The sequence below is a fragment of the Papio anubis genome, chromosome 2, assembly GCF_008728515.1.
Source record: "Papio anubis isolate 15944 chromosome 2, Panubis1.0, whole genome shotgun sequence".
NCBI classification, from domain to species: Eukaryota; Metazoa; Chordata; class Mammalia; order Primates; family Cercopithecidae; genus Papio; species Papio anubis.
In genome coordinates, this window is record NC_044977.1 from 48,503,818 (window position 1) to 48,646,855 (window position 143,038).

Genomic DNA, 143,038 nt, shown 5'->3' on the forward strand with positions numbered 1-143,038 from the left:
GTTTTATGGAGATGTTTGCATATGCATATCAAGACACAGCACTTTTCCTTAAACTTATGTCACAGAGATCTTTATTCACATGTCTTACTGCTGACCTTCTCCCTATGATGATCCTATTATCCTGTCACTTCCCTTTTTCTAAGATGGTAAAGATAATGATCAATAAATACTGAGGGAACTCAGAGACCGGTGCCAGCATGGGTCCTCTGTATGCTGAGCGCCGGTCCCCTGGGCCCACTTTTTCTTTCTCTATACTTTGTCTCTGTGTCTCATTTCTTTTCTCAAGTCTCTTGTTTCACCCAATGAGAAACGCCCACAGGTGTGGAGAGGCAGGCCACCCCTTCAGTGGGAAGCAGAGACTGGAGCCAGATGGCACCTCAGGGTGGCAGTGCAACCGCACAGATACCCTGTTCTGTTTTTGTTCAGACTTTTACAGGGATATAGATACAATTTTATGCTGCTATTTGGGGTCTTTGTATTCCTATTAATTAGAAAACAACTTTGAGGCCCGGTGCAGTGACTCATGCCTGTAATCCCAGCACTTTGAGAGGCCAAGGCTGGTGGATCCCTTGAGGTCAGGAATTCAAGACCAGCCTGGACAACAAGACAAAACCTCATCTCTACAAAAAAAAATGCAAAAATTAGCCGGGCATGGTGGCGCACACCTGTAGTTCCACCTACTTAGGAGGCCGAGGCAGGAGGATCGCTTGAACCCGGAAGGCGAAGGTTGCTGAGAGCCAAGATTGCACCACTGCACTCCAGCCTGGGCAACAGAGTGAGATCCTGTCTCAAACAAAGAGAAGAAAGAGAAAAGAGAGAAGGAATGGAAGGGAAGGGGAGGGGAGGGGAGTGGAGGGGAGGGGAGGCAACTTTGAGGCTTTCGGTTTACAAAGATTCCATAATAAAAGGGAAAAAACAGGCTCTGCGGTTCACCCAGCCTGCTGGGTTTGCAGCTACCTGTCAGTCAATAAGACCAAGGCCAGAGCCTGGAATACACACTCTTTACCTGATGTCCTCCATTTCAGAAAAGCTCCATGGACCTCCATCATAACTTGAAGAATCATTCCTTCCATTGAGTTTAGAAAGTTGAATTGGCCAGGCACGGTGGCTCACACCTGTAATCCCAGCACTTTGGGAGGCCGAGGTGGCAGGATCACAAGGTCAGGAGATCCAGACCAGCCTAGTCAACATGGTGAAACCCCATCTCTACTAAAAACACAAAAATTAGCTGGGTGTGGTGGCACATGCCTCTAATCCCAGCTACTCAGGAGACTGAGGCAGGAGAATCGCTTGAACCCAGGAGGTAGAGGTTGCAGGGAGCCAACATCGTGCCACGGCACTCTGGCCTGGGCAACAGAGACAGATTCTGTCTCAAAAAAAAAAAAAAAAAAAAAATCAAGTATTTATATATTTATGTTGTATCCTTCAGCAAACATGTGGGTAATTTTATTTTGTGACTGAAGTCACCCAGTCAGCTGCCTTTAAAAAGTCTAGAGTACAGACTCGGGGAGGGGCATGTGGAGCTGTTAAGTGGGTACAGAGTTTCAGTTCTCAGGTGAGAAAGCTCTGGAGCCTGGCTGCCTAACAATGGGAACAGACTTAGCACTACTGAACTGTACTCTTAAAAAATGACAAAGATGGTGAGTTTTATGTTTGTATATTTTACCGTAAGTTTTCTAAAGTTGAGTAACGATTCTGCAACGTTTTTAGCACTAAGCCCTTTTTTCAAGCTTCTAGGCAGTACCTTATATATAAGATAAATGAGTCTAACAGAATCCTCCCGGCTTCTCTGCCCCTGCCCCGTGGGCTTTTGACAAGCCTGAGGACTTCTTAAAAGCCTGTTTGTACCACACAGATCCAGAACTTTCGTGGGGTACTAAAATTTGGTTTATTGGCCAGGTGCGGTGGCTCACGCCTGTAACCCTAACACTTTGGAAGGCTGAGGCGGGAGGATCTCTTGAGGCCAGGAGTTTGAGAGCAGCCTGGGGGACATAGTGAGACTCTCTATCTCTAAAAGAAGTTTTTTAAATTTGGTTTGTTAAAAAACAATGATAGCAAAATGTTGTTGAGAACAGAAAGAAGGTTTGAATAAACAAAAAATGTACCCGTTCATGACAGCAAGATTGAAGTCTCCCAGATGAACCTCTAAATTCAGTTCATCCTATGAATATCTTTGCAAATTTCTTTCTGAGGAACTTAACAAAGGAAGAGACGAGGCTGACACCACCTGAAACTCCTCATGAGCAATTTCAGCAGAAGGCTGGGTACAGCCAGAAGAGCACCTTCCAGAGTGTCAAAATCAAGGATTAAAATATAGAGACAAATCTCTACATTTAACATTTTATGTGGGAAGCAATTTTGGTCTTACACACAGACCAAGTAAGTGGTCTTCAATATGTCTGAAGAACAAAGAGGAGGTTAGAGGTGTTATAAAAAGGAGAAATGGTGCATACTGTTTTTCGGAAAGTTCACTGGCACCAGTAAAATTTGGGGACACTGGCCAGCTCTAACTGGTGAGTGACAGAGTGTGAAACTCATCTTAGAGTTGCAGCGGGTGGTGTCAGTACCTATCAGATAAGACTGGCTTTGGCTGAGTGTGGTGGCTCACGCCTGTAATCCCAGCACTTTGGGAGGCCAAGGCAGGTGGATCACCTGAGGTCAGGAGTTCGAGACCAGCCTGACTAACATAGTGAAACCCCAACTCTATTAAATAGAAAAAATTAGCCAGGCGTGGTGGCGCATGCCTGTAATCTCCCAGCTACTTGGGTGGCTGAGACAGGAGAATTGCTTGAACCCAGGAGACAGAGGTTGCAGTGACCTGAGATCGCATCACTGCATTCCAGCCTGGGCAACAAGAGCAAAAACTCCAACTCAAAAAAACAAATCAAAACAAAACAAAAAACTGGTTTCAGGTTGGAGCAGGCAACCTCAGCAGCCAGGCTATAGAGAATGACATTCCTGGAGCAGTGTTATGTGCCACCATCCTGCCCCCCACCTCTGGACTCTGTTTTATTTGGGTGTGACAAGAGTTACCCAGTTCATATGATCAACTGTCACAAGAGACAACCATCACAGACAACCTGCGCTGTGGGGATGCCTCTGGAGTCTGCCCCAGGCTTCCAGCTACACTTGGCATATTGACCACACAGGGGAGAGGGGGTCTCCTCTCCCTACCTACACTCCACCAGAATTCCTTGGCAGTTATTTTTATTTTTAAAATTTAATTCAATTTAATTTGTATTATTTATTTATTCATTTTTGAGACAGAGTCTCATTCTGTCACCCAGGCTGGAGTGCAGCGGTACAATCTGGGCTCACTGCAACCTCTGATTCCCGGGTTCAAGCGATTCTCCTGTCTTAGCCCCCCAAGTAGCTGGGATTACAGATGTGCACCACCATGCCTGACTAATTTCTATATTTCTAGTAGAATCAGGGTTTCGCTGTGTTGGCCAGGCTGGTCTTGAACTCCTGACTTCACGTGACCTGCCCACCTTGGCCTCCCAAAGTGCTGGGATTACAGGCATAAGCCACCACACCCAACCTATTTTTAAAAAGGGATAAATCCGGCCGGGCACGGTGGCTCAAGCCTGTAATCCCAGCACTTTGGGAGGCCGAGACGGGCGGATCACGAAGTCAGGAGATTGAGACCATCCTGGCTAACGTGGTGAAACCCCGTCTCTACTAAAAAAATACAAAAAAACTAGCCAGGCGAGGTGGCGGGCGCCTGTAGTCCCAGCTACTCGGGAGGCTGAGGCAGGAGAATGGCGTGAACCCGGGAGGCGGAGCTTGCAGTGAGCTGAGATCCCGCCACTGCACTCCAGCCTGGGCAAAGAGCGAGACTCCGTCTCAAAAAAAAAAAAAAAAAAAAAAAAGGGATAAATCCACAGGGACAAAGGGAATGAGGGGAGGTGACTGTGGGGAAGAGATGCCAATATGCTTCTGTGAGGTAGAGAGTGGAAGGAGGCAGTGGCCGCTTCCACAGATCATAGTGGGGCTGGCAGGGGAAACCTGAGGAGAAGCAGCCACTGTGCCCCCAGGATCCCCAGGGGTCAGCACTCAGACACTGCAGATCGCCATAGATCACGAGAGAGGCCTGAAAATCAGGGCTGCCTGAAAGTCTAGTTCTCAGCATTTGTAACCCTCAGGCCCCTCCCTGACTTCTGCATCTGTATCTAGATGATTTGGCATCTATATGTGAATTTATGTCTTTTCTGCCCAAAGAGTTTACAGTGTCAAGTTGGTCAAGGATCAAGAAGAGATTAAGGACCATTATTAGGTCTTAGACAAGGTAACATGAAGAAAATAAAACACAACAACCACCACCACCACAACAACAAAACACCATTAGGGATGACAAGCTTGCATGTTTCCAGGCAGAGTAGCATTTGGATGACGAAAGTGCCCTGGGGAGAGTGTCTGGGTGTCAGGGTGATGCAGGGGTCCTGCTGACTCCATTCATGGTGCTGTCTCTGGCTGTGGGATGGAGTCTGAGCCTTGCTGAGGAGCGAGCCATGAGCGTTTTTGTTTTTTTTTTTTTGAGATGGAATCTCGCTCTGTTGCCCAGGCTGGAGTGCAGTGGCGCGATCTCGGCTCACTGCAACTCTGTCCCCCAGATTTACGCCATTCTCCTGCCTCAGGCTCCCAAGTAGCTGGGACTACAGGTGCCCGCCACCAGGCCTGGCTAATTTTTTTTTTTTTTTTTTTTAGTAGAGAAGGGGTTTCACCGTGTTAGCCAGGATGGTCTTGATCTCCTGACCTCGTGATCTGCCCGCCTTGACCTCCCAAAGTGCTGGGATTACAGGCTTGAGCCACCACGCCCGGCCGCTGTGAGCCCTTTGACCTTGAAGTCTGCAGATGAAGTTGGCACTTGTAGGAAGGAAGGAAAAGACACTTGACCAAGACATAAATGGATAAGATCCTTCAGGCCAATGGAAGAACCTGAAAATTCTAGGATGTCAGGGTCTGACCCTGGGCCATGCTTGTGCAGTGAGCAGGCTGTGTTGACCAGAGTTCCTCAGTCATGTGCACACAATGAGGATCCCCCTGGGGATCCTCTTGAAATTCAGATTCTGACTCAGAAGGTCTGGGGTAGAGGCTGAGGTTCTGCATTTTTGTATAGGCTGCTGGATGATGCCCACGCCGCTGGCCCACGGACCACAAGTGGAGCAAGGCAGGAGCAGGCAGGTTCCACTTACCCGGCTCCAGGGAGCTCCCTCGGAGCCACCTGGCCACACTCTCCCCTCTCCCAGCCTCTTCTGCCATGTGCTACCTTCTCAATGGGCCACACCTCTCCTGCTTCCCTCCAACCAGCACAGACTGTGGAGCTTCCTGGCAGAGTGAAGGGCCAAAATACAGCAGATACAATTGTTGTGCTAAGAAACAAATTTTTAAAATGTGATATGAAAGGGAAACCTTCATGTCTGCAGCTTGTTCCCTGGGCCTATTGCTCTGAGGTGACAGTGGCATTTTATGTGTGGCCAGTCACTGAGGGGCACTGCCTTCCTGCAGGGGAGTCCCTGAAGCCCCAGCCCCAAGTGTGGGCTCTGTAGCCACAGCTGTAGACAGGGCTTCTTGCAGTGGGCCGCACCGTGGCCTGCTGAGAGCACAGTGGACACAAACTGAGTCCAGAGCTTCCTCTGAACTGGGGCTAAGCTCTCCATGAACCATGGTCAGCAGCTGCAGCACCTGGGCAAGATGGGGCCTGGCCTCCTGCCCTCTGCAGGGTCATGGGAGTGTCTAGGAGCTCAGGGTCAGGGCCAGATGGCTGTTCCTGGGGCCTGGGGCTCCAGCTCAGGCTGTTTGGGAACAGGAACTCTTGGCTTGGAGAAGCCCATCACACAGCAGAAGGCCTGGGATGGTCGGTCTACGGGGAGCAGCTCAGTCTGAAGGTGGCAGAGCCTCGTGTGGCTGTGTGTGGCTGAGTCGGGAGAGTGGCCAGTGCTGGGCCCTCTCTAAGGAGTCCGAGGGCCACAAGGACTGTGGAAAGGGCCTGAGTGAGGGAGTGGAGACCTAGTGGCTAGCAGACTTGCTTGCTTGAGGACGCTCTCTGTGGCCACAAGGAGAGGCCAAGGCAGGACTAGGTCAGGAGGAGGCTGGGGCAGAGACCCTGGCAGGAGGTGGGTGCACTGGGTGGGGATGGGAGTAGCCAGGATGTAGATGAGGATAGGGAAGGGCCCCCCTGCCTCCTGGTTTCCTTGAGGGCAGGGCTGGCCAATCCCAGCCCAGAGGCAAATGTGTGCAGGGAGGAGAGGGGTCCAGGTTGGAGCTTTGGGAGCCCTTGGAGGGAGCAAGGCAGATTCACCTCTGGGACCCAGCACCCAGCTTGGGTCTGCAGGTGGGGGCTCAGGAGTGAACATCGTGGGGGCTTTGAGCAAGACCGTCTGGGCCCCAGACTCAGCTTCTATACTTTGAAGTCAAGGAGTGACCTGTGCTGTCTGAGTTTGCTCTGGGGTCTGGGCAGTCCTGTGGTTTGGGCAGAGGCCTTAGAGGGCCCTAGGGACAGACTGACCCTGGTCTGAGCCTCTGCGAAGTGTGGGGGTGACCAGGCTCGGACAGGCCTGGTTATGGGTTTGTCTTCCACGGGGCACACGTACACTTAGGTGCTTCCTGGCATTCAGAAGAGAATGGGGAATTCAGACATCAGGCCTTCCTTCTCCCTGGGAAGGATGGCAGTTGCCTGGAGCCAGGCCTGTCTTGAGAGCCAGGGCTCTGGGCCTTCCTCTTCCAGTGCCCTGTTCCAGGCTTTCAGTGCAGAAAGCACTCCCCTCCTGGGGTCTCTTCAGGGTTCCCCGGGATGCAAATGGGACAGGGAATCGGATCCCATGTTTGAGGAAACCAAGGCCCAGAGAGGGGAAATGACCTGCCCAGTGCCACAGGACAGTCAGGGCGCACCTGGGTTTCAATGGCAGTCTGCTCTGAGCCCCATCGTGTCAGTTTGTCTGAGTCAGGCTTGGCAAGGGGGTGCAGCACTGCCAGGCCCCCCTCTTCTTCCTCAGGGTGACCGACCAGCAGCCCTGCTGTTTGAGAGTCCCTTTCAACAGAGAACCCCTTATTTGAGTGACCAGGAATAGACCCCTGATTATACTGGTGGGCGGGCTATGGATTTCATGGGCTTCCCGGTGCCAGAGACTTGATTCAGGCACTTACCTAACCTGAGCATCCACTGTGTGCCTGGTAACATCTCCACACTGGTCACATCACAGGAGTGTTCCTAGGTCCTAACTCGGAATAACAGGTCAGAGCCCCCCAACCCCCAGGCATAGGCCCTAAGCCCCTGACACTGGCGTTTGTGTCTGAGACGGGGTGGGAACACTTCTCTGTAGGAAATGTCTTCAGCCCAGGATCCAGGGGTGGGGAGAACCTTGAGCCCTCTCCAATACAAGCCCAATGGGAGGAACCTGGGGTGTCCCTGGCAGAGAAGGGACCCAGCCCAAGCTTCCCCTGCCCCTCAGGCACCGACTGCTTCTTGCTCAGGGGGTCCCCTAGGGGTTTAGGGACAGAGGGAAGGTCTCGCAGGGCTCTGGGCAGCAGACTGGCAGGGGGCAGCATGTCTGCCACCCCGGGCCTCGAGACTAGTTGAGGTACGTGGCCACCTGGGCTGCCTCTGGGCTCAAAGATGAGAGAACCAGTCCTGGGCGCAGTGGCTTGTTATAGAAATCTGTTTAATGGTTTAGGAATGTGTACACTGGCTCTGCCAAGTTTCCATAAAGGCAACTTTTCCATGTTTTAAAAAATAGATTTGGTATAAAGATTTATATGTTCATAAATAGGTGACATGAAAAATTACCAAATGCAAATAGAATACTTGGGCTGCCTGAAGCCCTGTTCACTCCAAGTCCAGGCCCTGCAGGGGTCAGAGGGTCCCTGCTGGAGGAGGCCCCAACTCCAACAGCCTCTTAGGGAAGATAAACTGAATGCAATGCGTATTAGGAACCCTCCAGCTCCTTAAGTCAGCATCACACTGGCCCCACCCAGGCCGCAGCCCACCTCCCTCTGCTTCCCCCCCCAGTCACCTCCACCCTTGCCCCCTCCCCTGCACTCCGGCCCCTGACCCTACCTGCTCCCACTCTTTGGCAATTTATCAACAAAGGAAGAGATGACACTGTTCTCCCGCCCCAGAGCCTGGGCTGCCGGGAGAGCTTAGCCTGCCTGCCAAGGGGAGGAAACAAGCCGGTTTTGTTTTGTCTCACACACTTCCCCATCTTCTCTCCCAGCCGTTTTAAGGACCGGAAGGGCAGGGGGGCCCCCTCCTGGTGGGATACAGCGGGGCAGGAGCCCCTGCAACCCCAGGTACAGGCCCTGAGCCCCTGACCGGCTTTTGTGCCTGAGAGGGTGGGAACGCTTCTGGGTAGGAAATGGCTTCAGCCCAGGACCCAGGGGTAGGGGAACCTCGACTATGGGGTGGGTTGCTCCTGCCAAGGGGTACTAGGGGCAAGGCCCCAGGGTGAGGCCAGTTCTAGGAGCTGTGTCCAGCTAGGCCATCTATGACCCCAAATGGCATGAATAAAAGGGCAGGTTGGTAAGAGCCAGGGGAGGGCATGGGGCAGGGAGACCAGGTTGGCCCAGACAGGACAGAGGTGCTCCAGGGACAGGGTGCCAGGCAGAGCTGTGGGGCCTTTGAAACATCCTGAGGGCCCAGGCCTGCCACGGGGTGACCTGGGCAGAGAAGCCCAGAGGACAGCAAGGTGCCCAAATGAGAGGTCAGGGCTTCTGGGGTGGAGGGACGGGGGCACAGTGGCAGCAGGGGAAGGAACGTGGAGTGCCAGGTGCGTTTGCCTTTCCAGGCCAAGCCCTTGGAGTGAGGCTGCTCCTGCCTGGGGGGTGAGAAATGGAGGTGGCTCACAGTCCCAAGGTGACAAATGAACCCATCACCGGTCAGCTACCATCCCTGTGAAGGAGCCAGGGTGGAGAGCCCTGTCCATGTCCTCCCTTCCTCCCTCCCTAAGCCCTGAGGAAGGTAACAGCCCCAACTGTGAGGCCCCGGCCTGGAAGCAGAGTAGGAGAGCCGGGCTTTTCAGAGGTGGGCAGTGGGTGGTGGTGGGCAGTACCAGTAACTATGCTCAGATGGCTGGGACTTGCCCTGGAACTGGGGCTGAAATTCAGACAGGGAGTCCCAGGCCTTTGCTCCCAAGACCCCATGCATGCTCCGTTCCCCCCAAAACAGAGGGGCTCTGCAAGGACAGGCTTCATGCGACTTCTCTTCCAGTGTGGGCCTGCGGTGAAAGACCAGCTCAGCCCCTCCTGACCATGTGACCCCAGAAACATCAGCCCCAGCAGAAAGGTTGTGGGGCTGGAGGAAGGCACTGCCCACGACATATCCAGTCCCAGTGGAGTCTGAGGGCACCCTTCAGTGCCAGGCACTGTCTGCCCTGCAAGCAGAGCCCAGGCACTGCAGTGGAGGTGCAGGGGCAGAACCCAGACCCCACTCAGCTCCACTCTCACCCCTGCCACAAGCAAAGCTGCTGAGGAAGGAAGCCAGGCAGCCTCACCTCTGGTGTCCCCCAATCTGATGCACCCAGACTCCCCTCAGTGCAGGTGCCAGCCCCCCAGCTCCTGGCAGCCTTCCTCCCTTGCAGAACCAGGCTCAGCATTCCACAGGTAGCCTCCCTGCCCAAAAGGAAGCCTGGCAGGTGAGATGCTGGCTCCACCACCACCATCAAGCCCTTGCTTGTCTCAGTATCTGCGGGGGAACCCGTCGGGGCCCCAACCCTGCCTCTTGGGTCACCGTGGCACTGCTGTAAGGCCTACTCTTGCCCTCAGCCAGGCCTGCTGGGAAAGTGTTTAGTGCAGAGGGCAGGGAGGCATGGGGGAGGCCTCTCACTGGCCCAGGGACTACACTGAGCCCTGCCTGGCCTGGCCTGGGAGCTAGACCACGCCCCGATGCAGCCCTGCTCGTGGGTCCAAGAGCTGCTTATTTCTGGGGGCACCCGTGCTAAGTAGGCTGTGAGGCAGAGCTGGGCTGACACAGACGGACTGGGATTGGCTAGGGAAGATCACCTGGCCCCTCCAGTCCTAGCCCTGGCTCTCTTGTCACTGTGATACCTCTGAGCCACAGGCCCAGAGGACAATGCTGCTTCCCAGATCCTCCCACCCCACTTTTGCCTTCTAACCTTGGCACCCAGCTCAGGATGAGGCAGTTAAGGGCCCAGGGAATAAAATGGGCCAGGATAAGGACCGCCAGCCCCTCTCCTTTCTTGTCTGGGAGACTCGATTCTATAAACTAGACTAGGACCCACGCTCAGCTGGCAGGATTTCTGCTTGTGGGGTAAGGCTGGGTGCCTTCCAGTGCCCTCTCATCCCTGAGCCTCAAGGATGCAAGCATGCAAGCTTCTACTTGGACCTTAAATGTCCACTTTCCCATCTCATTCCCCCACCCGCCAAACTTTTGAGTGCTGGCATTGAAGGATTCGCTACTTTTGCAACCTGAGTGGCAAAACACTGGGCCCCGAGCCAGCAGACAGTCCCCACCTAGCTGTGGGCCGTGACCCCATGCTGTGCCGATGAAAATGAGAAGCTACACGGAGAGCCAGAAAACTCAGAGGTCCTGATGAGGCAGTGAGCCAGGCCCCAGGGAGACGTCTGTAAGTGCTGCGGGGGGCAGTGAAGGCAGGAAGCAGGTTCCCCACCTGGAAGGGGCTGGGGCTTCTCTGGAGCTGCGCTCAGGCACTGAGTTTGTGGGTCTCATGGCTCTTGCTCTGCTGCTCTGTGCAGAGCCCCAGGATGACCAGAAGAACCCAGGACACTGGGCACATCCCTGGAAAGCAGCAACCTGCTGCCACAGGTTAAGCAAACCCATGAGAGGAAACAAGTCAGAGCCACCAGGCGTGGGACAGGGAGGACCACCCGCCCCTCCTACTGTGGCCCACACTGGCGGGTTCAGGCCAGTCCTGGAATGTGAAGATTGTGGAGGGCCAGCTGCTGGCTGGCAGGGTGGCCTGTGAGGGTATCCTGCTTCCCCTTCCTCAAGGAGAGCCTCCATCCTGCAGCCAGACCACAGGATGCAGAGCTCCAGAACTTCACCCGGCTGCTCTAGTCACCGGTGCCCAGGGGGGCTGGCTCTGGAGGGCTGGGCTTGGCAGGCCGGGGAGAGCAAGGAGGTGGGGAGCCCCCAGCTTGCCGGCCCGGCCCCCGGTCAGCACCCGCAGCCCCAGCCTTCTCCAATGTCCTTGCTGTTCAGCTGGATGTGGTCGGGGCTCTTCTCGCTGAACAGTGGGCCCCCATGCCGCATGATGAGCTCCGTGGCCACCCTCAGGAAGGCCTCCTCCACGTTGCTCGAGTCCTTGGCAGATGTCTCAATGGCACACAGGATGTCATAGTGCTCAGCCAGGCTCTGTGCCTCGGCCAGGGAGACCTCCCGAAGCTCGCTGAGGTCTGACTTGTTCCCTGCAGAGGAAAGCCAGGGGCAGCATGAGGCCACGGGGGCTGGGCAAGCCCAGTCCCACCTGGGAGGGCCATGCTGGCAGCCCCACGCCACTCCCCTCCACCACTACAAATGGACACCCTGGCACGGTCATCTACCTTTCTTTAAAAAAACATTTTTAGGCCGGGTGCAGTGGCTCACGCCTGTAATCCCAACACTTTGGGAAGCTAAGGCAGGGGGATAGCTTGAGCCCAAGAATTCAAGACCAGCCTGGGCAACACAGGGAGACCCCATCTCAATTTACCCAGCTCCTCCTAGAAGGTATGAGATGACTTCATTATGTTCCAAATAAGTTGTTAAATTGTTCCTTGACCCAATTTCTAGAATAACTTTTTAGAAGTCTCAGTTTTGTAATGTGGTTATAAGGAAGACAAAAAAAAAGAGTCTGGGCCGGGGGCAGTGGCTCACGCCTGTGATCCCAGCATTTGGAAAGGCCGAGGTGGGTGGATCACCTGAGGTTGGAAGTTCAAGACCAGTCTGGCCAACAAGATGAAACCCCTTCTCTACTTAAAAAAAATAGAAAAAATTAGCCAGGCATGGTGGCGAGGGCCTGTAATCCCAGCTACTCGGGTGCCTGAGGCAGGGCAATCACTTGAACCGGGCAGATGGAGGTTGCAGTGAGCCGAGGTTGCACCACTGTACTCCAGCCTGGGCAATAAGACCAAAACTCCATCTCAAAGAAAAAAAGGAGTCTATAAAGATCTAAAATTTCCTTGGCAACCTTAATTGATATAGCAACCAATTTCAAAGTGTGAAACTTATTTGGATCCTGATCTCAACAAACTGGAAAAAATAAAACACCTATGAATTTTATGAGCAATTATCAATCTGAATACAGACTGGCTATTTGATATTATTAAGGAAATGTCAGTATTTTTAGATGAGAAAATAATATTGACGGTTTTTTTTAAGTGTTTACATATTTTGTAGGTTCATGCTGGAATACTGCCAGGTGAAATGGTTTGATGTGCATTTGTCTCAATATGAGGAAGGGGAGGTGACATTGTATAGATGAGAGGAGGCTGGACTTGAGTTGCTGATTGCTGAAGCAGGGTAATGGGTACCTGGGGGCTCATTATTATTCTATTCCAAGCCAGATATAGTGGCTGACACCTGTAATTCCAACTACTTGGAGGTTGAGGCAGGAGGATTGCTTGAGGCCAGGAGTTCAAGATCAGCCTGGGCAACATAGCAGGACTGCATCTCTAAAAATATATGTATGTGTATATGTATGTATAAATAAATACAAAAAATACTATTTTCATAGCTGTATAAAATGTTCTATAGGCCAGGCATGGCGGCTCACGCCTGTAATCCCAGCACTTTGGGAGGCACAGGCGGGTGGATCATGAGGTCAGGAGGTCGAGACCATCATGGTCAACATGGTGAAACCCCATCTCTACTAAAAATATAAAATTTCCATGCCAGGCAGGAATGTTTTCCAGAAATGTCCTGGATAAAAGGGAATTGGTAGCCAGGTGAGGTGATGTGAGCCTGTAGTCCCAGCTACTCAGGAGGCTGAGGCAGGAGAATCGCTTGAACCCGGGAGGTGGAAGTTGCAGTGAGCCAAGATCATGCCACTGCACTCCAGCCTGGCATCAGAGCGAGACTCCGTCCCCACCCCGGCAAAAAAAAGGGGAGAGAAATGGTTAGGCCAGGTGGGGAAAACTCTGTTCCTGCCAAGCGCTCCATGTCCCAGTCTGAACAGGCTATGGAAGGCAGGCCACATGGAAGCAGGCACCACCCTCTTCCCAACTAGAGTCAGGTCTAGGCCCTGTCTGTACATCTGAGTCAGAAGAATCAACCTGTTGGCCCAGCTACTCGGGAGGCTGAAGAAGGAGAACCGCTTGAACCGGGGAGACAGAGGTTGCAGTGGCTTTGTGGAGGTTGCAGTGGCTTTGCAGATCTTGCAGAACCAAGATCACACCACGGCACTCCACCCTGGGTCACTGAGTGAGATTCTATCAACCTGCTGTGGTAAGGACCCCAGGGATAACATAAGAGCTAAAGAGCTTCTCCAGTCCAGGTCTGGGAAGGTTGTATAGAAGGAAAACAAAGGTAAACAGCATCCTTCACAGCCGTAGTTCTCAAAGTGGGGTCCTTGGACCAGCAAGCTGGGTGTCACCTGAGAATTTGTTAGAAATACACATTCATGGGCCCCAACCAGCCCGCCTGGATCAGATGCTCTGGAGGTGAGGCCCTGCAGCTGCACTTGAAGAAGCCTTCTGTGGGATTCTTAGGCACAGAAGCCATCAGGTATCCCTGCTCTGTGTGTGGCACAACAGAGAAAGTCAGAAGCTTGAGGTCAGCAGAAGCAAACTCAAAGCCTACATGTGTATGCTCACAGCGGACGCGGATAAAATCACTCCACTTTTCTGAGCCTCACCCCAGGCCCTGTCAAATGAGGAGAAGCCAGGATAGAAGAGCTAAACCTTGACACATGTGAAGAACTGCAGAGCAAACTTCAGCTCCGTTTCTTCTTTCCTCTAATTCCAATGTTGAATATAACTTTCTATCCTTTTTTTTTTTTTTTTTTTCTTTTTGAGACAGAGTCTTGCTCTGTCGCCCAGGCTGGAGTGCAGTGGCGCTATCTCGGCTCACTGCAAGCTCCGCCTCCCAGGTTCACGCCATTCTCCTGCCTCAGTAGCTGGGACTACAGGCGCCCACCACCACGCCCGGCTAATTTTTTAGTTGAGACGGGGTTTCACCATGTTAGTCAGGATGGTCTTGATCTCCTGACTTTGTGATCCACCTGCCTTGGCCTCCCAAAGTGCTGGGATTACAGGCGTGAGCCACCGCGCCCAGCCTTGAATATAACTTTCTAAGTGATTAGCGGGATCAGGATTTGCAAAACCATGGCTCAAACTCTGGCTGGGACTCCCTCTGGACTCAGGGTTACCCTGTGTTTAAAAAGCAGAGGGAGGCAAGGACAGGCAGAGGAACCCCCAACTCACCAATCAGCAGCTGCACAATGTTGAAGCCCGCGTACTTCCTCACATCCTCAATCCAGTGAGGCACTGACAGGAAGGAGCTCCTCTTGGTGATGTCGTAGGCGAGGATGGCCCCATTGGCACTGCGGTAGTAGCTCTGGGTGATGGTGCGGAACCGCTCCTGGCCAGCCGTGTCCCAGATCTGCAGCTAAAGAAATAGGGTTCCTCAGTGAACCCAGTGGCACAGGCTGAACATGGGGACAGGCAGAGTGACCCCACAGACCCACACCCAGAGCTGTGGTTCCACTGGGCTAGGAGGCCTTCTGAGCCCTTAGACAGCAACTCAGTGGCTCAACCTTGTTGGAAAACCGGGGAAGCAAAGGGAAGGGAGCAGCCCATCCTGGCCCTCCAGGGTCCTCGGGGAATAGTGGAGGAAGGGGCGTACTCTGAGCTGGCCCAGGTCCTCTGTGTGCTCCTCCGTGTGCCCCTCTCCCCTTAGCACTGGGCCCACTGCTGGGAACACAGAACCACCAGTGCTCAAGCGGCCGGCGGCTGGAAAGCTGGCTCCAGGTGTACTGCGCGGCCAGCAGCGCACAAGGCCAGGTCCCCTCCCCTGCAAGAGCATCATGTACCCAGCTATGTGTGAGGCTCCTCCAGCATTAGGGTTCCCTCAGGACTCTACAGCCTAGTGATGAGGGCTGTGGGAAAGGTGACTGGTGGTGGCAATGGGCAGAGTCCTCCCATGGGGCCTTTGAGTACAAGGCAGTTCCCATCAGCTGACCCAGCTTGGCCAAAGCAAGGAGCTTGGGGGCTTTTTCCACCCATATCTTCATTTAACACCTACTCTGCCCCACCTCCCACCAGACGTGGGCTGTGGAGGAGAGGTGCCCGTGGGCGGGAGGAGCTTCCCTAGCATCTTTTAGAAGCAGAGTCTGGCAGGATGGATACCAGGCCAGGCAGGGGCAGAGGTCTGTGGGGCTACTCCGGGAGATCACCAGCCAAGGTGCATATGCCAGGGCTCTCGGTGACCAAATGCCTCAGAGATCGGCTGTGCCTTCTCTGCCCCACCAATCACAGGTTTTTGTGGCTCTCTGAAGACAGACACCCAGCTTGTGGCGTATGCTGAGCTGCAGATCCATCAGCCCCCTTTGCAGGCACAAACACTCGGGGTGCCTCTTTACCTAGTTCTCAAGGTATATGAGAAAAGTCTTCCTCTCAAGGTCTGTCTGGGGTGGGGAAAGGCCACAGAGGCCCAGACAGTTCCTGAAGGCAGGGCCTCTGTCCCTAGCACTGTGGAGGTGACCACCATTTCTCCAGCCCCAACACAGAGAAGTCTGAGAGTGAAAGCTCTGGGCCACAATGTGCCAAATACGACCCCTCTTTTCTGAGTTGTCCCATTTACTCCTCAGTAAATGGCTCCAAGAAAACCAGGCCTATGTTCCATAGTTCATGCGTCTAGCAGCTCACACATGGCAACATGGGGTGACGTGCAAGGTTTATGTGTGCACCACACAAGTCTGGGATCCAGATAACCTCTGGTGTGGAGATAACTCGTCTCCACACATAACATGAAAGACACCAGCCAAACAACAGCAAAAACGCAACACAGAAGAAACAACACAGAGGCAAAGTCCTCAAACAATCATCAGTGTTTCAGAAATAGGGAAAGACTCACGGAATAAGAAAAGAATACTATCTTTTTTGGCGAGGGGCATTCAGAAAGAAAAAAGAGCTCAATTAAAAATATGATAACATACATGAAAAATGCAAGATCAGGGTTGGAAGACAAAGTTGAAGAAATCCCTCCAAAGTAGAGAAAAAATACCAAGAAATGGAAAAGAAAGAAAATAAAATTGTGACCAGGCGCAGTGGTTCATGCTTGTAATCCCAGCACTTTGGGAGGCCGAGGCAGAAGGATCACCTGAGATCAAGAGTTCGAGACCAGCCTGGCCAACATGGTGAAACCCCATCTCTACTAAAAATAAAAAAGTTAACCGAGTGTGGTGGTGCACACCTGTAATCCCAGCTTCGGAAGGTTGAGGCAGGAGAACTGCTTGAACCTGGGAGTCAGAGGTTCCAGTAAGCCGAGATGGCGCCACTGCACACCAGCCTGGATGACAGAGTGAGTGAGACCGTCTCAAAAACAAAAAAGAAAATTAAGAACCAGGCTTGGAGAGCAGGATAATCAGAGTTTCAGAAAAAGAGAACAATAAAATCAAGGAGAGGAAATCAAGTATTTCAAGAAAAGTATCCAGAATTGACTGGGGCCCACCAGGCACACACACACAATGGAGCAGAGCAGACCACACTGCATCCATGGGCGGAAATTCCAGAACGACAGGCAAGAAGAAAGAATACAAAAGACCCATGTGGCTGGCATTAGACAGCCAATGAAAAAATGCCTTAAAATGAGGAGAAAAATTATTTCCAACCTAGAATTCTCTGCCCAACCAACCAGTAGTCAAGTATGAAGTTTAATAAAGGCATTCCCAGACATACAGTCCTCGAAAAATTCACGTTCCTGCCACCCTTCCTCAGGGAGTGACTGAAAGTTCCTCTACCTAAAGAAGTCAACAAAAAATAAGAAAATGTGGGATCCAGAAAACAGAAAGTTCAACTGAAAGGGGGGCAAAGGGAGATGCCAGGATGATGGAAAGATAGATAGATCCCAAGATAATACCTGAGCAGCAGCCTAGACATCAGCCAACCTGGAGCTGGTGAGAGGGCTCCTGGAGCAGCTTCCAACCATGGCAGCATCACTGGTGGCAGAGTAGCCCTCCCTCCACACACACCACAGGACTGGAGAAAATATATGAGGCTGTCGTTTTTGGAATGTAGACAACAAGCAGCATGAGACCATAACCCCTAAAAGAAGAAAAACTCATGAAAGGCACCTCATGATCATCGTGACGCTCTACCTGGGAGTTTCCTGACCATGGGGATAGAATCCAAGCAGAGCACAGTGGTCCCACTGAACTAAGGAGGCAGAGATCAGGGTCTGGAGTAGATTATGTGATGAAATGAGAAGACATATGTAGGGGGAGCCCAAAAGTCTATGTGAGGTGTCCCAGTGAGCTCTTGACCAGAGAGTGCCCCTTCCAGAGTTGAGAACAGACCAGAGATAGAGGTTCAGGAGTGCCAGGGGATGCTGAAGTTCCAAGCCAGACACAGTGAAGAGGCCTCATTAGTGTCTCATCAGTGCCCCATATATGAGCTGAGATATCAGAATGTCACTATGGGTGAGGACCATGCCTAAAGAAAGGCCTCTATAGACCTGCCCTAACCAACATAAGCCTTGGGTTTGGAGGTTGAGTTCTGCCACATTAGAGAGGCTCAGAAACACCTTAGTCTTTCCACATATCCACCCTAACAAAAAAAAAAAAAGCCTAAACAAACAACTTTAAGGTGATCTGCCAGTAACTGAACTGACTACTAGGACAAGAATCAACACTCTTCTAAAGAAGATAACAGAATCCAGAGTCTCGTTAAGTTATCAACCACAATTCCCATATACTATTGAAAATTCCTAAACATGTAAAAAATAGGAAAATATGAACCACAGATAGGGAAAAAGCAATCTACTGACACTGATGCCAAAATGGCCCAGATATTGCATTTAGTAGGGAGACTTTAAAGCAGTGATTTTAAATATGTTCAGAAAATTACAAGGAAAGTATGTTTAAATAATTAAAGAAAAATATCATCATAATGAGTGGACGAATAGGGGATTTAAGGAAATAAATGAAAATTATTTCTTAAAACATTAAAAAATGTTTTATTAAACTATTTATTATTATTAAAATTACTGGCTGGGTGCAGTACTTCACGCCCATAATCCCAGCACTTTGCGAGGCCAAGGCAGGTGGATCACCTGAGGTCAGGAGCTGAAGACCAGCCTGGCCAACATGGTAAAACTCCATCTCTACTAAAAATACAAAAATTAGCTAGGCATTGTGGTATGCTCCTGTAATCCCAGCTACTTGGGAGGCTGAGGCACGAGAATCCCTTGAACCTTGGAGGCAGAGGTTGCAGTGAGCCCAGATCACACTACTGCACTCCAGCCTGGATAACAGAGCAAGACTGTCTCAAACAAAAATATAGATATTAAACTTAAATTTTTTTTTTTTTTGAGATGGAGTCTTGCTCTGTCACCCAGGCTGGAGTGCAGCGGCGTGGTCTCAGCCCACTGCAACCCCTGCTTCCCGGGTTCATGCCATTCTCCTGCCTCAGCCTCCCAAGCAGCTGGGACTACAGGTGTCCACCACCATGCCCGGCTAATTTTTTGTATTTTTAGTAGAGATGGGGTTTCACTGTGTTAGCCAGGGTGGTCTCGATCTCCTGACCTCGTGATCTGCCCACCTCAGCGTCCCAAAGTGCTGGGATTACAGGCATGAGCCACAGTGCTCGGCCTTAATTTTTGTTTTGAGACGGAGTTTTGCTTTGTTGCCCAGGCTGGAGTGCAATGGCATGGTCTCGGCTCACCGCCACCTCCTCCTCCTGGGTTCAAGTGATTCTCCTGCCTCAGTCTCCTGAGTAGCTGGGATTCTGGGCATGTGCCATCACACCCGGCTAATTTTGTATTTTTGGTAGAGACAGGGTTTCTCCATGTTGGTCAGGCTGGTCTCAAACTCCCGACCTCAGGTGATCCGCTCGCCTTGGCCTCCCAAAGTGCTGGGACTACAGGCGTGAGCCAGTGTGCCTGGCCTAAACTTAATTTTTAAATGAGTGGAAATTCTAGAACTAAAAATTATAATAAGTGAGGCTGGGTGCAGTGGCTCATGCTTGTAATCCCAGCACTTTGGGAGGCCGAGGCGGGCAGATCACAAGGTCAGGAGATCGAAACCATCCTGGCTAACACGGTGAAACCCCATCTCTACTAAAACTACAAAAAATTAGCCGGGCGTGGTGGCAGGTGCCTGTGGTCCCAGCTACTCAGGAGGCTGAGGCAGGAGAATGGCATGAACCCGGGAGGCCAGAGCTTGTAGTGAGCCGAGATCATGCTACTGCACTCCCGCCTGGGCAACAGAGCAAGACTCTGTCTCAAAAAAAAAAAAAATTATAATAAGTGGAAAATTCACTGGATGAGCTTAATAGCAGCTACAGATGGCAGAGAAAAAAAAATCAGTGAACCTGAAGAAAAATCAATAAAGAGTTAACATGAGGAAGGGGAAAAAAGATGGAAGAAAATGAATAAAATCACAAGGTATTGTGAGATAATACCAAACTGTCTCATACTCACATAATTGCAGTTCCAAGAAAAGATAGTGATAATGCGGGAAAAATACTCAAAGAACTAATGTTAGTGGCTGAAAAATCTCCAAATCTGATGAAACACACCTGGCTTAAAGATTCAAGAAGCTCAGCAAACCCCAAGCAGAAAAAATACAAAATACACCAAAGTAGATCACAGTCAGACTGACAGAAAACAAGAATAAAGGGGAAATACAAAAAACGGTCTGAAAAAAGACATATTCCATACATGGGAACAACAATACAAATGACAACCACTTCTCAGAATAATGGAGGCTAGAAGACAATGCTGAGAAGTGCTAAAAAGAAAAAAACAAGTGCGGAAAGAAAAAACTCTCAACGCTGAAGTCCTTGTCAAACAAAATTTTCCCTCATAAGACGGTAAAATCAAGACATTTTCAGATAAGTGGAAGTAGAGAGGAAAAAAGCTGCCCTGCAAGAAATGCCAGATGGTACCACCGCACTCCAGCCTGAGCAACAGACTGAGACCCTATTTCAAAAGAAGAGTTGGAAGTGGCTGCTCTAGGGCAGGGGGTTGGCAGTATCCTAAAACCTTCCGCTATCAATCCTTGTAGAACCAAATGACTCCTCAACCCATACGCAAATGTAAGTTTGCTTAAAATAAAAACTAAATGAAAAACCAACAAAATAACTACTGATTAAGGCATGTAGGCCAACCAGCTGGTGAACTGTGGGCAGTAATGGAGAAGATATTTTGGGAAAGTAGACCCTTCCCATGGCTGGTAGTATTCCCATCCTATTTCCCCAAATTAGAGGAAGGGAAGGAAACAGGGTAGTGGTGGTACTCTGGGGCCAGCAAGCCTGAGCTCATGACCTGACGCTCTGTCACCAGCTTTGTGTCTCCAGGCTAAAAGTTCAACCTGTTTTTCTTTTTTTTTTTTGAGATGAGTCTTGTTCTGTCACCCAGGCTGGAGTGCAGTAGCGTGATCTCTGCTCACTGCAACTTCCGTCTCCCAGGTTGAAGCAATTCTCCTGCCTCAGCCTCCTGAGTAGCTGGGATTACAGGCGTGTGCCACCACACCTGGCTAATTTTTGTATTTTTAGTAGAAATGGGGTTTCGCCATGTTGGCCTGGCTGGTCTCGAACTCCTGACCTCAGGTGATCCGCCCACCTCGGCTTCCCAAAGTGCTGGGATTGCAGGCGTGAGCCACCGTGCCCGGCCATTCTGTTTTTCATCCATACAAAAAGGCGCTGTCAGAGTCAAATGATCAAATCCTTGTGCCCAAGTGCTAGCATGGAGAAGGTGCTGATAAATGCATCCGTTTAACAATATTTACTGAGCTATTATAATTTTGTGGCAAACATTTTTAATATACACAAAGGAACTTTAATGCAAATAAGAATATATAAAGTATCAAAAGAAAAATATATTGGGCCGTGTACATGAGTCGTTCATTTTTCATTCAACATGTGCTGAGCTCCTGCCTTGTCCCAGTCTCTGCTCTGATACCTGGGGATATAGCAGGGAATGGAGCAAAACCAGCTCCATTCTAGTAAGAGGAGATAGAATGTGCCACAGATCCTTTTAAAAGGTGATCATGAGCATGCTACAGAACGTGAAAGTCAGGGAGAGAGCCTCAGGGGTGGGTGCCAGCCTACTTGACGATCTGAGAAACTGAGCTGAGGCCTGAGTGATGAAGAGCCAACCACAGCGACAGTGTTCAGGTGGGGGAAAAGGGTGAAGGCTCAGAGGCAGGAGGATGCTTACTGTGCTAGAGGCATAGAAAGGTCAGTGTGGCCAGATGGATGTGAAGAAGGAAACTGGGAGGAGACATGTTCAGAGACATGGGCCAGAGCCACAGCATATAGGATCTTACAGGCCAAAGTCAAGATTGTGGATTTCATTTTTCTTGCAATGTGAAGTCACTGGAGATTGTCTCAGGCAGGGAAATATGAGCCGGTCTCCTCTTTTCTCCCACTCACATATCTTATCAGTGCACCCTGCACTCCAGCCACAGCTGCAACAACCAGCTTTGCACACACACAAAGGCCTACCCGCACCGCACCCCTCACTCCCTGCCTGGGAGCATCTCTGAGTCTGGCCAGGGAGTCCTGTCGGAAACCACTGTGTACTCATGCCTCCGTGACCCAGAAGAGAGGGACCTCCCCACCCTAGGGATCACCCGTGACTAACGGGAAACAGGGATAAAGCTCTCCTCTCCCACCTCTCAGAGGGACCACTGTGAGACACATTCCTCATGCACTTTGCAAAGTCCTCAGGGTCAAGACCACTGCCCGTGGCAGCTAACTGAAAGATGCAGCTCTATCTAAGTCTTGCCTCCTTCCCCAGGCCAGTCTCCAAAGGGGAAGCCCGGACTAAGACAAGATGTGCTCTGGTTTGTTTTTAAAATATCATGGCCAGGCGCAGTGGCTCATGCCTGTAATCCCAGCACTTTGGGAGGCCGAGGCGGGTGGATCACGAGGTCAGGAGATCGAGACCGTCCTGGCTAACATGGCGAAAACCCATCTCTACTAAAAATACAAAAAATTAGCTGGGTGTGCTGGCGGTCGCCTGTAGTCCCAGTTACTCAGGAGGCTGAGGCAGAAGAATGGCGTGAACCCAGGAGGCGGAGCTTGCAGTGAGCTGAGATCGCACCACTGCATTCCAGGCCTGGACGACAGAGCAAGACTCGTCTCAAAAAAAAATAATAATAATCACTCAGGTCACTGGGTGGAGAACAGTCCTGTCATGGGATCACAGAGAGGGCTTAGTGTAACAGGCAGTTTGATCACTTCACCCATGCCTACTATATTCCAAAAGAGGAGGGAGAAGCCAAGCCTGGAGAGCCCCTTCCCCAGACCAGACCCCTCTTCACCCCAACCAAGCCAGCTGGCATTAGGCAGCACCCAAAGGAGGCTGGATGAGAGTTGAATGCCTCTGATCTGCCACTTTAGCTACGCTACTTGAGAAACAGGCAGATGACAAGACACAGCAACCAGGAACCATCATACCATCTATTGGAGAGGCCAGGCCTAGGCTCAGTGTCTCAGAAGGCAAGCAGACCCACCTTGTGGACTTGTGGGGGTCCTGGCCATCTCACTCGTCCTTGCCACTGCCTGCAGGCAGAGACCAGGAGCCGACATTATAGAGGAAAGAGGGAGGCTGTGAGGGGTGCCAGGACTAGGCCAAGGCATCCCAACGCAGAGTCCTGGACTCCAGGCTGGCTGTCTCTCTGCCTTGGGAGAGGCTGGGACCAGCAGGGACACATGGGCTCTGAGTCCCCACTGCATCTGCCCTAGCTGTGCCCTCCTCCTGCCCACTTATCCCCACCTCCCTACTGCTACTCCAGCCTCTTACCAGGGTCTACACAAACGGCCTCAGGCCTGTCTCCACACCTCCACTTCACCCAGTCCATTTTCGGCACACAGCACAGTGCAGCTTCTGAAACAGTGCTAGGATCTTGTAACTCCTCTGCCCTCAACCCTTGGGTAGCAACCCCAGGATCTGCCTCTTGCCATTCCTAGAGTATTGCAAGGCCTCTGCATCAAGGACATTGCCCTTGGTGTTCCCTGCCTGAAAAGCTCTCCCAGACGCCCATGTGACTGGCCTCCTCATTCATTCCCATCTATGCTTGTTTTTTTTTTTTTTTTTAAGATGAAGTCTCACTCTGTCACCCAGGCTGGAGTGCAGTGGTACAATCTCGGGCTTGCTGCAACCTCCGCCTCCCAGGTTAAAGTGATTCTGCTGCCTCAGCCTCTCAAGTAGCTGGGATTACAGGTGTTTGCCACCATGCTCGGCTAATTCTTATATTTTTAGTAGAGACAGGGTTTCACCATGTTATCAGGCTGGTCTTGAACTCCTGACCTTGGTGATCCGCCTGCCTTGGCCTCCCAAAGCGCTGGGATTACAGGCGTGAGCCACCACACCTGACCAAGAGGCCTTTCTTAAAAGAACAGTCCCATCCTGTCCCAACCCCCATTTATTTTTCTTTAGTGCACGTCACTGCCTGACACGCACACACATACTTTTTAAATGTTTACTCTCTCTGCCTCATGAGTTCCACAAGGGCACAGGCCGCATCAGTCTAGTTTTCTGCAATCTGCACAGCACCTAGCACAGTGCCTGCCATGTAGAAGGTGCCCGACAGAAACATAATCTGGAGGAATGAGTACTGAGGACCATTTTGCCTTGGAAGCCTTTCACACTGCCAGTTGAATGAGCTGCACACTGTTATGGCTAAGAGTGTTTTTCACTGCCCAGAGGACATAAATGGCCTTAAACCGCTGAAAACATCTGCCAAGTTGAGAATGGGAACCCCACTTTCTCTACTCCCCACCCCTAAGCCCTCCTCCTGCACACTCCCCTGACCAGCCACTAACCTGACCAGCTAACGGGGACTCTAAACTGTGAATGAGCTCCAAGCCCTCTCACCTAGCACATCACCAACTATTTGAACTTTTCCCAGTAGGCTTGTCTTATAATTGACCTTCAGGGAAGGGTGAAGTCCAGAAGCATCTGCTGGACCCAGAGGGTATGGGTAAGGCCTAATTAGGAAAGAAAAGGGCTACCAGAGTGTGTATGCTCAGAAAAGCAGCACTCCCCCTCCTCTCCCACTCAGCAAGTGTTGGCAGGTAAGTTTCATATGGGGTGGGGATTTCAAGGCTGCAAGGGTTTCAGTCCTGGGCTTCGGGCCCTTCTTTCACCTTAGTGACAGAAGGGCTCAGTCCTGCCAATCACTGCCTCAGTGGGGAAGCACGTGTTGGGTGAAGGATGAGGCTTCTTTCCTTTTCTAAGCTCCAAACATAACTCCCAGCTTATACTACCCTCTGACTCTCCACACTCATGACAAAGCAGTGCTGTTCTCACCGTTATCTTTTCTGGGATAAACTGCATTCATCTTAACCTTTTGGTGCACTCCTACCTACACTTCAGGACCCCAGTTCAAAAGTCTCTCATTTTCCCTGACACCATGGGCCATGGGCCAACCCTGAGCAGAATTAACTCTTCTTTCCTTCATGTTCCCATAACTGTTTACTCTTGCCCCTACAACAACACACATCACAGAGTGGGTTATCCATCTAAGTCAAATGTCCCACACTATTGGGCTTTGGGGCCAGATGAGGAACATAAAAGGCAGTAAGAAGACAGGACTGGTGGGACCTGCTGGCAATCAGAAAAGGATATGATATCTAAAACAAGTTCAATAGTAACAAACCAGGCAACCACCCTTCTGCTGGCCAAACAAAACGGGCTTTAGGCCAGGTGTGGTGGCTCACTTTGGGAGGCTGAGATGGGCAAATTACCTCAGGCCAGCAGTTCAAGACCAGCCTGGCCAATGTGACGAAACCTTGTCTCTACTAAAAATACAAAAATTAGCTGGGCAAGATGGTACATGTCTGTCATCCTGGTTACTTGGGAGGCTGAAGCACGAGAACTGCTTGAACCTGGGAGGTGGAGGTTGCAGTGAGCCGAGATTGTGCCACTGCACTCCAGCCTGGGCAACAGAGTGAAACTCCATCTCAAAAAACAAACAAACAAACAAAAAACACAAAAAAACGGGGCTAGGCGCAGTGGCTCATGCCTGTAATCCCAGCACTTTGGGAGGCAAGGCAGGCGAATCACCTGAGGTCAAGAGTTCGAGAGCAGCCTGGCCAACATGATGAAATGCTGTCTCTACTAAAAATACAAAAATTAGCTGTGCATAGTGGTGGATGCCTATAATCGCATCCAGGAGGCTGAGGCAGGATAATCACTTGAACCCGGGAGGCAGAGGATGCAGTGAGCCGAGGCCACACCATTGCACTCTAGCCTGGGCAACAAGAGTGAAACTCCATCTCAAAAAAAAAAAAAAAGTTAACATTAAAAAAACAAACAAAAAGCGGGCTTTGTAGTGGAAACTGACCTTGGGCTACTGCTTGGCTCCTGGTTCCTATGTCCATCTCTTGCCACCAGGAATGGATTCTCTAAGGAGAAAGACCCTGTCTTATTCCTCTTGACACCATCAATACTTGCACAGCGCCTGCAGAGAAGGGCCTCAACACATCAGCAGTCCGCTGTGGGCAGGTCCTGGTAGTCAGGCCCGTGCAGCGGGGCTGAAAGCTGCTTTCCAGGGATTCCTGGTTCACATTCCCACTGAGTGAGTTCAGATGTGCCCCAGTGGGAAATCAATCCTGCCTACTAGGTTAAAAGCACCACTGAAGTTCGGCTCTGGGACCTGTGTCCAGCATCTGTCCCTCCCAATGGAAACAGGAAGGTTTTATTTGACGAGACTTTCTCCTGAGTAACGAAGCAGGCGGTGGGAAGTTCCTTGCTTCTTCATATTAGAGAAGGACCTTGGAAAAGTTAGTTCTCAAGACAAACTCTGAAAACTGTTCAGACTGACCCAAATATGAGTTCCTGAGCTATTTTTCATTGTGTCTTGGGATGTGGTGAGTCAAACCAGGAGATGGAGTTTGTGGGCCATGCCAGCTCCTGACTGCCACTGTCCCTCCTCCCACCGTGCTGCGATCCTCCAGGGAAGGGTTTGGCCCTGGGCTTGCAAGCAGGCCACAAGCCAGGGAGTGAAGCACTATGAAGTGCCGTGGTAAGACAGCAAAACCTCTAGCATATTAACCGGCTAAGGGCACAGTCTGCCACCATTTGGCCAGACAGGTGGAGAGAGACCAAAGTGAGGACAAGAAAGGTAAGACGAGGCTGTACCAGCAACACAGGCTGGCGGCAGGCAGAGCAGACTGCAACGCATGCAGTCTGGTGTCAGGGGGCACAAATTCTCTGCAGTAGGGGAGTAGAGGACCAGGACAGACTCTCGTGCCCAAAATTCCTCCTGCCTCTTAAACATGAGTGCCTCAAGGCCCAACATGAGAAATGGCTTTCTTTGTCCCTTGTTAAAATGCAGCTCTCCTTGGGAGGCTTCGTGGCGACGCTGAGTGAAGAAAAATCCAGGATGTGCGTTCCTGTTCCTGTGCTCCACCAGCACGAGATGAGAGAAGGCCCCTTCGGCTTCTCGCAGTTCGAGTTTCCTCCCCAGTCACCCAGGAAGTACAGTAACCCACCATGTTTTGTAGAGCCGGTGAAAGCAAGAGGCCAGAGGCCCTGAAAGTCAGAAGGCAGAGTTCTGTGGGCGCCTGGCACTGTCTGTCAGTGCTCCCTGTGTGTCAGGCCATTTCATCCCGTGACAACCCTAGAAGGTCGGTCTCATTATTCCTTATGTCTGAGGGGTCACAGGAATGAAGCATCAGCAGAGGTCTGACTCTGAAGCCTGGTGTCCTTTACTGTGGACATGGCTCCTCCACAAGCACATAGAAACTGCTTCCAAGAAATCTCACTGCCACTGGCACCTCCTGTAGGAATCAAACCCTTTCCTGAACAGCTTGGATGGGAAAAAGGTGCACTGTGGAAAATGATCCTGGCCTCTGGCCAACAAGTCCTGCCTCTTCTGCTTGCCAAGTGCCACCTCTTCCAGGTATTCCTCTTCCTCGCAGGAAGCTAAGGGCATCTACGACTAGCCTGCTGCCACCCAAACACCTTGCTTGCTTGCAGGCTCCTTGCGGCACGAGGGAAACATTTGGTAATGAGGAAACCAAGGCAGCACGCAGGAGCTTGCAGTGGGCACCGCTAAGCCAGGAGGCCCATCAGGAAGGGCTTTCAGCAAGCATTGACAGCATCCTCAGAGTCAGGGCTGCAAGCGCCAGTGTCCTTGGTAGACAGCCTCCTGGAGCCCTCACAGCCTCCACAAGAATTCCCGTAAACCCCACACCTCTTTTCCCCAAATTCCTCAGCTGCAAGGGCCCAGGCACAAGGGATTCAGATGTCCTGTGGCCCACACTGAACAACGCCAACCCTCAAACCATCCCTCCAGTTTCCTACTACTTTGGTCATCAGCGATATCCCAGACTGGCCTCACGCGTCCATCACCCTCACCCTCCACACCATTCAGTTGCCTCATCAACTCTCTAGAGCAAACCCTCCTCCCCGGGCTCCCAGGCACAGTTGGCCGTTTCACTGCCTATGGCCCCCAGGCCCACGACCTGCCAGTGCCACCAGGCTGGCCCTCATACTTGCCATGCTCTCATCTGCCCCCATTCTCCAGCTGCATGTAGCTTGGACAAACATCACACTCCTCCCTCCCAAGGCCACAGCTCTGCACAGAGGCGGCCATGGCATTCAAAGCCCTGCCCATCTCACTTCCCTAGGAATCCCTCACGAATCTTCCAGGGCCTCCCTCCCTTTCACGCCTCTGTGGCCCTGAGAAATGTGGATTAAAGCCCCCCGCCAAGCTCCGCAGAACTCAGCACGCCTCCCTAGGACAGCCACGGCAGCCACATGGCCCTGCCTTCCAGGAACAGCCCTGACTGTCCATGTTTGGCCGGCTGTTGCCACAACGTGTGGAGGTGAAAGATGAGTACTTGTCAGGCCATGCAGTCCAACTCTTGCTTCAGAAGTCTCAGTTACCACAGCCACAGCATTAATAGCATTGTAGGCTAATTATCTGTCTACATATATTTTCTCCACCAGAGGTGAGTCCCCAAACAGAGACTGCCTCTTATTTACCTTTCTCTCTCTGGTGCCTAGAACAGTGCCTGGGAGAGAGCAGGTACCTAAGGAATGAATGAACAAATAAACCATACACAAGTCACCATGCTATGTAATTTACATACAGGGTGTCAGATGGGTAATTCCCAGCCAACAACCATAACTAAACTAGACAGAGCACCACCTTCCAGGTTTCAAGGGTTCTTCCCTTTTAGCCCCATTTCAACTTGTCTGGTGCTCCAGATGGAAGGCCGTGGCTCTTAAGTGATCAAGAAACACAAGTCAAAAGAACAGAGAAATCTTTAGAAATCAACAGAAATGGAGAAAGCTGGTAAACACCACCCTAACCAGGTGATCGAACAGGCCCCATTACTAGTGGGGAACCTGGCACCAGGGGCTGCCTCCCGTGCTGCAGGATGAAGCCTACAACATCCCCTAGGATACATTCTTGCCAGAATGGTTTAACTTGAGGCTCATCGAGTCCTCACACTTCCAGCTTACAGGAAATATAAGGAATAAAGAAATAAGTGAAAAGACAACATAAGGAAACTATGAGAAAAAACTAGAAAGTGACTCTAACAACAACAACAAAAAATCATGGCATATACTCATCTGTAAATTAATTTTTAAAAATCAATGTCATTTGGCTGGGTATGGTGGCTCATGCCTGTAATCCCAGCACTGGGAGGCCGAGGCGGGTGGATCACGAGGTCAGGAGATTGAGACCATCCTGGCTAACATGGGGTGAAACATCTTTACTAAAATACAAAAAAATGTGCTGGAATTGTGGTGGTGGGTGCCTGTAGTGCTACTTGGGAGGCTGAGTAGGAGAATGGTGTGAACCGAGTGAGCTTGCAGTGAGCGAGATAGTGCCACTACACTCCAGCCTGGGCTGACAGACCACTACTCCGTCTCAAAAAAAAAAAAAAAAAAACAAAACCACAAAATAAAAATAAAAATTAAAAATTAAAAGTTGCATGTAGTGGTGGTGGCTCACGCTGTAGTGCTTTGGGAGGGCAAGGTGAGCCAGATCACTTGAGGTCGAGGAGTTTAGAGACCAGCTGACCAGCAGGGAGAAATCCTGTCTCTACTAAAATACAAAATTAGCTGGAAATTGTGAGTGGCACATGCCTATAATCCCAACTACTTGGGAGCCTAAGGCAGGAGAACTGCTTGAACCCGGGGCCGGAGGTTGCAGTGAGCCAAGATCCTTGGCCTTTCCAGCCTGGTCAACAAGAGCAAACTCCATCTAAAAAACGTTGCATGTTAGCGTATTCAGGTTAGTGAAGTATGATGTTTACAACTTACTTTAAAATTTTTTAAAAAAATGTATATTATGGCCGGGCACGGTGGCTCACACCTATAATCCCAATACTTTCAGAGGCCGAGGCGGGCGGGTCACCTGGCGTCAGGAGTTCGAGCAGCCGACCTTTGGCAAAAACACCACCTTGCAAAATACAAAAATTAGCCAGATGTGATGGCGTGCACCTGTAGTCCCAGCTACTCGGGAGGCTGAGGCAGGAGAATGGCGTGAACCCGGGAGGCGGAGCTTGCGGTGAGCCAAGATCGCGCCACTGCATTCCAGCCTGGACAACAGACCAAGACTCCGTCTCAAAAAAAAAAAAAAAAGAAGCAAGCCTCCTCCTCAACAAGAGCCTCAGGCAGCATCCAGATAAGGGTACTGTCATCACAGGAGGCCACAGCTCCATGCAGGTGACTGCCCCTGTAGACCTTTCAGTGGGACACGATGTGGAGGAGGAAAACAGTGATATTGAGCATCCTGACCCTGTGTAGGCCTAGGCTAATGTATGTGTGTCTTAGTTTTTAATAAAAAAGTAAAATAAGTAAACATTTTTAAAATAGAAAAAAACTTATAGAATAGAATGCAAAAAAACACATTTTTATAACGGCTGTACAACGTGTTTGTGTTTTAATCAAGTGTTATTACAAAAGAGTCAAAAGTTAAAAACATTGCTGACTGTGAAAAAAATTAAAAACCAGTTTAACACAAGCTTGTCCAATCCATGGCCCACAGGCCACATGTGGCCCAGGATGGCTTTGAATGCAGCAAAACACAAATTCATAAACTTTCTTAAAACATTGTGAGACTTTTTTTTTAAGCTCATCAGCTATCGTTAGTGTATTTTATGCGTGGCCCAAGACAACTCTTCTTCTGATGTAGCCCAGGGAAACCAAAAGATTGGACATCCCTGATTTAACAGTTTATAAAGAAAAAAGGGGCCAGGCGCAGTGGCTCACGCCTGTAATCCTAGCACTTTGGGACACCGAGGCGGGTGGATCATGAGGTCACGAGATTGAGACCATCCTGGCTAACACAGTGAAACCCCCCGTCTCTACTAAAAATACAAAAAATTAGCCAGGCTTGGTGGCGGGCGCCTGTAGTCCCAGCTACTGGGGAGGCTGACACAGGAGAATGGTGTGAACCCGGGAGGCGGAGCCGGGAGGCGGAGCTTGCAGTGAGCTGAGATCACGCCACCGCACTCCAGCCTGGGCAACAGAGTGAGACTCCGTCTCAAAAAAAAAAAAAAAAAAGAAAAAAGGGGTGGGTGCAAGGGCTCACACTTGTAATCTTAGTACTTTGGGAGGCTGAGGCAGGCAGATTGCCTGAGGTCACGAGTTCAAGACCAGCCCGGCTGATATGGTGAAACCCCGTCTCTACTAAAAATACAAAAATTAGCCGAGAGTGATGGCGACTCCCTGTAATCCCAGCTACTTGGGAGGCTCAGGCAGGAGAATTCTTTGAACCCAGGAGGCGGAGGTTGCGGTGAGCGGAGATTGCACCATTGCACTCCAGCCTGGGCAACAAGAGCAAGACTCCATCTCAAAAATAAAAATACAAAAAAGAAAGAAAAAAGAAAAAAAGTTTATAAAGCAAAACACAGCTACCGTAAGCTAAGGTTAATTTATTATCGAAGAAAGAAAACTTAAGCAAACTTAGTGTAGGCTAAGTGTCCAGTGTGTATGAAGTCTACGGTAGAGCAGTCATGCCCTAGGCCTTCACAGTCACTCACCTTCACTCATTCACTCACCCAGAGCAACTTCCAGTCCTGCATGCTCCATTCATAGTTAGGGTCCTATACAAATATTCCGATTTTTATCTTTTATACTGTCTTTTTACTCTCTCTGTTCTATGTTTAGCTATGTTTACTTTAGATCCACAAACACCTGCTATGGCGTTATAACGGTCTACGGTGTTCAGTACAGGTTTGTAGCTTAGGAGCAACAGGCCACACCATATAGCCTAGGTGTGTGGAGGCTATGCCATCTAAGGTGTGTAAGGACACTCTACAATGGGCACATGATGGACTTGCCTAACGACACACTTCTCAGAACCTATCCCCATCTTTAAGCAACACACAACTGTAGTTCAGTATCTTAAGTTCTCAGGAAGATTATTTTGTACTTAGATTTCTATATCTAGCCAAGCTAACATTTAAGTGAGGGAAAAATAATTTTGGTTATGTGATTACTGAAAGTTTATCAACTACAGACTTTTTCTGTAAGAATCATTTGAGAGGCTGGGCACGGTGGCTCACGCCTGTTATCCTAGCACTATGGGAGGCCGAGGCGGGTGGATCACAAGGTCAGGAGATGGAGACCAACTGGTTAACATGCTGAAACCCTGTCTCTAATAAAAATACAAAATAAATTAGCTGGGTGTGGTGGCGAGTGCCTGTAGTCCCAGCTACTCTGGAGGCTGAGGCAGGAGAATGGCGTGAACCCAGGAGGCGGAGCTTGCAGTGAGCCGAGATCACGCCACTGCACTCCAGCCTGGGTGACAAGAGGGAGACTCCGTCTCAAAAAAAAAAAAAAAAAAGAATCATTTGAGAAAAAATTGAGACAAAACTAAAATGAATCAAAGAAATAAAGAATAGTACGTTTAAAAATAATAAAACTTAGGCCGGGCAGGGTGGCTCAAGCCCGTAATCCTAGCACTTTGGAAGGTCGAGGCGTGTGGATCACGAGGTCAGGAGTTCAAGAGCAGCCTGGCCAACACAGTGAAACCCCGTCTCTACTAAAAATACAAAAAAATTAGCCAGGTGTGGTGGCAGGCGCCTGTAATCCCAGCTCCTTGGGAGACCGAGGCAAGGAAAAGTGCTTGAATCTGGGAGGCAGAGGTTGCAGTGAGCCGAGATCGCACCACTGCACTCCAGCCCGGGTGACAGTGCGATATTCCGTCTATAATAATAATAATAATAATAATAATAAAAGTTCGATTTAAGTCTAACTGTTGGTACATAATGTAAAAAAAAATTTGGAATGGGCAATGAGGAGAAAGTAAAAGTGTGCTTGGTTTTGGTTTTTTGTTTGTTTGTTTGTCTTTGTGAGACAGAGTCTCACTCTGTCACTTAGGATGGAGTGCAATGGTGCGATCCTGGCTCACTGCAGCCTCGACCTCCTGGGCTCAAGTGATCCTCCCACCTCAGTCTCCTGAGTAGCTGGGACTACAGACACACAACACCATACCTGGTTAATTTTTTTTTATTCTTTGTAGAGATGGGGTCTCCCTATGTTGCCCAGGCTAATCTCAAACTCCTGGGCTATAACAATCCGCCCACCTCTGCCTCCCAAAGTGTTGGGATTATGGTGGTTGTTGTCTTCTTTAGGTGAAAAAAAACAAATCCTGGTAGATAAATTTAAACATGAATTTAAAACTTAATAAAATGGATAGAAACAGCACTATATTTCCAATTTACTAGAAAGTAACATGGAAGACAACTGATCAATTCAACAAAAGCAAGCCAAGAGGTAGCTAGATAAATGGAGAAAGGGTGTGCTTCCTTCCTGCCTGCCTTCATTCATTCAACAACCAAAAGATAAAGCACTGTTCCAAGTGCTTTGTTACCTAAGACAAAGTCCATGCCCAGAAGCGCTGAGTGCCTGAGGGTGGAAGGAAGCAAACAGTAACAAACAAGTGAAGTATGACTCGGGGCAATGCAAAGTAAAAAACAAAACAAGGCAAGTAAGGCATAACGTTGAAAACATTCTGCAGCTAGGTGTGGTTTTCTGAAATCCTAGCACTTTGGGAGGCCAAGGTGGTGGATCACAGGTCAGGAGATCGGACAATCCTGGCTAACACAGTGAAACTCTGTCTCTACTAAAAATACAAAAAATTAGCTGGGCATGGGGGCAGGCGCCTGTAGTCCCAGCTACTCAGGAGGCTGAGGCAGGAGAATGGCATGAACCTGGGAGGCGGAGCTTGCAGTGAGCCGAGATCATGCCACTGCACTCCAGCCTGGGCAACAGAGTGAGACGCCGTCTCAAAAAAAAAACACAAAAAAACAAAAAAAAGAAAACATTCTGCACAGTCCCACTTATGTATAACATCTAGAATAGGCAAACCTACAGTGAGAGAAAGTAGCTGAGTGGTTGCCAGGGGCTGGTGGGGATCAAGAAGTGAGAGTGGCTGCTTGTGGGGATGAGGTTTCTTTTGGGGTGATGAAAATATCCTAAAATCAACTGTGGTGATGACTGCACAACTCTCTGAGTATATTAAAAAACAAACAAACAAACCAAACACTGAATTGCCACACTTTAAGGGGGAATTTTTATCGTATGTGGATTATATCTCAACAAAGTTTTTTTTTTTTTCTTTTTAAGGAACTTGGGAGAGTGCTACGTTAGACAGGACAGTCAGGTAAGATAATTCAGGGAAAGCAAAATATCAATCTGTAGACATATGCACTTGTACCACAAATGTACAGCAAACTGGCCCCAAGCCTATCTGGCCACACCTCACCTTCCAGCCATTACCATGTGCCTTCCCAAGGGCAGGGGACTCCGCAAATTCCTAGGAGGTCTCCTTTTTTCACTTCACATGCATTTCTCCTTCCATGTGTTCTGTTAAAATGTGGAGGGTGTCCTCCAGCCCTTTCCTGGACTCTTCTAGCAGAGCTTCTAGTAGAGCTTCAAGAGTCCATGGCTGGGCGCAATGGCTCATGCCTGAGGCCGAGGTGGGCAGATCACTTAAGGTCAGGAGTTTGAGACCAGCTTGGCCAACATGGCAAAACCTCATCTCTACTAAAAATATAAAAATTAGCCAGGTGTAGTGGTGTGCACCTGTGGTCCCAGCTACTCAGGAGGCTGAGGCAGGAGAATCGCTTGAACCTAGGAGGCCGAAGTTGCAATGAGCTGAGATGGCACCACTGCACTCCACTTGGGTGACAGAGACTGCATCTCAAAAAAAAAAAAAAACACAAAAAACAAACAAACAAACAAAAACAAAAACAAAAAAAATGGAGAGAGACCTGTGCTGCCAGCCGTGGGATCCAGCGGCACCCACCCATCAGATGTTGATCCTGCTCCTCACTCTCCCACTCATGCAGCCAACACATGTTGAGGGCTTATTCTGGGGAAGAAACCCAAACAAAACTGGAGGGTCAGAGTTTACACTGAAGTACTGGCCTTGAGATTTCAATGATAAAAACGATTTTTTTCTAAGAGATTTTTCTACATATTTCATAGAATTTTCATGTATTTCATAAAATTGATTCTGTTCTATGTAAACATGAGAGTCCAATTCTTATTGGGAGCATTGAAAAAAATAATATAAACATAACAGATATTAACAATTCCTAACTAGCAAACTGAAGTTTACTCTGACACTAAGATCCATTTTTTTGGTCACGAAATCATCCACTATTTATGGACCCACACACAGTTAAAAGCCAAGAATAAGGCCAGGCGCGGTGGCTAACGTCTGTAATCCTAGCACTTTGGGAGGCTAAGGCAGGTGGATTGCGTGAGTCCAGGAGTTTGAGATCAGCCTGGGCAACAGTGCGAAACCCCATCTCTACTAAAAATACAAAAAATTAGCCAGGCGTGGTGGCGTATGCCCTGTAGTTCCAGCTACTCAGGAGGCTGAGGTGGGAGAATCACCTGAACCCAAGAGGCAGAGGTTGCAGTGAGCTGAGATCGTGCCAGTGCACTCCAGCCTGGGCAACCAGAGTGAGACCTGAGACCCTGTTTCCAAACAAAAAAGAATTAAAAAAAAAAACAAAACCCAAAATCAAAGTTTTTAATTAGAAATTGTAAACAGCATTTTTTGATTTTAAAAACACCCAATTTTTATACTCCATAGCCATAAAAATGGTGGGCATGGAGGTTATCTGGCTTGAAATGACAAGGGCCTTTTTTCAAAGAATAACAGAACCTAGAGAGGCTTCTGAGATCACCCAGTCCCACTTCGTCACGCAACAGTGAGGAAACTGATGCAGCAAGGAGGAGAAATGACTCCCAGCCCTCGTGCTGTTAGCCGAAGGCCAGGCTTTTAGGTCTCTCAAACCAAAATGCATCTTGTCCCCTTTAAGACACGTCACCTCAGAAGGCAGTACACTTACTCCAACAGCTGCCACTGCCCAGAGCATACAGGAATTGCCTAACATGAACCAGAATTATTTTATAGCCAGACCTCATTTTGGACAGAAGAACTGCTAACATTATGGTAGGCAGGCTGGTTTTTGTTGGTGTTTTTTTTTTTTTTTTGAGACAGGGTCTCACTCTGTCACCCAGGCTGGAGTGCAGTGGTATGGTCATAGTTACCTGCAGCCTTGACCTCTGGGACTTAAGCAATTCTCCTGCCTCAGCCTCCTCAGTAGCTGGGACTACAGACATGCATCACCACCTGGCTAATTTTTGTAGAGATGCTCCTATGTTGTCCAGGCTTCTTTTGACTGTTTTATGCATCAAACCCACCCCTGGAACACCCACCAAAGCAGGTGCGGGTTACAGCAGATGAAGCCTTTGGGAAAAGCATATACAATTACCCAAAGAGATGACTCTGAAAGGGATAGCACCCATATACACGTTTGGTTTTTACAGGTTATTTTTTAATTTTATTATTTTTATTTTATTTTTTTGAGATGGAGTCTCTGTGTAGGCTGGAGTGCAGTGGCCGCGATCTCGGCTCGCAACCTCCCCTCCCGGGTTCAATACGTTCTCCTGCCTCAGCCTCCCAAGTAGCTGGGATTACAGGCACACACCACCGCAGCCTGTCTAATTTTTTGTATTCTTTTTTTTTTTTTTTGAGGCCAGTCACCGGCTCACTGCCCAGGCTGGAGTGCAATGGCGGGATCTCAGCTCACTGTCGCCTCCCGGGTTCCACGTCATTCTCCTGCCTCAGCCTCCCAGTTGGGACCTGAAGCCATACCCGGCGCCCGGCTAGTTTTTGTATTTTTAGTAGGATGGGGCTTCACTGTGTTGTTAGCCAGGATGGGGTGCCAGTCTCCTGACTCGTGATCAAAGCATCTCGGCCTCCCAAAAAGTGCTGGGATTACAGGCTTGAGCCACCCGGCGCCCGGCCCCTAGTGCATTCTTGGTAGGGGTGGGAACACCATGTTGGCCAGGCTGGTCTTGAACTCTTGACCTCATGATCTACAAAACTCCCAAAGCTTTAAAGGATTACCGAAGCCATGAGGAGCCTAGCACATCCGGCCCTGAGTTATTTTAAGCATGAGTCATTACTCTCAATAAACTGTTTTTGGGATGTCAGAGTGGTCATTCACAAGTACAGGTGAAAACCCCTAACAAGTGATGCTCACACACAGTTTTTGGGATTAAGTTTGCCTTTTTCCAATCCAGAAAAGGGAGATTTGGAAGGCAAACTGGTGCAAGTAGAGGAGAGCTGATTTTATTGGTATCTGGATAGGAGCTATGAATGGCAAACAGTCCTTACTCACGAACCCAAAGCAGGTTAGAAAAACCCGACATGTGGCTGGGCACAGTGGCTCATGCCTGTAATCCCAGCACTTTGGGAGGCCAAGGCAGGTGGATCATGAGGTCAAGGGATCCAGACCATCCTGGCCAACATGGTGACACCCTGTCTCTACTAAAAATACAAAAATCAGCTGGGCGTGGTGGTGTGTGCCTGTAGTCCCAGCTACTTGGAAGGCTGAGGCAGGAGAACTGCTTGAATCAGGGAGGTAGAGGTTGCAGTGAGCCAGGATCGCGCCTTGTGCCACTGCACTCCGGCCTGGTGACAGAGCAAGACTCTGTCTCGAAAGAAAAAAAAAGAAAGATTCGATATGTAACAGCATTTGGTTGGCTTCTGCTGCCACATTAACAATAAAACAGCACTTCGCAGGCCAGTCTAGAAAGTGGAATTTTTCTGTCATTCACACTGGCCACTCCGAACGCTACTCACAGTTCATCTGAATTAATAAGCATTTATTTAATAAGTACCGGGCATTAAAATGTTGACATGATACTGCTAATCAATGTGTAAAATGCAAGCAATATAGGATGGCCTAGATTTTAAATCAGTCCCAACCTTTTTCATTTGTGGGTTTGTTTGTGTTTGCAGTAGTAGGAGAGGGCACAACACTGCAATGAGGAGAAAAGTACCAGACTAGGAGCTGAAAAGCTCGGCTCTGGTTCGCACTTTACCACAAATGGGCTTTCATTTCCTCTTCTGTAAGATGGGGATAGTCTCCCACAGGGTGGCTATGAGGATCAAATGCAACAACTCATGAGAAAAGCAGTGGAAACTGATAAAACACATGCACATTTGAGGGAGAGTTGCTCCTCTTATTACTGAACTCTGAGAATTCCTCATACCCAAAGCACCCAGGAAAACCATCTAGCATGAGGCCTCAGCAAAGGCCAATCACAGCCTCAGCACTACACAAAAGCCAGTGCAAGGTAAAGAAACCTACAAGGGGGCTGGGCGCGGTGGCTCAAGCCTGTAATCCCAGCACTTTGGGAGGCTGAGACGGGCGGATCACGAGGTCAGGAAATGAAGACCAACTTGGCTAACCCGGTGAAACCCTGTCTCTACTAAAAATTACAAAAAACTAGCCGGGCGAGGTGGCGGGCGCCTGTAGTCCCAGCTACTTGGGAGGCTGAGGCAGGGGAATGGCATAAACCCAGGAGGCGGAGCTTGCAGTGAGCTGAGATCCGGCCACTGCACTCCAGCCTGAGTGACAGGGCGAGACTCCATCTCAAAAAAAAAAAAAAAAAGAAACCTACAAGGGCTAAACAACCAATGAGAGGAAAGCAAGGAAAGCAGACATGTGGACATCCTGAGTCACCGCATGGAGACAAAAGGTGGTAAAGGCCTTGTGTGCCTCTACTTCCCGCAATCTCTGATCAGTTTGGGGTCACTGTATAGCTCTATTTCCAGTACTAGCATAGCCACAGGGGTCAGTCTCTTCCCTTTATAGAAATCCCACATGGGCCAATAAGACAAGTATTATCGTCTTCACTTTACTGACAGGACAACAGGTCAATGAAGTGACTGAGAAACCAAGCTTCCTGAGCCCCCTCCCCCAATCCACTCTCTCTCCTCAGGTGGTTACACACCAACATCAGTTCCCATCTGTGAATGATCCACTACGGGTCAGGTCCTTAAGGGCAGGGGTTCTGCAGGTGAAGACAGATTTGAAGAGGTGAAGTCACATGCCTGTGGTACAGTATCCCCCGCTCATCCATGGTTTCACTTTCCAAGGTTTCAGCTACCTGTCATCAACCTTGCTCTAAATATATTAAGTAGGGCCAGGGCGTGGTGGCTCATGCTTGTAATCCCAGCACTTTGGGAGGCCGAAGCAGGTAGAACACCTGAGGTCGGGAGTTCGAGACCAGCCTGGCCAACATGGTGAAAGACTGTCCCTACTTAAAAAAAAAAAAACAAAAAAACCCACAAAATTAGCCAGGCATAGTGGTTCATGCCTTTAATCCCAGCTACTAAGGAGGCTGAGGCAGGAGAATCACTTGAGCCCAGGAGACGGAGGTTGCAGCGAGTCGAGGTCATGCCATTGCACTCCAGCCTCAGCAACAAGAGTGAAACCCTGTCTCAAAAAATAAAAAAAATAAAAAATAAAAATATTAAGTAGGCCAGGCCCAGTGGCTCACGCCTGTAATCACAGCACTTTGGGAGACCCAGGTGGGTGGATCACTTGAGGTCAGGAATTTGAGACCAGCCTGGCCAACATGGTGAAACGCCATCTCTACCAAAAAATACAAAAATTAGCCGGGTGTGGTAGTGGGTGCCTGTAATCCCAGCTACTTGGGAGGCTGAGGCACGAGAATCGCTTGAACCTGGGAGGTGGAGGTTCCAGTGAGCCGAGATCACACCACTCTACTCCCGCCTGGACGACAGAGTGAGATTCTGTCTCAAAAAGACAAATAAAAATATTAAACGGTAGATTCTAGAAAGAATGCGTAAGTTTCAATTGCACATCATTCTGAGTAGCATGACGAAATCTCACACCACCCTGCTCCATCCCACCTGGGATGTCCTTTGTCCAGCGTGTACTGTATCACAGTGCTTGTGTTCAAAGAATCCTTATTTTATTTAATAATGGCCCCAAAGCGCAGGAGTAGCAATGCTGGCATATTGTTATAACTGTTCTATTTTGTTATTAATTATTGCTGTTAATCCCTTACTGTGCTAATTCATAAATTAAACTTTATTACAGGGGTGTGTGTATAAGACAAAACATAGTCTACATAGTGTTCCGTACCATCTGAGGTTTCAGGCACCCACTGGGGGTCTTGGAACGTATCCATTGAGGATAAGATTTAACCTGGTGCTGTGCAATTCTAAAGCTGGCCCGCTTTCCACTATCTCTCCACCAGACACGCTGTCTCAGGATTCTAAGAAACCTCAAGAGGCAAGGTTTATTTTGCAATTAGGATGGTTGTCCCTGGTATCAAGAACAGATTTCTTCAGAAAATCAGCATGACCTAGAACTTCTTTCTTATCTAACAGTCCTTTTGCTATTTCTAATGAAAACTGAAAAAGTCAAACAGACTTTATCCAAATAGGAAAAAAAAAAAAAGATGAGCAGAATTAGACTCTTGATTGGAAAGACTGAGAATGCAAACTTTAACCAGAAACCATTTCCCCTTATCCCGCCCTGCCCCCTCTTTTTGAAGCACCAGGAGCAGCTACAAAAACAAAGATGACTCCTAGGGCCAGGGGAAGCTTGAGTCAAGGCCAAAGGTCCTGAAATCTGAAGGTCCAGGCCCAAGGGCACAGACTTTACCTCTATGAAGGAGAGATCTGGCAGTATCCCTAGCGAGCAGACAGCCAGCCTGAGAGAGAGATGAATAGAGGGGTACAGTTCCACAAGGCTGACCTCTGCACTGGACTTGAGGCCCGTGAACCTAGTGATCTGCAAAAACGAGTTTACATAACAGGCCTTTGTGTTGTCCCAGATAAGAGTGAGTGGAGGAGCTTCAGAATGTTTTAAGGATTTAGAGCCAGCTGAGATTTCCTGAGGACACTGAGGTGGGGAGGAGGGAAGGTGGGGAGGAGGGAGGGTGGGGGAGGGGCAAATTCAGACCTAATCTGTCTCATCTAGGGAGGAAAACAGTAACTGCAGCACTAATATAATATATTATTTATTTATATTTATAAATCCTTGTTTTTAAATAAGAAATGAGTAACACTGATGGCTTCTCAGAGGACACTGGGTGGCTTACGGGACAAACACGGAAGACTTTTCACTATACACCCTTTGAAGTTTTTAAAATTTTGAAATCTATTCAAAAGTAAGTCATGGAAACTTTAAACGCTTTCAAGCATGTTCAAAGTTTTCTGACAACCCTAAGAAAGAGGCAGAGCAAAGACCATTAGTCCCATTTCACAGATGAGGATGCCTGAAGCTCCAAGGAGAAAAAAAATGAATTGCCCAAGTCTGTGGCAGGGTTGAAGCAAGACCCAGAACTTCAGACTCCTAGTCCAGTGCTCTGTCAGAGACTCCACAGTATACAAGACAAGCAGCACCTCAGATTCACTTTATAAATCCAGTTCTCATAGCTACAGCCAAATGCATCCATAAGAACACTGGAAATGACCACCATATACAAAGCCTTACTGACTCGTACAGCAGTGTCTCTGAGCTGTTTGGGTATATCTACATGCTCTGGTTAATAATTGATAAATGTTGATAATAATTGATAAATACCCTAAAACTCTTTAACTGTCAACCCCAATTTTTCTAAAATGTCCCATTCCACATTCTTCTCTCAGTGAATGCAATGGCCACAACTGCATTTTCATTAGATCCATTCACTTTCAGAATCTCAGGGTTATCTTTATGAACTCAGAGCAAATCAGAAGGGTAGTCAGGTAAAAATGAGGACTGGGCTTAGGAGCCAGCCAAACCCTTGGTTTTGCCACAGACTTGTAAGTGACCTAGCCTCAGCTTTCTCTCTACAAAGGAACCAATTAACAGGCACATATTGGACACCATGTGTTTGACACTGGCCCACGGGATCCCTGTGTCTTCAAGGAGCTTAACTTCTATAGGGGGAGATGACAAAAAAAACAAAAAACAAAAAACAGTTAATTTGATGCTCTGGTAAGTGTTATGACCAGATACAATAGAGTTACAGAATAGAGGACCTGGGAGGTCAGGCAAGGCCTCTCTGAAGATGTGGCATTCGTGTTGGGACCTGAATGATGAAGTAGCAGTTACAAGGGGATGTAGAGGCAGAGTATGACGGGTAGGGGAAGAGATGCAAAGGTCCCAAGGCAGGGGTGAGCCTGCCATGTTGAAGGGCTAGTGAAGCTGGAGAGCAGGCAGTAAAGGGTAGAGATGGGCCTCTGTCTGCCTCTCCAACTTCATCTCTTTCCAGAGGTCCATCTCTTTGGGGAAGGTGTTTGGAGGTTATTCTGGTTGTAATGGGAAGTGGCTACAGAAATAAAGTAATTTGGCCGGGCGCGGTGGCTCAAGCCTGTAATCCCAGCACTTTGGGAGGCCGAGATGGGCGGATCACGAGGTCAGGAGATCGAGACCATCCTGGCTAACACGGTGAAACCCCGTCTCTACTAAGAAATACAAAAAATAGCCGGGCGAGGTGGCGGGCGCCTGTAGTCCCAGCTACTCAGGAGGCTGAGGCAGGAGAATGGCGTGAACCCGGGAGGCGGAGCTTGCAGTGAGCTGAGATCCGGCCACTACACTCCAGCCTGGGCTACAGAGCGAGACTCCGTCTCAAAAAAAAAAAAAAAAAAAAGAAATAAAGTAATTTGATTAAATCTGTGATTCTCAAATTTTTTTTTTTTTTAGCAGCAGAACTCTTTAGTCAAATAACAAGAAGAACTTCAACATACAACTAGATAAAGGTATTGCTCTGACTGGTTGGGAAACTAGTTAAAGCCCTTCTGACCTTCTCTCTGCCCTCTTGGCCTTTCTCCTCACCTTTCAGTACCTCCAAGCTCACAGGAGCTGGAAAACCACCAGGTGATCCATCTCTAAGCTTCCTCAGCTCTAATAAAACCCAGCATCATTGTAAAGAATCACAGGGAAAGCTTTAGGAGATAAGAATGGATGCTTGCTGGACAAGCATCCCAGGCTTCCCAAGACAGGCCCTGAGAAGGTTTATTTTATTTTATCTTAAATAGATACCACATCTCACTATGCTGGCCAGGCTCATCTCGAACTCTTGGCATCAAGCAATCTTCCTGCCTCGGCCTCCCAAAGTGCTGGGATTACAAGCATGAGCCACCGCACACAGCCCCGGGAAGGTTTTACACTAAATCCCTGATGTGCACTTGCTTTCCACAGAAAAAACAACAATAAGTTCTGGTTTATCAAGGGTTTCAGTTAAAATCACACTGCTGAAACTACAGAGACAAAAAACAGATTGGGGGTTGCCAGAGGATGGGGTGAAAGGAACTGACTACAGAGGAACAAAAGGAACTTTCTGGGTTGGTGGAAAAATTCTCGATCTTGATTGTGGTGTGGCTGCTTGTCTGTGTACGTTTGTCAAGTTCATAGATCTGTGCACCTCAAGTGGTGAAGGTTTACTGTGTGTAAATCAGACCTCAAAAAACTTGACTTAAAATCACATTGCCAAAAGACTACTCACTCAGAGGCACTTTACAGATGGAGGAGGGAAAACGGCTTGCTCCTGCTGAGGCAGCGGACCCCAGGAATCCTGACTTGAAGGACAGTGTTCCCTCAAGTTCATGGCTGCCCAGTTTTAATTTGGAGCCCCTGCAGTGAGTCAGACTTTAGGTTTTCCTGACTGCAAAACGAGGTGGTAAACAATTGCCAGAGGCTTCCCCACCACAGACAACGGGATTCTGAAAAGCTGTCCGCCATGGAGGAAAAAATCTGCTTTGGAGTCAGAAAAACTGGGAAAAATATTCCCACTTCTATCACTTCTTAGCTGTGCGCCAGGCTCCATCCTGTGTGAGTGGGGGTAAGAATTCCCTCCAGTCAGCAGAGAATGCACCTGTAACCCAGCTGATTCCCAACAGCCTCTCAAGGGCAGCAGTTATAACTTGGAGAGGTTTTACCACAGCTACACAGCTCTTCTACTCCCCAGCCCCCAGGCTGCTTCCTAGGAAGGACAATCTGGAGGTAACCATAAGGAAAGGAAATAACGAACTGGCCGGCCCTGCATTGCATAACCTGTGCACAGTAAACCAGGAGCTCTGCTAGGGCACAGGCTGTAATCTCAACAGGTAAACAGGAACCCTGCCCCCTCCCTGACCACCATCAGCACCGGGCCACCTCAGACACTCCAGGAGCAGACCGATAGCTCATGAGGAGGACACCACTGCTCTTTAGCCTGTATTTTCACACTCCCCTTTCCCTGCAGCTGCTGGCATCATCACTGGGTACACACTCATTAACGGACACTCCACCCACTCCAGCTCTTCCCTGGCTATCTGCTCCAAAAGGGTGGTCCGGAGTGACTCAAAGCTGCCTTCTGCACCTTGCTCTTTTCCATCCACGGAGCCCAAAACACAGACCCCAGAAGACGATTAAAAAATAAAAATAAAAAAACTCTCAGGCAGGAGTTTCTGCTTCCCCGTCACATCTACTGAGAGGCACTGTGGTCACATAAAGACTGTTGACTTTTTTCTCCACCGTGGGGCAGGAGGGAGGCAACACCCAGAAATTATCCCAATTTTACAGAAACAAAGACAAAGAGCTACGTATCCTAGCCAAAGGCAACAAGGAGCAGGCCTAGAGCCACCTGAGAGGCAGAGCCCAGCAGCAGCAAGGCTCCAGTGACTCCCATATCCCTGGCAGAGATCGTCCCAGCCCTGTGCTCTGAGAGGTGTCCTGAAGATCATGGGGACTGGAAACCATGAAAGCAAGCAAAGATTTCTGTACAGTGCTGTTCAGAAAAGTTACTGAGTGCCTTCAGCCCGGGGTCTCCCGGTTGAATAGGGACTTCCTAACACCTAGGTTAAGTAAATCTGATTTCATTCATCGCAAATATTTATCAAACCACTGCCAGGACATTGTGGCAACCACATCCTGCTGTTTTTATTCGGAGCCATTGCCAAAGTTTGGTCCTCTCCCCCACCTTCCGGTATCTGTGAAGTTTTCAGTTTCTATCAAACTCCAGCTGGGGGAGGGAACCGGGGCTGGCCCTAGTCGAGTAAAGTTCCACCACCAGGTCCACAAAGAGACTGCAGGGAGGCGTGGCCAGGCCGGAAATTCTGACAAAAAGTTTTGCCCTCCGGTCCTAGAAGCAACTACTTCCTGATCGCTCCCAGTCCTGAGGTGGGGGTGCAGTTCTCTGGCTGAGTGCCCCGCCGGTGGGCCGAGCTGGAGGCTGCCACTGCGGTGGATGGAGGTGGGGGGTCTGATCTCCGTACTCCGAGGCGCTCCGCTAGTACCTGGAACAGGGGAGTCTAACCCCCTGCCACCCAATGGCTCAAGTTATTTTGGAGCACAGTCCCCCCCCAGGGTATGAGCTCCGGAGGGCAGGGCCGCCTCCTCCACACTCCCTCGCCCCTCCTCGCAACCCATGGCCAACGCTTTGAGGACTTGAACCCGGCCCAGACCCCGGGGCCCAGGCCTGCTCCGACCCGAGGAAGGAAAAAGGGGAAGCCAAAGGAAATTTCAGACGGCCGCGGGGTGCGCTGCCCCCGCCCCGCCCGCCGAGGGAGCGCCTTCCAGGGGCCCTGGCCGGCCTCCCACCTTGACCCGCTTGCCCTGGATCTCCAGCGTCTTCATGGTGAAGTCGACGCCGATGGTGCTTCCCTGGCGCTCCGAGAAGGCGCCGGTCTTGAAGCGCTGCACCACGCACGTCTTGCCCACGCTTGCGTCGCCCACCAGCACCAGCTTGAACAGGAAATCGTACTGCTCGTCCGGGTCCCCCGGGCCCGGGCCCGGCCCCGCCATGGCCTAGAGGGAGCCGAAGGGCCGGCGCTCTGGACGCTGGGACCGGCCTGAGCTCACGCAAGCCGCGGGCCGCCTGGCTACGTGGAGCGGCCGCAACACCTGAACCCCCAGCACTGCCGACCGCCTGCCTCGGCCTCGGCCCCGCCCCACCCTGGCTCAGTCCCGCCCCAACCTGGCTGGGTCCGCCCGGCCAGCTCGGCCCGCGGACTCGGGCTCCGCGGGTTTCCGCTCGCGGATCCCGCCAGCGGGAACCCGCGGCAAAGCTCCGGCCGGTCCTCAACTCCGAGCCAGGCCAGTCCGGCCTGCAGGCCGCCCCAGGCCACCCCAGCCCGCCCCCCACCGCCCACCCCAGCCGCCCCCGACTCCGCCCCACCCGGGCTCCGCCCTCAGGCCGGCACCCACTCCGCCCCCAGCCCTATCCTCGGGCCCATCTCAGCCCGACGCCCCGGTTCTGCCTACGTCCCCGCCCCCGACTCCGCCCTCAGCTCCGACATTGACTCCGTCCCAGGCCCACTTCAGCGCGCCCAGTCTCGGACCCGACTCTGCCCTCAGCCCGACCTCGACTCCGCCCACAGGTCCACTTCAGCCCGCCCCGACTCCGCCCTCAGACCGAACTCGACTCCGCCCTCAGGCCCACCTCAGCCGGCCCCGACTCCGTCCCCAGCTCCGACCTCGACTCCGCCCTCAGGCCCGCCTTAGCCCGCCCCGACTCCGCTCTCAGCCCGACCTCGACTCCGCCCCCAGCTCAGACCCGACTCCGCCCACAGGCCCATCTCAGCCCGCCCCGACTCCGCCCTCAGGCTCTCCTCAGCCCTTGACTCCGCCCAACCCGACTCCGCCTTCAGCCCGGCCCCCAGCCCGGCCCGGCCCCCAGCCCGACCCCGCCCTTAGCACCCTCGGCCCCTCCTGCATCAACACCCCGGCGCGCCCACACGGCGGATCCGTCTGGCCCACAAACCACTGCCCATCCCGACCCTTCCTCAGCTGGGACTGCAGGTGCTGTCCCGCGCCTCCTGCCCGCCCCCCACCCAGGCCTGATCTGCCTGCCCGGGATCCCCTACCTGCTGCTTCCCAGACCCCCGGTCAGGAACAGACGGAGGCCATGGCAGGAGCTCGGGGCCTGCAGGCCTAGACTTAGAATGACCCCCTCCGGAATGGATCACGGGGGAAGGGGACGACCACAGCACCTGAGTGCCCACTCTGACAGGCGGGCAGTGCAGAGTCCCTGAGAGTGGCGGGGGTCACTCTTCCCAGGGGCGGAAGGGAAGGGAGGGAGCAGGCTGCAGAAGACCAGAATCCAGGCTGGCTACAAAACTGCGGAGGAGGCAAAAATCCTGGTGGGGAGAGGACCCAGGCCCCCATTTCATGGGAAGCTGGGCCAGGAGGAGGAGCTGGGAGCTCTCATCTCCAAAATGCAGCCTAGCAGTGGTTGAAGCAGCTGCCAAACGGCTGGATGACCCAGCTCAGAGCAGCTACAGGCCCATTTGGGAAACTGACCCAGCCAAAAAGCACCAGTCTAGGAAGAGGAACAGAGAAACTTGTGGGGGACTCTGAGGAAGGGGAGACTAGCTCCTGAGTTGGCCCAGTGAACCAGGGCCCATCAAAGAAAGGAGATCCAAACATCTGTAAGAAGCTTATACTAGATCCAATAGGATTGGGATTCCCAGCTCCCAAGATGGGAAGGAATTAACAGCACCCCTTACCCCTCCAGACAGCTCCCTTGTGGCACTCCAATTCCAGGTATTCAACACATTTAATGAATGCCTGCTACAGGCGGGCACTGTCCTGGGGCCTTGTAATGCACCTGTGGACAAAGCAGACAAAAATCCAGGAGAAAAGGGGAGGGTCTTCCAGAAGCTGAAGGAGACTTCAGAGATTTAAGTCCCCCAGTGCTACTGTGAGGACCCAAGCCAACCTTTCAGGTCAAGATGGGAAGGGACTGAATAAGCAGTCTGCAAAGGCAGACCCCATGGAGAAGGTAGAAGAGTTGTTTGTTTCTTCTGAAAGTTTGAACTCCACTCTCATGGGAAATACTCAACAGAATCAGGAAACCCCAAAGTGCCACTGAAAAGCAATTGAGAGCCCCGCTTTGGTACACCTGATGGGAGCAGGGAGCTACAGCGGCAGAAATAACCTCCACTCCAGGGTAGAAGTAGATAGGAGATGGGTTGGAAGACTTCTGCATGCTGGGGCTAGCTCAGATCAAAGTACAGAACTCCAGAAAACAAGGCCTGCCCCCAGCTCAGAGCAGCTACCACAGCACAGAATGGTGTGGAATCCAGAAGCCAGGATGAAGCGTGGGGGTAGATGGTGGTTGGATAGCTAACTGGCCTTTCCACTGCTCTAGCCTGGAACTGGTTGGGCTGGGACGGGGGACATGTTGGTCTGAGTACAGATTTTGTCAGAAAACCCAGTCACCACTCCCTTGCCTTTGTGGGGTGATTCTAAAATTGGACTGTGGTAAGGGTTGCACAACTCCACAAGTATATTGAAATCATTAAAATGTAAACTTACAAAGGGTGGGTTTTATGGTATGTAAATTATACCTCAATAAAGCTGTCTAATATCTGCATTTCCTCTTTTGGTGGTAAATTCCTGAGTAGCACAGTGACATTTTATTTAAAATGGAATCATGCTAATTTGAAATACAGCAATTAAAAATATTTGTTTCATTTAATACATCAAATTTGAAAAAATGTATATTGCAAATTTTTAAAAATAGGTCAAGAATTTAGTTGCTGGGCGCGGTGACTCACGCCTGTAATCCTAGCACTTTGGGAGGCTGAGACGGGCAGATCACAAGGTCAGGAGATCGAGACCATCCTGGCTAACATGGTGAAACTCCGTTTCTACTAAAAATACAAAAAATTAGCCGGGTATGTTGGCGGGCACCTGTAGTCCCAGCTACTCGGGAGACTGAGGCAGGAGAATGGTGTGAACCCAGGAAGTGGAGCTTGCAGTGAGCCCAGATATTGTGCCACTGCCTGGGTAACAGAGCGAGACTCTGTCTCAAAAAATATATACATATATATTATATATATATTATATATAATACATATATGTGTCAAGAACTTTTTTATTTTATTATTTTTTTATTTTTTTGAGGCGGTCTCGCTCTGTCGCCCAGGCTGGTACAGTGGCGGGATCTCCAGCTCATACAGCTCCGCCTCCCGGGTTCACGCCATTCTCCTGCCTCCAGCCCCAAGTAGCTGGGACTGCGGTGCGCGCCACCTGCGCCCGGCTAGTTTTGTATTTTAGTAGAAACGAGGGGTTTCACCCGCCGAGATGTCCGATCTCCTGACCAGCCGATCGCCATCTCGGCCTCCCAAAGTGCTGGGATTACAGGCTTGAGCCACCGCGCCCGGCCTTTTTTTATTTTTGAGAACACTCTTGTTGCCCAGGCTGGGGTGCAATGGCACAATCTTGGCTCACTGCAACCTCCGCCTCCTGAGTTAAAGCAATTCTCCTGCCTCAGCCTCCGGAGTAACTGGGATTACAGGCGTGTGCCACCACACCTGACTAATTTTTATATTTTTAGTACAGACACGGTTTCACTGTGTTGGCCAGGCGTGAGCCACCGCGCCCAGCCAAGAATTTAATTCTTTTTTTTTGAGACGGAGTCTCGCTCTGTCACCCAGGCTGGAATGCAGTGGCACAATCTTGGCTTACTGCAACGTCCACCTCCCAGGTTCACATCACACCATTCTCCTGCCTTAGCCTCCCGAGTAGCTGGGACTACAGGCGCCAGCCACCACGCCCAGGTCATTTTTTATAGTTTTAGTAGAGATGGGGTTTCACTGTGTCAGCCAGGGATGATCTTGATCTCCTGACCTCGTGATTCGCCTGCCTCAGACTCCCAAAGTGCTGGGATACAGGCATAAGCCACCGCGCTTGGCCAAGAATTTAACATTCTTAAAGCTGGTGGGTGTGTTGAATACATTTTAACTGTGTCATTGCCATGCAGTGGCACCATCTCAGAGGGTATCCCATAATGGCAATGTTCCCTGGATCAGACCTCCTCCAAGTGGCTAGAGGGACATTCGTACCTGGTTTTCTCCTTCCTTCTTTCTCCTTTCATCTTTTTCTTTCTACACTTGCCATTATTAAAATACAAACCTACAACACTATCAAACAAGTTTTCTTCTTTTTTGGGGGAAGGGGGTGGGGGAGACAGCGTCTTCCTCTGTTGTCCAGGCTGGAGTGCAGTGGTACAATCATGGCTCACTGCTGCCTCACATCTCCAGGGCTCAAGCCATACTCCCAACTCAGCCTCTTGTACTCGACCACAGGCCTGGGACCACAGGCGTGCGTTACTACATACAGCTAATTTTTTTATTTTTTTGTAGAGGTCGTATTATGTTGCTCAGGCTGGTCTTGAACTTCCGGGCTCAAGCAAATGATACTCTTGCCTTGGCCTCCCAAAGTGCTGGGATTACAGGTGTGCACCACCACGCCCAGCCCCAAATTTTCTTTATGTGGTGATACCAAGGCTAGTGCTGAAAATGTGCCCCCAAGTGAAAAAACACCATGAAGGCCAGATGCCAACCACAATATCCTGTGTCTTTCATACAGAGGTGCTTACTACAAAATATTACAAAATTAAAAGTAGAATTGTGAGGTTCCGTGGTGTAATGGTGAACACTCTGGACTCTGAAAATTAAAAGTAGGAATAAAGCAGAAATCGGCTACAGCAGTCATAAACTTTAGTGCTCTGGCTGGTGCTGACTGCTGGCTGGAAAGGCTCCTCCATAGACAGCTCTCTGCACTCACCTGGTGACTAGAGAAAACACAGGCATCCTCTCTCTCTCCTCCCAGAATCCCAAATGTCATAAACATGGGCAAATGAGCACCTCCACTCTCACTGCTTCTGTTGATAGCACTGGTCTCACACTTGAGGATCTGACTCAAAATACAGGGGTTAGCACCTCAGCACCCCAGCTCACACCTCCACTGCTAGCCCCCAACCAGACCCAGCCATCCCCTAGAGGATCAGATTGGCTTCCTCCCTGGTCTGTTTCAAATTCCCCCAGCACAACCCCTACCCTCAACCCATCTGCTGTTAGAAGGGATCTTACAAAGGCATCCCCTGCTCAAGCAAGTTCAGTGCCAAGTCCCAGACCCTCAGGAACGTGCACACGTTTAAGGTTCCACTTCTCCCAACATCATCTCCTCCCCTCAGCCCCTCACCTGATTTCCCAGCCCCTCAAACACACATTTTTTACAGACTTCTACCCTGGTCCAGCTAGAGAGAACTGTGAACAACTCTGCCCTTTCCACGGCTCATTTTGTTGGAAAAGAAACCCAGGCTCAGGGACTGCATGACCTGCTAAAAGCCCTAGGCGTTGCGGCAGAGAAGCAGGACTAAGAGCGCCACGCCAGCCCTCCACGGACACTACCCTCTGCATCCTTTCGGGTGGAGCAGGTGGGCAGCAAGTGTGGAGATACCAGAAGGGGCTGGGTGCCACTGCCCACTCCTGTGGATTCCTCTGCTTGCTAGTCAGCTGGGTGTTGGGCCAGGCCTAATGTCCATCCAGGTGGGTTCCTGCTTTCAGTGCTGCGCAGTGAGCAGGGTGAGGACCCCCACCTCGGCTCCAGAACCTGCCAGTGTTTCAGGGAATGGGGTGGGCATGTGCAGGACTGCAGGGTGAGCGCAGGGCAAGAGGAGAAAGGTTTTCATTTCTTCCTTGTTTATAAATTGCCCAAGGGCAGGTGGGGTCAGCCGGTTGGGGATGCAGCAGGAGGAGGTCCAGGAGGCCTGGGTGGGCATGCTGTGACTAGTCTTAAAGCAAAACAGGAGGGAGGTGGTGTGTTTTAGACAACGGAGGACACACAGTGTGAGGGAAGAAGGAAGTTAATGGAAACGTGACTACGAAAAAGTAGCTTTTCGGGAAACCACAGGCAGAGTCAAAGCTAATATAAACCATTCAGCAGATTTTATTAACCAAACAAAGCCTCCTGAGACGGGCCACAAGCTGGGAAAAGATGACCACACCCACCCAGCCAGCTTCCCCCACCTCCAGCTGTTTCCAGGCCTAGGACTGGAGCCCTGCTGAGACCTTGTCCCACATCTAGGACCCTCTAGGGCCGTTGGGCACAGACAAGTAGCAAGGGTTTCTGCCAGGAATACCTAGAGGATGTCCAGCTGGGTGCTTCTCCACTCTCAGCCTGTTTCCTCAAATGTGGGATCCTAACCCCTAGCCAGTTTGCATCCCGGGGAGCCGAGAAGAGATCCCAGGAGGGGAGTGCTTTGTACACTGAAGGCCTGGAACAGGGCACTGGAAGAGGAAGGCCCAGAGCCCAAGCTTTCAAGACAGGCCTGGTTCCAAGCACCTGTCATCCTTCCCAGGGAGAAGGCCTGATGTCTGAATTCCCCATTCTCTTCTGAATGCCAGGAAGCACCTGAGTGTGCCCCTTGGAAGACAAACCCATAACCAGGCCTGTCTGAGCCTGGCCACCCCCACGCTTCCCAAAGGCTCAGACCAGGATCAGTCTGTCCCTAAGGCCCTCTGAGGCCTCTGCCCAAACCACAGGACTGCCCAGACCCCAGAGCAAACTCAGACAGCACAGGTCACTCCTTGACTTCAAAGTATAAAAGCTGAGTCTGGGGCCCAGAGGGTCTTGCTCAAAGCCCCCACGATGTTCACTCCTGAGCCCCCACCTGCAGACCCAAGCTGGGTGCTAGGTCCCGGGTCCCAGAGGTGAATCTGCCTTGCTCCCTCCAAACCCTCCTTCCGGCTCCTTCAAAGCCTAAATTGAACCCTCCAAAGGCCCTTCCTATCCTCCACCACCTGGCTACTCCATCCCCCACCCAGCCCACCACCTGCCAGGCCTCACCACCCCAGCCTCCTCCTGGCAAGTGGCCACTAGGCCCCTCCTTGTAGCCTGAGAGAGCGTCCTCAAGCAAGTCTACTGCTAGCCACTAGGTCTCCCTCCCTCCTCCAGACCCTTTCCACAGTCCTTGTGGCCCTCAGACTCCTTAGAGGCCCAGCACCTCGCCACTCTCCCGACTCAGCCACACACAGCCACACACGAGGCTCTGCCACCTTCAGACTAGGCTGCTCCGTAGACCGACATGGTGCCTACTGCTGTGGTGAGCCTACTCCAGAAACCAAGGAGTTCCTGTTCCCAAACAGCTGAGCTGGGCCCGGGCCCAGGAACAGCCATCTGGCTTCCACAACCTGAGCCTAGACGCTCCCATGACCCTGCAGAGGGGCAGGAGGCCAGGCCCCCATCTTGCCCAGGTGCTGCGGCTGCTTTGTGTGGTTCCCCACTGGAGGCTTTAGTCCCAGTTCAGAGGAAGCTCTGGACTCGGTTTCTTCACTGGCAGAAGTGCTCTCAGCAGGCCACAGTGCAGCCCACAGTGCAGCCCACTGCAAGGAGCCCTGTCTACAGCTGTGGCCACAGATGCCACAGTGGGTCAGCTCACTCCCACCGAGGCTCCTGGGATCTGGTCCTGTCCTTGCCACACTTGGGACTGGGGCTTCAGGGACTCCCCTGCAGGAAGGCAGTGCCCCTCAGTGACTGGCTACACATCCTAATGCCACTGTCACCTCAGAGCAGTTGGCCAAGGGAATAAGCTGAAGACCTGGAGGTTTCCCTTTCTTATAAAAATCTTTAATAAAAATAGGTTTCTGCAGAACAGGTTATAAAACAGGAGTAGCAAACTCAAATTCCTGGCACCCAGGAGCGAGTGGAGCAGGTGGAGCGGGGCTCACGGAGAGCCCAGAGCAGCTCCCGACACAGATGGACCTGGTCATTGACCTGTGGGGTGCATGTTCAGGGCTGACATATCATCTCCTTTTTTTTTTTTTTTTTTTTTTTTGTGACAGAGTCTCACTCTGTCGCCAGGCTGGAGTGCAGTGGCACGATCTCAGCTCACTTCAACCTCTACCTCTCGTGTTCAAGCGATTCTCCTGCCTCAGCCTCCCAAGTACCTGGGACCACAGGTGCCCGCCACCACGCCCAGCATTAGAATAATTTTTTTGTATTTTTAGTAGAGATGGGGTTTCACCATGTTGGCTAGGATGGTCTCGATCTTTTGACCTTGTGATCCGCCTGCCTCAGCCTCCCAAAGTGCTGGGATTACAGGCGTGAGCCACCACACATGGCCACATCATCTCATTTTTCAAGAGAAGATTTCTCTTTTAGAAAATTTGCATTTTTTAAAATTATACTTTGGTCTGCAAAAAATTGCATTTTTAAATGTTTGCCACTAATTGATTCTTCTCTCCTCAAAATCACAATGCAAGGCAAAATCAGATACAGGCAGCCAGTTCGCAACCTGTTGTATACACTCCACAATAAAAATAAACGGATCCACACAGTAGCAAAATGTGTACAAAACCTACCAGGAAGACCAGGGACAGACCCTTACCGTCGAGTCAGCATGAGATAAGGAGAGGGAAGGAAGGCTGAGAATGGGGTTCAGCACTAGCCTGCCTGTCTGCAGCCCTGGGTCCTGAGGTACCACTGGGGGACGGAAGAACTTCAAGGAGAGCCCCAGCTGGGTCCTAATACCCCAGGAGCCTTCTGGCTTCTTCACTTTGGGCCTGCAGAGTCTCGCTTGCATACTTCTGGAGGAGTTCCATTTTCTTTCTTCGTACCAGTGCCTCCTCAATCTGTGGAAATTAAGAGTGCAGGGCTCACTCCTCAGCAAAGCCCTCCAACCCTTGCCAGACCCAGCCAGGAGGAAGTCCCTGAGGGAGAAGTCCATGAGGAGACTGATTTAAATACCCAGAATAGTCTCCAAGAGCCATAAGTCCCTCCCATTGGAAACATTTGAACAACAGAATGGCCTAGGGCAGAGGGTCCTGCCTTTTTTGGACCCCACACCCTGAGCACAATGACAGGTGTCATGTGGTCACGACCCTGAGCTGCCCTGATGGGTAGGAAGGACAACAAAAACCCACTGCAGTGCTCTGTGCAGTCTGCTTTGGAGAAGCCCCTGGCGCCCAGGCAGCTCTTAGCTGTGGTCCTACCTCTTGCTGCGAGGGAACGGGGACGTGAGCAATGAACTTCTGCTGTCCATCATCCCCTCCTTTCTCCTGGCTGCCTTCCTCATCCGACTACAAACAGAACAAGCGAAAGTCCATCAGTAGGCGCCCAGCTAGATAAATGCTGGCAACTCTATAATATAAACACACTATTTAAAAGAAAAAAAACTATTTAAAAGAAAACTATTTAAAAGAAAAAACTGCAACTATTTAAAAGAAAAAAAAAATAAGAAAGTTCTATACTTACAGAAAGACACTTGAGCCACAAGATTAAGTTAAAAAAACCACAGAACACGGTGTACATTACGCTACCTTTTGTCTAAGGAGGAAATAAGAATAGAAACTACTGATGGCAGTGAGAACAAGGTAGATGAGGAACACGGAAAGAAAAGAGAATCTTCGTGGAATATCTTTATATACTTTTTCACTTTCGAACTTTGTGAATGTTATCACTATTTTTAAAAATTTAAATGTAAAATAATGCACCATGTATAAAAAAATAATCAACTCAGAGGTTGCCTATGAGTCAATACAAAGTTCTAATAACAAAGAAAACAACATGGACTTGGAAAGAGAAAGGGTCTTGTGGCGAGTCGGAAGTCCACTGTTTGCTGGGCTCTGCCAGACACCGTGCACGACCCGTTCCCTGACTGGTTCCCAGTGGGGGTGGCTTGAAAAGCCTCTTGAGGAACCTCTCATCCACTGTTGGCACTTGGAGAAACTGGTTGTATCTAACACTAAACACACACTTACCCTGATCTGGTGGTTCCACTCCTCAGCATGTACTCAAGAGAAACACTGCACGGGAACAAGAAAATTCCCAGCAACCCTATCTGCCAAAACCCCAAGCTGGACACAACACAAATACCTACAAACATCAGACACAAAAGAGTACACATGACTCCACATATGTAAAGTTCAGACACAAGTGAAACATATGGGTCATGAGAGGTCAGGAGGGTGACCCCTGAGGCAGTAGTGAGCTTCTGGCGTTGTGGTCCTGTTCTGTTTCTTCACTGGTATTTGCTATGTGTGTGTGTTCACCCTATGAAAGTCCAGTGACCTACACATTTAGCAGGTGTGTACTTTTCTGTATACGGAACAACACTCAGCAGTGAAAAGGAATGAACTATGGAACTCAACAACCAGAGGGATGGCAAGGGAATCATGCTGAGTGTCAAGGCCATCTCGAAAGGTGACCCACAGCATGATCCCATTTATAAAACATTCTGAAATGACAAAATCAGAGATGGTTGGGGTTCAGCTAGGGCAAGAGATGGTGAGGACAGGGAGGTGTGAACTGTGAAGGGGTGGCACCAGGGATCTTTGTGGTAAGGGGACAGTTCCCAGGCTGGAGTGCGGTGGTGTAATCACAGCTCACTGCAATCTCAACCCCCTGAGCTCAGCAATTCTCACACCTCAGCCTCCTGAGGAGCTGGGACTATAGGCATGTCCAACCACACCCAGCTAATTGTTTTTATTTTTGGTAGAAACAGGGCCTTATTGTGTTGCCAAGACTGGTCTCGAACTCCTGAGTTCAAGCAATCCTCCTACCTCAGCCTCCCAAAGTATTAGGATTACAGGCGTGACTACCACCCCTGGCCAGTTCTGTATCTGGATTGTCATGATGGCCACATGGATCTCCACACATGGAGACAAATGACACAGAACTTTACATATTCATTATGCCAACGTCAACCTCCCAGTTTTACTACTGTGCTAGAACTACATGAGATAGAAACATTGGGGGAAATGGGTGAAGCATACACAAGATCTCTCTGCACTCTTTGCAACTTCCTGTATCTCTGTAATTATTTGAAAAGAAAAAAAAAAATTCTGCTGTGGGTTTCCACTGCTCTTCCCCACAACGCCAGCTCCCCATCAGCCTCCACTCACACCCAGCACCCACTCTCTGAACTCTAGCACACTGGGCTGTCCTTTGTCTCTCATACTCATCACAGGATCTCTCAGCACACAATGTGCTCCTGCTGGGGCGTATTATCTCCTCCTCCCTTGGTTAAGTTCCCTGGATCGTCCTAATCTCAGCTGAGGGGTTAGCTTCCCAGCAGAGCGTCTGCAGGCTGTCCCTGCACTAGGCTCTATTGAGGGACTGCTACTGTCTCTCTTACTGGACTGCCTCCCCCTGGACTAAGAGCTACACACCAAGCCTCTGTACCACTATGCCCCTGTACCTGGAAAGGGGCTGGCTCACAGGAGCCATGAATTAAACATCTGCTGAGAGAGCAAATGATTATTTGTACCTAGAGGAAATCCTCCTAAGGCATGTTGCCATCCTGCTTCAGACCTGCACTGAACTCCACTGGTGGCCCAGCTGGACATTAGCAGGAACATCAGGCCTGTTACATCCTGTGTGACATTGACTAAGTCACTAAACCTGAGCCTGCTTCTTCACCAGTGGTGTCTCAGCAAGCTCCTTATGTGGAACCTGAGCCATCATCCATGTGTGGGTGATCCCCTCCCCTCTCTCAGTCCAGCAAATCAGATCCACCTGGATCTGTGCAGGCAGCAAGGACTCCAAACAGAGGGCCCTGCAGAAGAGCTCTGCCTGGGAGGCAGAGATTTCAAATGCTGAGTTTTCCTTGTTTCAGAATATCTCCTCTAATGCAGTGAAGTTTTGGTAATGTTTCATAGAAAAAATAAAAGGTGTAGCACAGACAGATATATTAAGATTACTTACATGGTGGCTCTAATAAAAAGTAGTAACTAAGATATATAATGAGTGTTTCCTATAGATCAGAAAATATGCAAAAGGTCTGAAACCATGCAAGGATTCCCCCACCATGACCCTCTGGGTTTGTTTCCATCTGTAAGATGGGGTGTTAGGGCCAGACACAATGGTTCACGCCTGTCATCCCAGCACTTTGGGAGGCTAAGGCGGGCGGATCACGAGGTCAGGAGTTCGAGACCAGCTTGGCCAATATGGTGAAACCCTGTCTCTATTAAATATACAAAAATTAGCCGGGCATGGTGGCACTCGCCTGTAGTCCCAGCTACTCGGGAGGCTGAGGCAGAAGAATTGCTTGAACCCAGAAGGCAGAGGTTGCAGTGAGCCAAGATCATGCCACTGCACTCCAGCCTGGGTGACAGAGCAAGACTCAGTCTCAAAAAAAATAAAAAAGATGGGGGTGTTAGACTACAGAAGAGCGACTGGCACTGCCACGTGAACAGAAGTGATGAGGTCATGGGCTAAAGCTCATGGCTTCCTCTGTGTTTATCAATCTAATTCCCGGGTATGCAGGAGGGCCTGTCTCTAAGAAGGAAGGAAGGAAGCCCTTGTGTAAAGCATGGCCAGCAGGGCACTCTCATGGCTGCTGCCTCCTGAAACCCTCCTGTAATCTCACGAGTGTTTTCACAGCCATCCTGCAGGTGAGCAAGCTGGGCTGTGAACCCTGACTCTATGTTTTGGAGCCAAGCTTCCTCCCTGCCATACTTCATGGCTTGGAGCAGATGGCAGTGAGTGCCAGAGGTGACCAATCCCAATACCTCATCCTCGGTGACTGCATAGATGTTGATCTCTTCCTCCTCTTCCTCCTCCTCTTCCTTTTCTCCTCTTGCCAGCCGAGCCTCTCTCTCTGCTTTCCACTTTTCCACTAACTCGGCTCTGACTGAACACAAGAGAGGGTAGGTGCTATTGATTTCAGTCTCTAAATGAGCTTTCAACACTATGCAGGGAAAGGCCAACACTATGCAGGGAAAGTCTAGACATCCCCTCTAGAAAGGGACACCCTTCATTCTGCCCCCATGAGTGGAAATGGATGTGAGGCATGGTAGTCCTACAACAGCTCTGGCTTTCAGTCACTTCAAAGCAGATTTTTAGGGAACATTCCCAAATCCTCCCCAGTTCCACAACCTGAGTGGCTTCCCAACATGTCCACATGAAAACAGAGAAGGCAGGGGCAGAGCATGCTAGAAATCAGCTCCAGCTCCAGACCACTTGCTTCCAAAGTCCTGGCTTGATGTGTCACATGGGCACTGGTATTAGCACGAATCCAGATGGTGACCTCCTAGCAGACAGGGACTGGTCAGACTTGGCTCTCATGGCTTCCCCAACCTTTATCTCTGGCCCATACAGCCTTGACTGCCTCACAGGGATCAGGGAATTAACAGACCATCACACCTGAAGACCATTAGCAACAAAGAAAACTCCCTTCTGGCATAAAGCACTATTGAAAATCCTGTTTTCAAAGGAGACAACAGAAAACAGATGCCATCTATTCTAAAATAAAATGCCCAGAGACCTACGTTTCTTTTCATATTCCTGTTCCAAAGGCACAATAACACCATCATCTTCATCTAGGTAACCATAGTACTCAAAATCGATTGCCTTCATGAGCTCAGCACGTGTCTTTCTGGGAGGAGGAAGAGCTATAAGAAACAGAAACAGAGCTGAGTTTCCAAGTCACAATCACACTCCAGCAAAGCTGTCTCCTGATGCAACGCTACACAGCCACATGGCACGTATGTTCATGAAAATACCGCATAGGCGCGGTGGCTCCCGCCTATAATCCCAGCACTTTGGGAGGCCGAGGCAGGTGGCTCACGAGGTCAGGAGTTCGAGACCAGCCTGACCAACATGGTGAAACCTCGTCTCTACTAAAAATACAAAAATTCGCCAGGCGTGGTGGTGCGCACCTGTAATCCCAGCTACTCAGGCTGAGGCAGGAGAATCGCTTGAACCCCGGAGGCAGAGTTTGCAGTGAGCCGAGATTACACCACTGCACTCTAGCCTGGACAACAAAGCAAGACTCCATCACAAAAAAAGAAAATACCATGGATAGGCACTTTTCTATATTATTCATGGGATTATTTAAGTGGTAGAGCCCTTTTTAAATTCAGTACTTGAACCCATTAGTCCATTTAAAAGCAACCTACCTAATTAAAAAACAAAACCAAGCTCGGCACGGTGGCTCATGCCTGTAATCCCAGCACTTTGGGAGGCCGAGGCAAGAGAATCATGAGGTCAGCAGTTCGAGACCAGCGTGGCCAACATGGTGAAACCCCATCTCTACTAAAAATACAAAAATCAGTCAGGCATGGTGGTGGGCCCCTTTAATCCCAGCTACTCCAGAGGCTGAGGCAGCAGAATCACTTGAACCCAGGAGGCGGAGGTTGCCGTGAGCCAAGACCGTGCCATTGCACTCCAGCCTAGGCGATAGAGCCAGACTCCGTCTCAAAAAAAAAAAAAAAAAAAAAAGAAGAAAAAAAAAGAAATCCAGGCTGGTTGCAGTGCAAACATAAGATAGCAAAAAGCTTCATGGACGAAATATGCATCACATTATTATTTATGTAAGAGAGAAAACTTGGAAATAACCTAGGATTGTAAATTGCAGAATATGTATGGGATGGGATATCCTGCAGCCCCTGTAATGCTAATTCACAAAGTATTTTAGTAACACAGGAACTGTCATAATGTTTAATGAAAAAGCATGACAAGAAACATAAGTAAATAAAAAAGACAAAAGAAACTATAAACAAACAAAAAAGATAGATGAGAAAGCCCTAAAGAAGATACTTTCAGACTAGGACTATTATCCAGAATATTCAAGTAATTCTTTTTTTTTTTTTGTAATGGAATTTCACTCTTGTTGTCCAGGCTGGAGTGCAATGGCATGATCTCGGCTCACTATAACCTCTGCCTCCAGGTTCAAGTGATTCTCCTGTCTCAGCCTCCCGAGTAGCTGGGATTACAGGCACCCGCCACCACACCCAGCTAATTTTTGTATTTTTAGGAGAGATGGATTTCACTTCTTGGCCAGGCAAGTCTCAAACTCCTGACCTCAGGTGATCTGCCTGCTTAGGCTTCCCAAAGTGCTAAGATTATAGGTGTGAGCCACTGCGCCCGGCCAAGTAATTATTGAAAATGAAAAAGAAAATGACAACCAACCAGATTAGTCAAAGAATAAAAGCTGGCCAGGCGCAGTGGCTCATGCCTGTAATCCCAGCATTTTGGGAGGCCAAGGCAGGTAGATCACCTGAGGTCAGGAGTTCAAGACCAGACTGGCCAACATGGCAAAACCCTATCTCTATTAAAAATACAAAAATTAGCCAGGCGTGTTGCCAGGCGCCTATAATCCCAAGCTACTGAGGAGGCTGAGGTAGGAGAAACACTTCAACCCAGGAAGCAGAGCTGGCAGTGAGTCAAGATCGCACCACTGCACTCTAGCCAGGGCAACAGAGTGAGAGTCCATCTCAAAAAAAAAAAAAAAAGAGAGAAAGAAAGAAAAAAAAAACTGGAAAGTAAAGGTCTGCAATGGAGGAATTGTTAGGTCAGGTATGGTTAATCCATACCATGATACTCTTTAATCCTTCACATCCACTAACAGAGTTCTAAGTACATTTGTGGGAGGATACTAATGGCTATCACAACACAACAGTTATGAAAGAGCCACTGTCATTTGGCAGGCCTCTATCTATCACCCACTGTTGGTTACAGCAACTCTGCCCACCCTTCTGCCACTCTTGGGCCATGTCATGTAAGTGGTGGTCATCATGCTGGCTGGAGCCAGGAGACAGTGCAGGTTGAAGCCTGGCTAGCTCAGAGTACTGCATTCCTCCTGGCCACAGGGGCTGGTATATGGATGATGGCATTATAATCCAATCAAAACCAACTACACTCAGTCTGGGAATTTTGCTTGAGCTGCTTGGGAGAAAAATCTGTTGCTGAGAGAACAAGACCTAAGTCGATGACAGATGACTGCCACAAGTGGAAAGCCAGGCAGAGAAAGAAGTTTACACAGTGGAAGTCAAAACTGCAACACAAAGAAATGTGAGCTACATTCAGCCATGCCTGAAGGCAAACTATCCTGGGATTTCCTTGGGGTTAAGTCATCTGTCACTTATACTGATGAAATAAGCATGTAACTGCCTGGAAACGGGACTAGAAGAAGGCTGAGTGCAGGGGTTCATGCTTGTAATCCCAATGCTTTGGGAGCCCGAGGCAGGAGGCCTGCTCGAGGCAAGGAGTTCAAGAATTACTAGACAACATAGTGAGACCCCCATCTCTACAGAAATTTTAAAAAATGTCAGGGGTGGTGATACATGCCTGTACTCCTAGCTACTCAAGAGGCTGAGGCAGAAAGATGCCTTGAGCCCTGGAGTTCAAGGCTGCAATGAGCTATGATTGCACCACTGTCTTCCACAGCCTGGGTGACAGAACAAGGTCCTGTCTTTGAGACAGAGTCTTGCTCTGTCGCCCAGGCTGGAGTGCAGTGGTGCAATCTCGGCTTACTGCAACCTCTGCCTCCCGGGTTCAAGCAATTCTCCTGCCTCAGCCTCCCAAGTAGCTGGGATTACAGGCATGCACCACCATGCCTGGCTAATTTTGTATTTCCTTCTTTTTTTTAAAGACAGAGTCGTGCAATGGCGTGATCTCAGTTCACTGCAAGCTCCACCTCCTGGGTTCACGCCATTCTCCTGCCTCAGCCTCCCGAATAGCTGGGATTACAGGAGCCTGCCACCATGACCAGCTAATTTTTCGTATTTTTTTTAGCAGAGGGTTTCACTGTGTTAGCCGGGATGGTCTTGATCTCCTCACCTTGTGATCCGCCCACCTCGGCCTCCCAAAGTGCTGGGATTACAGGCGTAGCCACCACGCCCGGCCTGATTTTGTATTTTCAGTAGAGATGCGGTTTCACCATGTTGGTCAGGCTGGTCTTGAACTCCTGACCTCATGTGATCCAACCTCCTTGGCCTCCCAAAGTGCTGGGATTACAGGTGTAAGCCACCATCATTATTATCATTTGGTATGTTCCTTTCTGGCCTAAAAAAAATTTTTTTTCTTAAGGCCGGAAAGGAACATACCAAATGATAATAATGATTATCAGTTACCTCTAGGAGGGGCACTGGGATGAGGGTAGAGGTAAGAGGACTTTAACTCTATCTGTACTATTTGAATTATAACCGGTAAAATTGACTTAAGCATTTTCTTTCTAAAACAAAAATCTTTTAAAGAGATGACAAAAAAGGAAAAATAAATTTAAACATCCAAAAATCTATGACTGGAATAAGCAAAAATATATGTAGAAAAATGTAAATGCAAAAAACCTAACATATAGAGCATAATCACAAAGTAGGAGCCGCCCCAGTATAATCCTTTAGAAACTGGAAGGAACAGCCAGGTGAGGTGGCTCACTCCTGTAATCCCAGCGCTTTGGGAGCACAAGACAGAGGCCGAGGCGGGCAGATCACAACATCAGAGTTCAAGACCGGCTGGAAGCAGTGGTTCACGCCTATAATCCCAGCACTTTGGGAGGCTGAGGCGGGTGGATCACTAGGTCAGGAGATCGAGACCATCTTGGCTAACATGGTGAAAGCCCGTCTCTACTAAAAAATACAAAAACTTTGCCAGGTGTGGTGGCGGGCACCTGTAGTCCCAGCTACTCGGGAGGCTGACGCAGGAGAATGCTGTGAACCTGGGAAGTGGAGCTTGCAGCAGTGATGTGAGATCGCATCACTGCACTCCAACCTGGATAACAGAGCAAGACTCCATCTCAAAACAAAAACAAAAAAAAAAAAAAAAAAGAGCTCGAGACCACCCCGGCCAACATAGTGAAATCTCGTCTCTACTAAAAATACAAATTAGTACCAGGCACGGTGGCTCACGCCTGTAATCCCAGCACTTTGGGAGGCCAAGGCGAGCGGATCACGAGGTCAGGAAATTGAGACCATCCCGGCTAACACGGTGAAACCCCGTCTCTACTAAAAGTACAAAAAAAGAAAAAGAAAAAGAAAAAAAATTAGCTGGGCATGGTGTCAGACGCCTGTAGTCGGGAGGCTGAGGCAAGAGAATGGCGTGAACCTGGGAGGCAGAGCTTGCAGTGAACCGAGATTGGGCCACAAACCCGGGAGGCAGAGGTTGCAGTGAGCCAAGATCGCACCACTACACTCCAGTCTGTGCAACAGAGCAAGACTCCGTCTCACCAAAAAAATAAACAAATAAAAATAAATAAATAAATAGAAAGAAAGAAACTGGAGGGAACAATGTCCTAATGTATTAACAATCATTACATATGAGGTGTGAAAATGTGAGTGGTCTTTTTCTGATTTTCTGTATTTTACAACTTACTTTTTTGGTTTAAGATGGAGTCTTGCTTTGCTGCCCAGGCTGGAGTGCAGTGGCACAATCTCGGCTCACTGCAACCTCCACCTCTCAGGTTCAAGCGATTCTCCTGCCTCAGCCTCCTGAGTAGCTGGGATTACAGGTGCCTGCCACTATGCCCAGCTAATTTTTTTTTTTTGTATTTTTAGTAGAGACAGGGTTTCACCATGTTGGCCAGGCTGGTCTGGAACTCCCGACCTTGTGATTCTCCCGCCTTGGCCTCCCAAAGTGCCGGGATTACAACCATGAGCCACTGTACCTGGCTATAACTTCTCTGCAATAAAAAATACATTGCTTCATAATTAATGGCACAATATTTAAACTCTGAATTATTTTTAAGTGATGGCAGCGACCTATATAAAACTAGTTTTGGAATAACGAATTTTAAAATAAGCAGGGTTTAATAAAAGTAGAACTATATTTAAAAAAAAAATAGAAAAATCAACTAAAAGGAGACACAACAAAACGCTAATAATGGTGAGAATACTGGCATCATTCTTCTCTGCCTCTCATACTTCTTCCTGTGAAGTGCTGACTACCTTTCTGAAACACAAAATTAAAACAGACTAAAACTCCAGACTAACAGTTTCAAATTATATTCTGGAGGTTTGGCTGAAAGAAGGAGGAGAGGTGGAGGTGCCCTACTGGATTCACACAAAGCAGCTCCACTTTTCTCCTTTTTTTTTTTTTTTGAGATGGACTTTCACTCTTGTTGTCCAGGCTGCAGTGCAATTTTGTGATCTCGGCTCACTGCAACCTCCACTCCCCAGATTCAAGCGATTCTCCTGTCTGAGCCTCCTGAGCAGCTGGGATTACAGGCATGCACCACCATGCCCAGCTAATTTTGTAAGTTTAGTAGAGACGGGGTTTCACCATGTTGGCCAGGCTGGTCTCAAACTCCCTACCTCAGGTGATCTCCCCACCTCGGCCTCCCGAAGTGCTGGGATTATAGGCATGAGCCACAGCGCCCGGTCTCGCTTTTTTCCATTTTTACATGTTAGGGTTTGGCCCAAGATTTTATTTGTTCATTGGTTATCATTTTTTCAACTAATAAGTAACTGAAACATGAACCGGATTCAATGAACTTCAGAACCTGCCCCAATCATTCTGGGAAACTTCAAATAAGGAAACTCCTTGTCCAGACTGACAGATTAGCACCTGCCAAAGGCAGAATCCTGCACCAGCCAATCCTGGGCACACTTTCCAGCCCCAGTTGTATGTCATGGGCCTATGATTCCATCCCATTTCTTAAGAATTCTCAGTTGAAATCTGGGAACAATAATTCCTACATTATAAGGCTGTTATGCAACTAAGAAAAAAAAAGTAAGAGCAGTTAGCATATAGCATATCTATTCCTATGATTATTACAAACGAAAGGCTAAAACTGTCACAAACTTAGTTACTTACGTTCTTTTTCAAACAGCTCTCTAACACCAGGCAAATCTTTTGCAGCTCCAAAGTACTTGTAACCTCGGTTTCCTGGGACTTCTTTTCCTTCATGATCCAGCATTTTAGGACCAACTTTCTTATTGGGAAGAAAAAAAAGAAAATGGATCTGTTAGTTAGTTATTATTTATTTGAGGTGGAGTCTCGCTCTGTTGCCCAGGCTGGAGTGCAGTAGCACAATCTCGCTGCAACCTCCGCCTCCCAGGTTCAAGTGATTCGCCTGTCTCAGCCTCCTGAGTAGCTGGGATTACAGGTGCATGCCACCACACCTGGCTAATTTTTGTATTTTTAGTAGAGATGGGGTTTCACCATGTTGGCCAGGATGGTCTCGATCTCCTGACGTAGCGATCTGCCTGCCTCGGCCTCCCAAAGTGCTGGGATTACAGGCATAGGCCACTGCGTCTGGCAAATCTTATCTTTAAACCCACTATTTCCATGTTTGCAAATATATTTTAAGATAATAGCCGGATGTAGTGGCTCACACCTGTAATCCTAGCACTTTGGGAGGCCAAGGTAGGCGGATCACTTCAGCTTAGGAGTTCAAGACCAGCCTGGGCAACATGGCAAAACCCTGTCTCTACCATACAAAAATTAGCTAGGTGTGGTGATACATGCCTGTAATCCCAGCTACTCAAGAGGCTAGGGCAGGAAGAATTGCTTGAACCTGGGAGGTGGAGATTGCAGTGAGCCAAGATCATGCCACTGCACTCCAGCCTAGGCAACAGAAAGAGACTCTGTCTCAAATATAAAATAAATAAATAAAAAACACTTATGGGCTGGGTACGGTGGCTCACACCTGTAATCCCAGCACTCTGGGAGACCGAGGCGGGAAGATCACTTGAGGCCAGGAGTTCACAACCAGCCTGGGCAACATGGTGAAACCTTGTCTCTACAAAAAAATGCAAAAACTAGCCAGGCATGGTGACATATGCCTATCGTGCCACTGCATTCCAGCCTGGGTGACAGAGCGAGACCCTGTCTCAAAAAAACTAAATAAAAATAGGCCAGGCGCGGTGGCTCATGCCTGTAATCCTAGCACTTTGGGAGGCTGAGGCAGGTGGATCACGAGGTCAGGAGATCGAGACCATCCTGGCTAACACGGGGAAACCCCATCTCTACTATAAATACAAAAAATTAGCCGGGCATGGTGGCGGGTGCTTGTGGTCCCAGCTACTCAGGAGGCTGAGGCAGGAGAATGGTATGAACCCAGGAGGCAGAGCTTGCAGTGAGCCGAGATTGCGCCACTGCACTCCAGCCTGGGTGACACAGCGAGACTCTGTCTCAAAAAAATAAAATAAAATAAAAATAAAAAACACGATGTTAAGTGACAAAACCTTTAAAAAGATTACCAACAACCTATATGACAATCAGTAGAAAACAAATGAAATACATCCAGAAGATACAACTATATCTATTAAAACTGATGATTTGCTGGGTATGGTGGCTCACATCTGTAATCCCTGCACTTTGGGACACCAAGGCGGGCAGATTACCTGAGGTCAGGAGTTCAAAACCAGCCTGGCCAACATGGTAAAACCCCATCTCTACTAAAAATACAAAAATTAGCAAGGTGTGGTGGTGCACATCTGTAATCTCAGCTCCTTGGGAGGCTGGAGCACAAGAATCACTTGAACCTGGGAGGCGGAGGTTGCAGTGAGCTGAGATCACGCACCACTGCACTGCAGCCTGGACGACAGAGTGAGACTCTGCCTCAAAAAAAGAAAAAAAAAAGATGATTTGACAACTACATGTAGTATGTGACCCTGGACCAGGTCCTGTACTGCAGGGGAAATGCTACCAGGACATTACTGGGAAAATTGATGAAATGCCACATGGATTCAATTATTGTAGCCAGGTTAAATTTCTTAAACTTGATAGCTCTACCATGGTTATATAAGAGAATATTCTTCTTCTTAGGAAATACACATATATTAAAGAGTAAAGAAGCATGATGTAGGCCGGGCGCGGTGGCTCACACCTGTAATCCCAGCACTTTGGGAGGCCGAGACGGGTGGATCACGAGGTCAGGAGATCGAGACCATCCTGGCTAACATGGTGAAACCCCGTCTCTACTAAAAATACAAAAAACTAGCCGGGCGAGGTGGCGGGCGTCTGTAGTCCCAGCTACTTGGGAGGCTGAGGCAGGAGAATGGCGGGAACCCGGGAGGCGGAGCTGGCAGTGCGACGGCACCCCAGCCGGGGAGAAAAAGAAAAACTCGGGCTCAAAAAAAAAAAAAAAAAAAAAAAAAAAGAAGCATGATGTATTTTAACCTACCTTTCAAATGCTTCACAAAAAATAAATCTCAAGGTACATAAAGAAAATAAAGCAAATACAAGCAAAATGTTAAATACTGGTAAATCTGTAAAAAGGGTATATAAAAGTTCTGTATATTTCTGCAATGTTGAGTTAAAAAACATTTTTTAAAATTATACAATTTGGTTGAGCACAGTGGCTCACGCCTGTAATCCCAGCACTTTCGGAGGCTGAGGCAGGATGACTGACTAACTCCAGGAGCTTGAGACCAGCCTGGGCAATATAATGGGACACCATTTCTACAAAAAATTTAAAAATTAGCTGGGCATGGCCAGGCACAGTGGCTCATGCCTGTAATCCCAGCACTTTGGGAGGCCAAGGCAGGTGGATCACCTGAGATCAGGAGATCGAGACCAGCCTGGCCAACATGGTGAAACCCTGTCTCTAATAAAAATACAAAAATTAGCTGGGTGTGGTGGTGGGCACCTGTATTCCCAGCTACTCTGGAGGCTGAGGCATGAGAATCGCTTGAACCTAGGAGGGGGAGGTTGCAGTGAGCCGAAATCACGCCCCTGCACTCCAGCCTGGGTAACAGAGCAAGACTCCGTGTCAAAAAAAAAAAAAAAAAAAAAAAAATTAGCTAAGCATGGTGGCACACATCTGTCATCTCAGCTGCTCGGGAGGCTGAGGTAAAAGGATCACTTGCACTGGGAGTCAAGGCTGAAGTGAGCCATGATCGTGACACTGCACTCCAGCCTGGGGTAACAGAGTAAGATCCTGTCTCAAAAACTAAAAGGCTGGGTGCAGTGGCTCACACCTGTAATTCCAGCACTTTGGGAGACCAACATGGGCAGATCACCAGAGATCAGGAGTTCGAGACCAGCCTGGCCAACATGGTCAAACCCCAACTCTACTAAAATACAAAAATTAGCCAGGTATGGTGGCACACACCTGTAATCTGAGCTGCTCCAGAGCCTGGGGCATGAGAATTGCTTGAACCCAGGAGGCGGAGGTTGCAGTGAGCCAAGATCACGCCACTGCACTCCAGCCTGGGTGACAAGGCGAGACTCCATCTCAAAAAAAAAAAAACTAAAATAAAATAAAATAAAACAATTTAATATACTTATCGATCATATGATTATCTGACATGAAGGGGTATTCCTTATACAGTTTAGAGAATAAAGCACGTAGTTGAGAATATTAATGAATTTCTATAATGTATACACTAATATGTATTGTTTATATTTTATAATTTTTATATTTATATTCTTTACACGAAAATATGTACTTGTTTATATAATCAAAGCTACCATTTTGAAAAGAAAAACAAAACCTAGAACCAAAATTGGACATATAGTGAGTATGGTTTCAATTATGACATTCATACAAAAAACAACGGAAGGAAAAAAAAAGATAAAGAGCATATTCAAGTGGCTGCGCTTATGTAATGGGATTGTGACTGAGTGTTGTTCTGCTTCTTTGTACTTTTCTGAACTTAGTGATAATATATTACTTTTATATGTGGAAAATAAAAACAAAATTGTTAAATATTAAAAGTCTCTGGAAGAAAATATATAAAAATATTAATTTTCATATATTTATATTGAATTTATGTTGAATTTGGGTGGTGGAACTTAACATTTCATATATTAATTTTTTCATACATCTGAGACCACTTTTCTAGGTGGATTAATGAGCTGCTTTTAAGCAGCCTCACAGGAAAAACAAAATCTCCACCACACAACTGCTGAAGAGGTCAGGCAAGTGCTCACTCTGGCAGGACATATACTAAAATCAGAATGATACAGAGAAGATTGGCATATAAAAATAAGAAACAACAAAAATAAAATAAATGAAAAGAAAAAAAGAAGTTAGGCAAGACATCCAAGAGAAGAGAAGGCTCCTAGTGCAGTGCCCAGACACAAAAGGGGCTTCAGAAATGGGAGTGTCTTTCCTCTTCTGCAGTGGGAAGGCTGAATGCTCCATTTGTATGTACTAGGGTGAGAATTACGGTTATGTGTTAAGACTTTCTCAAAGGTGAAAAGATCAACACGTAGAAAAACTGCATGTGTTTCTTATATAACATGTTATAGTCCATTGATTAGATACTGTTGTTTCCAGTGATCTGAGGTAGGTCTCATCACAAAAGTGTGGAATAATTAGGCTCTGGGGCAGGAGTTTTCAAAACCAAGACCCATTAGTGCGTCATGAAATCAGTGAAGCAGGTCACAAACATCAATTTTTTAAAAACCAAAATAGAACAGAATAAAAAATATCAAAGTATACCATACTACTGTTTTTTCAGCACCGTTGTGTGCTGGCTTGTGATTGTGTGTGTGTGTGTCTGTGTGTGTTTTACAATGGGCCATGTTCTTAAAAGTTTGAAAGCTATGTTTCTAGAGTATTGCACTTACAGAAGTCCAAAAAAAGGACAGAATGGAGTGTCTCTATGGCTCTCAGATAACAAAGCCAACAAATGGCTGTCTCCAGTTCCTAAGGTGCTCAAATAATGGGAGGAACCATTGTCATTTTATCTTTTTTTTTTTTTTCTGAGACAGCATCTTGCTCTGGCACCCAGGCTGAGGTAAGTGGCATGATGACAGCTCCCTGCAGCCTCCACCTCCCAGGCTCAAGCGACCCTCCCACCTCATCCTTCTGGGACTATAAGCATCTGCTACCATGCCTAGCTAATGTTTAAATATTTTGTAGATTAAGGGTCCCACAACATTGCCTAGGCTGGTCTCAAACTCCAGTGCTCAAGTGGTCGTCCTGACTCAGCCTCCCAAAGTGCTAGGATTACAGGCGTGAGCCACTGCACCCAGCGGAGAACCATAGTCTTTTCTTTCTTTTTTTTCTGTAGGGGGGGGAAGGAGTCTGACTCTGTTGCCCAGGCTGGAGTGCAGTAGCGATCTTGGCTCACTGCAACCTCTGTCTTCCAGGTTCGAGTGATTCTCCTGCCTCAGCCTCCCAAGTAGCTGGGATTACAGGCATGCATCACCACACACAGCTAATTTTTGTATTTTTAGAAGAGATGGGCTTTTGCCATATTGGCCAGGCTGGTCTTGAACTCCTGACCTCAAGTGATCTGCCCACCTCGGCCTCCCAAAGTGCTGGGATTACAGGGGTGAGCTACCGCACCCGGGCTCACGGTCATTTTAAACACAAGGCCCAGAGATGAAGCAGCTTACACAAGGCCTTCTGGCTAGTACATACAGATGCCCTGTCTGCTGTGATGCAGGTGCTGTGAAGTCTTCCAGCATCATCCTACCCACCTGTTCACAGGTTTCCTGTATCAAGGGACTACTATGGCAGGAATGGGCTGGGCACTGCTGGGGGTGGAAAACTAGATGGGACCCGCCACTGGGGCTGCCATGTACTCACTCCATAATCAGGACCGCCCAGCTCCTTTATCCGGACCTCCCAGTGTCCTTTCTCCCTTAGCAGCTTGTTAATTTCATCATTCAGGTCACGAATTCGAAATTCACCTAAACCAGCTAGAAAACAAAAAGGTTAAAAATATAATTCCATAAAAATCATCAACACCTCCAACACTTACACTCAATATCATACCCTTAAAATCAATGTCAACATCTACAAAGGTACACTACATAAAAATACTCATCTAAATTGATAAGAAAAATAACCCAAATAAATGAAAGGACAAGAATTATAAAGAGTTTCCACTAGCGTAAGAAAAAAAAAATCCTTGAAACTAATTTCATCCTCACTAGCAACCAAAAAAATACAAACTACCCTGAAACAACCCGGCAGTTCCATTTATACAGCTACTGAAATAACAAGCTCTTAAGAGAGGGGGAAACAGCAACCAAGGCCAGCAAAGACACAATGAGGCTGGGATGGGCACCCAGGGCTGGCAGCATTCTATGATGGTTTAGCCTTTTCAGGAAAGCAATGTATTGCTATATGGGAAAAATTTCTGGCAAGGACTACAGGGCTAAGAATTAAGCCTAAGGGATTAATTGAAAGGGATGTGCACAACAAATTTCACTGCGGTGCAGCTGCGGCATCACACCATAGAGAAGGTGGGAAAATGGTTAATGAACCCTAATATGTTGAAATGAAACATCATGTAACTGTTGGAAGGGACAATTTGCACACAGTGTAGACACAGCAAGGCCTTTATGAGGTAATGCTGGATGACAACAGCAGGTCCAGAAGGGCTCTTACACCTGGGTTACAGCTAAGACTGATGCTCTAGAAGATGGGCATGAGAGGACTTCTAGGGGTGATGGATACTGCTTGTGGACGTGGTGGCTTTCATGGGTATAAAAATCTGCTGTAATTCATCCAACTCTACATTAAAAATGGAGGAATTTTATTATATGTAATTTTTGCTGGATAAAGTCCATTTTTTAAAAAAAGTCAAACAGGCCGGGCGCGGTGGCTCACGCCTGTAATCCCAGCACTCTGGGAGGCTGAGGCAGGTGGATCACGAGGTCAGGAGATTGAGATCATCCTGGCTAACACAGTGAAACCCTGTCTCTGCTAAAAATACAAAAAATTAGCAGGGCATGGTGGCGGGCGCCTGTAGTCCCAGCTACTCGGGAGGCTGAGACAGGAGAATGGCATGAACCTGGGAGGTGGAGCTTGCAGTGAGCCGAGATCGTGCCACTGCACTCCAGCCTGGGCGATGAGCAAGACTCCACCTCAAAAAAAAAAAAAAAAAGTCAAACAGGCCGGGTGCAGTGGCTCACGCCTGTAATCCCAGCACTCTGGGAAGCCGAGGTGGGTGGACTGCTTGAGCTCAGGAGTTCAAGCCAGCCTGGGCAACATAGTGAAATCCCATCTCCACCAAAAATACGAAAAATTAACTGGGTGTGGTGGCACATGCCTGTGGTTCCAGCTACTTGGGAGACTGAGGTGGGAGAATTGCTTGAGCCCAGGAGGTGGAGACTGCAGTGAGCTGTGATAGCACCACTGCACTCCAGCCTGGGTGACAGAGTGAGACCTTGACTCAAAAAAAAAAGTCAAGTAAAAAGAATACCCTGTAAGTGGGTGCGGTAGCTCACACCTGTAATCCCAGCCTTCTGGGAGGCACAGGAGGATAGATCACTTGAGGTCAGGAGTTCGAGACCAGCCTTGGCCAACATGTGGAGTCCTTGTTTCTACTAAAAATACAAAAATTAGCCGGAAGTGGTGGTGCACGCTTGTAATCCCAGCTACTGAGGAAGCTTGAGGCAGAAGAATTGCTTGAGCCTGGAAGACAGAGGTTGCATTGAGCCAAGTTCATGCCACTGCACTCCAGCCTGGGCGACAGGGCAAGACTGTCTCAAAATAAATAAATAAATAAAAAGTTTTTTAAAAAAATACATTTTAGAACCTCCCACTCCCATGTTCTGTTCTGTTAAGAAAGAAAAAGATCTGCCACCACCATGGTGAGACTTTCCAGTGCTAAAGACACAGAGAACTCAAAGCAGCCCAATCATCTGCCCAATCATCTGAGGGCCTCAACCAAAGCAAACGGAGAGGATTCCAGAAGCCTCTCCCAAAGCAAAGCCAAGACATCTTGGAGAAAACAAGAATCACATGTTTTACGTTTTTTCATTGACTTTCCAAAATCTATATATAAAAACATTACTTTTTGGTACATAATGAGTTTTCACAAATGCATATAATCATGTAATCATGACCACAATTAAGACACAGAAAGTTCCATCGCCCCAAAACATTCCCTTATGTGCCACTATAGTCACCCCCTCCCCTTACCCAACTTTTGGCCACTAGTAAACATAATATATTTTGTTCCTATAATTTTGCTTTTCCAGAGCATCATATAAATGGGATCATAAACTATACAGCATTTTGAGTTTTGTTTCTTTCACTCAGCATTATGCTCAAAAGCATGCTTTTGAGATTCATCCATATATTTTAATTTTATTTATTTACTTTGATTATTATCATTTACAAAGATGAGGCCTTACTATGTTGCCCAGGCTGGTCCCCAACTCCTGGGCTCAAAGCGATCCTCCCACCTTGGTCTCCCAAAGTGCTGGGGATTATAGGCATGAGCCACAGTGCCTAGTCTATATGTTTGTTTTTACTACTGAGTATTATTTTATTGTATAGACACACCTCAGTTTGTTTATCCATTCACCAGAAGGACCTTTGGGTTGCTTCCAGTTTTGGGACTACTATAAACATTATGTATGAGTTTTTGTGTAACAGAAAAGGATTACATTTCTCTTGGAGAAATATCTAGGAATGGAATTGCTGGATCACAGGTTAAGTGTATGTTTAACTTTATAAGAAACCACCAAACCCCATTTTAAAGTAGCTGTTCCATTTTGCCTCCTCACTACCACTGCATGTGAGTTCATTACTTCACATACTCACCAGCACTTGGCATTGTCACTATTTCTTTAAGTCATTCTATTAAGTGTGTAGTATCCCACTGTTGTTTTAATCTGCATTTCCTTTATGACTATTATGTTAAATACATGAAAAGATGCTCATCTGCCTCTACATTTTTTTTTTTTTTTTGAGACAGTCTCGCTCTGTTGCCCAGGCTGGAGTACAGTGGTACAATCTCAGCTCACTGCAACCTCTGCCTCTCAGGTTCAAGCTATCCTCATGCCTCAGCCTCCCAAGTAGTTGGTATTACAGACGTGAGCCACCACACCCAGCTAATTTTTGTAGTTTTAGTAGAGACAGGGTTTTGCCATCTTGGCCAGGCTAGTCTCAAACTCCTGGCCTCAAGTGATCCACCCATCTCGGCCTCCCAAAGTGTTGGGATTACAGGCGTGAGCCACCATGCCAAGCCTACATATTTTCTTTGGTAAAGTATCTGTTCAAAATTTTGCCCACTTCTTAAAACAAATTATATTTTCTTTTTTCTTTTTTTTTTGAGATGGAGTCTCACTCTGTCACCCAGGCTGGAGTGCAGTGGCACGATCTCTGCTCACTGCAAGCTCCGCCTCCTGAGATCATGCCACTTCCCACCTCAGCTTCCCGAGTAGCTGGGACTACAGGCGCTCGCCACCAAGTCTGGCTAATTTTTTTTTTTATTTTCAGTAGAGACGGGGTTTCCCCGTGTTAGCCAGGATGGTCTCAATCTCCTGACCTTGTGATCCACTCGCCTCAGCCTCCCAGAGTGCTGGGATTACAGGTGTGAGCCACCACGCCCTGCCGCAAATTACATTTTCTTATTGATCAATTTTTAAGAGTTATTTGTCATCCCTTTCTCCACTGAATTGTTTTCATAACTTTGTCAAAAGTCAATTGACCAAGCCAGACATAGTGGCTCATGCCTGTAATCCCAACACTTTGGGAGACACAGATGGGAAGACTGCTCAAGTCCAGCCTGGGCAACAAGAGCCCATCTTTACAAAAAATTTAAAAATTAGCCAGGCAAGGCTGGGCGCAGTGGCTCACACCTGTAATCCCAGCACTCTGGTAGGCCGAGGCGGGCAGATCACATGAAGTTGGCAGTTCGGGACCAGTCTGACAAACATGGAGAAACCCTATCTCTACTAAAAATACAAACAATTAGCTGGGCATGGTGATGCGTGCCTGTAATCCCAGCTACTTGGGAGGCTGAGGCAGGAAAATCGCTTGAACCCAGGAGGTGGAGGTTGCAGTGAGCTGAGATCATGCCACTGCACTCCAGCCTGGGCAACAAGAACGAAACTCCATCTCAAAAAAAAAAAAATTAGCCAGGGCTTCCAGGCACAGCAGCTCATGCCTATAATCCCAGCACTTTGGGAGGCCAAGGTGTGCAGATCAGGTCAGGAGATGGAGACCATCCTGGCTAACACAGTGAAACCCCCTCTCCACTAAAAAAAAAAAATATATATATATATACAAAAAAATCTGCCATGCATGGTGGCATGCACTTGTAGTCCCAGCTACTCGGGAGGCTGAGGCAGGAGAATTGCTTAAACCCTGGAGGCAGAGCTTGCAGTGAGCCGAGATCGTGCCACTGCACTCCAGCCTGGGCAACAGAGCAAGACTCCATCTCAAAAAAAAAAAAAGAAAGAAAAAAATTAGCCAGGCATGGTGGCATGCATCTGCAGTCTCAGCTACATGAGAGGTTGAGGCAAAAGGATCACTTGAGCCCAGGAGGTGGATGCTGCAGTGAGCTATGACAGCACCACTGGACTCCAGCCTGGGTGACAGAGAAAGGCTCTATTAAAAAAAAAAAAAAAAAAAAGTCAACTGACCATTTATGTGCGGCTCTATTTCTGGACTTCTACTGGACTTCTAATTCTGTTTCCTTGGTCTATGTGCCCTATCCTTTCACCAATACCACATTACCTGGAAGCTGGAGCTTTCTATTACATCTTGAAATCAGGTGGAATGAATGCTCCAATTTTGTTCCTTTTCAAAATTGTTTTGGCTATTGTAGTTCGCCTTTCCAATTAAATTTCAGACACAGAATATCAATGTAAACAAAAAAATCCTGTTAGAATTTTGATTGTGATATATTTGAAGACAGAAAGAATCAACATCTTTACTGTGTTAAGTCTTCTCATACGAGAGCACAGTATATTTCTCCATTCATTCAGGTCTTCTTTGGTTTCTTTAATCATTGCATCCTAGTTTTCAGCATACAGATCCTGACTGTATTTTGTTAGATTTATACCTAAGTATGGCCAGGTGCAGTGGCTCATGCCTGTAATCCCAGCACTTTGGGAGGCCGAGGCAGGTGGATCACAAGGTCAGGAGATCCAGACCATTCTGGCTAACACGGTGAAACCTCGTCTCTACTATAAATACAAAAAATTAGCTGGGCGTGGTGGCGGGCACCTGTAGTCCCAGCTACTTGAGAGGCTGAGGCAGGAGAACGGCGTGAACCTGGGAGATAGAGCTTGCAGTGAGCTGCACTCCAGCCTGGGGGACACAGCGAGACTCCATCTCAAAATAATAATAATAATAATTTTTTAAAAAGATTTATACCTAAGTTATTTCTTGTGTTTTGGTGCTTTTGTAAACAGCACTTTAAAAAAATGTTGTATTTCCACCTATTCAATGTTAGTATATAAAAATATAACTTTGAAGCTGAGCATGGTGGCTCACACCTGTAATCCCAGCACTTTGGGAGGCTGAAGCAGGCAGATCAATTGAGCCCAGAAGTTCCAGACCAGCCTAGCCAACATGGTGAAACCCTGTCTCTACTAAAAATACAAAACTCAGCCAGGTGTGGTGGTGGATGCCTGTAGTCCCAGTTACTCGAGAGGCTGAGGCAGAATAGCTTGAACCTGGGAGGCAGAGGTTGCAGTGAGCCGAGACTGGGCCACTGCACTCCAGCGTGGGCGACAGAGCAAGACTCTGTCTCAAAAAAAAAAAAAAATTATATATATATGTGTGTGTGTGTGTGTGTGTGTATGTGTGTATATATATATAAAATTCTGTATACTGAACTTTTCTGTGAACTTGATAAACTCACTTATCCATTTTAGAATTCTTTCTGTAGGTTCCTTGGGATTTTCTACATACAAAATTATGTAGGATTTTAGGCTGGGCATGGTGGCTCATGCCTGTAATCCCAGCACTTTGAGAGGCAGAGGCAGGCAGATCACCTGAGGTTGGGAGTTCGAGACCAGGCTCGCCAACATGGCGAAACGCTATCTCTACTAAAAATACAAAAATTAGCCAGGCATTGTGGCACATGCCTGTAGGCCCAGCTACTCAGGAGGCTGAGGCAGGAGAATTGCTTGAACCCAGGGGGCAGAGGTTGCAGTGAGCTGAGACTACGCCACTGCACTCCAGCCTGGGTGACAGAGCGAGACTCCATCTCAAATAACAAAGAAAATTATATAGGATTTTCTACATTACAATAAAAACAGCTTTATTTATTACTTTCTAATCTTTATGCCTTTTATTTCCTTTTCTAACTTTACTGCACTAGCTAGGATTTCCAGCATCATGCTGAATATAGTGGTGAGAATGGATGTCTTTGCCTTATTCCTGATCTTAGGAGGAAAGCATTCAATCCTTCACCATTAAATAGTTTAGACTATGGGTTTCTTATTAGAAGTACTTTAGCAGGGCTGGGTGTGGTGGCTCATGCCTATAATCCCAGCACTTAGGGAGGCCAAGGTGGGTGGATCATCTGAGGTTGGGAATTCGAGACCAGCCTTGCCAACATGGTGAAACCCTGTCTCTACTGAAAATACGAAAATTAGCTAGGCGTGGCAGCTGGCGCCTGTATTCCCAGCTACTTGGGAGGCTGAGGCAGGAGAATCAATTGAACCTGAGAGGCGGAGGTTACATTGAGCTGAGATTGCACCACTGTGCTCCGGCATGGGTGACAAGAGCAAAACACCATCTCAGAAAAAAAAAAGAAAAAAAAAAAAAGAAGTGCTTTATCAAGGTAAAAAGCTTCCTTTTATTCCCAGTTTGCTGAGTTCTTATCATGAATAAATGTCTAATTTTGTCAAATACTTTTTCTGCATCTACTTAGATCATCATAGTTTTTCTTCTTTAGAATGACATAGTGAATTAACTTATTTTTGAATGTTGAATCAACTATGGTTTTCCAGAATAAATCCTACTTAGTTGTGATGTATTATCCTTTTTATACATTGCTAGGTATGATATGCTAATATTTCATTAAAGATTTTGTCTATATTCATAGGAAATATTGGTCAGTAGTTATTTCCCATATCTTTTTCTGATTTTAGCATGAGGGTAACACTGATAATAAATATTCATAAAATGAATTCTAATGATAATACTAAAATTCATAAAATGAGTTAAAAAGTGTTCCCTCTTCTTCCATTTTCTTGAGGAAACTATGTAGAGTTGGTATTATTTCTTCCTTAAATATTTAGTAGAACTGACCAGTGAAGCCATCTGGGCCTGGAATTTTCTTTGTAGAAAGTTATTTAGAAACGAATTCAATTTCTTTCCATCTTTTTTCTATTTTTTTTCTGAGATAGACTGTCACTCTGTCACCCGGGCTGGAGTGCAGTGGCCCAATCTTGGCTCACTGCAACCTCTGTCTCCTGGGTTAAAGTGATTCTCCTGTCACAGCCTCCCAAGTAGCTGGGATTACAGGCACACGTCACCATGCCTGGCTAATTTTTGTATTTTTCGTAGAGATGGGGTTTCACCATGTTGGCCAGCCTGATCTTGAACTCCTAACCTCAGGTGATCCACCCACCTCGGCTTTCCAAAGTGCTGCGGTTATAGGTGTGAGCCACGATGCCCAGCCTTGATTTCTTTAACAGATACAGGACTACTCAGGTTTACCATTTCTTCTTGAACTGTGTCTCTAAACAGTGGAATTATTGACACTGTGGTTTATTTAGGATAATTATTTGTAGAAAGCTTAACACATCCCTGGCCTCTACCCACTATATGCCAGTAGCACCCTTCCAGTTGTAACAATCAAAAATTTCTTCAGGGCCAGATGCGGTGGCTCACGCCTGTAATCCCAGCACTTTGGGAGGCTGAGGCAGGTGGATCATGAGGTCAGGAGATCGAGACCACCCTGGCTAACATGATGAAACTCCATCTCTACTAAAAACACACAAAAAATTAGCCGGGCGTGGTGGCAGATGCCTGTATCCCAGCTACTCAGGAGGCAGAGGTTGTGGTGAGCCAAGATCATGCCACTGCACTCCAGCCTGGGCAACAGAGCGAGACTCCGTCTCAAAACAAAACAACAATAAAAAAATGAACTACTTCTTGGCCAAGCACAGTGGCTCACACCTGTAATCCTAGCTCTTTGGAAGGCTGAGGAGGGTGGATCACCTGAGGTCAGGAATTTAAGACCAGCCTGTCCAACATGGTGAAACCCCGTCTCTTACTAAAAAATTACAAAAATTAGCCAGGTATGATGGAGGGTGCCTGTAATCCCAGCTACTCAGGAGGCTCAGGCTGGAGAAACTGCTTGAATCCAGGGAGGTGGAGGTTGCAGTGAGCCGAGAATTCGCCACTGCACTCCGGCCTGGGTGACAGAGAGCAAGACTCTGTCTCAAAAAAAAAAAAAAAAAAAGAACCACTCCTCTTAAATGAGCTTTGGCAGTTTGTGAATTATAAGGAACTTAAGGAATTGAACTATTTCATCTAAGTTGTCAAATTTATGGGCATAAAATTGTCTGCAGTATTTCCGTATTATCCTTTTAATGTCTACAGAGTCTACAGTAATATTCCCAATTTGGTTCCTAATATTCTTAATTTGTGTATTTTTTTCTTGGTCAGTCTGACTAGAAGTTTATCAATTTTATTGATCTTTTCAAAAAACCAGCTATTGGGCTGTTTTCTCTACTCATCTTGTTTTCAATGTTAATTGATTTCTTATCTTAACCATTTCCTTCCTTCTGCTGCCTTTGCGTTTAATTTGTTCTTCTTTTCTTTTTTTTGAGTAGCTGGGACTATAGGCGCCCGCCACCACGCCCGGCTAATTTTTTGTATTTTTTAGTAGAGACAGAGTTTCACCGTGTTAGCCAGGACGGTCTCGATCTCCTGACCTCGTGATCCGCCCGTCTCGGCCTCCCAAAGTGCTAGGATTACAGGCTTCAGCCACTGCGCCTGGCCTCTTCTTTTCTAATTTCGTAGGGTAGAAGGTTAGATCACTGATTTGAAAACTTCCATAATTTTCCATTATTTCAGTGCTATATATATATTTTTTGTTTGTTTGTTTTGAGATGGATTCCTGGAGTGCATTGGCACGATCTTGGCTCACTACAACCTCCGCTTCCTGGATTCAAGCGATTCTCCTGCTTCAGCCTCCAGAGTAGCTGGGATTACAGGCACATGTCACCACACCCAGCTAATTTTTGTATTTTTAGTAGAAACAGGGTTTCACCATGTTGGCCAGGATAGTCTCTTTATCTCCTGACCTCGTGATCCACCCACCTCAGCCTCCCAAACTGCTGGGATTATAGGCGTGAGCCACTGCACTAGGCCAGTGCTATACATTTTTAACTAAGCACTATATCCCATAAATTTTTTCATCTCCTAAATTTTGACATTATGTTTTCACTCTAATTAAATTCAAAATATCTTCTAATTTCTTTGCTGTTTCCTCTCAGACACATGAATTATTTAAAAGTGTGTTAATTTCCAAATATTTAGGAATTTTTCAGATATGAATCTATTGTTATAATCAGAGAAAATACTTTGTGTAATTTCATTTTTTTTTTTTTGAGATGGAGTTTCACTCTTGTTGCCGAGGCTAGAGTGCAATGGTGTGATCTCAGTTCACTGTAACCTCCACCCACCAGGTTCAAGTGACTCTCCTGCCTCAGCCTCCCAAGTAGCTGGGATTACAGGCATGCACCACCACACCCAGCTAATTTTGTATTTTCAGTAGAGATGGCGTTTCTCCATGTTGGTCAGGCTGGTCTCAAACTCCCGCCCTCAGGTGATCCTCCCTCCTTGGCCTCCCAAAGTGCTGGGATTATAGGCCTGAGCTACTGCACCCGGTCTCAAATATTTTAAATTTGTTAACATTTGTTCTGCAGCCCAGAATATGTTTTATTTTGGTGAACGTTCCATGTGCTCTTAAAAAAGACCATATATTAGGCCGGGCGTCGTGGCTCATGCCTGTAATCCCAGCACTTTGGGAGGCCGAGGCGGGCGAATCACGAGGTCAGGAGATGGAGACCATCCTGGCTAAAGCAGTGAAACCCTATCTCTACTAAAAGTACAAAAAAATTAGCCGGGCATGGTGGCAGGCGCCTATAGTCCCAGCTATTCGGGAGGCTGAGGCAGGAGAATGGCATGAACCCAGGAGGCGGAGCTTGAACTGAGCCGAGATCATACCACTGCACTCCAGCCTGGGCGACAGACTGAGACTCTGTCTCAAAAAAAAAAACAAAAACAAACAAACAAAAAAAACCATGTATTCTTTTTTGTTAGGTACAGTGTTGTGAGGTAGAGTATTCCACAACTTTCAACTACATCCAACTGACTGATCGTATTGATTGGCTCTTCTATGTCCTTACTCATTTACTATACTTGTTCTACTGATTATTGTGAGAGGAGTGTTGAAGTCCTCAAGTCTAACTGTGGATTTGAGAATCAAGCACTTTAAAGGAACAGGTTTGCTTACCATTCTGAATCTGAGCCACTTTTTTAGAGATCTCTCCAATGATCTATTAAAAAAAAGTAATACATTTTAATGAGTTTTGAATATGTTAGAAAGTATAGAAAAACTATAATTGAAAATTAGTATTTAAAAATAGACTTTTGGTTTAATAGTCATTTAGATAGTAAGAAGAAATGAGAGACTTGTTACTTCTACTGAAATCAAATTTACCAGAACATACCTGTCGTCTCCACTTCTCAGCTTTGGGCAGCTCAGTACATTCTGAGGCCAGAAAGGGTCTTCGTTCCTAAGGAGAAAAAAATAACACATTTCCATTATACTATTTACAAGTTTCATACAACATTCACAACTGATTCAGGCCTTAAGCCTAAATCATCTAATGGCCTAAATACATTTGAAGTTTTCATTCCAGATGATTCTCATTAAGCCTTAAACCTCATTCTACAATCTCTCCTTAGGAAAAACATTCATTGCATTGTATTTAGTACTGAAAAGAACTGGCCGGGCGCGGTGGCTCAAGCCTGTAATCCCAGCACTTTGGGAGGCCGAGGCGGGTGGATCACGAGGTCAGGAGATCGAGACTATCCTGGCTAACATGGTGAAACCCCGTCTCTACTAAAAATACAAAAAACTAGCCGGGCGTGGTGGCGGGCGCCTGTAGTCTCAGCTACTTGGGAGGCTGAGGCGGGAGAATGGCGTGAACCTGGGAGGCGGAGCTTGCAGTGAGCCGAGATCACGCCACTGCATTCCAGCCTGGGAGCACAGCGAGACTCCGTCTCAAAAAAAAAAAAAAAAAAAGAACTTAACTGTCCTGCAATAGAAAGACAGCTAAACTAGGTTATAGCTATTTCATGTCATATTTATAGTACCTTAAGAAACAATGTCTATCAGTGTTTAAAACAAACACACATAAGTATGGGTGTATACATATACATGTGCATATAAAATTTAAAAAAAAAAATCCAAAGAATGGTATATATTATCTCTAATTTGGCTGAGTCTCTAAGAGATGAAATCATTTACCAGTTTCAGCTTACAGCTGTTCTCCACAACTTACTCCAGTCCCTATTATTCAATATTAGAGCTGGAGTAATACAGGACCCAATCATCAGGCCGGGCACGGTGGCTCATCCCAGTAATCTCCACTTTGGGAGGTCGAGGCAGGCAGATTGCCTGAGGCCTGGAGTTTGAGACCAGTCTGGCCAACATGGTGAAACCCCATCTCTACTAAAAATACAAAAAAATTAGCTGGGCGTGGTGGTGTGTGCCTGTAATTCCAGCTACTTGGGAGGCTGAGGCAGGGGAATTGCTTGAACCAGGAAGATGGAGGTTGCAGTGAGCCAAGATCACGCCACTGCACTCCAGCCTGGGCGACAGAGCGACAGTCCATCTCAAAAAAAAAGGGGGGGGGCCCACTCATCATAATACAGAATAAACTGAAAAACAAGCAGGCAGATCCATCACCCTGCCTCAGCTATGAGGAGGTATTGGAATTCAAGTGTACAGACTCTCAAGAGCGTCAGCAGGTACAGATAAGAAATAGGAAATTTTGAAGTTTGAAGTCTGTTGACCTGGAGTGCAGCGGCGCGCTCTCAGCTCACTGCAACCTCCGTCTGCAGGGCTCAAGTGATTCACCTGCCTCAGCCTCCCAAGAGCTGGGATTACAGGTGCCTGCCACCATGCCCAGCTAATTTTTGTATTTTTAGTAGAGACGGGGTTTCACCATGTTGGCCAGGTTGGTCTGAAACTCCTGACCTCAAATGATCCACCCGTCAGCCTCTACTGTGCTGGGATTACAGGCGTGAGCCACTGCACCCAGCTTTTTTTTTGACAGGTTCTCACTGTGTCACCCAGGCTGGAGTGCAGTGGCATGATCATGGCTCACTGCAATGTAAGACTCCTGCATTCAAGCGATCCTCCTGCCTCAGCTTCCCCAGTAGCTGGGACTACAGGCAGGCACCACCATGCCTGGCTAGGCTAATCTTGTATTTTTTGTATAGAAGGGATTTTGCCATGTTGTCCAGACTGGTCTCAAACTCCTAAACTCAAGTGATCCACCCACCTCAGCCTCCCAAAGTACCGGGATTACAGGCATGAGCCACTGCGCCCAGTCTGCATTTATTCTTGATACTTTACAGTTCATGAGGAAGATTTACACCAACCTTCACTTTTCCCTCTTCCAGCTGAGCCTGGCGAAATCTTGCTAAGGCCGTCCTATCAGGGATATAAAAGACTGCATTAGATCCTGTTCACACAGACTTCTCATTACCCATGTTCCTGGATGGATTAGATCTGCTTATGATCGTATTTAATGTCATTTTTATATACATATATATATATAGCAATTAAGAAACCACAGAGTAGTTAGGGATTTCCAAGTTCTCAGGAGTAGGGATTAACGGGCAATTTGTATTCCTGAACACCCAAGAATATATTTTACTTACACTACACATAACGACTGTGGGAAACTCTACTTATCAGACCACTGTGACGAGCAACACATCCAGGTGTTAAAAGGCTAACATCCTGGTGTTCTCTAGCTGTCACTCTCACAACTCCTGCACTAACCACCGGTGAACAAATGTACATCCAGTGTAAAAGTTCTGGAAACTGTGAGAAAACACATTAACGGAAAAAACAAATGGGCAAAAACAGGAATGCTATTTTTAACATATGTAAAGAAAGAAACAGCTTCTCAAAAGGCTCAGATACCAAAAAGAAGAAATACAAAAAGAGTTACATGGTGGTTATTAAGTTACAAAAAATTGATACTCACATGGCCTTTTCTGCATTTCGGGCCTGGAAAGAGAGAAAAGAGAAGAAAAATGCCCATGTTTAAAATATATTTTTTTCTTGCCATTTACTTTTTAGTGAAAAGTTTTACAAGAATACAGTCACAAGCAAACCACTTGAACTACTATATGAACAACAATAAACAAAAATTAAATATGTCCAAATCCTGTGACCAAGGCTGTGCCTCCCTCTACTTAAAATCTTTACTCCTCCACTGACCCTAACACCTTGTATCTGGCTAACTCGCATTATTCTTCCTTCAAATTTTACTTGTGTCATGACCACCCAGAACATTATTCTGTGACCCCTTCTTCCCAGTTAGGCTGGTGTCCTCTATCAAGGATTATACTTACCATGGCACTTAACACCCAGCATCACAATTGCCTGTTCCCTGCCAGTGGTATTTGGGGAAAATAAGTCTGAAGACTGCCTTTCGTAAAGTAAGCTTTATGTAAGTACTGTCACACTAAATGTCAACTCAATTATCCCTGAAACACAGTGTCTGACAGAGACCGAGTTTTCTAGGTTGTAGTCTAGGTAGAAAGAGTCCCAGCTAAGTCAGGGACTTACATTCCCAGTTCTTCCACTTACCATCTCTGAGAAGTAGTCTCTCTATAACTCAAGTTTCCCCATCTTTACAATAGGGTGCATACCTCATCTCACAGAGGTGTCACGATGTCTTCATGAGATAAATACAACAAGCATGCAGTTTACAGACACTCAGCAAAATTGAGTTCAATTTAAGTCTCCTTTGAGACTCTCCCCTTCAACTGACAGAAACAAACTTGGCAAATGCTTGGTAGATAGGCGAACACCGCAGTAATTTGGGACATACCTTCTCACAGAAACGGCTACCTCTTCTTTTTTTTTTTTCTGAGATGGAGTCTCGCTCTATCGCCCAGGCTGGAGTGCAGCGGCGCGATCTCGGCTCACTGCAAACTCCGCCTCCCGGGTTCACACCATTCTCCTGCCTCAGCCTCCCGCGAAACGGCTACTTCTATTCCACTGGTTTCTCTCTTTTTCTTGGGAGCTTGTGCTCATCAATCTACAATGGCTTCCAATATATCTCATATAACCTAACCATGACGCCCTGTGTTTCTTACAGGGGCTTCACTTAATGAAAATAATACAGTAGCCAATATTACAGTAACCAATCAACATTTTTGTACCGGCACTACGTGCATTCTTATATTTACACGTCGTAAATGCTTCTTGAAGAAATGAAGAAACAACAAATGACGCCAGACCACAGAGAGCACACCCTCATAGAACACTTCCTGTCTGTGCCATTCATTTCTTCAATAGTTATTGAACATCTACAATGACTCTGTGAGACATTAAGGAAGCAATAATGAAAAGACCCTACCCTCGTGATGTTTGTATATTATGGAGCAGACTGAGAACGGACATAAATGAAATAATCCCAGAAACATATAGTCACAACTGCTCTTAATCTTCTCTGTGGTATTTAGGGACAAACAGCCGGCCCACACTATGCACCGTAACTTGGAGCGGGCCCTAGCGCTTCTCTGTGTCTGTTTCCCTCAGGCTAAAGAGCTTCATCGGGATTAAGACACTGTCCAGGACGATAACGCGGCTCCCCAGTTTCCAGTTTTTCAATTTGCGACAGCTAAACGAGGCAGGAAGAGAATCCCCTCGTTACACCAAAGAACCTGAAGCCCTCAGCATTGCACGCCTGAGCCTCTACGCCATGAGCGCCCCAGGGGGACCGGGCGCCCCCCCGGCCTGCCCGCCCACCCTACTCACCATGGTGTCGCTAAGGGCGCCGTCTTGGAGCCCCGCGGCCCCTGTCCAAGAAACTCCACAGGCCCAAAAGATGCCGACACTCACAGGAACCGAAGATTCTAACTGCCCACAGACACTGATGTTTTGTCGGAAACGGAAAAGAAAGGGACCGGAAGTGAAAGGGAGTACCGGACGTGCCCAGACGAAGCCGACGCTCACAGGAACTGAAGATTTTTTTTTTGTTGTTTGTTTGTTTTTTCTTCCTTTTTGTGGAGAACGGGGTCTCGCTATATTACCCAGGCAGGTCTCGAACTCCTGGGCTCAAGCTATCCTCCCGCCTCTGCCTCCCTGAGAGCTGGGATTACAGGCGTGAGCCACCGCGCCCGGCAGGAACTGAAGATTCTAACTGCCCACAGAGCCTGATGTTTTGTCGGACACGTAAAAGAAAGGGACCGGAAGTGAATGGGAGTACGGGATGTTCCCAGACGAAGCCGACGCTCGCAGGAACTGAAGATTCTAACGGCCCACAGAGCCTCATGTTTTGTCGGAAACGTAAAAGAAAGGGACCGGAAGTGAAAGGGAGATCCAGCCGGAGATTGGGAGAGAAAATTCCGGCGCGCTCCGGCAGGCGGTCTTCCGGTAGCGCCAGCACGCGGCACCATCACACGCAGCTGTGGGATCGGGCTTGCGCAGAGAGACTGTAGGTTTTCGGACTCAGCCTGGCGGCAGGTCTTAGCTCTCGAAACAGGCGGTGCGAAATGTCTTGCGTTCACTATCGGTAGTGCGGGAGCAGGCGGCGCTGGGCGCCGTTTTGTGGAAGGCTGAGTTATCGCCGCTACTCCAATCCCACTGGCTTCCTTCTTGATTCTTCTGTGAGAGCAAATATCCCCTTTTGGAAATTACTGGACATCATCTCTGACTGCGACGAGGGATCTACGGCCCGGACAGCTCCCGTAGTGTGAGCTGGAGTGTGCGTCCTGCAGGAGTTGGGGCTGGCCGGGCTTCGTAAACTCCTTCACGTTTCCGTGTCACTTCTTAGGGCCATTTCTGGCTCGTCTGCTGGAATCGCGGGGCCTTTCAGAGCTGGACGATGCTTGAGGTCATCCTCTTTTAAAATAAAAATTTAAGTTCCAGGCAAAAAGTGCCACTTAGGGGAGGAGAGTGGTTGGAGAAGTGCTGTCACTGTGTCCTGAGAACATTGCTGGGACCAGAAGATCCTTAGACAAGGACCAGGAAGACAGGAGAGGTCCCTAGTAGGAGACGTTCTGATGGTTACTCCCGCATGGTGTCAGCAGTGAGGGGAGCTGTGGTGGGGAATTCAGGTGAGGGCCCGCAGCAAATTCAGTTACAGCCGCTTTCCCCTTTCAAGCATGGTCCCTCAGCTGTAGGGACTCCCTCCACCACGGGACCTAACTAGTGATGGGCACCCTAGCAGCAGCCAGCAGGCACAAGCCAAAGAGAGAAGCAGCTGACATGTGGTTCGGGATCAGACAGGGCAGGAAAAGTACTTAGTCACCAGAATCTTGTGCCTGAAATGTGACAAGTTTTAAGTGGGCATATGACCGCCCCACTACAGACCCCATCCTCCCACCTGTCTGGTTTATGATTTGTAATGGTCGGTGAGAATCGAGTCAAAGGGATGTGTGACATAGATGAAGCCATGACAAAAATACACATCCCTTGCCCTTCTCCTTTCTCTGCTGACTGAGAGGTGTCCATGGGATCAGCCAACCTGAATTCAGAAATGGAAGTATTGTGAAGATGCCAGAGCCCCCCCCTCCCAGCTCTGCAACACTGAGCTCTGTAAAATGAGAAAAATAAAAACGTCTTGTTAAGGCCTCTGCATCTGGGGTCTTTTGTTCAAGCAGCTTAACTTTTACCTTAAATATCTGATCTCAAACAAGCAGGGTCATTCCTCACTCAAATGAGACCTTCTCAACATGTCCATACCACCTTTATCCATTAAGTCCCTGACTCTAGGATGCAGAGATCACATATTAACAGGATTCAAGAGGTGTTACCTATGTTGTCCTAGCATCTGCTCCCCCTACTCACTTATCTCAGTTCCATTTGGGGAGCCCTCTGGTTGTAGGGAAGGGAACTGCATCCCCAGCTTTAAGTATGGATCAAGCGCTAGATTAAGCTATTCCATCCATCCCATCTCCTTAGGCATAGTGACTGGCGGACTTAAGACCCAAGCTGACCTAGTCAGAATGGGTCTTGAGACTTGCTTGCAATGCTGGAGAAAATACATCCTGCTGGATGTCAGACAAAAGGTAATATCAACTGTCAGCCACTTAAGAGCTCAGGAGACAAGATTTAGTGTTTGGTGACATCATTGGGTGGATGAGAATAAGGCCTTGCCTCCAGCCCACTTAAATATTTAGTTATGTGAAGATTTATGTAAAATTCTTTAGGGTTGCAACAAATAGTCAGACCTATCTTGCCAGTCTGCTAAATGGCCTTCCTTTCTCTGCTCCCACTGATCTTGCCTTTGTTCGTGCTGCTCCTTTTGCCTGTAGCACCCCTTCCTTTATCCCCCTGCCACTTGACTGGTTGATGCCTACTTACCATTTGAGACAGTTTAGACATCTGGGATTCCAATCCCAACTATGATCCGTCATTGGATCACATCACTAATCCTAAAGCAGCAGTTGTAAACTTCTGGCCAGCAGGCTGGATTTGGCCAACAAAGCTGCTATGATTTACATCAGGTTACAAAAATTAGAAAATCTCACATACAGATGCTGATGTGAGATGACATTGAGCCTACATTCCTGAACAGCAACCGCACAGGTGAAAAAAAATCTGGTTTTATTAGTTCATGTGTTTTAAGTGGCATAGAATAATGTCATACATCAAATTGGTTGAAAAAAACTAATATTAAAAAGATATTTTCCAGCTTCAGGCAGGACTTTTGCCTAACATTCATATATATGTCCCCTAGCATCCATGTAAGTGCCTCAAATGTTGTCCTCCACTAAACATGGATTCACGGGAGAGCAGGTATGGCAGGGAGAAAAACAGCCCCCCAAAATGTCCACATCCTAATCTCTGAAACCTGTTAGTATGTTACCTTACATGGCAAAAGGGATTTAGCAGGTGCAGTTAAGAAGCTTGAGATAGGACCCGGTGCTGTGCCTCATGCCTGTAATCCTAGCACTTTGGGAGACTGAGCCGGGCGGATCACCTGAGGTCACTAGTTCAAGACCAACCTGTCCAACATGGTGAAACCTCATCTCTACTAAAAATACAAAAATCAGCTGGACACAGCGGTGAATGCCTGTAATCCCAGCACTTCGGGAGGCTGAGGCGGGTGGATCACCTGAGGTCACTAGTTCAAGACCAGCCTGTCCAACATGGTGAAACCTCATCTCTACTAAAAATACAAAAATCAGCTGGACACAGCGGTGAATGCCTGTAATCCCAGCTACTCAGGAGGCTAAGGCAGGAGAATCGCTTGAACCCAGGAGGTGGAGGTTGCAGGGAGCTGAGATCACACCACTGCACTCCAGCCTGAGCAACAGAGTGAGACTCTGCCTAAAAAAAAAAAAAAAAAAAAAAAAAAAAAAAAATTGAGGCCGGGCGCGGCTGTTCACACCTGTAATCCCAGCACTTTGGGAGGCTGACGCAGGCAGATCACCTGAGATCAGGAGTTTGAGACCAGTCTGACCAATATGATGAAACCCTGGCTCTACAAAAAATACAAAAATTAGCTGGGTGCAGTGGTGGGCACCTGTAATCCCAGCTACTCAGGAGACGGAGGCAGGAGAATGGCGTGAACCTGGAAAGCGGAGCTTGCGGTGAGCTGAGATCGCGCCACTGCATTCCAGCCTGTGCAACAGAGCGAAACTTCGTCTCAAAAAAACACAAAAAAACAAAACAAAAAACCACAAGATGGGGTCCAAAGTTCAGAATCAGAGGAGATGTGACGAAGTTGATGCTGGAGTGACATGGACGTGAGCCAAAGAATCCAGAAAGTCTCTGGAAGCTGGAAAATGCAAAGGAAAAAGATTCTTCCCTAGAGCTCCAGAAGGAAAATAGCCCTGCTGACACCTTTAGTCCCATAAGACCTATTTCTGACTTCCAGAACTATAAAGAACTGGTACTGTTCTAAACCACAAAGTTTGTGGTAGGTTGTTAAAGCAACAATATGAAATATGGATTTTGGTACCTCCAAGTGGGATGCTTCTCTAACAAATACCTAACAGTGTTGAAGTGGCTTTGGAATTGGGCACTGGGCAGAGGCTGGAGAATTCTGATGACAGAAAAAGCCTAGAATGCCTTAATTATTTGTAGAAGTATGGGTTAGCAACTCTGCTAGTGAGGACTCTGAAGGAAATGAAAAGCACAATAGAGGAAGTGCACGATGACTCACACCTGTAATCCCAGCACTTTGGGTGGCCGAGGTGGGAGGATGGTTTAAGCCCAGGAGTTCAAGACCAGCCTGGGCAACATAGGAAGACCCCATCTCTACAAAAAAAAAAAAATTATTTATTTATTTATTTTATTTATTTATTTATTTATTTTGAGACAGTCTCGCTCAGTCGCCCAGGCTGGAGTGCAGTGGCGCAATCTCAGCTCACTGCAAACTCGCCTCCCGGGTTCACGCCATTCTCCTGCCTGAGCCTCAAGAGTAGCTGGGACTACAGGTGCCCGCCCCCACACCCAGCTAATTTTTTTGTATTTTTAGTAGAGACAGGGTTTCTCCGTGTTAGCCAGGATCTCCTGACCTCATGATCCACCCACCTCGGCCTCCCAAAGTGCTGTGATTACAGGCGTGAGCCACTGCACCCGGCTACAAAAAAAAAAAAATTTAAAAGTTAGCCATACATGGTGGCTTGCCTGTGGTCCCAACTCCTCGGGAGGCTGAACTGGGAAGTTACTTGAGCACAGGTAGTCAAGGCTGCAGTGACCTGTGATTGCACCACTGCACTCCAGTCTGGGATAGAGAGACCCTGTCTAAAAAAAAGGAAAATGTAATAGAACATACAGTGTTAAAGAATATGTAAATCGGCCGGGCGCGGTGGCTCAAGCCTGTAATCCCAGCACTTTGGGAGGCCGAGGCGGGTGGATCACGAGGTCAGGAGATCGAGACCATCCTGGCTAACATGGTGAAACTCCGTCTCTACTAAAAATACAAAAAACTAGCCGGGCGTGGTGGCGGGCGCCTGTAGTCCCAGCTACTCGGAGGCTGAGGCGGGAGAATGGCGTGAGCCCGGGAGGTGGAGCTTGCAGTGAGCCGAGATCGCCCCACAACACCGCCGGGGGGGAAAAAGGGGACCCCCGTCTCAAAAAAAAAAAAAAAAAAAAAGAATATGTAAATCATCATAACGACTGTTAATAGAAATATGGACATTAACAATACTGCTGGGGGCCAGGCGCTGTGGCTCATACTTATAATCCCAGCACTTTGGGAAGCCGAGACAGGCAGATCACGAGGTCAGGAGTTCGAGCCCAGCCTGGCCAACATGGTGAAACCCCATCTCTACTAAAAATACAAAAATTAGCCGGGCGTGGTGACGGATGCCTGTAACCCCAGCTACTCGGGAGGCTGAGGCAGGAGAATCGCTTGAACACAGGAGGCAGGGGTAGCAGTGAGCCGAGACTGCGCCATTGCACTCCAGCCTGGGTGACAAAGCAAGACTCCATCTCAAGGAAAAAAAAAAAAATTCCTGCTGGTGAGGGCTCAGAAGGAAGTGAGGAGCATGCTACTGGAAACAGGAGGAAAGGGAGTCCTCAAATAGTGGGAGAAACTGAGCTGAATTGTGTCCTACAGTTATGCGGAGAGCAGAACTTGTAAACAATGAACTTGGATATTTAGCTGGGGAGGTTTTCTGGTTTCGTCCTACTGCTTATATAAAATGCAAAAGAAAAGAGAGAAGTTGAGGGGAGAACTATTAAGCCAAAAGGAACCGGTACTTGATTTGGGAAATTCTCAGCCTTCCATATAGCAAAAGATGCTAAAATTAGGGGATTCACTGCAAAGAATGTGTGCTCTGGAGGAAAAGCCAAAGGTGCAGTTGTACCTTTTTCTAGTGCCTCAGAAGAGTCAAAAGATCAGAATATTCATTCATACTGCGGGCTCTTTGAAGAGACTAGGCAACTGACACAGCTATCTCAGCAGAAACCAGAAACAGATATGAGATTATCCCATCTGTCTGTAGAGGAGCCTCCTGTTTGTCTAATGGAATTAATTCCCACAACACACAAAGGAGGCTCACAAGGTTCTTGAGAGAATTTTATACCAGCAGAAACACTGCCAGCTCGGACTATGAGAAAAAGGACAAAATGTAAGAAAAGGCTTAAGCCTGAGGATATCCTCAGGTGGAGCTGATGAGATGTACATGAGATATTACTCCACACCCCCCACCCCAGTTACCAAAGATTTTACAAAAGTATCAGTGGGCTGATACTTTGGGTAATTTGGAATAGAATACATGCATTTTATATGTGAAATGGATGTGAAACTTTGGGGGCCAGAAGCCAGACAGAACAGTACCCTCCCAAAGATGTAAATATTCTAATCCCCCAAACCTGTGTACATGCAAAAGGACCTTATAGATGTGACTAAATTATAACATCAATAGGAAACTAACAGTTGTTGATTCCTTGAAGCAAGAAAAAAAGTCTGAATGGATCCTGGAGCATTCTGTTCTTAGCAGAAAACAAGAATGTGACAATTTGAGCATAAAATCATAATTTGTAAATGACAATGAGTTTATAATTTTGCTAAATTAACAACTACTAGTCCTGGCTAACACAGTGAAACCCCGTCTCTACTAAAAATACAAAAATTAGCCAGGCGTGGTGGCAGCCACCTAGCCACCTGTAATCCCAGCTACTCAGGAGGCTGAGGCAGGAGAATAGTGTGAACCCGGGAGGCAGAGCATGAAGTGAGTCAAGATCACACCACTGCACTCCAGCCTAGGCAACAGAGCAAGACTCCGTCTCAAAAACAAAAACAAAAACAAACAACTATATGGGCCAGGCGTGGTGGCTCATTCCTGTAATCCCAGCACTTGGGGAGGCCAAGGTGGGTGGATCACCTGAGGTTAGGAGTTGGAGACCAGCCTGGCCAACATGGTGAAACTCCATCTCTACTAAAAGTACAAAAATTAGCCGGGCTTGGTGGCAGGTACCTGTAATCCCAGCTACTCAGGAGGCTGAGGTGGGATAATCACTTGAACCTGGGAGGCAGAGGTTGCAGTGAGCCGAGATCGCACCATTGAACTGCAGCCTGGGTGACAAGAGCAAGACGACTCCGTCTACCAAAAAAAATAAAAATTAAAAAAAAAAAAAAAAAAAAAAGGCCTGAACACCCCCTATGGCCTAATGTTAAAAAATAATATTCTAATAGCCAGTTAGCTATAGTCAGATGCCACCAATTAAATAGAGGGTCTAACATTGGAGCCAATGAGTCATAATGATACATGGTAGGCAGAGATCAGAGATTTTTTTTTTTTTTTTTGAGACGGAGTCTCACTCTGTAGCCCAGGCTGGAGTGCAGTGGCGCGATCTTGGCTCACTGCAAGCTCCGCCTCCCGGGTTCCGGCTTCACACCATTCTCCTGCCTCAGCCTCCCGAGTAGCTGGGACTACAGGTGCCCGCCACCATGCTCGGCCAATTTTTTGTATTTTTAGTAGAGACGGGGTTTCACCGTGTTAGCCAGGATGGTCTCCATCTCCTGACCTCGTGATCTGCCCCTGACCTCGTGATCTGCCCGCGTTGGCCTCCCAAAGTGCTGGGATTACAGGCGTGAGCCACTGCGCCCGGCCAGACCAGAGATTTTACGAACACTTTGTTTCTGGAAAAAAGGGCTCGTAGGTTTAAAATGTGTTGGAAAGAGATCAAGACATCCATCACGTAGTAATGTACTAAGGAAAACTGTTATGAAAAGGGATTCAGCCCCACTTCTAGCAGCTCAAGTTTGAAATACCTTTGGGCAACGAGCTTCTGTGTCCCAAACTAGGGTCCTAGCAGCCAAACAACCAGAAACTACCGCCACGATGATCTGAGATAGCATTCTACCCAGCACTCTGGGAGCTGAGGCAGGAGGACTGCTTGAGCCCTGGAGTTTGAGACCAGCCTGGGCAACAGAGCAAGACTCTGCCTCGAAAATAAATATATATATATATGAAATAGGTGGGCCAGGCAAGGTGGCTCATGCCTGTAATCCTAGCACTTTGGGAGGCCAAGTCGGGCGGATCACCTGAGGTCAGGAGTTCAAGATCAGCCTGGCCAACATGGTGAAACCTTGTCTCTACTAAAAATATAAGAATTAGCCAGACGTGCTGGCAGGCACCTGTAATCCCAGCTACTCAGGAGCCTGAGATAGGAGAATCGCTTGAACCCAGGAGGCGGAGGTTGCAGTGAGCCGAGATCGCGCCATTGCACTCCAGCCTGGGCAACAAGAGTGAAACTCCATCTCAAAAAAAATAAAATAAAATAAAGTAAAATAAAAAAGTAGGCTAGGCGCGGTGACTCACGCCTGTAATCCCAGCACTTTGGGAGGCCGAAGCAGGTGGATCACCTGAGGTCAGGATTTCAAGACCAGCCTGGCCAACACGGTGAAACCCTACCTCCACTGAAAATACAAAAATTAGGCCGGGCGCGGTGGCTCACGCCTGTAATCCCAGCACTTTGGGAGGCCGAGGCGGGCGGATCACAAGGTCAGAGATCGAGACCACGGTGAAACCCCTGCCCCACTAAAAATACAAAATAGCCTGGCGTGGCGGCCAGGAAACCCAGCCACTGGGAGGCTGAGGCAGGAGAATGGCAACCCAGGAAGGGCGGAGTTTGCAGTGAGCCGAGATCAGCGCTCACTGCCTGGGCTGGCTGAGCGCCAGACTCTGTCTCAAAAAAAAAAAAAAAAGAAAAAGAAAATACAAAAATTAGCCGGGCGTGGTGGCACACACCTGTTAATCCCAGCTACTTGGGAGGCTGAGGTGGGAGAATCACTTGAACCCAGGAGGCGGAGGTTGCAGTGAGCCGAGATACCGCCAACTGCATTCCACCCGGGGCAAGTGAGCAAGATTCCGTCTCAAAAAAAAAATTAGCCAGGCTTTGGTAGGGTATTCTGTAATCCCAGCTACTGGGGAGGCTGAGGCAGGAGAATCACTTGAACCCAAGAGGCAGAGCTTGCAGTAAGCTGAGATCGTGCCATTGCACTCCAGCTTGGGCAACAGAGCAAGACTCTGTCTCAAAAAAAAAAAAATTTAAAAAAGGGAAAAATATATAAAATAAAGCATTTTCTCTTCAGCCCAATAAGTATTAACACCAAGGTATAAAAATGTAATCTAAAATGGAAATCTTTAGGAAGATGTCTCATTGAAAAACCACAAAGGTATAAGAAAAACTTTACTTATAAGATACATAACCTCTGTATTTGCAGGATGTTTCTATTTCAAAATTTCAAAGCCAAATTAAATTTCTAGTCACTTTAAATTGTAAACAAATTTGGAATCAAGACGCCCCCAAAAAATCTTTGTTTTGTTTTGTTTTTGAGACAGAGTCTCACTCTTAGTCCAGGAAGGAGTACAGTGGCACAATCTCGGCTCACTGCAACCTCCACCTCCCAGGTTCAAGAGATTCTCCTACCTCAGCCTCTGGAGTAGCTGGGACTGCATCACCACATCAGGGGTTTTGTTGTTGTTGTTGTTTTTGTTTTGAGATGGAGTTTTGCTCTTGTTGCCCAGGCTGAAGTGCAATGGCACGATCTTGGCTCACCACAACCTCCGCCTCCTGGGTTCAAGTGATGCTCCTGCCTCAGCCTCCGAAGTAGCTGGGATTACAGGAATGTGCAACCACACCAGGCTAATTTTGTATTTTTCGTAGAGACAGGGTTTCTCCATGTTGGTTAGGCTGGCCTCGAACTCCCGACCTCAGGTGATCCACCCACCTTGGCCTCCCCAAGTGTTGGGATTACAGGTGTGAGCCACTGCGCCTGGCCATGTCAGGCTCATTTTTATATTTTTAGTAGAGACAGGATTTCACCACGTTTTGCAGGCTGGTCTGGAAATCCTGACCTCAAGTGATACAACTGCCTGGCCTTCCCAAAGTGCTGGGATTACAGGCGTAATCCCAGCACTGTGCCTGGCCATCCCTCAAAATTTTAAATGCCCACTCACAAAACTGATTTTCAAAGTATTGCTCTGGTTTTTAAAATAATGCGCTAGGTCGGATGTGGTGGCTCACGCTTGTAGTCCCAGTACTTTGGGAGGCCGAGGGGAGTGGATTGCTTGAAGCCTGGCGTTCGAGACCAGTCTGGCTAACATGGCAAAACCCTATCTCTACTAAAAATATAAATATTAGCGGGGTGTGGTGGCACACGCCTATAATCCCAGCTACTTGGGAGGCTGAGGCAGGGGAATCACTTGAACCTGGGAGGTGGAGGTTGCAGTGAGCTGAGACCGGGCTACTGCACTCCAGCCTGGAAGACAGAGTGAGACCCTGTCTCAAAAATAAATAAAAATTAAGTACTAAACAAAGTTTAAAGTAATAGACTGCTCCCTTTACCCATCTATCTACAGTTAAGGGGAGCCTCGTATAGGGACATACACATAGCTTCTTCCCCAGTTCCTGACGCCACCATCCCCTCTATTTCCTAGCTGAGCAACTTCAGTCATCTCTAACACAATCAGCCTGCTCCCAAAGGACCTTGAGTTAGAGGCCATATGTTTAAACATGTCCCTGAATTAAACCAGGCCTATTTCTATTTTGCCAAATATGCTGAGGTACTCCTCTCATGTGGCAAGAGAAACGCAAAGAACCTGGTGGCACTACAGGAAGAGTTTCAATAAAAATAATAGTAGAAAAAACTAAGTCAAACTACCATATGACCCAGCAATTCCACTACTGGGTATATGGCCAAAAGAAAGGAAATCAATGTCGAAAAGTTATCTGTAGCCCCATGTTTACTGTAGCACTGTTAACAATAGCCGATATACACATCAACCTAAGTGCCCATCAGTAGATGAACGGCTAAAGAAAAATGTGTAGGCCGGGCACAGTGGCTTACGCCTGTAATTCCAGCACTTCGGGAGGCTGAGGCGAGCAGATCACGAGGTCAGGAGATGGAGACCATCCTGGCTAACACGGTGAAACCCCGTCTCTACTAAAAATACAAAAAATTGGCCGGGCGTGGTGGCCGGCACCTGTAATCCCAGCTACTGGGGAGGCTGAGGCAGGAGAATGGCGTGAACCCAGGAGGCGGAGCTTACAGTGAGCCCAGATCACACCACTGCACTCCAGCCTGGACGACAGGGCGAGACTCCGTCTCAAAAAAAAAATGTGGTATATGTACACAATGGAGTATTATTCAGCCACTAAAAAGAATGAAAATCTATCATGTACAGCAACATGGATGGAACTAGAGGCCATTAAGTGAAATAAGCCAAGCAGAAAAAGACAAATATCACAAGTCACTCATGGAACTAAAAAGAGGATCTCATAAAGATACAGTAGACTGAGGCTGGGAAAGGTAGGAAAGGAAGATGAAGAGAAACTGATAAATGGGCACAAATGTAGTTTGATAGACTAAAACATAGTGTTAGATTACAATTATCTACCATACATTAGAAACTACCTAAAGGAGACAAGTTTTCTTTTTTGTTTTGTTTTGTTTTTTGTTTTTGAGATGGAGTCTCACTCTGTCGTTCAGGCTGGAGTGCAGTGCACTGCAACCTCTGCCTCCCAGGTTCAAGTGATTCTCCTGCCTCAGCCTCCTAGGTAGCTGGGATTATAGGCGCATGCCACCACATCTGGCTAATTTTTATATTTTTAGTGGAGGCAGGGTTTCTCTATGTTGGTCAGGCCAGTCTCAAACGCTTGACCTCAGATGATCCGCCCGCCTTGGCCTCCCAAAGTGTTGGGATTATAGGCGTGAGCCAAAGCGCCCAGCTTTTTTTCTTTTTTTGAGACGGAGTCTCACTCTGTCACCCAGGCTGGAGTGCAGTTGTACGATCTTGAATCACTGCAAGCTCCGCCTCCCAGGTTCACGCCGTTCTCTTGCCTCAGCCTCCCGAGTAACTGGGACTACAGGCGCCTGCCACCATGCCCAGCTAATTTTTTGTATTTTTAGTAGAGATGGGATTTCACCGTGTTAGCCAGGATGGTTTCAATTTCCTGACCTCGTGATCCACCCACTTCGGCTTCCCAAAGTGCTGGGATTACAGTCATGAGCCACCGTGCCCGGCCAAGTGCCCAGCTTTTTCTTGACAGGAATCTGTCACCCACGCTGGAGTCAACGGCACGATCTCAGCTCACTGCAACCGCTGCCTCCCAGGTTCAAGCAATTCTCCTGCCTCAGCCTCCCGAGCAGCTGGGACTACAGGTATGCACCACCACACCTGGCTAATTTTTGGATCTTTAGCAGAGACAGGGTTTCACGTTGTTGGCCAGGCTGGTCTCGAACTCCTGATCTCAGGGTATCCACCTGCCTCGGCCTGTAATCCCAGCTACTAGGGGGGCTGAGGCAGGAGGATAGCGTGAACCTGGGAGGCGGAGGTTGCCGTGAGCAGAGATTGTGCCACTGCACTCCAGCCTGGGAAACGGGCGAGACTCTGTCAAAAAAAAAAAAAAAAAAAAGGAAGGGAGGGAGGGAGGGAAGGACGGACGAACAGACAGACAGGACAGTAAGGAAAAAAGAAAAGAAAAGAGCGCACATTAATTCCTGGGAGTCTTCTCCCCTGGGCTTGCATTTTAAAGGATTTAGAATTCTTCCATTAAAAGTTCCTCATAACTGAAGTCATCCAGGATATCTATCATCCATGGCTCTCAAACCGTAAAAACCACTTAGTACAAGATTAATGAGGAAGTTCATGATGAATGGACAAAACTAAAATCACTGAACACACTGATCATGCTTATGATCACCGAAACTAAAACCTGACATTTTGCACCTCTTGATATGATGCAACAGGAAGCACACTGCATCTCCTATGATATATTCTTGTCTAAAACAAAGAAAAAGAGGTCGGGTGCAGTGGCTCACACCTGTAATCCTAGCACTCTGGGAGGCCAAAGCAGGCGGATCACTTTTAGTCCAGGGTTCGAGACCAGTCTGGCCAACATAGGGAAACCCCAACTGTACTAAAAATACAAAAGTTAGGTATATTGCTTGAACCCAGGAGGTGGAGGTTGCAGTGAGCCAAGATCACGCTCCCACAGCACTCTAGCCTTGGCAACAGAGCGAGATTCCTATGCAAAAAAACAAAAAAATAGCCTGCCATGGTGGCAAGGCACCTGTAATCCCAGCCACTTGGGAGGCTGAGGCGGAAGAATCACTTGGGAATCAGAGGTTGTAATGAGCCGAAATAGAGCCACTGCACTCCGACCTGGGCAACAGGGCAAGACTCTGTCTCAAAAATAAATAAATAAATAAAAGAACCTATATATATATATATATGTTTGTATATATGTAAAATCAACCTTCTGATTCTACCACTTTACAAAAACCACGGGGGTTAAAAATCATGTGAAACAATGTCACAATGATATAATCAGCCAAATATAGGTCATAGGATCAACCTCAGGTTTTCTTCAGTAAAAACAGGAAAACTGTTAGAGACTTAAGACACTTAAGAGACATTACGAAATACATGTATAGAGAGCATTTGGATCCAGATTCGAAGAAACAAATTAGAAAAATTATTTTCATCAAGTGAAGAAAATTAGACACAGACTAAGTTATGCATGCTACTAAAGAATTACATTAGGCTGGACACAGTAGCTCTTGAGTATAATTCCAGCACTTTCGGAGGTCAAGGCAGCAGGATCACTTTAGGCCAGTAGTTTGAGAGCAACCCAGGCAACTTAGCAAGACCTCATCTCTCTTTTTTTTTTTGGAGGCAGAGTCTCTCGCTATCCCCCAGGCTAGAGTGCAGTGGTGCTATCTCGACTCACTGCAACCTCCACCTCCCGGGTTCAAGTGATTCTTCTGCCTCAGCCTCCTGAGTAGCTGGGATTACAGGTGGCTGCCACCACGCCCCGCTAATTTTTGTATTTTCAGTAGAGATGGGGTTTCGCCCTGTTGGCCAGACTGGTGCTGAACTCCTGACCTCAGGAGATCTATCCGCCTCCGCCTCCCAAAGTGCTGGGATTACAAGCGTGAGCCATGGTGCCAGGCTGCAAGACCTCATCTCTACAAAAAATTAAAAAATTAGCTGGGCTTGGTGGTACACACCTGTAGTCTCAGCTAGGCGGCTGAAGTAGGAGGATCCCTTGAGCCCAGGAGTTGAAGGTTACAGGGAGCTATGGTTCAGTCACTCCACTCCAGCCTGGATGCTCATAGCCAAGACTGTCCAAAAAAAAAAAAAAGGCAAAAACTTTAGGCTGAACCTAATAATTTAGCCTCTAGACCAGGAAACAGAGATAAAGAGAAACAAGTTAAATGATACCTTAAGGAAACCAGTAAATAGAGGACATTCAAAAAAACTGTTGTAGCCTCCTAACACTTAAGTTAGGAGAGTAAGGCAAACTAAAGAAACCAATTAACCTGGCCGGGCACAGGGGCTCACGCCTGTAATCCCAGCACTTTGGGGGGCTGAAGTGGGCAGATCACTTGAGTCAGGAGTTAGAGACCAGCCTGGCCAACAGGGTAAAACCTGTCTCTACTAAAAAAATTAGCTGGGCTTGGTGGCGGGCACCTGTAATCTCAGCTTCTCAGGAGGCTGAGGCACGAGAATTGCTTGAACCAGGGAGGTGGAGGTTGCAGTGGGCAGAGATCATGCCACTGAGCTCCAGCCTGGGCAACAGAGCAAGACTCCTTCTTAAAATAAGAAAAAGAAACACATTAACCTAATGCAACTCATAAACACTGACTGGATCCTCGTTTGGAAAGAGTAGCTACATAACACTTTTTAGATACTATTATGCTATTTGAATATAGTATATCAGACACTAGGGAATGTTTAGATGCATTAAGTATGATAATGGTATTGTGGTAACAATAACATCTTATGCATGATAAAGGGAAGTGTCATGTCTATAACTTACTTTCAGACTATTGTTAAATCTAGAGGGAGAGAACACATAGGTGTTCATTGCAGATTTTTTTTTTTGAGATGGAGTCTGTTCCCCAGAATGGAGTGCAATGGTGCCAATCTTGGCTCACTGCAACCTCTGCCTCCCTGTTCGAGGTACTCTCCTGCCTCAGCCTCCTGAGTAGCTGAGAATCAAGGCACATGATACCACACTCAGCTAATTTTTGTATTTTCAGAAGAGACGGGGTTTCCCCATGTTGGCCAGGCTGGTCTCGAACTCCTGACCTCATGATCCACCCGTCTTGGCTTCCCAAAGTGCTGGAATAACAGGTGTAAGCCACCACGCCCAGCATGACTCCTTTTAATTAGCTGGATTTCTCTGTAAAATACATATCTTCAGGCGTTGCATTTGCTTTCCAGTCATCAAGGTCAACGCAAATAAATTTTTATCTTACAAAGGAACACTTTGTGGTCTCCTGTGAATAGGTCCTTAATTATGTGTTTCAAAAGGTCTCAAAAGGCAACAAATTCAGCACAAGGAATGAGTGCATTAAGCAAAGGGAGTTCTAAATTTTAACCAACCCACTTCACTTTTTCCCTTCCCAACACACAAAGATGTGATTAACACATGAGAAATTACTATTAACACTAAGTTGACCTAAAGAGCCATAACAACATACCCCATTTACTATGTTTTAGGTTTTCCTACATGAGGCCCAGAATTTGGGGGGAAATAACTCCATGTGCACACCAGCCCCCAAACCTCATTTAACAGTGATGCCTTCGAAAATGTCTTTCCCCCAAACCTCATTTAACAGTGATGCCTTCAAAAATGTCTTCCCCCCAAACCTCATTTAACAGTGATGCCTTCGAAAACAATTTTCCTTATGCTGTTTCATACATGTGGTAGAAAATAAAATTGCCAAGATATTTATTAACATGTGAGACATACAATTTGCTCAGTAAAAATAGCACATGAAAAAATATAAGCTTATATTCATAAAGAAATGAGTATGTTATTACCTTTTTCTTGCTTGCTCTGGACTATTAATTTGACATGGTTGGAACGTGCACAGCACAGTTGAGACACCACCATTTTAACACTGAATCGCTATACCATGAACTGACAGAACCCTGCGTGAAGGATGAAAAACTCATACCTCAAGTGAAGAATCACAAAGCAGCATGGAAGGGGAAAATGAACTAAATGGGCATGGGGAGTAAAGAATGGTTGAGGTTCCAGGCTCTAACTGTACATCCTTAAGTAAATCAAATTTAACTCATCTATAAAGTGAGTTAAAACAGATGAGTTTTAAGGTCCATCTCAACTCTAAATAAGATACTAGCAAAAACAAGGAATCCACCACTTCAGATCCTTATGAAACCCAGGAAAGGGTGGGGCACATTGGCTCATCTGAGGTCAACAGTTGGAAACCAGCCTGACCAACAAGGTGAAACCCCGTCTCTACTAAAAATACAAAAATTAGCTGGGTGTGGTGGCAGACACCTGTAGTCCCAGCTACTTGGGAGGCTGAGGCAGGAGAACTACTTGAAGTGGGGGGGCAGGGGCGGGGGCGGCGGCTGCAGTGAGCTGAGATCGTACCATTGCACTCTAGCCTGGGCAACAGAGCGAGATTGTGTCTCAAAAAACACAAAACGCTAAAACAGCAATGGTATTAAAACTGTTCAGAATGGGACGGACACGGTGGCTCACGCCTGTAATACTAGCACTTTGGGAGGGGGAGGCAGGTGGATCACCTGAGGTCAGGAGTTTGAGACCAGCCCGACCAACATGGTGAAACCCCGTCTCAACTAAAAATACAAAAAATTAGCAGAGTGTGGTGGCAGGTGCCTGCAATCCCAGCTACTCAGGAGGCTGAGGCAGGAGAATTGCTTGAACCCGGGAGGTGGAGGTTGCAGTGAGCCGAGATTCCATCACTGCACTCCAGCCTGGGCAACAGAGCAAGACTCCATCTCCAAAATAAAACAAAACCACCACCACCAAAAAACTTGTTCAGACTGAACACAGAACTCAAGGGCATTATTATAATGCATTACAAAGAGAATTTTCTATAGCTTTGCACAAGTATCTAAATCCTATACATCCTTTTAACAGCAATTTTCATTATTGAAGACATGACTTAAGTACAAAAAGAAAAGTCCAAACTGTCAGCTTTCAGTCCTCCACATTCCCCTCTTTAATATGGTATTTTGCACTATATACATTAATGAAAATTTGAAACAAAAAAGAACTTTACTCAAACTCCCCTTCCTCCTCCAGCTTTATTGGAATAGTTTAAAATTACATTTCTATTTTCTAGGACTTCAGTTGCTCTTTCCATCTGACTTTTAAAAACTGATTACAGCAAATGAAACACAGTTGTCTAAGTGATATAGTATACAAAAATAACATCTTGATTTCTGTGAAAATGCATTTCTCTGCAATTCCTGAATAGCTCCAAATTATGCTAACTCTGAGCATTGATGTTTACTCTGGGTTTTAGATTTAGTCTTTGAAAAAAATGTGTTCTAAACCTTTGCCATCACCATCTATGTGTCCAACATCAACACTGTGATGAAGTTGTTCCTGTTTAGGCTTTTATTCCGATTTCTCTCGAACAGCCATTAACACGCATGTTTATCTTTTTGTTCACTCCCACTCAACTGTATGTTCTATGTAGGGCCTGATACAGATGTTACTTGATGTTATTTAATAGCTACTGAGGTCAGACAATCCAAGGCCATCATTATACTAAAATTAAAGTTATTTATGGAAGTTCATAGACACTTCCAGAATTGGTTTTACCTCCTACATGGGAACATGTTCAACAAACCCAGGACGGGCTTACTGGTCTGACTCAACTCTTCCCATTCATCAATCCCTATTCACCAGTGGCACGGAAAGGGGGTTCTTTAACAAAGCATTATACATAACACCTCTACCAAACTAAACATAAACTTTTTTTTGTAGTTAAATGCAGAAAGTCGGTTTTTTCCACCCCTTTCCTCCTTTTACACGGCAAGTAAAGCTCACTGGCCTGGGAGTTGCCTCTATCTGCCAACCTTTGGCCAGTGAAGAGGATTCAGAGAAAATAATACAACCATCAATCAGAAAAAGGAGGGGCGACAAAGGAAAATAATTAGGCTGTAGCCTCAATTGTGCATTCCCGTGCAAGGTGCCCTGACTCGCCACAGCGGTAACAGTTGACTTCACTTGTCTTGCTGCAGTTGATGGCTACATGACCAGTTTCACCACACCTAAAAAAGAAATTAAAATACTTTTCACAATGGGCCTCAGAACAAAACTGTCTACCAAAGCAACAGTCACGATGCCGAACAAAACGCCTGATCCTTGTCTTCATGCAATTAATCCCTAAGGTTTCACAGATATGTACACAACATTTATCAAATTATATACTTTACATGTCACAAACAGGCAAAGATTTCTGGTTACATGATAAAAGATTTATGTGTATTAATTACAGAGCTTTCTATGAAGTCTCTGGAAGTTTCAAACTGTAACACTCTTATTTTTACGTATTAAAAAAATCCAGTTGTTAGGCCGGGCGCGGTGGCTCAAGCCTGTAATCCCAGCACTTTGGGAGGCCGAGACGGGCGGATCACGGGGTCAGGAGATCGAGACCATCCTGGCTAACACGGTGAAACCCCGTCTCTACTAAAAAATACAAAAAACTAGCTGGGCGAGGTGGTGGGCGCCTGTAGTCCCAGCTACTCGGGAGGCCTAGGCGGGAGAATGGCGTAAACCCGGGAGGCGGAGCTTGCAGTGAGCTGAGATCCGGTCACTGCACTCCAGCCCGGGGGACAGAGCGAAACTCTGTCTCAAAAAAAAAAAAAAAATCCAGTTGTGAAAACTGTCCTTGTACCATAAGCCACAGGATATCAGGGCAGAATACAGAATTATATACAGACAGACTGCCAGTTACGTATGGTGAAAATTGGTCGTATCTGGTCACAGCTAACTTTCACTGAATTTATTAAGGCCCTTCCATTTATAGCTAATTCATTTCTGGAAGAATCTCTGCAATGAGTTTTCTTCTAACAACATTCTGACACCTTACCTATAGCACTTCACTTTGGTGCAGTCTTTTTGAATGTGTCCGAATTCTCCACAAGAATAGCACTTCTGCTCATCTGCATGGTCGCAGTCACGAGCCAGATGGCCTGGTTTGCCACAGTTGTAGCAGCATTGCTCTCGCTCTCTCTTGGGCTCCTTGCAGTCCTTGGCAATGTGGCCACCTCTACCGCAGTTATAGCAGGCTTCAACAATAAGGAAAAGAAACAGACCAAGACTATAAAACCTTTACAAAGTGTTATGTTTTAAATTATACAATATAAAACCTCAAAGGTGGAAATGCTATACGCAGTTGCATGTGCTCACCTCTCCAAACTCTAGAGGGGGATAAAAAGGAAGTGTTAAATACTTACCATCCTCCTGAAGATCACAATCCTTGGCAAGATGGCCAGACTCACCACAGCGATAACAGATGTCTGGAAGAGATGAGGAAACAAACTGGAAACCTGTTTTGAGCAAAAACAAAGAGAATTTGGCTAGTCAGACCAGTCTTGATACTAACAAATACTGAAGTACTTCAAATTTTTCTATTCGACAAAATACCTCTATCCGAGGTAAAACCACCTCTGCCACGGCTTCTCATTCCACGACCACGGCCTCCACCAGTAGGACATTCCCGGGCCCAGTGGCCAGATCGTCCACACTTGAAGCACTCATTGCTGCTCATGGCTGCAGTCAGATCTTTGAAATATTAAAAGTAACAACATTAAACCACTGAAAGTTCTTTTAACTTTTATTCTCCGTTAAATGTATTTTTGGAAAACTATTCTGGGGGAGAAAGCTAGCTAATATATCAGTTAAAAAAATAGCTGGGTGCAGAGGCTCACGCCTGTAATCCCAGCACTTTGGGAGGCCAAGGTGGGTGGATCATGAGATCGAGACCATCTTGGCTAACATGGTGAAACCCCATCTCTACTAAAAATCCAAAAAGTAGCCAGGTAAGGTGGCGGGCGCCTGTAATCCCAGCTACTTTGGGAGGCTGACGCAGGAGAATGGAGTGAACCCGGGAGGCGGAGCTTCCAGTGAGCTGAGATGGTGCCACAGGATTCCAGCCTGGGCAACAGAGTGAGACTCCGTCTCAAAAAAATAATCATACAACTACATGCTTATTATAGACCTATTACAATATACATGTTAATAGTTATTGATGGAAGTGATGGAATTTACAGGGTTAGGGTCAGTGAAAATCCATTATGAGAACAAATAATTGGTAGTGGCCAGGCGCAGTGGCTCACACCTGTAATCCTAGCACTTTGGGAGGCCGAGGCAGGTGGATCATCTGAGGTCAGGAGTTTGACACCAGCCTGGCCAACATGGCGAAATTCCGTCTCTATTAAAAATACAAAAAATAGCCGGGCATGGTGGCATGCGCCTGTAATCCCAGCTACTCAGGAGGCTGAGGCAGAAGAATCACTTGAACCTGAGAGGTGGAGGTTGCAGTGAGCAGAGATCACGTCACTGCACTCCAGTCTAGGGGACAAAGTAAGACATACACACACACTCACGCACACAGAAAATGGATTCTCAGAGTGAGGAGTCAGTGAAGGAAGATACTCTCTTAACCTTAGCACCTGATATAGTACCTAGTTATACTGCAGCACTTGCCTGGTGACTGAGATATTCCTTAGAACAGGTATGTTAAAACAAATGCAAGATACAAATTTTATCTCTAGATGGTACAACTACAGTAGGCCCTCTATATCCATGGGTTCTGCATCCATGGATTCAACCAACCTGGGAATAAAAATATTCAGTGGAAAAAAAAGTTGCATCTGTATTGAACATGCAGACTTTTCTTGCCATTATTCCCTAAACAATATGCTAACAACTACTTATTCAGCATTTACATTGTGTTAGGTATTATAAGTAATGTAGAGATGATTTTAAAGTATATAAAAAGATGTGCAAAGGTTCTAATGCAAGTAGTACACTATTTTATATCAGGGACTTGAACATAGGAGGATTTTGGTATCTGAGGGAGTTCGTGGAACCACTTCTCCACAGATACCAAGAGACGACTGTATAATAAAAACACTAGGAAAATGACCATAAGTTACACCAAAGCGCTAATAATGGCACATACAGCACTGGGAAAATTTGTGTTTTGTTTTCTTTTTATTCTCCCCTTTCCAAATGTTTCTGTAATTTTACATTTTAAACAATGCAACTTAGAATTTCATAATAAACTCCTTTAATTGGGTATCATTTTAAAATAAAAATAAAACTCCCACTAAAGCAAATGGATTTTGTACTTCTTATGTAATAATCTAAAAATAAATTGAGGCTATTCTTAAAATAGAATGAAATGGAATAGAATGGAATGAAAACAATGTAACTATATTTTCACACTTCCATATCTCAATATTTTTACTCTGAATTCCATTGTCAAACAATGGCACACAAAGTCGTATTTTAAATATCCTCTCAAACCTAAGCACAGGCATCATCATCTAGAAAAACGTATTTCCAACTGAGTAAAACTGACTGGATAATGGAATTAGCTAACCCAACCACAGCACCAAAGACCCAAAAGGCAGTCAGAAAAATGGCAAGGTTCTCCACTTTCAGTAACTGTTTAACTTTTTACTAACTCTTGCCACTTGCCTACGAACATATTACCAAAAAAAATTATTTGGCTATGAGTTATTGGTGCTTTCAGATGCACAAAACATATTTCTAGTCAGAAGAAACCAGCCAGTGAAGGAGATTAAAAACAGATTTTCACAGAATTTCAAACAGTATCTGCTTTGTAATCATTCTTTCTTAACTATACTAGTATCAAGCATCCTAAATTATGTAAAGTATTTGCCGGTTTCCACCAAAGGGAAAAGTCAGGATTAAAAAAAAAAAAAAAAAATGAATGGCAGCCTGGGTGCAGTGGCTCACATCTGTAATCCCAGCGCTTTGGGAGGCCAAGGAAGACAGATCACCTGAGGTTGGGAGTTCGAGATCAGCCTGGCCAACATGGTGAAACCTCGTCTCTACTAAACATGCAGAATTAGCCAGGCTTGGTGGCGCATGCCTATAATCCCAGCTACTCGGGAGGCTGAGGCAGGAGAATTGCTTGAACCCAGGAGGTAGAGGTGGCAGTGAGCCGAGATCACACAATTGCACTCCAACCTGGGCTACAAGAGCGAAATTCTGTCTCAAAAAAAAAAAAAAAAAAAAGGCATATGAAATAGTCTATCTTCTCCAGTTGAGCTCATTTAACTATTGCTCTCAAGGAATTATTTACACATAAATGATTACTTTTAAAGTATAATCCAGACAATCTGCAAGGCCTGAATATTTTATAATTTGATATTTAAACAAGATACATCTTGTTTAAAATACAAAACCAGGCTGGGCGCGATGGCTCACGCCTGTACTCCCAGCACTTTGGGAGGCCAAGACAGGTGGATCATGAGGTCAGGAGATGGAGACCATCCTGGCTAACACGGTGAAACTCCGTCTCTACTAAAAATACAAAAAAAAAAAAAAAAAAATTAGCCAAGCGTGGTGGCTGGCGCCTGTAGTCCCAGTTACTCAGGAGGCTGAGGCAGGAGAATGGCGTGAACCTGGGAGGCGGAGCTTGCAGTCAGCTGAGATTGCGCCACTGCACTCCAGTCTGGGCAAGACTCTGTCTCAAACAAAACAAAACAAGGCTGGGCACAGTGGCTCACACCTGTAATCCCAGCACTTTGGATGCCAAGGCAAGAGGATCACCTGAGGTCAAGAGTTTGAGATCAGTCTGAACAACACAGTAAAACTCCATCTCTACTAAAAATACAAAATTAGGCCAGACACGGTGGCTCACGCTTGTAAGCCCAGCACTTTGGGAGGCAGGTGGATCATGAGGTCGGGAGATCAAGACCATCCTGGCCAACATGGTGAAACCCCAACTCTACTAAAATAAAAAAATTAGCCGGGTGTGGCGGTGTGCACCTGTAGTCCGAGCTACTTGAGAGAGGCTGAGGCAGGAGAATCGCCTGAACCTGGGAGGCAGAGGTTGCAGTGAGCTGAGATCGGGCCACTGCACTCCAGCCTGGGCGACAGACCGAGACTCCGTCTCAAAAAACAAAAATGTTCTGTAAAAAAGATACGCACCTCAGTGGCAAAGGCAGAACTTTGCACACTAGAACAGAAGTTTTACATGTTTTGCCTTTTTTTTTTTTTTTTTTTGTGACGGAGTCTCGCTCTGTCACCAGGCTAGAATATGGTGGCACAATCTTGGCTCACTGCAACCTTAACCTCCCGGGTTCAAGCAATTCCCCTGCCTCAGCCTCCACATAGCTGGGACTACAGGCGTGCACCACTATGCCCGGCTAATTTTTTGTATTTTAGTAGAGACAAGTTTCACCATGTTGGCCAGGATGGTCTCGACCTCCTGACCTCGTGATCTGCCTGCCTTGGTCTCCTGAAGTGCTGGGATTACAGGCGTGAGCCACCGCGCCCAGCCTGTTTTGCCACTTTTAGTCACACATAGTTTTACTAGAGTAAATTAATGCTAATAAAGAAAACAAAAACAAAAACAAAACACTAAGCCTTAAAAGGGAAGAAAAACATTAATAGCCTTCAAACATCATCAATATGACATGCTTTTTAAAGAGGTCTTTCAGTGTCCTTAGGTACTATGTACGCAATCTGTCCTCTCCTCCCTTTGGCCAACCCTATCAGAGTGAATCAGGTGGTCTACAGTTTCACTGGTAACTGGTCCCTTGCGATAGGCTTGTCTCTTTAACAACATTATTAAACTAACTGCTTTCCACAATGTTTTAGACTCACACTACTTATATTAGGCAGCAGGTCCCGATCCTAGCACTCATCTCATATGAGTGTATTTAGTTAAAGGTCTTTACAGAATTCCATGATATTCCTTAGGAAAACTAAGGTAAGGTAAGACAGCTGAGAATCATGGCTCCATGAGTCTGTCTCATTGCCTATGACTGCTCCTGGCTGGATTCTCACTGCACTGTCCTGGTCTCCCCTGCTCCTTTTCCACCTGTCACAACTTTTTCCAACCTTCGTGGGCCAACTCAAATGCCAACTCTATAAAAGAATCTGACTACATCTCCCAGCCTGGAACTATCCTTCCTATTAAGTCCCAGGACACTCTGTTAATATCTGTCTAATGGCAGTACCACATTGCCTTGTATCATATTCCTTGAAGGTAGAGACCAAGTAATTAACCTTTGAATCATCGAACATCCCATACAGTTATCCTTTTAGTAGCCATCATGTAACTCAGTATTTTAATTAATTTTTTTGGGGGGGGCAGGGGTCTTTAGTAATTTGGTGAATTAAACTACTGACCCAATCCGATCTAATCAAGTACTAACAACAAAGCATCTAAATTACTGCTATCAGTCACCAGAGTTACTGCACCATTAATTTAAAGTAATGATGTATTCTCAATTTTGTATTCACTAAGGACTGACTACAGTCACTCTCTGAAAGTCTCAGCTTTCTGAAACCATAGGTAAGATTCTGCCCAAATGAATTTAGGATCCACAACTTTCAGCTTCTGACAGGGATCAGGGCCAACCACTCAAAGGACATTTCCAATGTAACTTTTTTACAAATCCAGTAACAGAAGTATCTTCTACTTGTAATTGTTATTTTTGGGATTCCAGTCTATAATAAAGCAAAGACTAGAAAATATCAAAGGAAGAAAACTGCTGAATCATAAAACCATGAAAATTAGATTTTTTTCAGATTATCTAACACCATCCCCACGTGTGGCTAGGAAATTTACACCCAAGACAACTAAAAAAGCCAGCAGCCAGACCAGAACCTCTAATTTGTCATCCAGGTTCTATTAGTTCAAGAATTCATAATCAATTAGACTTCAGTACTATTTTATGCAATGCTACAAAACATACATACTAACTTCAATAAAAAATAAAATGTTTTTCACTTTTGTCAGGCAGCTGGAAAACACTTATTTTCTTCCTTTTGCTAAAAACCACTAATATAAGGGACCAGTTACTAAAGGTTCCTTGGGTTTGTGTTTTCTCTGGAAAAAAATTTTCATGAAACCTGATATATGTATACTGCACTGATGTAGCCTGCCTGACACCGTAAGAGATTTTGGAACCACACTCAACCTGGGTTAATCACTTAACCCAGTTTAACTACTTGCTGTGTTACCTCAAAGACATCTGACTACCCATCTCTGTCTTACTTGTAAAAGGGAAATAATAAAACTGATGTGTGGTAAGAATTGTTACACAGTACCTTGCGCTTAATATATATTCAATTTAATAACCAAAGTTTTTGTCTTCTAGGTACATATTCTTTCCACTTTTGCCAATTACCTTAGACTGCTTACAGACAGTAGACAGAACTCAGTCCACTGTCTATTACATAGCAGGTTTAGAGTGAGACTAACTGCTTCTACTTGTTTCCCATCTTACAGTCTATTTCCTGAATGGAATGGAAGAGAGATTAAGAGGAGAAAAACTGGTGATTTCCAAATCAGTTCACATTTTCAACTACCAGACATCAAGATATTTGTCCTAAGTTTCAATTTTTGTGTATCAAATTTTTATGATACAAACCACTTTAAAGGGTGGCAGGAGCACAGGGCATGCCAGGCAAGAGAAGAAATGACTAAGACAGTCAACAGAAGGTCTGGACCAGGCCGGGTGGCCCACGCCTGTAATCCCAGCATCTTGGGAGGCCGAGGCAGATGGATCACCTGAGGTCAGGAGTTTGAGACCAGCTGGCCAACATGGTGAAACCCTGTCTCTACTAAAAATACAAAAATTAGCTGGACGTGGTGGCGTGTGCCTGTAATCCCAGCTATTCAGGAGGCTGACGCACAAGAATTGTTTGAACCCAGGAGGCAAGGTTGCAATGAGCCCAGATCGCACCACTGCACTCCAGCCTGGGTGAGAGTGAGATTCCGTCTCAAAAAAAAAAAAAAAAAAAAAAAGGTCTGACAAGACTGACGATTCACTGAGGAGCCATGTATGGTAAACTAAGAGGGGTAACTATTTTTAAAATTTTGAACTTATCTTGGAATTAAAGAAACCACAAATGGTTACTAAATTTGTCTTCCTTAACGTAATTTTACCATACTATTAAGAACAAATCTAGTAAACTACTAAAATCTAATAGTATGTGGTCAAGACTAACAATCAGGGTTCTAATAAATAGAATGATCATAACTCGGTCCTACAAAATACATTTAAAATAAAGTAGCAACAGGAAAGTTGAAGATAAAAATGACACTAGCAAAGAACGGTATGATTCTGGCTATCTTTATTACTTTATATGGTTTTCCTAACACTGCTGTACACATTCACATTTGTATATATCCTTACTTTTTGCAAGCTCAGGGTTATCCCTGACTCATTCATGTTGTTCACTTAATTCCATTTAGACCATATTGGAGCTTTTGCCCTCTGAATGTATATATGCATTATTATGCTCCATTAAGTCAGTTTGGTGTTTCAACATGGTGGTAAAACACTTCAGACTTTTTTTTTTTTTTTTGAGACACAGTCTCACTCTGTTGCCCACGCTGGAGTGCAGTGGCGTGATCTCGGCTCATTGCAAGCTCCGCCTCCCAGGTTCACTCCAATCTCCTGCCTCAGCTTCCCCAGTAGCTGGGACTATAGGTGCCCGCCACCACGCCTGGCTACTTTTTTTTTTTTTTTTGTATTTTTAGTACAGACAGGGTTTCACCGTGTTAGCCAGGATGGTCTCGATCTCCTGACCTCATGATCCACCTGCCTCGGCCTCCCAAAGTGCTGGGATTACAGGCGTGAGCCACCGCACCCCACAGGGCAAGGGTTGCAGTGAGCTGAGATAACACTACAACAAAAGCAAAACTCTGCCTAAAAAAAAAAGCAATGAAAGGAAACAATATACATTCTGTATTACCCGCATTCTAGCCAGAATAATGGAAAACAGAATACTTACCCGGGAGTAATTCTATATTTTTATCCCGGTTCCTGCATTTACTGCCTGACCTTGGTTAATTACATCCATTTCTGCCTGCCCTGAATTCTTGAAGGGTTTTAATTAATAGCTGGGTATCTATGAGTCAGGCATTAGTAAACATATCTATAATCTTACAACCTTACAAGTTATGTATTCTTGCTCCATTTTAATGACAAACTAAAGATCTGACATTGGCTGGGTGCAATGCCTCATGCCTGTCATCCCAGCACTTTGGGAGGCCGAGGTGGGCGGATCACAAGGTCAAGAGATATAAGACTATCCTGGCTAACACGGTGAAACCCCATCTCTACTAAAAATACAAAAAATTAGCTGGGCGTGGTGGCAGGCATCTGCAGCCCCAGCTACTCAGGAGGCTGAGACAGGAGAATGGTGTGAACCCAGGAGGCGGAGGTTTCCTGGGCGACAGTGCGAGACTCCATCTCAAAAAGATAAAAAATAAGAAAATCTGACACCAAGTGACTTACCCAAAGCCACACAGCTAGAAAGTACTACAATCAGGATTTCAAGAGTCTCACTCTAAATCCTCTGCAAAGGCTTTGGTTAAGAGTTGAGGCCGGGCACAGTGGCTCATGCCTGTAATCCCAGCACTCTGGGAGGCCAAGGCAAGAAGATCACTTGAGGTCGGCAGCCTAGCCAAAATGGTGAAATCCTGTCTCCACTAAAAATACAAAAATTAGCTGGCCATCGTGGTGCGTGCCTATAATCTCAGCTATTCAGGAGAGTGAGGCAAGAGAATCACTTGAACCCAGGAGGTGGAGGTTGCAGTGAGCTGAGATCATGCCATTTGCACTCCAGTGTGGATGACGGAGCGAGACTCCATCTCCAAAAAACAAAAAAAAACCCTAAAAACACAAAAATTAGCCGGGCGTGGTGGCACATGCCTATGGTCCCAGCTACTCAGGAGGCTGAGGCAGGAGAATGGCTTGAACCCAGGAGGCAGAGCTTGCAGTGAGCTGAGATCCTGCCATTGTACTCCAGCCTGGGTGACAGAGCAAGACTCCATCTCAAGCAAAAAAAAAAAAATAAGTGGTAAAGTACACAAAAATGCTATGGTAATATATGACAAAAATGCTATTGTGTAATATTTTTAAAGTAGGGAATTATACCAATTCACTCCTTTCTTCAAAATATTACATAAAAGTATTACTACTATATATCTAGTAACTTAAAAAAAGCCACACATTTGAATTGTAATGCTGTATTCATTCTGTATTTCTCTTTAGATAAAAATCAAAGTAAAACTAGAACTGATAGCTTTAAAAAAAATCTACAGTCATAATTACTTTGAATTCATTCACACAGGTTTCTTGAATCTTAAGACAGGTATTTTCTTTAACTTCATGGCAGAATTTAGGAGTCTCACCAAACACACAAACACTGGCAACTTGATTCACTAGTTAACACCTCATTTGTATTTACAGGTGATCACTGTAGCACTCATATTCCTAATTAACAAAATCCTTCTAATTACAACTTGAAATTTGGTGGCCTCAAGTTCTCACCTTATTATCCCAGTAGTTTTACACATGAAAATGCTGCATAGCTTACTGCAATCACTTAATAGCATTCCCTTGCTGCAGCAGCATCTGACACTGCCAGGACAGGAGTTCTATTAAGTGAGAAAGAACGTTCTCCACGCAGCAGGTCAGGATGCCTTGGCATCATTCTTCTCGCTCTCTACTTACTGTCAAGAGGCTAGGAAGAGAAAAAAAGAACTATTTTTTTTTTTTTTTTAATTTTTCATTCCTGCAAGGAAAAAAAAGCAAAACCTCTCTGTGGTCAAATCTTCAGCCAATAGAAAAATCATTCCAATTAGTCCAATGGTGGTGTCATTGCTTTTAGGCACCAGTTTGGTAGTATCCCATATACATGCCACATATTTTTATTGAACTTTAAAAGACAAGTAGAATTATTGACCAGGCACGGTGGCTCAGGCCTTGTAATCCTAGCACTTTGGGAGGCCAAGGCGGGTGGATTACCTGAGGTCAGGAGATGGAGACCAGCCTGGCCAACATGGTGAAACCCCATCTCTACCAAAAAAAAAAAAAAAAATACAAAAATTAGCCGGGCATGGTGGCATACGCCTGTAATCCCAGCTACTCGGGAGGCTGAGGCAGGAGAATTGCTTAAGCCCGGGAGACGGAGGTTGCAGTGAGCCAAGATTGTGCCACTGCACTCCAGCCAGGCCAACAGAGACTCTCAAAAGAGACAAGTAGAATTGTTACAAATCATATAACAAAACACATTTATACTTTAAAAAAGACATCTCCCTGCCTGTTCCAGATGTTCAAATGCCAGTTTAAGAAAAACCCGGCTGGGTACGGTGGCTCACGCCTGTAACCTTAGCACTTTGGGAGGCCGAGGGAGGCGGATCACAAGGTCAGAAGTTCAAGACCAGCCTGGCCAACATGGTGAAACCCCGTCTCTACTAAAAATACAAAACTTAGCTGGGCGTGGTGGTGGGCGCCTGTAATCCCAGCTACTGGGGAGGCTAAGGCAAGAGAATCGCTTGAATTCGCGAGGTGGAGGCTGCAGTGAGCTGAGATCAGGCCACTGCACTCCAGCCTGGGTGACAGTGTGAGACTCCATCTCAAAAAAAAAAAAAAAAAGAAAAAGAAAAAAAGAAAAACCCTGGTCTTCCACTGATTTAGTTCAAAATATTTTACAGACTGCATCATCTGTTTGAAATACATTACCTTTACTGTTACCAATATGAAAAAGTGGACCTTTAGTTCCTCAGAAAAACTGTTACTTTTTTAAAGGAAAACTGTTATCAAGAGATGAAATCTGAAAAACTTAAGTCTTTAATTCTACCCTTGGGAATGTAATAAATTATTCCTTTTATATTCCAATACACAAAGAGCTCTTGTAGACAAAAATCAGGCTGCTCAAACTAAAAACAGCATGTACCTAGGATCCTGGCAGTTTACAGGTGTTTGATTATCCTTAACCAGAGTAACTCATTAGAAGCATTTAAAACTATTTAGGAGGGGGGAGAGAGAAGCCCAGGAGATAAGAACTACATTTCATATCTTTTTGAAACCCTCAAAGCTCTACACTCGTTATATTGCTTGAGCAAACAACATAAAATTGCTAATTTAAATTCGAATGGAAATAGTAACTGGTTACCTTTCACTCCAAAACTGGGTCAAACAATAGGAAAGGGGGAAAAAACCTACTTTTAAAATTTTAATTTAAAAGCAAGATGGGGATATTCATTAGACCTCCTTCACTTTGAAAAAGACAAAAAACGAATTCAGTTTTGGTTTCTCTTACCTCTTCTGAGTCCTTCTGAATAATGCCTGAAACACACTAGCTGAAATCACAGACGATTACTGAGCAATGTTCTCTTTTCACAAGACCCCCAAGACCAGAAGCAGTTACTTCCTTTGGAAGTGCCCTGTGGCTGAGGCCATGTGGTTAACATGTGGGAACAAGCACAAGCCTTACCCATAATAAAATCAACACCTAAACCCAAATGTGGACCATTATGCCATTCTAAAATAGGTTCTCACGATATGGAAAAATCTAGATGGAGGGGGGCTAGTTGAATTTCGTGTCTCGTTTGTAATTACATCTGTTTCATTAATCCAAGAAATGATGCAGACTACCGCCCGCTGCTGTGGTTTTGGAGCTTTGACAAATTCGTGTTTTTTCTGATAATGGCGCTTTTAAAGGATCCCAGCAACTTAAATCGTGTTGACTCAGGGAAAGTGAGCCCCATCAGCCTCTTTTCGAATGGTAATATAACACAAGCAACTTAGTATTTAAATGATAAAAATTCAAGAACCGGTAAACTATCAACTACGGGGAGTATAAACACTAAAGGCTCCCAAGTCTTCCAGCAGTGTCTCGCCACCCCAAACACAAGGGCTCCTTCAGGAATCCTTTTTTTTTTTTTTTTAAAGACGGAGTCTCGCTCTGTTGCCCAGGCTGTAGTGGCGCGATCTCGGCTCACCACAACCTCCGCCTCCCGGGTTCACGCGATTTTCCTGTCTCAGCTTCCCGAGTAGCTGGGATTACAGAAGCCCGCCACCATGCCCGGCTAATTTTTGTGTTTTTAGTAGAGACAGAGTTTCACCATGTTGACCAGGCTGGTCTCGAACTCCTGACCTCGTGATCCGCCCGCCTCGGCCTCCCAAAGCGAGGGGATTACAGGCGTGAGCCACCGCGCGCGGCCTAAGAACCCTTTTCTAAGGTCCCCAAAACCCTTGGCACATGGCCCGCCAGGCGCACGACCCCAGCACATGGCCGGCACGACTATACCCACCCCATCCCCCCTTCGTCGGAGCCTTTCCCCACCACACGGACTCCTTCCAGTGAGTTCCCGCCAAATCCACTCTCGACCCCTCATTCCGCGACCCTCGAAGCGTCAGGGCCTCGGCCCCAAGGGCGCACGGGCGGGCCTCCTCTGCCCTAAGCCTGCGGCCTGGGGTGCGGCCCTGGCGCCGAGAGACCCGCATGCTCGGCGACCCAGCTTTTCAGGACGAAGAAAGGACAAGAGTGTCGTCCGACAGCGGTGCGCCAGAAACCCGGGTCCGAGGCGGCGGCGGCAGCCCCCGGGCTTCCCGCCTGACGCAGCAGCGGCGCAGGCCAAAGTGCGGCCGCCATCGCCGCCTCGCCGCTCCCTACCCTCTCTGTCCGCCACAGACCCGGCCCGCACTGCGGCTCCCTCAGCGCCGGCCCCCTCCCCCAGCCCTCACCTTCCGCGTCGGAGCGGACCCGCAGCGGCGGAGACTCGGACGCAGGCCTGGGGAAGACGGCTCGCAAGGTAGAGGCTGTTTATTTTGAGGGTCCTTGCCTGCGCCACACGCGGGTCTGCACACGGCCCCACATACGCCGCTGCGCACGGCTCTCCTCCGCCTCGCCCACGCGGCCAATCAGCGCGCGGGGTTCGGTAGTCCAATCAGTGTCGCCCGTGGGAGGGCCGCCCATCCAGAGCGCGGCGCGGGGCGGGGCGAGTGCTTCTGCGCGCCGCGGCCTTACCCGCTGTGCCCCGGGCGCGGCCTTTCCCGCCGGGGTCCTGGTCCCGATGCTTCTCGGGCGGTTCCCAGCTGGGTCCGGGCCCGGCCGGACTGGGTGGAAATCTGGCTGACCTTGGTGGTCTGTCTTGTCAGCTGGAGCAAAGGGATGCCAGGGGACGGGTCTCGGTGCAGTGACTGCGATTAGCTTGGGGCCGCAGAAAGTTTCTCCCCCTTCTCGGGCTCCTGCCAGGCCCTTGGCTTTCAGAGCCAGGCCCGATTTCCAGATAACATTTAAGTTTGCAGAAAAGGGGATGCCAGGTCACGGTCGTCACGGCTGTGGGATGTAGGCTGAGATTTGTGTTGATTTTGTGAGCCGGGGAAGGCCTTGCTCCTTTCTCCTCCAGGACTGATGTATCTTCCCAAGATGAAAGTGCCTTGTAAGGGCGAGGGGCCTTCCTGGGAAGGTCATGAGCATGGAAGGGAGTGGGACCCAGAGTGTGACGTTTAGCACGTTTGTGAGTGACATCCCCCTGGAGGGCCAGGAGAACCTTTTGACCTGGTCTATCATATTCAGGAATAGACTTCAGTTTAGATACGGTATTTTCTCCAAAAGAGATTTGTGTATATAGCCCTAGATATTCTTGTCAAGATTAAACCCAATTTAAATTGTTAACTGTAAACTATAATATTTTAGAATTTTGTGTCTCATCCTAGAATGGCTTTTTTCTAAACAAAAAGGGAAGAGTCCCAAGTTTAATCTCAGAGAAACCTCCAAGTTCAATACTATGATTTCTTTTTCTTTTTCTTTTTTTTTTTTTTTTAAGAGTGGGGTCTTGCTCTGTCGCTGGCATTACAGGCATGGGCCACCACTCCCTAATCCCAGTGCTATGATTTTTGAAATTATGTTCGTGAGAAGGCAGAGCACATGTGCTGAGAATCAGGCATTAAACCTGGGTTCAAATCATTAGTGCTTAATCATCGTAAAGCAGGTGATTGTGTTCAACATAGCAATTATCAGAGAATGAATGCATAACTTTAAAGACCAATGATATTTTACACTTTTTTTTTTTTTTTTTTTTGAGAACGGAGGCTCGCTCCGTCGCCCAGGCAGGAGTGTAATGGCACGATCTCGGCTCACTGCAACTTCCACCTCCCGGATTCAAGCGATTCTCCTGCCTCAGCCTCCCGAGTAGCTGGGATTACAGGCATGCGCCACCACACCCAGCTAATTTTGTATTTTTAGTAGAAGCGGAGTTTCTCCATGTTGGTCAGGCTGGTCTCAAACTCCCGACCTCAGGTGATCCGCCCACCCAAAGTGGTGGTCAGCCTCCCTAACTGCTGGGATTACAGGCATGAGCCAATGCGCCTGGCTGAACTTTTTAAATTTATCTATTACTATTTTTTGAGACAGAGTCTCCCTATGTCTCCCAGGCTGGAGTGCGATCTCAGCTCATTGCAACCTCCACCTCCCATGTTCGACCAATTCTGCCTCAGCCTCCTGAGTAGCTGCAATTACAGGCGCCCTCCACCACACCTGGCTAATTTTTGTATTTTTAGTAGAGATGGGGTTTCACCATGTTGGCCAGGATGGTCTTGAACTCCTGGCCTCAAGCAGTACTAGGCCAAAGTGAAAGGATTACAGGTGTGAGCTACCGCACCCAGCCTTAAACATTTTTTTAATTAAAGCAACCTAAGGTAAAAATTTTTTAACCAAATTTAACCAAATCACAATCAGATTGAATACATGCCTAGCAGCTTATGTGTTGTGCTAAAACACGATATATTATCTGCCAATAAAAAACAGTATTTTGTATTTATGTAGTTTTATTACCAAGAGGCTTACTCAGCTTTATAGATGTCCCCTCTGTAATCTGATTAACCTTCATAGTATCTTGAGGTAATGTGTAGTGTAGCAATCAGACACTTAGGTAGTGACTTCCTGAGCTCTAACAATGAGTCAATATAATGCAAGAGGCTGTGTATGAAGTCCAACCTGGGTGTGTCCACACCACACCAGGAGGACAAGTTAAAATTACCATAGGACCAAAAATTAGTATTTTCTGACTTATTTTTGTTTACCATTCCAACCATGGTACTCTATAAAATGTTTGCTGTTCATTATAGACCCATGAATGGAATATTCCTAATATTTAAAACAAAAATTTTAACAGCTATAGAAAATGAAAGTAAGTGTGAGACAGAGATACTGGACATAATGTTCTATAGGTTTTAAAAGACTTAAGTAGAAGAAATGGAAACATAATGTCTTTACTTCTTGGCAGTGGAGTAGTAACAGCTAATGGCTCTTTCTACCTGGCGTGCAGCTTCCTGTAATGACTATTATTAATAGAGCCAGGCTGATCGTTAGGCACCATGACTATCTCCAGAAAAGGTGTATGGTGGAATTTAACTACAATGGCTTGTATTGCCTGGATATGCCCTTTGGTACACCTATTTTACTAGAGGTGTTTGAAAATAGGAAAAAGCTCACTCAAAAGATAAGCTGCCAGTGGGACTTGAAGAGGCTCCCATTACATTCCTCTTCCCTGGAGATGTTTTATTCCCCTCCTCTCCTCCAGTGTTCAGTCTCATACTCAGCATTGCAAGGGTTACAAAGGTGACTAGTTAAGACAGAGTTTGCCCTTGAAGAACTTGCAGGATAACAAGGGCCATAAGAAAGTATTAAGTGTCGGCCAGGTTCGGTGGCTCACGCCTGTAATCCAGCACTTTGGGAGGCCGAGGCGGACGGATCACGAGGTCAGGAGATCGAGACCATCCTGGCTAAGACGGTGAAACCCCGTCTCTACTAAAAATACAAAAAACTTCCCAGCACTGGCCGGGTGCGGTGGGTCATGGCTGTAATCCCAGCACTTTGGGAGGCCGAGGCGGGCGGATCACGAGGTCAGCAGATCAAGACCATCCTGGCTAACACAGTGAAATTCCGTCTCTACTAAAAATACAAAAAATTAGCCGGTCGTGGTGGCGGGCACCCATAGTCCCAGCTACTCGAGCGGTTGAGGCAGGAGAATCACTTGAACCCGAGAGGCAGAGCTTGAAGTGAGCCGAGATCGCGCCACTGCACTCCAGCCTGGGCAACAGAGTGAGACTCAGTCTCCAAAAAAGAAAAGAGAAAAGAAAAAAAAAACCAAAAAACTTCCCAGCACTTTGGGAGGTGGAGGTAGGTGGATCACCTGAGGTCTACTAATAACACAAGAATTAGCCGAGTGTGGTGGTGGGCACCTGTAATCCCAGCTACTCAAGAAGCTGAGGCAGGAGAATTGCTTGCACCTGGGAGGTGGAGGTTGCAGTGAGCCGAAATTGGGCCACTGCACTTCAGCCTGCGCGAAAGAGGGAGACACCATCTCAAAAAAAAAAAAAAGAAAAAAGTCTGGGCGCAGTGTCTCACGCCTGTAATCCCAGCACTTTGGGAGGCCAAGGCGGGTGGATCACGAGGTAAGGAGATCGAGACCATCCTGGCTAACATGGTGAAACCCCATCTCTACTAAAAATACAAAAAACTAGCCTTAAGTGTCCTGAGAGAAGACCAGCTAAAATGCTATGATTCAGCATCATTCCTAAAATGGGTACCAGTTGAGCAGCAATACCTGGCAACTCTTAATTTCTGCTTAAATGCCCAACTGCTTAGTACATGCTCTTAAATTGAGGGGATAGGTGATGTCATATAAACCCATGTCTTGTCCCTGCCAGCAAGGAAATGGTGCTCTGTGACTTTACTTGGAAAGTATGTAACTAAGACTGAGGAGAATAAATTGGTGTTTTCACCTCTCATATTTGCTTCTGAAGCAGAAAGTTTACTAAGCTAAATCCCGAACTAGGAATTAGTAATACTAGTAATAGCTAATTGTTAATATAGATACAGCTCTTATAACAGTTTCTGGCATAATTACTATTCAAATATTATTTCTTATTCTTATTTATTGGGTGCTTGCTATATGCCAGGCAATGTTTTTAACCTCTTTATGAGTTTTCACAAACACCCTAGAAGTACTTGTATTATCCCCATGAGGAAACAGGTACAGAGAGTTTAAGTAATCTGCTCAAGGTCAGAAAGTGAACAAATGACAGGTCAAGCTTCAAACACAGCCCATGTGCTTGAACAGTGCTACTGGCCTCCCAGTAGTTACTGAGGCCTACTCCTATAAAATTCCATTGACTCTCTAAAGTGATGGTGTAGGGAATGCTAACTGATGATAAAGAAAATATGAAACACTGACCAATCATTTAGTGAGCATTTTATAAGTTAGTTGGCTTCCTCCTCTGTGACCTTAAATTGAAACTCTGTACTGCAAACTAACTGGTTAGAGAAAAATTGTATTTGCAAATAGTTTTAAAAGTTTCAAAGTAGGCCAGGCACGATGGCTCATGCCTGTAATCTCAGTACTTTGGGAGGCTGAGGCGGGTGGATCACAAGGTCAGGAGATCAAGACCATCCTGGCTAACAAGGTGAAACCCTGACTCTACTAATAATACAAAAAATGACCCTCGTGGTGGCGGGTGCCTGTAGTCCCAGCTACTCGGGAGGCTGAGGCAGGAGAATGGCATGAACCCGGGAGGCAGAGTTTGCAGTGAGCCGAGATGGCGCCACTGCACTCCAACCTGGGCTACAGAGCGAGACTCCATCTCAAAAGAAAAAAAAAGTTTCAAAGTAAAAGTTTCAAAGTAAAACCACCCATTCTTTTTCTTTTTCTTTGTATAAAGGAAAGGAATAAAGAAGGACTACTCCATAAGCAGAGCAGCCTCTTTTTTTCCTTAAAAGAAAAATAGCTGGCCAGGTGTAGAGGCTCACGCCTGTAATTCCAACACTTTGAGAGGCTGCGGCAGGTAGATTGCTTGAGCTCAGGAGTTTGAGACCAGCCTGGGTAACATAGTGAAACCCTGCCTCTACCAAAAATACAGAAAATTAGCCAGACGTGGTGGCGCCTGCCTGTAGTCCCAGCTACTCAGGAAGCTGAGGTGGGAGAATCACCTGAGCCCAGGGTGGAGGTTAAAGTGAGCCGAGATAGCACCACTGAGCTCCAAACTGGGTGACAGAGTGAGATCCCATCTCAAAAAAAAAAGAAAGAAAAAAGAAAGAAAAGAAAAAAAAGAAAAGAAGCTGCATTAATTTTTTTAAAAAAGTAATTTTATATCAAGTATCTACATAATTTAATTAAACTTGGAACTAAGTAATAGATACCAAAATAATGGAGTTTTTTGGTATGGTTAATTAATTTATTTATGTATTTATTTATGTCTTGCTCTGTTATCCAGGCTGGAGTGCACTGGTGCAACCTCGGCTCACTACAACCTCTGCTGCCTGCTCAAGTGATTCTCCTGCCTTAGCCTCCGGAGTAGCTGGGATTACAGGCACCCACCACCACGCCTGGCTAACTTTTTTATTTTTATTTTTTGAGACGAGGTCTCACATTGTTGCCCGGGCTGGAGTGCAATGGTGCAATCTTGGCTCACTGCAACCTCCACCTCCCGGGTATGTGTGTGTGTGTGTGTGTGTGTATATATATATATATTTTTTTTTTTTTTGAAATGGAGTCTCACTCTGTTGCCAGGCTGGAGTGCAGTGGTGCCATTTCGACTCACTGCAACCTCTGACTCCCGGGTTCAAGCAGTTCTCCTGCCTCAGCCTCCCTCCCGAGTAGCTGGGATTACAGGCATGTGCCACCACGCCCACCTAATTTTTGTATTTTTAGTAGAGACAGGGTTTCACCACGTATTGTTTTTTGTATTTTTAGTAGAGACGAGGTTTCACTATGTTGGCCAGGCTGGTCTCAAACTCCTGACCTCAGGTGGTCCGCCCACCTCGGCCTCCCAAAGTGCTGGGATTACAGGTGTGAGCCACCACACCCAGCCATAATTTTTGTATTTTTAGTAAAGACAGGGTTTCACCATGTTGGCCAGGCTGGTCTTAAACTCCTGAACTCAAGTGGTCCATCCTCCTCCACCTTCCAAAGTGCTGGGATTATAGGCATAAGCCACCGTGCCCAGCCTCATTTAACTCTTAACAAAAGCCTCTGTGGCCTGGCACCAGTGGCTCACACCTGTAATCACAGCACTTTGGGAGGCCGAGACGGGTGGATCATGAGGTCAGGAGTTCAAGACCAACCTAACCAACATGGTGAAACCTGTCGCTACTAAAAATACAAAAAAATTAGCTGGGTGTGGTGGCACACACTTGCAGTCCCAGCTACTCGGGAGGCCGAGACAGGAGAATCATTTGAACCTGGGAGGCAGAGGTTGCAGTGAGCCAAGATCACGCCACTGCTCTTCAGCCTGGGTGACAGAGCGAGACTGTCTCAAAAAAAAAAAAAAAAATGAACCAGGCATGGTAGTGCACGCCTGTAATCCCAGCTACTTGGGAGGCTGAGGCAGGAGAATTGCTTGAACCCACGAGGTGGAGTTCGCAGCGAGGCGAGATCGTGCCATTGCATTCCAGCCTGGGCAACAGAGCAAGACTCCGTTTCAAGAAAAAAAAAACAAACAAACAAAAACCAAAACCTCTGCAAAGGGTTTAGAGTCAGACTCTTGAAATCCTGATTCTAGTACTTTCTAGCTATGTGTCTAGAGTTCAAGACTAGCCTGGCCAACATGGTGAAACCCCATCTCTATTAAAAATAAAAAAATTAGCCAGCTGTGGCCGGCGCCTGTAATCCCAGCTACTCAGAAGGCTAAGGCAGGAGAATCAGAGCGGGAGGTTGCAGTGAGCTGAGATCGCTCCATTGCACTCCAGCCTGGGAGACAAGAACGAGACTCCGTCTCAAAAATAATAATAATAATAACAAATTTGTAAAGATTAAATTGAAAAGGAACTACTATATAAATTGGTGAATTAGAATCTAACATCCAGAAAAGTATTTAGTCTAATCTCAGATATTTAGCCTAATCTATTCATTTTAAATGAGAAAAGGAGACCTAAAGAGTTGCACAGAGTTCCTACAAATTCCAAAAAGAGCAGATGTTTTGAACATGATCTAAACTAGGGTGCCAGCCACATCTCATAAGGGGCTTAATGCCTGATTAATGCAATTAATTGCAGTGATGATAAGAAAAGGAGAGCCCAGGTTTTATATTACCCATTTGTTCATTGAGTCTCTAGCCCCTTCGGAAATTAACACAAATGGCCATTCTAGTTTATAAATTAGTCACTCGTGAGTTTGGTAAATAAATACCTCAGTAGTTTTCAATCTTGAGAAATGTGCTCAGACCTCAATTTATGAAATATTAACTTAGACTCTAAATTTTTATACTATAAAAATATCTTTCAATTATTAATTGTAACTACAAAAGAAAACATTTGTGTTTATACTTGGCCAAAGAATGGCTTTTATATAATTAAAATATTGCAGATATAGGCTGGGTGCAGTGACTCACGCCTGTAATCCCAGCACCTTGGGAGGCCGAGGCGGGTGGATCACGAGGTCAGGAGATCGAGACCATCCTGGCTAACACGGTGAAACCCCGTCTCTAATAAAAATACAAAAAATTAGCCGGGCGTGGCGGCGGGAGCCTGTAGTCCCAGCTACTCGGGAGGCTGAAGCAAGAGAATGGTGTGAACCCGGGAGGCGGAGCTTGCGTGAGCCGAGATCGTGCCACTGCACTCCAGCCTGGGTGACACAGTGAGACTCTGCCTCAAAAAAAAAAATAGGCCGGGCACGGTGGCTCAAGCCTGTAATCCCAGCACTTTGGGAGGCTGAGACGGGCGGATCACAAGGTCAGGAGATCGAGACAATCCTGGCTAACACAGTGAAACCCCGTCTCTACTAAAAAAATACAAAAAACTAGCTGGGCGTGGTGGCGGGCGTCTGTAGTCTCAGCTACTTGGGAGGCTGAGGCAGGAGAATGGCGTAAACCTGGGAGGTGGAGCTTGCAGTGAGCTGAGATCTGGCCACTGCACTCCAGCCTGGGCAACAGAGCAAGACTCCGTCTCAAAAAAAAAATTGAAGATATAGTTAACATTCCCTTCAACTACCCTCACCCAAGTACTACTTATTTTCCTTTCTCCCAATATGATAAAAATAGTATAAACTGGGCCCGGTGGTATGTGCCTGTAGTCCCAGCTACTTGGAAGGCTGAGGTGGAAGGACCCTTGAACTCAGGAGTTTAAGAGCAGCTTGGGCAACATAGCAAGACCTTGTCTCCAAAAAAAATTATGTATATCCTTCTAGTCCATTTAAAAATATTATTTTCGAGATTTTATTTATTTATTTATTTTTGAGATGGAGTCCTGCTCTGTTGCCCAGGCTGGAGTGCAATGGTGCCATCTTGGCTCACTGCAACCTCCACCTCCCAGGTTCAAGCGATTCTCCTGCCTCAGCCTCCCAAGTAGCTGGGATTACAGGTGCACACCACCACGCCTGGCTAATTTTTGTATTTTTAGTATAGACGGAGTTTCACCTTGTTGGTCGGGCTGGTCTCGAACTCCTGACCTCAGGTGATCCACCCGCCTCGGCCTCCCAAAGTGCTGGCATTACGGGGCATCAGCCACCGTGCCCGGCCTTAAATATTATTTTTTAAAAAGTATGGCTTCCCTAGGCATACTGCTTTTAGGGTACCCCTGTTCCGCAAGGAGCAGTTAAAAAATGGGTGTATACATTAACATGTGTGTGTATGTGTGTACATGTGATATATGTTCCAAACCATACATGTACCCTTAGCATTTTTATGTAAATAGTATCGTGTCTATTTGCTTATTTGTGTTCCCATTCAATAATGTAAGATATGTGAAGCAGAAACTTTATCTTGCTTTGTCTGTTTTCTGCTGTACTACTAGCTCCCAGAACAGCTCCTGACACATGGTTAGCACCCAAGTATTTGTTGAATAAATAAATATCAATCCATAACTTGCTTTTTAAATTTGATATTGTGTCTCTAAGATCTATCTGCGTGTGTGTGTATATATATATATGTTCATTCTCATCTAGTTCATTACTTTATTCTGCTTTATATTATAAATAAACTATGTTCTATTTGTTCATTCACCTATTAGAGGATATTTACGTTATTTTCACTCCTTTGCTATCATAAACCCTTATATGCAAATGTGCAAATTTTTTCAGGCCCATGCAGAATAATTTCTCTAAAGTATATATGCCCCAGAAGGTGAATGTTGAGCAATGAAGGGTCGTATTTTAAATTTCACTGGTTGCTTGTCATATTACTCTCAAAAGTGGCCATAGCTAATTATACTCTCAGTAGCAGTAGATGAAGGCTTCATGTTTCTTACACCCTTGCCAGAACTTTATACTGTGAGATTTTAAAATTTGTTTGCCAATCTCAGGGGTGAAATATGGTGTCTCTTTTTATTTAAATTTTTATTCAGGCCAGGCACGGTGGTTCACACCTGAAATCCCACCACTTTTGGAGGCCAAGACAGGTGGATCACAAGGTCAGGAGATTGAGACCATCCTGGCCAACGTGGTGAAACCCTATCTCTACTAAAAATATAAAAAATTAGCTGGGTGTGGTGGTGAGCACCTGTAGTCCCAGCCGCTCAGAAGGCTGAGGCAGGAGAATCACTTGAATCTGGGAGGCAGAGGTTGCGGTGAGCCAAAATTGTGCCACTGCACTCCACCCTGAGCAAGATTCCGTCTAAAAAAAAAGAAAGAAAGAAAGAAAAAGATTTTATTCAGATAACTGTAGATTTAACATGTTGTTGAAAGAAATAATATGGAGAACTTGCATACCCTTAACCCAGATCCTACTGATAATAATACTTTGCAAAAGTATAGTCACAACCAGAATATCAAAATTGACACAGTCCACCAATTTTGTACAAGTTTCCCTAGTTTTACTCAGACTCATTTTATGTGTATGTGAGTGCATTTAATTATATACAATTTGATGTCATATGTAGGTCCATGTATCCACCTCCACACTCAAGATACAGAACAGTTGAAACACAACAATCTTCCTGTTGTGCGAAATCTCAGCTCCCTGCAACCTCCATCTGCTGGGTTCAAGCGATTCTTGTGCCTCAGCCTCCCAAGTAGCTGAGACTACAGGGATGCATCACTACACCTGGCTAATTTTTGTATTTTTAGTAAAGACGGGATTTTATCATGTTGGCCAGGCTGGTCTGGAACTCCTGGCCTCAAGTGATCAGCCTGCCTCGACCTCCCAAAGTACTGGCGTGAGCCACTGCACCTGGCCTCCCCCTCCTTTTTAATTTCTATTCTTCACTTGCAAGATTTTATCCTTTCCGGCTAGGCAAGGTGACTCAACAAGGCAGATCACTTGAGGTCAGGAGTTTGAAACCAGCCTGGCCAACATGGTGAAACCTCGTCTCTATTAAAAAAAAAAAAAAAAAAAAAGAAATACAAAAAATTAGGCTGGGCACGGTGGCTCACGTCTGTAATTCCAGCACTTTAGGAGGCCAAGGCTGCCGGATCACGAGATCAGGAGTTCAAGACCAGCCTGGCCAACGTGGTGAAACCCTGTTCTCAACTAAAAATACAAAAATTAGCCAGTCACAGTGGCGCGTGCCTGTAGTCCCAGCTACTAGGCTACTAGGGAGGCTGAGGCAGGAGAATTGGTTGAATCCAGGAGGCGGAGGTTACAGTGAACCGAGATTGTACCACTGCACTCCAGCCTGGATGACAGGAGAGACTCCATCTAAAAAAAAAAAAAAAAGGAACGATGCAGTTTGTAACCGTTAGAGATTGGCTTTTTTTCACTCAGCATATTCAGCATACAAGTTGTTGCATGTATCAATAATCCAAGGCCGGGCACAGTGGCTCACACCTTTAATCCTAGCACTTTGGGAGGCTGAGGAAGGCAGATCACTTGAAGCCAGGGTTTGAGACTAGCCTGGACAACATGGTGAAACCCTGTCTCTACTAAAAATACAAGAAGTAGGCCGGGCACAGTGACTCACACCTATAATCCCAGTACTTTGGGAGGCAAAGGCAGGTGGATTACGAGGTCAGGAGTTCAAGACCAGGCTGGCCAAGATGGTGAAACCCCATCTCTACTAAAAATATAAAAATTAGCCGGGCATGGTGGCACACACCTGTAATCCCAGCTACTCGGGAGGCTAAGGCAAATAACTGCTTAAACCTGGGAGGCGGAGGTTTCAGTGAGCCAAGATAGCGCTACTGCACTCCAGCCTGGGTGACAGAGCAAGACTCCATCTCAAAAAACAAAAAACAAAAATTAGGTGGGCGTTGGCCAGGCTCGGTGGCTCACATCTGTAATCCCAGCACTTTGGGAGGCCGAGGCAGGCGGATCACAAGGTCGGGAGATCGAGACCATCCTGGCTAACACGGTAAAACCTCATTTGTACTAAAAATACAAAAAAGTTAGTCGGCCCTGGTGGCGGGCACCTGTAGTCCCAGCTTCTCAGGAGGCTGAGGCAAGAGAATGGCGTGAACCTGGGAGGCGGAGCTTGCAGTGAGCCGAGATCGCGCCACTGCACTCCAGCCTGGGTGACAGAGCGAGACTCTGTCTCAAAAAAAAAAAAAAAAAAAAAAAGTTGGGCGTGGTGGTGCATGCCTATAGTCTCAGCTACTTGGGAGGCTGAAACAGGAGCATTGCTTGAACCCGAGATGCAGAGGTTGCAGTGAGCTAAGATTGCACCAGTGCACTCCAGCCTGGGTGATAGAGTGAGACTCCATCTCAAAAAAAAAACCCAAGAAAAACAAAAAAACCCATCCCTTTTATTGTTGGTATTCCATGGTATGGATGGACCACAGTCTGTTCAGCCATCACTCATTGAAGGACCTATGTTTATTTCCAAGTCTGGGCTATTAGAAATAAAGCTGCTGTTAAGATTTATATATAGGTTTTTTGTGCGAATATAAATTTCCATTTGGTGTCTCATTTTTTTTCAATTAGCATTTCCCAGATTACCAGTGAGGTTGAACATTTCTTCAAATATTTGTAGACCATTCAGGTTTCCTCTTTCGAGAAGGAGCTATTTTGCTAATTTTTTCTGTTGGGTTGTTTGTCTTTTTCTTACTACTTTGTAAGAGTTCTTTTTTCTTTCTTTTTAAGACGGAGTTTTGTGTCATCTTGGTTCACTGCAATTTCCGCCTCCCGGGTTCAAGTGATTCTCCTGCCTCAACTTCCTGAGTATCTGGGATTACAGGCATGCACTACCACGCTTGGCTAATTTTGTATTTTTAGTAGAGACAGGGTTTCTCCATGTTGGTCAGGCTGGTCTCGAACTCCTGACCTCAGGTGATCCACCTGCCTTGGCCTCCCAAAGTGTTGGGATTACAGGCGTGAGCCACCGTGCCCAGCCTAAATGTTCTTTATATGTTCTGCATAGCAATCTTTTGTCAGTTATATGAGATTGTTTGTGTTAACATTTTGGTGGTCGTTGTTTCTCAACGTGCTGTAAAGTTTAGGAATACATGAACGATTTCTGAAACTTGAGTTTGGATCACTGATGAAGTGACCAAGGAGTTTCATTCGGGGCTGCCCACCTTGTGGAGCTTTGGGCCTGCTGCACCTCACATGTAGCAGCATTTCTTTGCATCCTTGCATGCCAGCGATACACTTTAATTGGTGGTATGTTAGGTTCTAGGCACACCATATCAAAATATCTACCTGCTTGAGGGCAGATGTCATGAGCACAAATCCTTTGCCTCATTTTTTTGGAGCATTCAGATACATTTATTACACTGTAAAGCCAGCCATGTTTTCTGGCATTTTGACCAGTCCTCAGAAACTGCTGACATCATGATGTACTCCTTGCTTGGTGTTTCCATTTTCCCCAGCACTGCAGCCAGAATTTAGAATCCTGACTCACCCTTCAGCCAGCCACAGAGAATGCTGATTATTCTGGTACAGTCAATGCTCATGAAGTGACTTTGAAAGGGGAAATAGCTTTTGGACAAGTCAAAGCCAGTGCAATTTCAGATAGTAGACAAGCTTTTCTTTTCTAGCTTTCTCATCTGCTCAGCTGCTGCTGCTTTCTCCCCTGACGGAAGCGGAAGCCATGATTCTGCAGTCCTGGCCATAAAGCTGTGGATTGTACAAGCTGGCACGGCCAGTACTGCCCTACTGAGTTCAGTGAACTGTCCTGATCTGCACTGAGAGAGCCTGGCTGTGGTGCAATGCTCACAGTGAAGCCGTCTGCATAGCTGAGCTAACAATTCAAACTTCAGCTCTCATTTCAATAAATTACCTTATAAAACACTCACTGACCAAGATTACCTTGAGTAGCTTATTTATATGAATTTTGCAATTACCCCAAATTAGCCATGGAGAAACTGATATACAATGTTTCTTATAATTTCCCTTCAAACCATAGCAAAAACATGAAGGCAAGTACTAGGATTTCTGGGAATATGGAATTTATATCTATGTCCCACAAACAATGTTAAAGAAAACAGGCTTTGGATATTTTCAAAGGGCTGTGGTGAGGATTAAATAAGGTATAATATATGAAAATGTGTGAATTCCAAAATGTTTTACCAAGATAAAAGATTTTTAAAATCAGTTTCTGTCAGTCTCATACATCCAAGTCATGAAATCAAGTCTACACTGATTTATTACACGTAAGTAAATATTTTTGACTTGTGAATAGGCAATAATATAATTTCTATTGTATTCGAATAATGATTGAAAGTAATTTTCTTTTTGAGATTTTGACTTCCCTATTTGAGGTAATATTCTCAAGGGACTAAATGTTACTGATATTGTTTATCCCAAATGAGGTTTGCTTTGGGTGACACAGAATTCAAAGATAGCTCTGAACAAAACTGAAATGGTGGCTAATACGATCCTTTCTGTGCCTCCGTTTTCTTTCCTTTCGGATACTTCAAATACACAGCTAGTTTCCTTGGGACATCCTAGGGCAATCAGGGCCATTTCCTTCTCTCTCCAAGACTGACCTGCCACAATCCATCAGGGACTATGATTTTGTTGTAAATATTTAGAAAGATGGTGCACAATAGATTTGGCAAAAACTGAGCTGATGACATGCAAGTGGAGCCAAGTGTGGGAATCCATACTTGGAATAATCCAAAGGAATGTTTAATGGTGGAAGAAGAGAAGTGCAGGAGATGGGGCAGCATTTTCAGGGCCTCTCACCTAATGCAATATTGGCATCTTACAGGCTTGGGGGTCACTTGTTGGATGATTTGTGTGCTAATTCCATTGGAAGAGAAGATTCTCAAGAAATACACTATGGCATTAAAAGTAAAACACAAGATAGTTTTCTCCTTTGAATATAGCAATAACTCTGTAGAGTAATCATAATGCTTTGGCCAGCTATCCTTGAGAATTAACAATGTTTTTTGAATTGCAGGGAGAAGAAAAGAGGACAGAAACAAGTTTCTGTTTCATATTCCTTCTGTGTGGAGTTAGAGCAGAAGAACCCTAGGGAGTGCAGGGCTGGGGCCTAGGATATGTGAATGTCTGCACATTGGCAGTTCAGCAAGCTTTTCCTGTTGGCCTGCTATTCCCAGGAATATAGGGCTGCTTGTAAGGGGGTGGGGAAGGTGTGTATGTCCGAAAAATTCAGGATAGATGCAGATAGCATCCCAAGTTTTGAACAACAATCTGTGTGTGTGTGTGTGTGTACACACCCACATGTTCACAGCTGCACACAGCACCTTGTACTTCCTTGATTAATGGAAAATTGGAAGAATAATACAGCAGGATTAAGCCCCAGGGTATTGACTGGGACTCAGGGAGACCTAAGACACAACTAAAGGGTGGAATTTTTCTTTAATTTCTGTCTCTTTTTTCACATCTCCCTTTCCCCTTCCTTCCCGTTACCTTTCCAGTATTCTTAGGTTGTGGTCCCAGCTGAACAAGAACCAATAAATAACTTCCCATTGAGTAGCTAGGGGACATGGGCCAAAGTCTTAGCATTTCCAGGGTTTCTTCCAAGGGTCTTTCTTGAAGACCCCATTAAATCTCTTGTGGTAGATTTCCTAGAGAAGCCAGGGAGCAGTCTCCTTGAGTTTCCTCACATCAGACCTATAGTACAGACCCTTACTCACTTTCTCCTAATACCTACTTTGATATATTTCTTTTTTTCTTTTCTTTTCTTTTTTTTTTTTTTTTTTCTTTTTTTTGGAAACAGGGTCTCACTTTATCACCCAGGCTGGAGTGGTGCAGTGGCACGATCTTGACTTACTACAACCTCCACCTCCTGGGTTTAAGTAATTCTCCTGCCTCAGCCTCCCAAGTAGCTGGAATTACAGGCACCCACCACCATGCCTGGCTAATTTTGTTGTTGTTGTTTTGTTGTTGTTGTTTTGAAACAGAATTTTGCTCTGTCACCCAGGTTGAAGTGCAGTGGTGCCATCACAGCTCACTGCAACCTCTGCATCCCAGGTTCAAGTGATTCTCCTGCCTCAGCCTCCCCAGTAGCTGGGACTACAGTGCCCGCCATCACGCCTGGCTAATTTTTGTATTTTTAGTAGAGGCGGGGTTTCACCATGTTGGCCAGGCTGCTCTCGAACTCCTGACCTCAAGTGATCCGCCCACCTTGGCCTCCCAAAGTGCTGGGATTACAGGAGTGAGCCCCTGTGCCAAGTAATATATTTCTATGTGAAGGATAATATATTGAGTTGTTACACAGGGGCATAAAAGGTGAAATTATATCTTAAGATTCACAGTAGAGAGGAAAAAAAGCTAACCTTGCCAATTAAAACCATAGAAGGTCTTGAAAACAAATCTCATCATTTCATTATATGTTTCTAAATTGCAGGCTAGGTGCAGTGGCTCACGCTTGTAATCCCAGCACTTTGGGAGGCTGAGGTGAGATCACTTGAGGCCAGGAGTTTGAGACCAGACTGGGCAACAACGTGAGACCCGTCTTTACAAAAAAATTAAAAAATAAAAATTAGCCGAGTGTGGTGGCACATACCTAGAGTACTCTAGCCTGGGTGACAGAGCAAGACTCTGTCCCCAAAATAAAATAAAATAAAATAAAATAAAATAAAATAAATAGCAGACTCTACAGGCCCAGGGTAGGCAAGGTCCCGGTATCTAACAGCATACTTGGCACATTGGCACATGGGCCTTCAATTAACTTTTTTTTTTTTGAGACGGAGTCTCGCACTGTTGCCCAGGCTGGAGTGCAGTGGTGCGATCTCAGCTCACTGCAAGCTCCGCCTCCTGGATTCACGCCATTCTCCTGCCTCAACCTCCTGAGTAGCTGGGACTACAGGCACCCGCCACCACGCCCGAATAATTTTTTTGTATTTTTAGTAGAGACGGGGTTTCAACGTGTTATCCAAGCTGGTCTCAATCTCCTGACTTCGTGATCCGCCTGCCTTGGCCTCCCAAAGTGCTGGGATTACAGCCGTGAGCCACCATGCCCGGCCAATGAACTATTATTGAATGAATGCCTCACTTTCCCTCTTGGCATCACACCTGAGATTGCCCGATTTATACGTTGTCCTCAGAGCCAGCATTTATTACATTGCATTTGAGAGTCGCTAAGACAAGGCATTTTCCACAGGCTTTTCCTGTTTTCTAAGTACCTTCCAACCTTGATGTGCTGGTAACAGCAGTTGGCTTGTATTTTATGCTGGCCTTTGCAATGATACAGCAAATGGAATCTGGAATCTCCAGAATCGATGTCAATATGAATAGTTTCTAAATGGAACTGCCATACAATGAGGAAGTTATCACTTACCACAAAAGGGCTGTGAGTTTGGAATCATGTACTTTTCCAAATCATGATTTTCCAAATCATGTTTGGAATAAGAAGTACTTTTTACACTGTAATGTGCTACTCAAATGTTTTGTTGTTATTTTTATTATATCAGAAAACAACCCATAGGACCTTATAAAGAGTAATGATTTCAGTCATGTTCATCCTATGCGACAAAGCAATGGTTCTCAACATTTTTGGTCTTAATCACTTTGGCAAAATATCTCAAAACTTCTTATCTCAATTACCCATACTACTCAGTCCAAGAATTTTGCCAGAATAAATAGGAAGTATAGAGCTACTTTTAATTTCTGGTTTCCATTAGCCTTCTGCTGGGAAAGAGAAAAGGGATAGAGTGGAAAAGAGTTTCAAGTACAAGGGTCCATGCCCTCCAAAGTCGACTATGTTGAGATTCTTGATGGTGAAGCAACAAGACGAGAAGCCAGGCTAAATACTGGTGACCCAGAAAAGGAGATGGAAAGGCCAGTGAATGCAAGACCTGCCACCCCGTGCCTGCTTTCACCTCCTCATCTGTACTTACTGGTGTGTTTCTTTTTCTTTTTTTTTTTTTTTTGAGACGGAGTCGCACACTGTCACCCAGGCTACAGTGCAGTGGCACGATCTCGGCTCACTGCAAGCTCTGTCTCCCGGGTTCACGTCAGTCTCCTGCCTCAGCCTCCCTAGTAGCTGGGACTACAGGCATGAGCCACTATGCCCGGCTAATTTATTGTATTTTTAGTAGAGACAGGGTTTCGCAGTGTTAGCCAGGATGGTCTCAATCTCCTGACCTAGTGAACCTCCCTCCTCGCTCTCCCGAAGTGCTGGGATTACAGGCATGAGCCACTGCACCTGGCTACTTGCTGGTGATTCTGGAGGATCTGTCCTTTGAGGTGTCCCTCCTTGCTCTCCGGAATGTTCATTTCAACTCCCATCTAAGATGAAAGGAGCCAACTAAGCTCGCTTGAGGGCAGCTGGTCTTTGCCTTTGGGGACTACGAGATTAGGGTTGCCACATATCTGACTTTTTGGCAGAAGTTAAAATTCTTGATGTTTTTGAGAATCTTCTAATTTTCAACTATTGGCAACTTATTTAAAAGATTGTTCTGGCCAAATGAAACCCATTAGTAGGATGGATTTGCCCACAGACTGCTGGTGACTGATGACACATTTTCAGGCTTTACCCCTCGCCTTTCTCTCTCTCTCTCTTTTTTTTTTTTTTTTGAGACGGAGTTTCACTCTTGTTGCTCAGGCTGGAGTGCAATGGCACAATCTCGGATAACTGCATCCTCCGCTTCCCAGGATCAAACAATGCTCCTGCCTCAGCCTCCCAAGCAGCTGGGATTACATGCACCACCACACCCGGCTAATTTTGTATTCTTTTTTTTTTTTTTTTTTAGTAGAGACGGGGTTTTGCCATGTTGGCCAGGCTGGTTTCTAACTCCTGACCTCAGGTGATCCACTCTCCTTGGCTTCCCAAAGTGCTGGGATTACAGGTATGAGCCACCACTCCTGGCCCTCACCTCCTTTTTGAGTTTGGGACCTGTATCTTTACTTAAAATTTGGATAGATTAAGCCGGGCATTTCTACACACTGCTCAAATACAACTCATTTAAACTACAGTGTACTTTACCAAACATACAATGAGCACAACAAAACCAGCTTATCATTTTAAAGTCTCTGTCAGCTACCACTCATCTGTTAGTCCAGATTAGAAGCCTTGGAGTCATCTGTGGTCCTTCTCTCTACTTTGTCTCTCACCTGCAATTCCTTCCTGAAGCATCAAATGTCAGGTATTATGCTAAACACTGAGGAAACAAAGTTTAGCCGGTGGTGGTGGTGGGCGCTTGTGCTCCCAGCTTACTTAGGAGGCCAAAGCAGGAGGATTGCTTGAGCCCCACAGGTCAAGTCTGCAGTGACCCATGATCACGCCACTGCACTCCAGCCTGGGCAACAGAGTGAAAACCTGTCTCTAAAAAGTAAAATATAAAAATAAAACTAAAGTTGAAAAGACAGCTCAGGCCAGGCTCTGCAGGTGTTAATGTCTATGGGCAGAAGGCAATAAGTATTTACAAGACAATATTTGGCAAATATTATAACAGACATGTATAAAACGCCACATGATCTTGTTTAATCCACACAATAACCTTGTGAAATAGGTATCTTTTTAAATAACAGCTTTATTGAGATATAATTGACATACCATAAAAGCCACCCCTTAAAAATGTACAATTCAGTAGGTTTTAGTACATTCACAGTGCCATGACATCGAATTAGTTGTCATCACTGATTTCAGAACACTGGGTTTAAAAAAATTTTTTTTTTTTTTTTTTTGAGACGGAGTCTCGCTCTGTCGCCCAGGCTGGAGTGCAGTGGCCGGATCTCAGCTCACTACAAGCTCCAGCTCCTGGGTTCCCGCCATTCTCCTGCCTCAGCCTCCTGAGTAGCTGGGACTACAGGCGCCCGCCACCACGCCTGGCTAGTTTTTTGTATTTTTTAGTAAAGACGGGGTTTCACCGTGTTAGCCAGGATGGTCTTGATCTCCTGACCTCGTGATCCGCCCGTCTCGGCCTCCCAAAGTGCTGGGATTACAGGCTTGAGCCACCGCGCCCGGCCTTAAAAAATTTTGATAGAGATGGGGTTTCACTGTGTTGCTCAGGCTGGTCTCAAACCCCTGAGCTCAAGGGGTGCAAAGTGCTTGGGCCTCCCAAAGTGCTGGGATTACAGGTGTGAGCCATGGTGCCCAGCCCAGAACATTGTTTTGAGCAGTTTTAAGTTCATAGCAAAATTGAGCAGAAAGTACAGAGTTCCCATTCATCCCCTGCCCCCACACATGCACAAACTCCCCCAGGATCAACATCTCCACTAAAGTGATAGATTTGTTACAATCAATGAACTTTCATTGATACATCATTACCCCCCAAAGTTCATAATTTACTTTAGGGTTCACTCTTGGTACCATATATTATATGTTTGGACAAAAGTGTAACAATATGTATCTACCTTTGAAGTATCATACAGAGTGGTTGTCACTGCCCCCAAAATCTCTGTGCTCTGCCTATTCATCACTCTCTCCTAATCCTTGGCAATCTGAACTTCTCCGTATTTTTGCCTTTTCCAGACTGTTATGCACAGTATTTGGAATCACACAGTATGTAGCCTTTTCAGATTGGCATCTTTCGCTTAGTGATACGCATTTTTAGGTCCTCCATGTCTTTTGATGGCTTGATAGTTCATTTTTTAGTGCTGAATGCTGTTCCACTGTCTGAATGTACTACAGTTTATCCATTCACCTGCTGAAGGACATCTTGGTGGCTTCCAAGTTTTGACAATCATAAATAAAGCTAGTATAGGCATCTCTGTGCAGGTTTTTATGTGGACATATTTTTCAGTTCATTTGGTTAAATAACCACAAAGCAAATTGCTGGTTCATATGGTAAGAGTATATTTAATTTTTAATTTTTTTTTAATTTTTTTTTTATTTTTTTTTTTTTGAGATGGAGTCTCCCTCTGTCGCTAGGCTAGAGTGCTGTGGCGCCATCTTGGCTCACTGCAACCTCCAACTCCCTGGTTCAAGGGATTCTCCTGCCTCCACCTCCCGAGTAGCTGGGATTATAGGCATGTGCCACCATGCCTGGCTAATTTTTGTATTTTTAGTAGAGATGGCGTTTCACTATGTTGGCCAGGATGGTCTCGATCTCCTCATCTCGTGATCCACCTGCCTCGGCCTCCCAAAGTGCTGGGATTACAGGCGTGAGCCACCACACCTGGCCAAGTATATTTAATTTTTATAAGAAACTGCCAAATTGTCTTCCAAAGTGTCTGTACCATTTGCCCTTCTGCTGAGCAATGAATGAGAGTTCCTGTTGCTCAACATCCTTGTCAGCATTTGATATTGTCAGTGTTTTAGATTTTGGCCATTCTAATAGATGTGTAATAGTATCTCATTTTTGTTTTAATTTGTAATTCCCTAAGGGCATACAATATATAGTTTGGATATTTGTCCCCACTCAAATCTCTTGTTCAAATGTAATCCCTAATATTGGAGGTGGGGCCTGTTGGGAGGGGTTTGGGTCATGGGGCAGATCTCTCATGGCTTGGTGCTGTCCTTGCAATGGTGAGTGAGTTATCATGAGACTGGTTGTTTAAGCGTGTGGCACCTTCCCCCCACACTCTCTTGTTCCTACTTTCACCATGTAATGAGGTGCCTGCTCCTGCTTCAGCTTCCATCATGAGTGAAAGCTCCCTGAGGCCTCCCCAGAAGCTGAGCAGATGCTGGTGCCATGCTTGTACAGCCTGCAGAACCGTGAGAAATTAAACCTCTTTTCTTCATAAAATACCCAGTCTCAGGTATTTCTTTTTTTTTTTTTTTTTTCTTTTTTCTTTTGAGATGGAGTCTCACTCTGTCGCCCAGGCTGGAGTGCAGTGGCGCAATCTTGGCTGACTGCAACCTCCACCTCCCAGGTTCAAGTGATTCTCCTACCTCAGCCTCCCAAGTAGTTGGGATTACAGGCGCGTGCCATCACACCCGGCTAATTTTTGTATTATTAGTAGAGATGGGGTTTCACCATGTTGGCCAGGCTTGTTGTGAACTGATGGCCTCAAGTGATCCTCCTGTGTTGGCCTCCCAAAGTGCTGGGATTAGAGGTGTGAGCCACTATGCCCAGTGTGGCTACTTTTAAGTTTCCATTTCTCTCCAGCAATAACTAATCTTTTCATTCATTATATCTGTTGTAACCTTTAACATATTGATAATAGTTGCTTTATATTTAAATTTTTGTTTATTTATTTAGAGATGGGATCTTGCTTTGTTGCCCAGGCCAGAATGCAGTGGTTCGATCATGGCTCACTACAGCCTCAAACTCCTGGACTCAGGTAATCTTCCTGCCTCAGCCTCCTGAGTAGTTGGGACTACAGGCGGAAGCCACTGTGCCCAGAGTGTCCTCATACCTTAAATATACAATTTCTGTTGCTTACAGTCCAACAACCATTACCGAGTGCTCTAGAAATACCAAAAAAGCATACATTTTGAAAACAGTCAGAATAGGGTTTGATTCAGGACTTTATCTTGGAGCAAGTCCTTCAACCTCTGTGAGCTCAGTTTTCTTGTCTCCAAAACAGATCATCTTCACATGACTTTGTGAGGCTTAAATGAAATGAGATCACATATGTAAAAGTGCCCAGCTCGAGCCTGGTATTTAGTGGCCACTGAATAATTATTAGTTCCATTCCCCCTGTACCTATATTATACAAAAAACAAAAGAGGCATTAAAATAGACATCATATTTCTTCATGTGAAAAGTGGTTTTATACAGTTTTATACACAGCTTGAATAGGTATGAATAATCAATATACAAATTCTAATCAAAATCAGAAAATAAAGCTAGGAAATTTTAACTAGTTGAAACTTTAAAAAAAACTATGTAATTAAATAAACTAAATAACTGAATAAATTTAGAATTAAAAAGTAGATATTACCTGAATTTTGGTATGAAAATTAGTGTAAAAAACATATAGCCCAAATCACATTAGCAAAAATTCTGTGTTTCTGCATCACCCCTGAACCTGCATTTGCTTATAAGTAACATGGTAATTTAACAGGATTCATTTAATTCCTGGCTCCTACTAAAGAGACACTGTCCCTGCCCACAGGCTACACTCCAATAGAGAATAATACAGAACCAAATGCGGTAGAACTCTGGCAAATTATTCAATAGTTAATTCTTCAGTTAATAGGGTTGCAAAAAAAAAAAAAAAGGTACACTCAGCAAACATTTATTAAGAGCCTGCTATGTGACAGGCATGCTCCAGGCATTGCGGATAACACAGAGGATGAAGACCCTGGCTTATGGAGTTGTTGTCATTGTTGTTTTTTGAGACAGGGTCTCTCTCTGTTGCCCAGACTGGAGTGCAGTGGCATGATCTCAGCTCACTGCAACCTCCGCCTCCCAAGCTCAAGTGGTCCTCCCACCTCAGCCTCCCCAGTAGCTGGGACCACCAGTGTGAGCCACTACACTCCACTAATTTCTGTATTTTTTGTAAAGATAGTGTCTCTCTATGTTGCCCAGGCTGGTCTCGAACTCCTGGCTTCAAGCAATCCACCCACCTTGGCCTTCCAAAACGCTGGGATGATAGGTGTGAGCCACTGTGCCCAGCCTTATGGAGTTTACTTTACCAGGGCTGTGTTTAGAGAGAGCTTTGCCAAAACATAGATACACAAACACTGCCAACGGGAGAATGCCATGTAGTGAGGTAAGCAAACAATAACAACAACAAAGTTCTCCCGCCCTCAGCCAAGAAAAGCCCAGCTCTATGCCTTAGTAGAATGACCAAGTGGCACTCTCCTAGGCCTTCAGAGTCACCAGAGAACAGGCCAAGCTAAGACTGCTTCAGCCCACAAATGACAAGAGCCTGCCATACAAGCAAAGTATCCTATGATGCCAGGACACGCTAAAGCCACGCGGGCCTCTGTGGTCTAGGTTTGCCTCTCCCTGCAGCCACATGGTCTGTGCAGAGTTTTCGGGAGTTTCCTGCCTTCATGCCCTGCACATACTCTGCCTGGACCACTCTTGTGCTTGCCCTTCCTGCCAACTCCCAGGTGAACCACACATCCTTGGGTCACGGTCTTTGCAGGCAGTGGCCCACACACCCTCAGGAGGAGATGCCCTGGCACAGCCCCCCCACACTTCATCAGGTATCCTTTGTAATAGGCTGAAAGGTTCCACAGAAACATGTGGGGCTTTCCGCACCAGGATGGCTGCTCCTAGGACAGGACTGGGTCACAAATATTTTTCTGTCTCCCCAGTGCCTGGCCTAGAGTAGGTGCTTACAGACATTTGTTAAATTGAAAGGGACAAGTGTACAAAGGTAGGCTGAGCCCATCATCAGCCTGGCTACTCTGTGTACGTGGCCGACTGATGGCCCTGGATACTGACCCCCTGCACCCACTGCATCTGACACTGAGTCTGACTTAGAACTTTAATCTAGAAGGATTTTTTTTTTTTTAAGTCTCCACCTCACTACTTTTTTTTTTTTTTTTGAGATGAAGTCTTACTTTGTTGCTTGCTGCAATCTCAGGCTCCTGGGTTCAAGCAATTCTCCTGCCTCAGCCTCGCAAGTAGCTGGGACTACAGGCATGTACCACCAGGCCCAGCTAATTTTTGTGTTTTTGTAGAGAAGGGGTTTCACCGTGTTGGCCAGGCTTGTCTTAAACTCATGACCTCAAGTGATCCCCCAGCCTCAGCCTCCCAAAGTGCTAGGATTACAGATGTGAACCACTGCGTCCTGCCCACCTCACTACATTTTAAGTTGATTTTTTTTAAAGGGTCAGTGTTCAGTAAAGGAAGACTAAACAGATTTCTGGTTGTTTTTGTCGTTGTTGTTTTAGAGACAGGGTCTCCCTCTGTTGCCCAGGCTGGAGTGCAGGGGCACAATCCTGGCTCACTGCAACCTTGAACTCTTGGGTTCAAGCGATTCTCCCATCTCAGCTTCCCAAGTGGCTAGAACTACAAGTATATACCACCATGCTTGGCTAGCAGATTTCTGTTTTACAAGCCAAGGCCTTCTGCAGCTTTGGAGTGGATTCTCTATCTGAATGTTTTATTGTGGTAAAATATATATAACATAAAATTTACCACTTTAAGTGAAGAGTTCAGTGGCACTAAGTACATTCACATTGTTGGGCAACCATCACCACCATCCATCTCAGAACTTTTTTGTCTTCCTCAACTGAAACTCTGTCCCCATGAAACACTAACTCCCCATTTTCCCTCCCCCGGCCCCCAGCAACCATCATTCTACCTTCTGTCTTTATGAATTTGACTACTCTAGCGTCCTCATGTAAATAGAACCATACAGTATTTTCCTTTTGTGACTGGCTTATTCACTTAGCATGTTGTAGCTCATGCTCAGAATTTATTTCCTTTTTAAGTCTCTAGTTGAATTCTTATCCCTTCATTTCGCTTCAAATTAAAACAACACAAGTCAGCCTTGATTTTGCAAACAAATGTGCCAAAGCAACCTAAAGGCACGACGCAGCCTGAGAGGCCTGTCCACGCTGGCTGCCAGCCACTGTCTCCAGAGGCTGCCTTTGCAAGGATGGTCATCTGGACAAGGGGCTTGAAGCTCTCCCTATGACGGTGGCTGAGAAGTAGCAGAACATTGTTAAGTTTTGTTTGCCAAAACAGAATCTAAATTGTGCTGAATCAGGCCAACTATAAACATTGTTTGCTTTTAAATATTTTACTTTATCCAGCAGGCTTTCAGATAATCAGACTGTGTTCTGGAACTGTCTTTCTGAGAAATAAACACAAATGAGTTGGCAGAGTCCAAGTACATAATATCTCAGACCGTCCCAGTCCAGGACAAGCCATGTAAATATAAATCATGGATTTTATAGCATTATATAAATCTTTATAAAAGGAATGCATTAATTGATTTAAGGACATTTGTAGTCTATATGAAACTAGCAATACATAAAATATTTTATGCTTTATTCTTATACTTTAATATTCTACTCTCTCTCTCTCTCTCTCTGTGTGTTTTTATATATATATATATATTTATTTATTTATTTTTATTTTTATTTTTTGAGATGGAGTCTCACTCTGTCGCCCAGGCTGGATGGAATGCAATGGCATGATCTCTGCCTACTGCAACCTCTGCCTTCTGGGTTCAGGCAATTCTTCTGCCTCAGCCTCCCAAGTAGTTGGGACTGCAGGCATCTGCCACCACGCCTAGCTAATTTTTTTTTTTTTTTTTTTTTTTTTTTGACAGAGTCTCGCTCTGTCACCCAGGCTGGAGTGCAGTGGTGCAATCTTGGCTCACTGCAACCTCCACCTC

At 46.6% G+C, this 143,038-nt stretch overlaps 3 protein-coding genes across 11 annotated transcripts; all 3 read right to left on the minus strand.

The window, feature by feature from the left end:
* Positions 1-7,643: 7,643 nt before the first annotated feature.
* Positions 7,644-45,279, minus strand: RAB43 (RAB43, member RAS oncogene family). Of its 4 annotated transcripts, none has more exons than XM_017946073.3 (3): positions 45,018-45,279; positions 14,374-14,557; positions 7,644-11,382 (listed from the first exon to the last, which is right to left on the minus strand). In XM_017946073.3, exons 1-2 carry the CDS (start codon positions 45,205-45,207, stop codon positions 14,421-14,423), a joined length of 327 nt encoding a protein of 108 aa, XP_017801562.1. In that variant the 5' UTR covers positions 45,208-45,279; the 3' UTR covers positions 7,644-11,382; positions 14,374-14,420. The 4 variants fall into 4 exon arrangements, with proteins under 4 accessions (XP_017801562.1, XP_031518949.1, XP_009179602.1 ...); XM_031663089.1 differs by having other exon boundaries at positions 14,374-14,551; positions 45,004-45,279; XM_009181338.3 differs by having other exon boundaries at positions 45,004-45,279.
* Positions 45,280-52,799: 7,520 nt separating this feature from the next.
* Positions 52,800-88,807, minus strand: ISY1 (ISY1 splicing factor homolog). 2 transcript variants are annotated; one of them, XM_003906892.5, is made up of 11 exons: positions 85,599-85,884; positions 83,815-83,837; positions 83,201-83,252; positions 81,259-81,324; positions 81,042-81,084; positions 70,400-70,512; positions 64,726-64,843; positions 58,464-58,586; positions 57,705-57,826; positions 54,186-54,272; positions 52,800-53,825 (listed from the first exon to the last, which is right to left on the minus strand). In XM_003906892.5, exons 1-11 carry the CDS (start codon positions 85,599-85,601, stop codon positions 53,718-53,720), a joined length of 858 nt encoding a protein of 285 aa, XP_003906941.2. In that variant the 5' UTR covers positions 85,602-85,884; the 3' UTR covers positions 52,800-53,717. The 2 variants fall into 2 exon arrangements, with proteins under 2 accessions (XP_003906941.2, XP_021778389.1); XM_021922697.2 differs by lacking the exon at positions 54,186-54,272 and having other exon boundaries at positions 53,476-53,825; positions 85,599-88,807.
* Positions 88,808-102,735: 13,928 nt separating this feature from the next.
* Positions 102,736-117,528, minus strand: CNBP (CCHC-type zinc finger nucleic acid binding protein). Of its 5 annotated transcripts, XM_009181335.4 has the most exons (6): positions 117,308-117,425; positions 114,107-114,299; positions 105,198-105,335; positions 105,008-105,100; positions 104,641-104,842; positions 102,736-103,819 (listed from the first exon to the last, which is right to left on the minus strand). In XM_009181335.4, the coding sequence occupies exons 3-6, from the start codon at positions 105,319-105,321 to the stop codon at positions 103,702-103,704; spliced, it is 537 nt and encodes a 178-aa protein (XP_009179599.1). In that variant the 5' UTR covers positions 105,322-105,335; positions 114,107-114,299; positions 117,308-117,425; the 3' UTR covers positions 102,736-103,701. The 5 variants fall into 5 exon arrangements, with proteins under 5 accessions (XP_009179599.1, XP_003906936.1, XP_003906937.1 ...); XM_003906887.5 differs by lacking the exon at positions 114,107-114,299 and having other exon boundaries at positions 104,641-104,839; positions 117,308-117,528; XM_003906888.3 differs by lacking the exon at positions 114,107-114,299 and having other exon boundaries at positions 104,641-104,839; positions 105,219-105,335; positions 117,308-117,494.
* Positions 117,529-143,038: the final 25,510 nt, after the last annotated feature.

What these genes read in the sequence shown, in the direction of transcription:
- RAB43 (XM_009181338.3), bottom strand. Translation starts at nt 45,207, where the DNA reads ATGGCGGGGCCGGGCCCGGGCCCGGGGGACCCGGACGAGCAGTACGAT. An exon ending in TCCAGGGCAAGCGGGTCAAG is followed by an intron (nt 14,558 to 45,003) that starts GTGGGAGGCCGG and finishes CTATTTCTTTAG; the next exon opens with CTGCAGATCTGGGACACGGC. An exon ending in CATTGTGCAGCTGCTGATTG is followed by an intron (nt 11,383 to 14,373) that starts GTGAGTTGGGGG and finishes TTTCCTCTGCAG; the next exon opens with GGAACAAGTCAGACCTCAGC.
- ISY1 (XM_003906892.5), bottom strand. An exon ending in CTGAGAAGTGGAGACGACAG is followed by an intron (nt 81,085 to 81,258) that starts GTATGTTCTGGT and finishes TTTTTTTAATAG; the next exon opens with ATCATTGGAGAGATCTCTAA. An exon ending in CCGTTCCCTCGCAGCAAGAG is followed by an intron (nt 53,826 to 54,185) that starts GTAGGACCACAG and finishes TAATTTCCACAG; the next exon opens with ATTGAGGAGGCACTGGTACG.
- CNBP (XM_009181334.4), bottom strand. Translation starts at nt 105,321, where the DNA reads ATGAGCAGCAATGAGTGCTTCAAGTGTGGACGATCTGGCCACTGGGCC. An exon ending in TGGTTTTACCTCGGATAGAG is followed by an intron (nt 105,101 to 105,197) that starts GTATTTTGTCGA and finishes TGCTCAAAACAG; the next exon opens with GTTTCCAGTTTGTTTCCTCA. An exon ending in TTGTGATCTTCAGGAGGATG is followed by an intron (nt 104,843 to 105,007) that starts GTAAGTATTTAA and finishes TCCTTATTGTTG; the next exon opens with AAGCCTGCTATAACTGCGGT.